General features: G+C 39.8%; 1 protein-coding gene across 3 annotated transcripts; it reads right to left on the bottom strand.

The window, feature by feature from the left end:
• Window positions 1-38,822: 38,822 nt before the first annotated feature.
• Window positions 38,823-104,081, bottom strand: LOC149796330 (uncharacterized). Of its 3 annotated transcripts, XM_089960998.1 has the most exons (11): window positions 103,956-104,081; window positions 101,804-101,903; window positions 101,422-101,496; window positions 97,479-97,638; window positions 96,779-96,940; window positions 93,863-94,164; window positions 91,553-91,814; window positions 89,920-90,018; window positions 72,377-72,400; window positions 61,380-61,466; window positions 38,823-41,926 (listed from the first exon to the last, which is right to left on the bottom strand). In XM_089960998.1, the coding sequence occupies exons 3-11, from the start codon at window positions 101,484-101,486 to the stop codon at window positions 41,630-41,632; spliced, it is 1,458 nt and encodes a 485-aa protein (XP_089817124.1). In that variant the 5' UTR covers window positions 101,487-101,496; window positions 101,804-101,903; window positions 103,956-104,081; the 3' UTR covers window positions 38,823-41,629. The 3 variants fall into 3 exon arrangements, with proteins under 3 accessions (XP_089817124.1, XP_089817125.1, XP_089817126.1); XM_089960999.1 differs by lacking the exons at window positions 101,422-101,496; window positions 101,804-101,903; window positions 103,956-104,081 and adding an exon at window positions 101,532-101,664; XM_089961000.1 differs by lacking the exons at window positions 38,823-41,926; window positions 61,380-61,466; window positions 72,377-72,400 and adding an exon at window positions 74,146-74,886.
• Window positions 104,082-144,179: the final 40,098 nt, after the last annotated feature.

Here is a 144,179-nt window from a genome sequence, read left to right as displayed (position 1 = left end):
ATATATAAGTGTGATGCTGTCTGTTTCCGGTGGCATTCATAGCATTTCAAGAGGGTTATGGTGAAATTATATATAACTAATAATTGTGTGAAGAATTCCTAAAGGGTACCTTTATGCAAGCCACACACTTTGTATTTATATTCAAGATCACCTTCTTTGCTTTAAAATAAATAAATAGTCGTAAGTATATAAGATTGCCGCTAATATGGCCTAATATGAGCAAATAAACGTTTTTTAATTGCAAAAAGCTATAGTTTGAAGAACATTGATAATTATATAATGAGTTTGAATTAATGAACTTCAGCATATAACACTTTATATTTTTCATCCAACTAGGTTTCAGGCTACAGTTAGCATTTTTACAACTATATAGAGAACTGAGAATGGCGCTGAACCCTAAATTATTCCATTAGATGGCACGTTAATTGGACAGTCCTATCATGAGTTTTTATTTGCTCCTGTTATAGAGTAATCAACGTATATTAATCACAGTGATCCTCATTTTGCTACTCATTCTCTCTAATCTAATCCGCATACCAAACGTCAAACGCCGTTATTCGAACTTGAACAAAATCCCGCGATTCCTGTTTGTCTCAGAGGGATACTAGCGTAACGGAAGCCTCAAAGACACTATTTGTTTATTGTAGGTAAATGGTGTCCTTTGAGAAATAGAGACCATATGAGGTACCCACTGTTGATGACTGATCAGTGTATATTATTTTTCTGAAGTGACATCGACATGAAACTCTTAATCTAGTCTATTACATCCCCGTGGATGATCATTTAGAAGTATATTAGATGTAAATAAGACTTATTAAAAATCCGTTAACCATTTTTATTGGCCGAACATCAAACACAGTCCTTCGAAATAATGTAAACTATCTCACGCATCACAAATATTTGGAAATCCGAACCGTAAGATACCCAAGTAATATCAACAATATATTCTTGCATTAGACGAAACGTTTAGCATACTACTGATAGACTGTACAGGTACCTTACTTAACAAAAAGTCCAGCAAATGCATGTTGGCTACAGTCTGGACGTCCACAAAAGTTCAACGTGTATTTCCTTTGAGGAATATTAATACTAAAACCATGGTAAAATCTTCGATAAAGATTTGTATTTATCTTTTGAACTTCCAAAATCTGTCCAGTCTGGTCAAGTGTCAAAAAATATGCAAAACAGTTTTCAGCATACAACCAGAAAGTTAGGGGTCTTTTGAAAGATTGCATCACCTTTTGAAGAATATGGTTGAGTCATATTACTTAAACACCGGGAAATATTGGGAAGAGGGCATTTATTTACTGCTGTTTGTTCTTATGAAATCAATACACAAATCATTTGTGGTTAGTTCTTTTGGAACCAATTTGTTGGCTTACCAGTGAAGCAATTGGGAGAAAAACGTATATCAACCGAAGATTGAGAAATTAATCTTTTTGGCTAAATCTCTGATTTCAAATATAACAGCTCAAAGGCAGCAAGATCTAGTTTTCAATCTATTCAGTTAACAATGAAATTAAGGCATGACTGAACTACAAAAGCAAGGTGTTTTGAACCAAGTAATGGCGGTATGGTTCTCTTGCCGATACGTTAAAATCCTCCTCGATCTATGTATTTTGGTCCTTGTACAATTGAAGAAATTAAATGGCAAAAGTTATATAAATAACAAACCTTGGAGGATGAAACAGAACGTTGTGAAATAAATACTTTAAATGAGTATATTGATAAATCATTCAGTTACTATAACAAAGTAAGGATTTAAAGGATGGCATGCAATCGGACTGTAATGACTTTAATTGAACGAATCATCGGTATTTAGCATTATCATATAACTAAAACTGCTATTACGTGAGTATGAGCTTTTGTTTCCAAAACAAACAAATAAAATATAATAAGAAATTAAAATTATAGATTATACACCCGTGAAACAGCATTTTTTGCAATATGAAACCTCTCAATCAGAAATGTTTGAAACAAAATCAGTATTTGCTCGAGAAGGATTGTATTGACCCAAGTATATGTATTGAACTTAACCTAGTATTTGGTTTACCGAAATCAGATGATACATTTCGTATGTCAACCGAACAGGGGACCCAAAGCAAATTCACGAACAATGACAAAAACCTGATGACTGCATTCACAAATAAATTATGAACTATGTCACCAAATTGGAACTTTTGAAAGAATTATGTCAAAATCCACAGGAAGAAATTGCAAACCTAATTTCGGCATTGCAACGCCAGATGGAATCTATCAGTATAAAGTGATGTTGTTTGATATGAAAACTTATCCTTCAATAGTCTGGTATTTAATGCACATGACAACATCTGGTTTAGATAACTGTTTCGTTTACATGGATAACCTTATCTTCTAGAGCGACACCCAGAACAATCACTTGGAAGACATTCGGAAATTCTTTGATTGACTCAGTGATGCATATTGACAAATAAGTAAGTAAAATTAAAATTGTCCGCAATTGAGTTACCCTTTTAGGACATAGTGTGAGACACGTTTAAGTTCAATCAATAGATGTTAAGGTGATTGTTATGATTGAATTCCTGGTGACTGTAGGTACCAAGTAATTCGATGTTTGGAGAATGGCTCGATATTATGGGATATTTCATCAATAGTTTACTTAATTTCTGAACCCCTGAGTAATTTTCTGAGTATGAAATCCACTTTTCATTGGTCTGACACATGCCAAGACGAATTTGATAAATAAAAGGCCATACTTAAAAGCGTACCAGTTTTTTTCAGTTCCAGATTTCATTCTTTTTTACTTTCAAATGTCTGTTGACGCAAATAATATATTCTTTGGTGGAGTATTCATTTAAGAAAACAAACAACGTTTGTGGTAATCAAGAGAGCTATTTCTCATAGAAAAGTAAACAAATACAAGATCATTTCTTCCACAATGGATGGTAAATAATTGCCTTTAATAATGGCTATGCTACACTTCGAAGTTTATAATAGCTCATATCCTTCTCATATTATTTTATTCGTGACTATTTGCTTTCATTAATACAAATAAAATAGAGATTGTTAAGGTGTAGTTTGATATCGCTGGAATACAATATCTATCATAAATTCATCCAAAACAACGATCACATATTTCCAGATGCACTTATAAATGTCAACAATTATTATGTTGATTTTTTGTATATGTTTTTTATTTCCTATATCATTTAAATAATATGTATATTTGAATGATAATTTATAAAAAGTTGTATTGTATTGCAATTTATTTTTGTTTATCATTTGAGGTCTTATTTATATCCACGTTGTAAATTTTTCTTTTGTAATTGATTGTAAATTATAATTTTAATTTGTAAACAAGAGTTTACTTAACGAACTTCTGTCTAATATTGTGCATGTGAAGTGTTGAAATTTGAAATTTGAATTGCAGGGAACTTTAAAGTTGAATGTATTAAGCATTAAAATTGTATATTATTTAAGCTAAGAATGTCGTTGTGAAGAGTCACTTCGACCTTTTTTCGTGCATCACCCCCATGTCGATGCAAACTTCAATGGGGCAGCATTCCAACAGTGAAACTGACCGGGTCATCTTAACATGGTCCTTAGAAAGTAAACATTTGAGCTACCAACCCCTAACCGCTTGGTAGGAAACTATGTCTACTTATCATTCTTTCAAAATGAAATTGTTACTCACTGTCATTCGCAGATTCCAAGCGCTGTACACCTGATGAAAGGAATTATTTCGTTGGGAAAAAGTAGGGACCTCTGCCTACGATTGGGCAGAATAGATTAGGGCTTACACTTTAGAGCAATCAAACTTTAAAGTGACGACCTTAGTTTGAAAATTTCTTTAAAGGATGAAGTGAAGTCGATTCATGAGAGGCATAAAGAGATTAGTGCTTTTTTCGTTATGTAACAAGATAACCGGGTGGGATATTTCGGATTAACAACAGAACACGTTTTGACGACACATATATATGATTTAATGTGGCGATTTATATGAGTAGTGGATTATGAAGATGTGTGCGTATTTATAATCCAAATATTGGATCTATTTAACATAAAAACGCACAGTTTCAAAGATGGAAAAAATATACAAATAAATTTAGTTCAGTAACCCTAAAACACAGGATAAATGATTTCACAAATGATTCAATAATGGAAAGATGAATATAGTTCACTCAAATAGTAAACAATGTAAGTCTTTACCCATAGTAAAAAATGTTTTCGCTCAGGTAGCGAAATTATGTCACTAAACAATACAGTCTATCCTTCTAGTCCTGAATAATACACTGGGTCTTACTAACCCAAAATTAGCATACAGCTAAAAATACATGTGTGGAGATGCACTCCGTCACCCGTGCACCTTATCCGCTCCACAGCTCCTCTGAATCAATTTCACAACCAATATAGACTCCGGACCCTCGGAATACTATGATCACTTGAAACATTAGACCCTCCGGACACTTGAAATATTAGACCCTCCGGACCCCCTGGTCCTTTGACGGCTCTACAGCTGGGTCACCTTAGTCCCTCTGGACACTCCGGACGCTAGACATTAGACGCTCCGGCACCTTAAACGCTCCGGACACACGGACGTTTCTACACTCTGACAACACCGGACACCCCGGATATTCCTACCATCAAAACACTCACTCACTCAGCTGAAAATATACCCGATACAGTGTACTAAACTTGATACAGACATAACGTAAGGACGTTATACATGGTAAGTTAAAAAGATTATATTATAATGGCAATTACAAAACAGAGGTTCAATAGTAAACCTAACCCTGCTTGATAAGACAATAGTAAACAATTCTTTTAAAAAATGTAGCTTTACATTACCAATATAAGTCCTGCACTACGTCGCAACAAGAATAAAAAATGCGCGAATCCTTTTAGCAGGCCGCTTGCTGACAAAACCATTAGTATTGTAAAGGTCCTTTACATGTAGTAACGTATTTATACCTTTAGAATTTTCGTTATTCTTTATCAAAGGCACCTTGCACGTGTGGCACAGGACGAATCGTACTCACGATTTCGAAATACAATAGATCCTGATATAATCACCCTCGGGCATCGTTGTACAGCGAAAAGAAACGAAACCCGAGTACATGTATTTAATTAACAACCTTTACACCATTCCGTGACACGTTATATAAGAAAGGGGCCATGTGGCCGTCTTGTAAAAAGAAAGACATATTTTAGTGCTAAGACTCACAAGAGAACAGCAATAAGCTTTCTGAGAGAAAGATGGGACAGCCTGAAGAGAGAAGTCCGGGGAAAACAAGGGCGAGGTTAGAATAAAAGGACCGGGCAAAGCATAGAGCTTAGAAATAGGAAACGTTCATATACGGTCCAGACTGGAAGGTGATGCAAATCGGTCGTGGACATTGCGCTTTTTTTCACCTCTCGTTATGATGATGGAATAAATGCAAGTTAGACACACCTGTTAAATTCTAAATTATATTAATTAAATTTGTTATCTTCAAAAATGGCTCTTATTGCTTTATTGCTTCTCAGTTTTCTCGCTGATTTCTCTGTTGAAATTCCATTCTTCTTTCACTCCCGCCGGGCTATAATATCGAGGGAGGTCATCATCTAGATAACGCTAGCCAAATTAATTAACCACCCCTCTTAAAAAGAGTGCGACGTTACAGTGCATTGTACTTTGAGACAATAATAATACATATTCAACATGCATACATGGATATGAGTTCAAGATCTTGATTTACACCATGGAAATTATATGGACTACCTGAATTTTGTCATTTAAGCAAAGATACCTAATTTCTTAACGAATTTGATGACGATTTCCATTGGAAATGACCTCGTTGTTGGGCATTTTTATATATCCTAAGTCAGATGTCAGTCTGTAAAAGAGGGAGAACAAGTAAGCAAGTATTCATTTCAATTTTAATATCAGTCTTAGTAGAATCAAGTTCAGTTGTGTTCAGACATAATTTTTAAAGAATCATTTATTTAAAATTGCTAAGTGCTCATTGACATTTTCGACTAAAATATCACATTAGGATTATTAGGAAATCATTTAAAGCCATTTTTGATTATATCATTGTGATACATCAGGTCTATTGGTATAGCAGTATATTCAAGACTAATGGCGGAATAGCACTTTCAGAATTAGCATTCTTTCTCAACATAACTGGAATTCATTCAGAACACTCAATAAGTGTGAACTTGAGGTCAACTTTAATGATATTTTGGGATTTTTTTCAAATAATATCAGTTACACTTTACCTTGTCATTTTGTATTATAGGTTAATACATAATTTGTTTAATTTAAAAATAACTTGTTGGCTTTGCTTTCTGCATTACTTTATTTTAAAACCATTTAGTCAAAACAGTTATAATGTTGATGAAAAGGCACATCTTGCATGGACACACCTTCGGATACGCAATCAGCAGTGACTTGACAAATAAAGATAGATTTTGATTAAATCAATTGATTAAATTATATATGACTGTGGTTCAGGTTCAAAACAGAAAGATTTAATATTCTGTTTCAACAAGATCATACACTGTTGAACAGGTAAAATAATTATTGCATTTGTAAAAGAATATTATGTTTCAGATTGAAAAATTATGCAAAATATGACCCATGAATAAAGTAACATTGGACTACACCATTGGCAGTTATGAAGTCATTTTGCTGTCTACTGGCACCTTTATCAATATGGTGGAATCTTAGAATTAACCACCAATTTAAGCAGCAAAGACTAAATTAAATTTGAATTAAATGTCAACAATACAATGAAGGTAACTTAATTTTGTCCCAAAAAATGATAATTAATCCATGGAATTTAAGTGGATATCAAATAAGCCATATTATGCAAAATTATATGAAAACGAAACAATGAAAACAGAATATCACCATCAAATCTGCCAAAACGATTTGATCCTTTGACGTTGAAAATGCACACGAAAAAATAGAAACGCGAAAACACAGCACGGGATAATGGAATGTACAAGTATTTGTTGTGATAGTCACAACAATACATTATAATATATCACTCGAGCCTGCACCTCTTTTAAATGCTTTAATTAAAACCAATAAACATTGCAAATAAAAATTATAATATTGATAAAATAATTTGCATGATTTGATCAGTAACAAATAACAACATATACAAAACTTTGAAACAACCAGCAGATCACAGTACCAATAATCCCAGATACTGATGCGGATACCAATGATACATCGCAAACTATAATATACTAAGTTTTCAAGTTTACTTTATTTTGTCAAAGCAACCAAATTCTTCGACATTGCGTTTCAGGATATGCAGAGGGCTGAAGCTGATGTGTAACGCAATTTGCAAAACAATGGATTGTAGGAGTGGTAGGACAAATAACACTTTTCCTTCCTTATACAAAAGAACATTTTATACTGTCAAACCTATGATATTTACTGCAGCGGGTATGGTACAAGCAGTAGTTTTAAGCCAAGGATTAAACGTCGCCCTATGTCACCCTTTGCAGCGTGGACGGTAGGTAGATGAGCATATTGGGCCCCAACACATCAATGTATCCGACTTCACCATGCATCCCATTTTTCCGAGTCACGCAACAGCAACCTTTTATGTAGACCTTAAGTAGAGATTCTGACTTTGGGTTGGTGGTGGTAGACAAGGATGGCAATAGTATCAGTGAAGTCATCCAATGCATATGAGGGACAGTTAAGAGTGGACAATAGCAACATATAGGTTGACACTAGCAACATCTGTTTTGAACGATGAGGTGTGGTTATGCTATATCCACTTTTACAAGACAAGAGAGGGAGATGCATAAAATGACCCAAATTACAACACCGAAGACAGTCGACGAATTACACCGTGTACACGGATGTAATTACTTGTTTAAATGATGTAAGAATGTATGCTCTACCTTGTGGTAATAATCCAGCCCTGTTGGGCATTTTGTTTTTTATCATGCCTGGAGGCATAAAATGACTCAATGGAAACAACAAATGAGGATCTTGAAACAGCACCCATATATCCTATATTCTCTGCGCGGGACACATCCATTGCGAGGTCGATAAACCCGATATTTGCTACCTGGTCAATGAGACGAGCAAGCAGACGGCATAAGAACTTCAACCGGATTTCATTGTTGCCCTAATCGTTCCTATCGCGCTCATCGAGAGTGATTTGAAACTCTATCGAGACAAGCAATTTAGTATCGTGCTGACCTTGGCTCCGAGGGACGTGGATTTCGTCGTGATGTTTGGCCATGTTGATGATATATCATCTGGAGTATTATCCGGCAAGAGATAGATGGCCCCATTCACGAGACAGACCCTCCAGGTCAACAACGATGGGCGCTGTTGAGGTTGTGGTGAAGCGGGTGAATATTGGAAGACCATAAGTTTAAGCCGTGCACAAGTCCTTTCCTTTAGGACGTCACTGAATATAAATCACGTTGTCGTTACTGTGGTAATCGCTGTGTATGCCCCACAACTGGTATTCTCTAACTGTGACATTTCATTAAGTCTCAAACTGTTTGGGGCGTTCAGCTTTGTGGCCAGATCCATAGTTTCGCAATAAATAGGTTAATGATAGACTGTTATTTTTCTCAAGCAACTGCAATAGTTCGGGCGATTTCTCGCAAGCGGATCTCCAGAAGTTCAAGTAAATGTTGATATTTCCCCAGACCTGTATAGCCCCTACAATGACGAGGTCGTTGAAACGATCCCGGAACGTCTCACCAATGGCACGCACAGACAGTCACCGATGCGTTCCCGCTTGCTGCCGAGAAATTACGAGTATCCCCAGTTTTCTTCAGTTAGACTTCAGGTGCTTAAGGTGGCTTCCCTGGACAAGAGCTATCTGCCATGTGGGCTTGACCCACTCATACATGAATCGCAACGGTCTGACTCCGAGCTGGTACTCGTGTATCAGCAATCGGAATTTATTTGTCAAATTCAGACGCTCCTTCGGCAAGCTGACTCCATTTGTCATGATCTGGTCTGCCTGGCCTCTATACCATGGCTTTGTTATACTGACACGGAAAATAGGTCCTGAATTACAAACGGAATACGGTTTCCAATGCTCGAAGCCCTCAATGCTCTTCTACCATCGAGTAAAGCATTTGTATTGGCCTTGTTCAAATATTGATATGAATCAAATAAGAGCTAGTTGTGAGCGCAATTATCTACGGGAATTCTGCAGGGTGACGATAATAAACGGTTCGTTTAATTTGCCCTAGATGAGCACCTCTTTGAACAGCAGTTAAATTGTATGTGATAAATGTTACCCGAGGTTACTGCATCCTCGATAGATATAACTAGGAGTCAGAAATAAAGAAGCATGAATAAATATTGCCGCAACGGTTGCCGCAACGGTAGCATATAATAATAATAATAATAATAATAATAATGAGGACTTTGTATAACGCCTAATCTTTATAAGCTCTAAGCGCTTTACAACATTAGACAACACCTATAAGATAAAAAAAAAATAATGATATGATTACAAACACAAACACCATGAAATTAGAAAACATAAACAAACATGCTGAGAATATTTAAGGTAGGAAACATTGAGTCTTTAAGTTTGTTCTTGCAGTCGAAATAATTGTGTTTTGTAGCCTGTAAATTTTATAATAGTATTTGTTCCTGCCGATAAATTTTAGTAGAACCACAACTCTAGCTTTAATGAATAAGATGGACTGAAATTGTTATATATCATATATAAAATAGCTCAAAGTTGTGCGGGAGATCGGTCGTGTCGACGCGACGCTCGGACGTGTCCAATTAAATTTTGCAGTCACGTGTTCTACCCTCAAAAGCCTCGGCAGATGTACGATCTACGTTGTATGTTATTCTGTCATTAGACTTGTAGGCCTATACAGCGACTTCGGTGTCAAAATCATTTGAGTCGACTTGCCCTGCGCTTCCACATCAGACCAGCTCATTTCCATAGTGTTTGGTTGTCGCATCTTAGGAGCCTACCGGCCCTGCCACGAACACGAGTCACTCTGAGGTCATACCAAAGGCCCAGCTATAGTATAATTAGATACCGTTCCTAAATCTTGGCAATTAAATTTTCTTATAAGGATGCGACCGTGACGTCGAGGTATTATTTCCTAACATCATCGATTACAATGGAGGAACCGGTTTTTTACATAATCTTTTCAAGTTGCTACCGCGGTGTGAGGTATTACGGTATTGTTTTGTCGTTGTCGCCATTTCCGGCAGATGGATTTATGATTTTGTTTGCCGCCTTGGCTATGGTTTAGCCAGCTTTGTCCACCAGGAGGTTGACCTGTTTGTCCACCTAGCTTGTAGCAGCCATTTCGACCAAATGCATGATCTTGATGACAAGACATCGGCATACCCTTGTGATGCATAATGGTCTTGGACGTACTTTTTACGTTTGTGTCTTTTTCGTAGGCATACATAATTCAGTCATTCTATGGGAAATCGACGATTCGCATTGTGTCAGCCATTTACAGATGAAGGAGGTCGCCTGTGATCCAACCTAGGCATATCGAATTGTTTGTCGCCGTCACGCAGTTCTCTGTCCACCTGGAAGTGTTGAGGTTTTCTAGCGCCTCTGGTAACATAGTGAGTTTCACAATAGAGGCCTTTAAGATTCCGACGTTGTCGACGTTGTCGACGAGTACAGTCAGGTAGTTAGTGTTCGGACATATTTCCTGCATTCTGCAAGGCCGGCTTTGGTCGCATACTGGGAAACATGTTCTATACTGACACTACTACTACTACTACTATTACCACTACAACTATTACTACTACTACTACTACTAATAATAATAATAATAATAACGTGAACTTAATATAGCGGCTAATCTTTAGAAATTTAAGAGCTATACAATATTAGATAACACATCAAAAAAATATCCAACAACATTACGAAAGCAAGCGCTATAAACTTATGAAACAAAACTATGCTGACAATAGTTATGGAAGTCAACATTATTAAGTCTTTAAGTCTGTTCTTGTAGTCTTGGTAGGTGAGTTTTAAGAGCACTCTTGAATTGGATCGCAGTGCCCATGTATCTAAGATATATAGGCAATGAATTCCACGTAGCAAGGGAATTGGTGCACAAACGAACGTACTCCGTATGACTTAGTTTTCAAAACATAGGGAACAAAGAGAATGAGAGTATCTGAACAGGAGCGTACGTTTCTAGCTAGCGTGTACACATTGATGAGGTCAGATAGGTATGTTGGACTGGAGTCAGTCAACAAAATGTAGCGTAGTGAACATATCTTATGTTTGATTCTGGATAGAACTGGTAGCTAGTAAAGCGTACAGAGCAGTGAGAGGTGTGTTTAGTTCTCCGTTTTCTGACAATGATCGGAAAAGCCGTGTTTAGAACTGATTGAAGCTTCTGTAATAGATACTGAGACGAATCAGAAGGAACTGATTTGCAATAGTCGAGCCTTGGCGGTACTGATAAAGACACAATTGATTTTGTGGCATTAACCAAAGAAATTGCAAATGGAGAAAGGGAGCTGCTGAGTCTCAGCTCCAGATATACAGCCTTGCATATGTTCATTACATAATGGTGCAATGAGAGAGTACTGAGAAGAATGACACTTAGGTGTCGTACCGACTGGGTAAATTTAATTGTAATACTCATGATACTAAGTGTTTGAGATAAAGGATATGAATGAGAAATTATTTGCGTGCTGATCAGGATGGCATCGGTTTAATGATCATTCATCTGCAGCTTTTAATATGATATCCATGAATGCACAGCGCAAATGCACCTCTCTATGCCTTATATGGTAGCATCAACTTAAGATGGGCAGCTGATTTGTATATTTGAGTGTCATCAGCGTACACTTGGTGAGACACCAGATGCCTATATATGACACTTGAGAGCGGTTGAGTGTATTGAATGAAGAGAACATGCCGAGAACGTATAGGCAGTTGAATCATGGGTTCTTTATGATTGACATACGCCATATGCTAAGTTATGTTGAATTGGCAAGTATATACTTTTTCTTCTCACAGAGTGAATCTGCATCCAATGAACGCAAGGGAGAGTACGTAATAGTTGCATTGTACGCAGGCAACCTTTACCCTGTCAGGACGAGAGAAAGGGTGGTTTCTAAGCACTGCAAAGAATGGTAATGAATTTGATGTTCGACATTAAGGGCATGCAGCACACTTTGAAAGAAATGGTCAAATGAGCCAACTTGCATATTATAAGATAAGAGCCGTGTGTAACCTATATAACCTATATATATATATATATATATATATATATATATATATATATATATATATATATATATGAGTGTTTGGCATTGATTTTGGCTTTTCTTTCGCAATATATATTAAACATGTCCCTTCCCCTATTATTGTATTAATGAGCACAACCCTCTTAATGTCAGCAACAAGACGTCCACACCCAAACATAGAGTCGATAACTCCTACCTTATTCATCGAGGCGAGGAAATAGTCTTGGAATTGTAACAAATCTTAGCGTATTATTACCCGAAACTAACAAAATATACTATTAACTATAACTCTGACACATTTGACTACTACGAATAGGATACATATAAAACAGATGACCATACTTCAAGACTCACCTGTTTCTACTCCAGGAGCAATGAATGAAGACAAAATTTTGCCATTATATGCTGAGGTAAAACAACAATTTGGATCAACGCAAACACAATATCATCTCCAAAGAAAACACCATTAACCCTAATAACCCCCTAAATACAACTCAACCAAAGTTACAGTGCAGCAATGTACACAACACTTGTATATCCAAACCCATCATAATTGGGAGAAAAGAATAAAGCACACAAAAAAACTCAGACAGAGAATCAGAAACACCTACAAAATCGGAACATTACAAGAAATCACCAGGGTACCAAGACTCATAGAAGTCATGCACCATGTCCACCTATAAAATGAGAGGTAACACAGGTCATAACAAACACAGAAAGCGGAAGAACTAGAGAGGAAATCGACAAACCAGTCATGGACAATGGAAAACAATCCGTAAAAGTTCAAGCTAAAAAGAACAAAAAAAAAACAAAACAATAGTTCAGGCAAACGAAAACAACCAAATACAACAGAGCCAAGAACCGCTGATTCACACGAAACTAAGCCATAAGAACAAATCAAATGTTACACAAGGGAGCAACTCAGAGATAAAACATTAGCATCACAACTGGCGCTAATATCCAATCAACCCAAGTTCAAATCACATAACTTAAATATAAATTCCACACAAAAGAACTAAAACTTTTCATAGTTAGTAAAGATACTAACGTTTATAAGATCAGTGAAAGAAACATCACCAACGAAACTTCTATAAAGCAGGGAGAAATCTACAAAATCATACATACCAAGAAAAATTACATCATAGTTATGCGGCTTTTGCTAAATAAGGTGTCAAATATTCCGAAAAAAAAACAAACGAGGCCATACGGAGTGCTTATTTAAAACAAATTACATTCAATTGTAATACCCCAAATACCTAAAATTCCAAGAGAAAAATCAGCCATACTAATTAAAAAGTCATTGAAATAAAACTGAGAACGACACAAAAGAAATAATTAGTGATCTGGAAAATAAGGGGAATGAAACAGAAAAGGCAAACCCATTTCAAAGCAAAATTTATACCCCACCAACAATAGATCAACACTGTAACAAAGGTCGCTACAGACTACCTGAATATAAACTTATGGTTATGTGTTACGTCTATTGGCTTAAACTTAAGTAACAAGACAAAGTAAACTCAAATAACATTTAAGTTTCAAAAAAAAAAGATCGTGAGGCATACACAGTGATTACCACAGTAACGACAACATGATCTATATTCAAATAAAAAATAAAATCAAACAAAGTGAAAGAACTAAAAATATCTCACAGAATATGAATTCCTAGAATTTCCAAAATTGTACTATGAATTGGACTCTAATCCGGAAACTATTAAAAAGTAGGTTCTAATGAATTTATGCGATACCGTTTCGAACACTACACAGTTTTAAATCCAAATGCTTTTACTTCAAGGTAATTCCGTAAAAGTAAAATATCACTCAATTCTTTAAAGTTTCAAATAATCCAATATTATTTTTTAAAAATTCACATTCTTTAAGACATTCACATAATCCAGTAGGTATTTAGTTATATAACGGAGTAATGTAGCATTACTCCAAGCACTGGCCTCTGGAGAATTACTCTTAACACTATATACTTTTATATCTAGGGACATTGATTACAACAAATAGCATTACAACTATTCCCACCCTAGCGCTAAACAAGTAATTTCAATAATTCGCCTGCCTGCACGTTCCAGAGCCCATGCTACCACGGTCACCTACACATCACCAAAAATTATATTTTGGTATCAGTTTATATACGGCACTAGAACGTGCAGACACTTTGGAAACTTAGATATATACATAATTTGTCCCACGATACCTTGGCACTGGCAAGGTTAGGTTTTTATTTATATAAGGGAGTAATGAAGCATTATTCCAAGCACTGGCCTCTGGAGAATTACTCTTAAGAATATATATATATATATATATATATATATATATATATATATATATATATATATATATATATATATATATATATATATATATATTATTATTATTACTACGAGGATGTTTATTAAAATCCCTATGGCTGACTAATCTAGAGACATTGATTACCACAAATAGTACTACAAATTTTCCCACCCTAGCGCTAAACAAGCAATTTCAATAATTCGCTCCATACTGGGTTTCTTCTTGGTATCGAACCTAGGACCTCTGAATTCGAGATAAGATAACTATCGCGTGGCTGCACGTTCCAGTGCCCATTCTACCACGGCCACCTCCACATCACCACACAAAAGGTTTTGCTATCCGTTCATATACGGCACTAGAACGTGCAGACACTCGAGAATTTCCACCCTAATAAATTCAAAGAACACATAGTATAAATAAATCAGTATTTATTTTCAACGATTCCTATAGAACTTAACACCGATTAATAGCATACGTGGTGCATGTAATCCCATTATATAGCCTATGTACACACACCAAAAAAAACATAATTAGTGTCTCTAAAATAGTCTCGTACAATAACAATAAAATCTTATTTTTCGCAAGTAACGCAAACAGTTATGTTATGACCTTCTCAAACCATTGAACCAATCAACAATTGGTGCGTTCGTGATAGACCTAAATGGCAAGTGCGCTGCTGTTTTCTGGTGATGTTTATGTTAACTCAATTCAAATTAATGCTTGACATATTTGATATAAACAGCTGCTTACTTGACCTGAACGATCGTCCTTGATTTATAGAAGAGATTCCTACAACGTAGTGTACATATAGTTTACTATAGTGCTAGTCAGTCACTGAATTTTACAATCAAAACGTATAAATGTCATCGATCCTTTTTACTTGAATAAACTATATTATAAATTAAATAAATGATACAGATGTCCTAACATAGCTTCTGTGAGAAATGCAAAGGATGAGAACATCTCTCGACCAAATGTGGATTCCATCAAGAATGTGATAGATGTGGGAACTCACATGCAGATAAATGCAAATATGAAGGACAAACGTGCGCAAACCACAGAGGCCATCATCACCTCAAAGCACATACATGCCATTTCAAATTCAGGGGAAAATATCATTAAGTACATGAAACTACACAATGTTTCATATATTACAGCTATGGAACACGAAATGATTACGAAACTCATCCAATCTAGGAATTGCCATATATATATATATATATATATATATATATATATATATATATATATATATATATATATATATATATATAGAGAGAGAGAGAGAGAGAGAGAGAGAGAGAGAGAGAGAGAGATGTTCAAGACAGAGAAAGAAATAACAACAACAACAGAAACAAAGTCAAGGATAATACGGAGGAAACAATAAACTACAAAAAACAACAACAACAATACTACTCGCATCCAGAAAAACATAGACATAAAACAAAATGCTAATGAAACAAACAGCTCAACAGCAACAATCAACACAGAGAAAACTAGATGGGCGAAAATTTGTAGACTAAACCCAAGCCGAAGAACATTGTATTATCAACTCAACTCATCCTTAATACGATTAATGGCCAGGGAATCTAATCAGTACAGGCGAGTATTTGCTGAATCAAATGTGAAACTCCAGAAAATGACGTGGAATCAAAACGCATGATTCGCATATTACAATCGAATCATTTGACTGCAGGAGAACGAAAATTAGATTCAGATATCACAAATCCAGAGATATATACTAACCTCTTTAAACCACAGTTGCAATGTTTGTCAGTCTACAGCTGTTAGTGAACAGAACAAAAACATAAAATATTCCAAGATGGCTATTTGAAATGGCAGGCATGGAGAGGTTTCGCTTTCTGTGTGATGGAATGTATACCGACCAGGTGTAAGACGAAATCATTGAAAAATTCAACCAAAACATAGCTCAATCTATCCTTGACAGCGGAGCGGTACATACCCAAAACAAGAGGCACATTAGTAGAATGACTACTGTAAACAAGCAATAAAGGATAACTGAAAGACCTCAAAAATGCTTAAACAAGCTAAGAAACTAAAGAACCAGAAAAATTGACAAAAAGTGTCATTCTCACCGCTAAACAAATATCAGGAAAATGCTTCTGCTAATTATTAAACCACAAAACCAACTTCAAAACCGTGTGGACCCAAATTAAAACAATAAGGGGACAAACGCCTTCACGGGACCCAAAACACACAAGATTGATTCCAAATAAAGAAATCCACATAATGGCATCTTATTGTGTCGGTATGAGCTGAAACGCAAACCATTTCACGGTATTCAGAATACATAGGATGCAGGCAGACCAGAAATGTCCCCATACAGCGGCAACCACTCAAGCCAAATAAACACAGACTTCACGATATTTGAATTTGAAAATGCACCTAGCAAACTAAATCTATATCCCTTTGAGAAAATATATTGGGCTATAATATCTATTAAAACATCCCAGAAAAATGTGAGCAGGCCATTTGGATCTCCTGAATTCGATCTTAAGTTAGGGAGATATTTCACCAAAAAATGTATACATGCAACAGTAATCCCGATTCCGAAATTCGGAAATTATCCGGCAGATGTACATTTGTCGAGACTCACCTCACTTGCGACAAATACATTTAACATAATGGAAACAATGATTAATCAAAGACTGAAACATCATCTAGAACGGAATAATTTTTTTATCCTAAAGTCAACGCGGCTTCGTCAATAAAAGATCAACTACAGACCAACTTATATCCTTGGAGTTAATCATAAGATGGCGTTCAATGCCATATGGAAATATATATATAACATGAATCTTCCTTAATCTAGAAAAAGGCTTTCGACCTTACATGGACAAAAAGGATTATTTGAAAAACGTAACCGCTAAGGGTTAATAGACGGCATATATAAATGGATTGAAAATTTCGTAACCGGTCAGAGTGTACAAGTTAGAGAAGGCCAATAGCATTCCGACATACACGAATTCATAGGGCATACTATTTAATACCATGCTTTTCAATAGCATGGTTAACGATCTGGAACAAACAGATCAATTCCGTCTGGACGTATCAGTTTAATAACGATAATGGACTCCGAAAAGTTGACGGTTACTAGACTTATGGAATGAATTACGTAATAACATGTAATTTCTTTTGTGGAAATTTATATCGGTCAACTATGAGCCAGATCATGCAGCCTTACCTGTACGATAGGCAAGGAATGTGTTACGTAAGGTATTATTTGTATTAAAAGTTTGCTTCGGTCACGGTTTGGTTTTGTCCACTTTGTACGCGAAAAGTAGTTGTGCTCCAAGATTTATCTAAACCATTTAAATGGTTTCAGGAAGAAACAAATGATTCGTCCCATTTCTGCTTCTTAGTTTTCTTCTCGCTGCCCATTTTATATCCACCTTATTTCGTAAAGGATTTTAAATTATTTCACTTGTTATATTTTAACATGTTGTAATCGCTAAATTACGGATTTTACTAATTAATTTACTTATTATTTTTCTTCATAATATAAGAACAGAGGAATTATACATTCTGATTTTATTTATTGTAATTTGTACATTGTAGTTATATTTTGCTTACGTAGCTTGAGTATCGTAAGAGTTTAATATTCCATAGTATCTCTAAACAGATGAATACGTAAGTGTTGAAAATTATTATAAACAATCTTAATAATAAGACTTAAGGGCGCCTATGACTAAATTTCTCGTTGTTTGATGGGGATCGGCGTTTCTAGAAGGATTCAGTAGCTTCCCTAGTTGGGCTATGTTATATGAATAGGCTAGTTCGAAGAAGTATAGATGCAATAAACGGTGTACATAAAGAGAGAACTGAACAATTTGTTTATTTCGATTGTTGGAGTCTTTCTCATTTAAAGTGTTGCTGTTGTAAGTCTGCAGACGTGTTTTATATTGTAATTAGATATTATTAGATAGGAAAAATTTGTTTGGATTGTTCAGTGGATATAGAACGTGAAGTATATTATTATTCTATAACTGTTATAATTTATTTGAAGTACTTCAGGACAACACCATCTTGACAACGTCAAGGTTCCCGGAGGACAAGCACATTTCCGGTTTTGAATTTATAAGGAACCTTTCATTCATTTAGGACTTTAATAAGCCTTTATAATTCTCTCCTCAATATTTTAAGTTCTTCTTACATTTTCATTTATGACTTTCATAATTACATTCGTTATTAAGAGTTATCAACGTGTTGGTTTTGCTTCTTTATGTTCCTTAGTTTTTGACCATAGATTCGTAACAATTATACTGTTAATTTGTATATTTTAAGTTTCCTATGCACACTACTTTCACATTTTATGATGCTTATATTGTAAAATAATGTTTGCATAATTCTTTGCTATCGTAATTAGTAGTTAAGTGGGATACTATACGTACAATGGGAATTAGCATTACGGAGACCCTTGGGACAATATACGTACAATGGAAATTTAACATGGCAAAAAATCGTGGGTCAATATACGTACAAGGGGATTTAACATGGAGAAAAATCGTGGGACAATATACGTACAATGGAAATTTAACATGGAGAAAAACGCTGGGCCACTTTAGGGACAATGGGAATTTAACATAGAGTTTGGGTCTGTCTAGGGACAAGGGAAATTAACATGGGAAATAGAGTTTGGGCTTTTTGGATTTTTTTTTTTTTTTTAAAGTTTTTTTAAATTTAAATTTAAATTTAAATTTAAATTTAAAAAAAGGGGTAGGCAATGGAAAGGCTATCTCTTTTCGAGAAATATGGCTGGCCCTGAAAAGGGCCTTTGGGTTTTCTTCTGCTTCTAGTTTCTTCTTTTTCTCCACCAAGTTCTTATTTTATCTCCAACACTCTTTCTCTTCTTTTCTTTCTTTTTTTTCTCCTGCTCTTCTTTCTTCTTCTCTTCCTCCTCTTCTTTCTTCCTCTTCTCATTTTCTTCTTCTTTTTCAATCTTTTCGTTCCATTTGCTTATTCTTATTCTTTCCTCTTCATCCTCCTTCTCCTCCTTTATCTCTTTCATGACACCACTAATCTTGTCCTTTACCTTTTTTAAGTTATTATTTTCCATCTTTACACGATGGGGACTATAGGAATAATGGTCTTCAACCAGTCTTATCAACATCTGCTCCATCATTCCTAAGTTGTCTAAAACGTCTTGTAATGTTTGTATTTTGTCCATTTGGTTAGAAGCCATCTCCTTTTTTTATTCTTTGCAGAATGGTTTGAACGACGAATACTGTGGGTTCCTATACTTAAAGCGCGTACGTGAAGGAAAACATCCCCCTAAAACGTAAAATTGATCTTACCTAGATCATGACCAAACAACGCGCGGACGTGAAGGAAAACATCCCCTACTTTTTCATTTCATATAATAAAACCCAAACTATACTCTCCACATACGCTAAGAAACAATAAACAAATCCATAATCTACTATCCACACAATCGTACGTGAGCGGGTACAAACACAAACACACAAACACAAACACACAAACACATACGCTAAGAAACAATAAACAAATCCATAATCTACTATCCACACAATCGTACGTGAGCGGGTACAAACACAAACACACAAACACAAACACACAAACACAAAAACACAAACACATACGCTAAGAAACAATAAACAAAATCCATAATCTACTATCCTCACAATCGTACGTGAGCGGTTACAAAACCCAAACTATACTCTCCACATACGCTAAGAAACAGTAAACAAAATCCATAATCTACTATCCACACAATCGTACGTGAGCGGGTACAAACACAAACACACAAACACAAACACACAAACACATACGCTAAGAAACAATAAACAAAATCCATAATCTACTATCCTCACAATCGTACGTGAGCGGTTACAAAACCCAAACTATACTCTCCACATACGCTAAGAAACAATAAACAAAATCCATAATCTACTATCCACACAATCGTACGTGAGCGGTTACAAAACCCAAACTATACTCTCCACATACGCTAAGAAACAATAAAGAAACCCATAATCTACTATTCACACAAACATACCTTAGCTCTTACAAGCACCAACACACAAACACATACCCTCACACTATCTTAGAAAAGAGTTAGTGTTTATATTCACACTACTCTACCTACACATTGGCAAATTGATGGTTATTTCTTTTCTAGAGTATTGGGTAGCCCTGAAAAGGGCTGTTTTTTTGGAACTTCATGGACACCTGGTTAATGGTGGCACCTTCCAGGCCTGGCGCCAGATACACATCTTATCCCCCAGTTACTTTTTACTTTTTTGGGGGAGAGAGCAGAGGCAGGATATGTCGCTTCAGAATCCCAATTTTCGCTCTCTGGGATTCTGAAATTTATTCTTCTTCTCTTCTTTTCCTTCTCCTCCTCCTCTTCTTTGTTTCTTCTCTCCTCCTCTTTGTATCTTCTTTCCTCTTCTTCTTCTTTATATCTTCTCTCCTCCTCTTCTTTTTTTCTTCTTTCCTCCTCCTCTCTTATCCTTCCCTCCTCCACAATGGCTTCCGCGGCCAGTTCATTCAACAGGCGCCTGGCATATTCCAGATGCACATGAAGTTCCAACAGTTTAGACAGTCTCGTGTTCATTTTTGGTGTTGATCAATCAACAAGGGTAGCTAGACTGCCCAGCGGGTTTCAATTTATAGTGAAAGCGCGGACGTGAAGGAAAACATCCCCCTAAAAAACATAAAATTGATGTTACCTACATCATGACCAAAAATAACAACGCGCGGACCTAAAAGAAACACTCACTCACTTTTTTATGCTACCCATCACTATTTTAAAATTTTTTATAAATCACTTCATTAGACTATCCACATACGCAACGCAATCCAATCTAACTCCAAATATACACCTCAAACACCACAAAAAAACATGATTTTAATCTACTATTCATACCAACTTACTTAAGCACTTACTAACACACAAACACATACCCTCACATTTTTTAAAAAAGAGTTAGCGTTTATTTTCACACTACTCTACCTACACACATTGGCAAATCGATCGTTATTTCTTTTCTAGAGTATTGGGGTAGCCCTGAAAAGGGCTGTTTTTTTGTTTGCTATGGCATTCTTTTTTAGTTTCTAAGAATGCGATGTCCTCTGAGGATAGACTTTCTGGCGATAGGTCTGCTTCTTCAGAAAGAAAAGAAGAACTCTTTGGTGTCGATACGGCAATCGACAAAGCCTCTGTCAGGTTCAGGTTGCTGCTGCTGCTGCTCTTGTTGTTGTTGTTGCTGCTGTCTCTGAAGTCTGTACTTTTCTGTCCATTCTTCTTTTTCCCTGTTCATTTCTTCTCTGAAGAGCTCTTCTATCAGGTCTTCAGTGATTTTTAACATTCTCACATTCTCTATTTCTTCTGGCTTCGGTATCAGACTGTGTCTGACCCTATGCAAATTCACGTAGGCTTCGTTGAGTTTAGCTAGTTTGGAGCACATCTTCTTAGGAGGATGAGTCGACAATGGATGGTTAGACTGGAAACAACCCGGTTCTTAAAGTTAAAGCGCGGACGTGAAGGAAAACATCCCCCACACGGTTTTTGAGTCGCAACGTTTAGTGAGTGTCATGAGAGGGATAGTAAGAAATGAAAGAGCATCAATCCAACATTCTTATAGCTAAACAAAAGACAAAGGCATTTTTTTCAAAAACACAACATTTTTTATTCAAAAATCACTTAACACTAAACAACAACTCTAACATTTTTAACAATAATCCAACATCATAACATCAAACAATTTTTTTTCAAAACACAACATTTTTTCCACAGTCTCATCACATTCCATCTTTAAAGTTTCTCCACTAGGTAAAGAGGGATAACAGTCTTCCATGGTTTCTAGTAATCTAGGATGACTTCTCTCAAACTGTTGATTTCTATGGTATTATCGAATTCTGCATACAGGATGACGTTCACCGTTTCATCAGGGTCTCGGTCTTTAAACTGAATTTCCACACGAATCTGGCCGGATTTTATAGGGTGGAAATGTCTCTCGTCGCTGCCTTGCTCTGGAGTGAAATCGAAAGCTCACAAAGCGTAGCCTCCTGCATAATCCTCGTACGTAATACCGTGACTGGTATTGGTTCCTAACTGTCCGGTGGCTTCGTACAGGGACAAGTACGATCTCAAGTAATTCTTCTTGGTAAAGTCAGGTTCGAAAGGTCGGGTACACAAGGTCTTTCCATCGCGACTGACTTCGATTTTGGACACGCCAAAGTGTTGAAAGTAGAAAGGATTTTTTTCGGCAGCTCCGTTGAAGGCTGTATTCTCGACGATACCAACGATCAAACGTTTGGGTAACTGTCCTTGGAACAGATGATCTTCGATCATGGATCGCTGTCCCTTGGGAATGGTGAAGGTTTTCACTTCCACGCGTCGTATGGGATACTTGGCGGTCGTTCTGCTCAACGTCTGACTGATGTCGTTTCCCACTTTAGGTAACAGTTCCACACGGCGTACGTAGAGTCTGGCTTCTAGGATTTTGGTTTTGTAACCGTCACTATCAGCCATCAAATGGAAAGCGGCACTGCTACGATTCAGTCTCAGGCGGACATCCACCCCGTTCAGCAAATACTTTTCTTGCAACCACATGTCCAAATGCAAACGATCCATCAGTTCTAAACTTGTGTCGGCTCCCGTGATTCTCTTTCTTCGTTCTACAAATCCATCATTGTTGTCTTTCTTTTCATCAGTTTCCAATATTTCAAACTTGGTAGGTTCGTCAGCTTCCCATACCACACAGGCATTGAGATGAGTGTTCTTGGCATCTATTCCGTACGTCAAGAGATTTTCCAGGTAGGCACGATAAGGGTAAGTATCCATGCTGCTACTGACTAGTTTGTTATTCAAGTACAAGTCCACTCCACTGAACAAGGAATGCATGAAATTGTTGACGGGAGCTACTGCTTCAGTGTCTATATCACCTCCTGTCTTATCTAGAACTTTGACTTTCAGGTACAAGTAACTGCTATTCAGATCGATGTAATCTTCGGGCTGTCCTTTGATTTCAAACTCGATGGGAGCGGAATCGGTCAGTGAGGAGATGGGGTGAAATTCCACCCACTGGGATTCTTGCATCGTCATCATCGTGGGGGGGCATGGCAAACAGATCCAGTTCCGTCTTGGAACAAGCGCAAGATTCTCGGTGCATCATTTTTTTGTCTCTTTTCTCAATAATCGAAAACGTCTAAGTCTCGAACGGTTCTTCTTTTCTTGGCCTTTCTCGCTTGAAGTCTGGTGAAAGGGTGTTTTCTTCGTCGTTTTTTTTTCTGCCTTGTCCTTGCTGAATGCCTGACTCGGTAGCGTGCAGGGCATTTATAGGTGTTTCTCGTTGGCCTAAAATGTCTTTGCCCGTTTGCAGCAAGACATTTTTGCCTGCCCTCATGAAGGCTTCTTTAGGGTTTTGTTTGTCGATGATGACATTTTGGAGAAATTCTTTGCCTTGCGTCAGTGCCGCATCTTTCAAGGCGTGCAATCCGCGTGTCACAATCGGTTTCAACACCGGGGCCACCGAACGAAAGGCCGATTTTAACATGTCTCCTAAGCCGTGTCCTCGCTGTCAAGCAACCCCTCGGTACACTGGATACATGACTTAAGAGTCGTGAGAGAACCGTTTTCGAAAATGGAGTTTCACCGTGACTTTTCCTATGGTGAATGGAATATTTTGTCCCAGATCTCCTTTTATAGCAATGTTGACCGTGTCCAAATACGACTTGCTGACCGGCAAATAGTGAGGATGGACAAATTCGCGGTGGACGTGGTAAGTGTTTCCACCTTCCTCGTCAGCATCTGTGGCAGAATCCACTTTGAAAGGAATGACACGCAGTAACGGTACGGAGGTGTGTCCCACCACGTTGTACTCCACCACATCGGAATACACAAACATCAAATTCAGTCCTTGGTTCAGTTCTACCGGAGAACGAAATAACTTGCTAAAAGACTCGTTGTCGTAAACGATGGGTAATTCGTTTTTCTTGAGCATGGTCTTTCTCATGTCCATGTCTCCGCCCAACATGTCAAACAATTCAGGACAAAATAAAATGGACATGATTTTACTTCGTTCAAATTTCATCAAGAAGCGACGAGCTGCTTTGTGGTACTCCATGGTGACACTTTTGTTGACATGCTCCAAAGCTTTCAGAAACACGACATTAAACCTGGAGGTTATGGTGCTGACCAAATGTTGACCACTAAAATAATAGCCTGGGGGAATGAACAAGTGATAGGTGGTGTACTTTTGTGTACGGGTTTTCTTGTCATATTTGACATTGCTATCCATCCACTGTTGCATTTGCTCGTCATGAACTTCCACATCAAAAAAATTTGATTGGGAAGGACATTGAGGACTTGGGTCGGGTGAATCATTTCTACTAAAGCCACTTCCAAATGGGCTTCGTGATCTAACTGGATGGCTTGAGGTAATTTGGCCGTGTAACAGCACAACGTGTTCTTGGGAAACACCTCCATGGAACTGTCACTGGGTAAAGTTAAGTAAAACTGGTTTTGGTGACTCATAATTCCAGAGTTCTGTGGCTGTCCGAGGGGTTACTGGACGTCAGAGGCGTGTCTCCGCCCAAAATGGGGTTCTGGTTGTGATTGAAGTGGTGACTGGCACTGGCACTGGACACAAGGTTCCCGGGGTTCCCGTTCGAGGTGAATTTCAGGGAGGGATTAGGAAGCAGGTAACCGATGCAACTGCTCAATAAAATGGTCCACAATTGTTTGTCTCCTTGTTGCAAACTCAAATTGGCGATGGCTGCCCCGATGACACAATACACCACGAAGATTTGGCAGAAAAAGACGATTTGCGTTTTAGGCACACGTTCTCCACACCACACCCACAAGGGTTGTTTTTGTAAATCTTGCACAGAAGAACTAGGTGAAGGAGGAGTGGTCGACGTAGCTGCGTCTGCTGTGTGAAAGGGCTTGATGGTCACTTCTTTTTATAGTCGATGACTTGCGAAGCGTCGATCCAAGAATCGAAACTGGGTGGATATCCTTTCCAACGTACTTTGACTTCTTTGACACGTCGTTTGCCCACTTTACGGGTTCTGCGTTCGAGAATGCTTTCGATGTCGTACACGTCGTCTTCTTTTTTGGTCACACGTTGTAACTCGGGCAAATAAAACGTTCCTTTGAGCACTTCTCCGTTCATGTCTTCCAATTTATAGACGGCAGGATGACGACCATGCACTCGTCCAGTGACGCGAAACAATTCGGTCGTCCAGTTAGGTAAGTAACCTTTGTCGAAAGTGCGTTTGGTTTTGCCAATGCGCACCCAATCTCCTACGGCCAACATTCCACTTTTCTCGGGGACAGCCCTCGTCGGGGACGTACCAAACAGACGCTCAAACACCAACACTTCGTTGTTGGGAGTCACGTCTTGCGGGGTACGTCCGATGCTTCGATGGTAAGATTGGTTGTACGATTCCACCAGGTGCGGTAAGATGTCGATGTACTTCAGAGTGTGGTGATGCGTAAAATATTTCCACATGCGTTCTTTCAAAGTGCGTTGAAAACGTTCCACGATGCTGGCTTTGGTTTCGGGATTCTCGGTGGTAAAAAAATGAATGTCACGTTTCTTTAATTCTTTTTGGAAAGCTTGGTTCAGAAATTCGGTGCCTTTGTCCGTTTGCCATCGAAGAGGGTGACGACCGCTTTGTTTCAACACCCGTTGCAGGGCTCGCACTAACTCGCTGCTCGATTTGGAAGTCAAGGGCACGACCCAGGCAAATTTGGAAAAGACGTCGATGACACAAAACAAATATTTGTAGCCACGATTGTAGCTGGCCAAATGAGAGACATCGGCTAAATCGGCTTGCCATTGATGATCGATGCCTTCCACTCGGGTGCGACTTCTGGCAAACTTGCGTCGAATGGGTTTGTGTAAAGTGTAGGTATCTTGTTCTTGTAACCATCGTTGCACTTGAGGTAAACGGAGACTTTTCAGTTGCGTTTTGGCAGCACGATACAATTTTTGAACTCCTGCGTAACCTGCAGGATGCGAGGGATCGTAGTAAATGCTGGCTAAGACTTTTTCCATTTTTTTTGTGTTGGTTGGTGTGTTAATAAGACACCCACTCTTGGAGGATGCTACTCTTTTTCTCTTGGGGTATTTTCTTGGATTGCAATGCTTTGCGTGTGCGGCCAGCAATAGGTGTCGTAGAGAAGGATGTCTGAGCGGGGGATATCGGTTCTTGTTTCACTTCTGTCTTCACTTCTGTCTTCACTTTCTATTTCTCTTGTGAGGAAGAAGGGGTGGCCATCATCTTTTTAATCCATCCAATTCTGGAGGTAGGTGGTGTTGTTAACTTGCGTACTTTTTCTGGTGGAGTTTGAAACCCTTCCTCTTCTTCTCCTTTTTCTGTCTTGGTCACGGGTACTGGTGGTGCCGGTACTGGTACTGGTACTGGTGATGGTGCTGGACTTTTCATCAAGGTCTTAAAATCTTTCAGAGTGGGTAGAGCTGTTTCGTCTAAAGCTTTCTGGTGAAAGAGTTGCAGTGGTTGCAAGAGTTGACCGTACTTTTGCGATTTTTCTGTTTCGGACAAATCTTGGCGATCCATCAAGGACTGCAATTCGTGTTGTAACTGGGACATCTCGCTCAAATGGGGATTGGGAGGTAAATGCGGGGTGTGTTGTTCTTGCCACCGATGGTATTCCATCCATCGTTTGTAAGGCACTAAAGCTAGTTTTCGTCCTTACATGGGGTTGTCAGGGGTCGATTCTGAGATCTTGGGACTTCCGAAGGCCTTTCTATCTTGCTCCCACCAGTCCTCCCAACATGGTTCCCAAGACTCCTTTCAGTATGGGGCCTAACAAGAGAGGTAAAATACCTCTACGTTGCACTAACATCTTCTTTTTTTGACGAATGGGAATTTTCTTTCGAACCATTTGGCGATGAACGTGACGATGTTTGCTTAAGCATTGTTTCTGGTGTTTGGACAAAGGGATCGTGCCTTTCAAAACGTTCAAACAACATTCGCACACGGTATCGATGACCTCTTTGGAGGCCGTTTGAATGAGTTTTTTTCGTAGGGGTGGAGAAGCTTTGGACAGGACAGATAACATGTCCCCATGTTTGGCTAAACGTGGTGGCAGTCCTTTCCTTTTCTTTCCTTGGGGTTTTCTGGAGGGTGACATCTTTGAGTCTTCAGGAGCACCGAAAAACCACTGATACCCGACTTGGTCACAGGCCTTTTTTATACTGGAACGCGTCGCCACTGATTGTCTTTACGTCGTATCAGTTTGAGGACAGGCATGACACGTCGTGCAGGGGTACGCAACGGACTAAATCGAGCCAGTTCTTGCTTGGACAAATCCAGTAAACTTTGTAACATGCCCGATCTTTCTTGAACTTTGATTTTGGGAGAAGGTACTTTGTGAGCAGCAGCCACTGCCACTAAATTGGAAGCTCCTGCCACTGGGGAAGTTCTTTTGGGGGTCATCAACGGAGAAGTTCTTGGTGTGATCAACGTCTCCAACTACTCTTCAGTTCTGGGTGTCATTAACGGAGAAGTGGACAAACGTGAAGCTGCCGGAGACGCAGTCACCGCTGTGGCAGGTCGTGGTTTGCGAGTGTAAGGTTGCGTCCTGGCCGAAGTGCCTCTCTTGCAACTAGTTTTCTGTGGACTTTTCTTTTTCTGGGGGCTTCTTTTCTTTTTCCGGGGTGGTGTCTGGTCAGAGGAGGGTCCTGCCACTGGAGAAGTTCTCCTTGGGGACCTGGTCTTTTTCTTCTTGGGGCTTCGTTGGACTTTTGTCTTGGGTATAACTTTGGGGGCATTAGGATCCCATCTTAAGAGTGAGCGAATGATGACCCCTCCTAGAGTACCGCTCCCTCCAGGTTTCAAAATGATTTGTTTTTTGGTTTGAGTGTCGATGCGGGGATCGGCCAGTTGGACCAAAGCGACTTTGTTTCGATCGAAAATGCGTTTGGTTTGATGAGGAATCTGAATGATTCCTTGGAGTAATTGACGTGCCGTCACCGTGAACCATCGTAAGACTTCTTTGAGACTAGCTTCTAAGACACGAGCTCGTGTTTGTGGATCTTTTTCTCGACTGATGCCATACAAGGCACGAATCAATTTGACGGGAAGATGCGACTGAAGGGACGTCATGTTCGCACTGAGAGTGAGACAGACGAAAAAGGGTCTGAGGTTTTTATAGATTTTTTATGGGGAGTGAAATGAAGTCGAGGACGGAGACGTGTACAGGACAGGCCCTCCGTCTTGGCACCAGTGGTGAAACAAGTGGGTACGAAATCGCAAATCCTCGGGAGTCGTAGGTTTCAAATCGACGAGTAAATAGGCGTGTGGAGTTTGAGTGGCATCGTCGTACGCCTGAGTCAGCCAAGGCGTTCCTAACTGTTTGGCTAAGACTTGCGCTTGCGATTTATCTCGAGGGCTTTTAAACAAGACCACGTAATGCGCATTGAGACTGATGGTGTGATGGGCTTTACTTTGTTGAAACAAATTTTGGGTGATGTAAACGACACTGGCATTACGGTGATGCCCTTTGCGCGTGAACCACAGTTTAATTTCTTCTTCGTCTTCTCCTAACATGTCGTCGAAAATGACCAAATGGGTTAGACGGGAGTCAGAGACGATGCCGTCGTCTTCTTTAGGAATGCCTTCCACAAACACGATGGAATCGCCTTGACTTTCTCGCAAGAGGCTGTACGCCGATTGCCACTTTTTGTAACACCACACGATTCGTTGAGGGGGTCGATCGATCAAATGATGTTTATGTTCGATCAAACGTTTGACGAATTCGGTTTTGCCTGAACCGCTAGGTCCAGCAATGAGCATGTTAAAGGGATGGCGAAGATACAAAGCCTCCCAACTGGCACGATCTAAGTGTTCGTCGATGACTTTGACAGTAGAGGAAGAGGGAGCAGAGACAGCAGAGGTAGCCATGGTGTGAGAAATGTCACTTGTGACACGAAAAACAAACAAGACAAGAGTTTATATACTTTTTCAGAACACGTTTATTGAATGTTTCAAACATGAATACGAAAGACAAAAATGCATAAAAGCCAAAGGCTTAAGTACAAGAATAAAAGGCACATGATAACCATGAACGTGGAATAAACACAAGTGTCTGTACAACATGTTTTGGGTAAAGTTCTAACCAGTTCTATAGTAGGGGTAAGGTCACACCAGTGTCCTCCCGAAAGGGTCTTTCAGGCCTGTCCACGACAGTCCTGTCCTGGGTGACGGTTTCTTCTGGCACCGTCACTAACACAGGTTGAAAAGTAACTTTTTTCCTTGAATAACTCTCGTGCATACTGGGCCACCTCTTGTGTCCAAGCCTCAAAACCCTGGTCTCGGTGATGTCCAACATTTGACTCCAAACCAATCTGGTTTCTTCTTCGTCAACGACATGGTAAGTAGCTTCAATGAACAATGAACTATCGATCTTGCCTAGGGTTCCTTTTCATATACAGACCAATACCGACGTGACCGTACGGTAAGGTGAAGTGATTGGGAAGTCGCACTCGCTTCTGGTATACAATTTGATAGACTTTTTCCAAGGGTCGACTGACGATGTGGTGAGTGGGTAAACGTACAATCTTGTTCGGTTGATAGGTGGTCACTTTAAAGTTTCCATCCTCTCCCGATTGCAAGGCTCCTTTCAATACCCCAAAGTTGACCACTCGACTGGTACGATGATTCAGAGTCAGTCCTTTCACTTTGCACGTCGTGTGCACTTCTCCTTGTTTGTCCCGGTATTCGTAGCCCTAATTTTTGGGACCACCACTGACGAAACTTAGAATCTTGTCGTCGGGATGCTCGTCTGTCCAGGCTCCTAAACGGTCTCCTTCGATGTCAGAGTGCTGTTGAATCGGGTGATGGATGTAAATGCAACTGTCCGTGTCAAAGTACAGGACGCGTTCTTCTAACAGTTCTAAAGCTTCGTACAATTTTAAGCGAGCATGAGCTGTCACGTAAGCTACAATGATGACATTTCCAAAAGGGTCGTCTTGTACAAAGTCCAGATCTTCTTCGTAATTGACCAAGATCAAATCCTCTCGAACGACGTCCACGTGTTTCATGTATTTGGTTTTGTCGTGAATCATCTGGAAGTAGCGGGAAGGTTCTGTCAAATATTCCGTCTTGGGTAAACACGGTCGTTGTGCCATTTTACCCCACAAGCAATTTAACATCACTTTGGCAAACGATCGCCTGGCTTCGTTTTTTTCGATGTGGTCTAAAGAGATGCCTTCTTGTGCGTAGTATTTCTCTTTGAATTGTATTTGGTCTTCGGGAGTGTGACACCAGGAAGGATAGCCGCTGGCTTCTTGTTTCAGTTTCAAAAAGGCATCCACGTAGTCGGCGAAAATGCCTTTCTGAGTAGGGTCACCCTTGTGGTACTGTTGTGTCTTGGGAAAGTGGCAAATTTCGTACACTTCTAACAGTTGGTATCCCATGTCCAGAGCTTTGAACAATTCCACGCTGACCCAGGTTCCCGTCAAGGCACGTTCTTCCTGGCTGTGATGGCAAGGTTGGTCTTGGTTGCACGTTTCGGCACAAGTACGGCACAATGGAAACATCAGTTTGCCTTGACAATGGTGAGGTAAGACGGGATGGTATAGGTTCGTGGGAGGCAAAACTTTACACTTGATCAAGCCTTCGTATTGTCGAATGTTTTTCAGGTCGATGTGTTCCGTGAACAATTGCGGGTGCCCTACAGGAAAGCGACAATATTTGCACACGTAGGGATACAGCGAACACACGTCCAAGTATTTGATTTCTTCTCCTTTCTCTTCGTCGGCTTGGTACAGCAAACAGGTGGCATTGGTCCTTCCTCCGTACAAACTATCCCTCGGGTTCAGCGGGTCCATGAACTGGTAACTTTCCACGAGGCGTTTAAACTCGGGATCGGTTTTCAAACGGTGATCGTACTCGTGTTCCCACATTTCCACCACTTGGTATCCCTCCTGTTCCAACTTTAGGCGTCGCTGACAAGTGTCCTGGTACAAGTCTTCCATGGTTCGTTGCAAAAACTGATTTTTAGTGTCACGGTCAGGGTAACAGACGGGACATCCGTGAAATAAGCAACCGTTAAACTCCTACACGATCTTGGGGTTTTCTAAGTCCCAGCCATCTACCGAATACGTTCCGATGGTCTTTTCGCCTCCTCCGTTGCGGGCATGCTGAATCCATTTGTCTTCCTTGTCGCACAAGTAATGTAACTAACGTAGGGCTTTGATCGAGTATTGACGCTTGACATAGTGGGTCGTTTGAGGGCTGATGACAGCCACGGTGTTTTCAGGCATGAATCGTTGGCGGTACACTAAGGAACACGCTTTGGCAATGGTGCAAGCTTCTTTCAAAGGATCGACCCCTCCGTGTTCCATGAACAGTTCTCGAAATTTTCCACAGCAACGCCGTAAAATGTCCACGTCGGAACGACAATACTTTAACATTTCTTCCTGAAAGTCGAAAGGGTCCGAGGCGTGAGCTTGGTGCCAAGCGTAGAAAGCTTCTCGTTGTTCGGTACGCATCTTGTCGGGGTCGTAATAGTGAGCCTCAGGCAAATGGGGTAGAACAGCATGTCGATTGGCTTCCGTATTGAAAAAGTGTGGAAAGTACCCTTTAGCCATTTCTGTCATTCCAAACGTTTTAAGCATTCGGCTCAAAGGCATGGCCAAGTAACTCATCGAATCTTTAAACTGCACTTGTCCCACTTGCATGAAAATGATTTTGGCTCCGTTCAAAATCACTTTAGGACGTTCGGTGCCATGTTCCGTATAGTACCTCAAAAGAAACTGTCCATCGTATCCGGAGAAATTGTGAGCCATCACCGTGGCATGACGATGACAATCTCCGTAACGTTCGATGTCCTCTTGGCTCCACGTCTTGTCGATGGGGTCTAAGACCCATTGGGCAAAATCGGCTAACGTGTTTGGTCCCCGAAAGATTTTTTCACGTCCTCCAGGAATCTTGCTGCAGTGAGGGCAATGACTGAAGATAGGTTCTTGAATGCACTTCTCGCACGCTCGATGAGCCACGCAGAAATTAGGAATGTGAATGCCAGTTTCTTGCATGCATTCGAAATCGAAAAAGATGAAATTGCCTTTCTTCTTGTGACCGTCCTCTTTCTCTGGTGGGGGTTGGTATTTTTGCACGTAACATTCGTGTTCCAAGTCCACGATGTGGTGACAAATGTGACATTTTTTTCTTTCCTCGACATACGTGTGCCTTGGCATTGTTGGTAAGTATGCCTTGTCCACACGTAGGGCACAATGTCAGGAGTTGACAAGCACATTTCTTCTGTGAACCTTGTGTTTTCAAATGTTGCTGGTAACAGGCAGGGCTGACAAACGTGCGCAGACAAGTCGAACAAGGCACTGGTTCTTCGCTCAGACAGGGTGGAGAGGCCAAACATCCTGGGCATTTCAATCCACAATGCTTGTGTTGCTCTCGATTGTTATAACCATAATCACATTTCTCACAATAATAACCGTATCCCAGGAATCCGGTGATACTGGTAATGGTATCGAAATGGTTATCGTGATGATAAACATGAATGTATTTTCCGTCCTTAAAATCCTGGCCTCGAAACAACAGAGACCCGCGCATTTCTTGAGGGTGCACTTTCAAGGTGTAGCGTGGAGCTAGGGCATCTTGCAATTTTTGCATATCAGGAATGCCACAGGGTGTGTCTTTGGACAGGCCAGCTTGTTGCAACAGGAGTTCTGCTTCGTTTCGTTGTTTGGCTCGATCGGATCGTTGAATAGTGTTCCAGGTTCTTTTCCATTCTGTCGTGTCGTTCTTGTTGGCATAGGTTCGTCCCACCACGATGGCACGGGCTAAACACATCTGGTCATGAGGATTGTGAATTTGGACAAGACTACGCTTAATGCTGCGAAGCTCGTTCACCAATAACATCTTTTTGCGTCCTGTCCCTTGAGGAAGAGAGACGTGGGCCATTTTCAGTGTGGCTTTACCATCGGTGATGTCAAACTGGTCATTAGATTGTTGTACGTGTTGAATCTTGTCCATGATTTTGGAAGGGGTTAGTTCTGCAGGTCTGCTAAACTCGATCCAAACAGGGGATTTCAAACCGTCGTGATCTATGGATAGTGTCAAGCGATCGTCTTCTTTGGGTTGACATTGTCGCTTGAGTGCGGTGAGCAAAGAATCCCACATCTCGGTGATGAACCCTTCTGCTTTCTCCAAGGGTACGTCGGCCTTGAAATCTTTAAACTTCACCGTGTAGGTGTAAGCCGTGGTTCTAAATTTTCTAGAGGAGCGCTTTTCCGTCTCTCGAATGGAATAGTATTTTTCAGGGTTGACTAAGGGTGACGAACTTGGTTTAGTGGTTTCAAATTCTGGTTCACTCATGTCCTCTTCAAAATCACTGGCATGAATCTGTGCCAAGATTTCAGCCCTGGTACGAGGCGATAGATCACGTTTCTGCCTCTTACTTTCTTCTTCTTCTTTCTTCTCGAATGAATGGGATCATTTCATCTTGAGTGCAAAACGTCAAATGACTCAAGTTTAAACACCATAGACTAATTTATAGTCTTGGCAAACCAGCGTATATAAAAAGGGTGTATGTCTTGTCCTTTCACTATTCATTTCACTCTCAAGCTGAGCACAACGATGGAAGAAACTACCCAGATGGAACGTTTCGTCAGAGCTTTGCGAGGGGTCATTAGAAAATTCTCTTCAGACCAGCCGACAGACTACTCTCCTTCCTTTCGAGATAAAAGTCAAGATACTTGCTATATCTGTCAGAAGAAAGGGCATTGGTCTTCAGAGTGTCCAGACCGTCAAAAAAGAACAAAAACAGGGGCTAAAAAAGACAAAAGTCAAGATACCTGTTATTATTGTAAAGAAAAAGGACATTGGTCTCCAGATTGCCCAAAAAAGAAACAAGAGGAGTCAGAAGAAAAGAAGGATTCTTCAAAAGAAGAGAGGGATTCTTCGGAAGAAGAGAGGGATTCTTCAGAGGAAGAAGAGGAAGAAAGAAGACAATTCTATTTAAAAGAGGCAAAGAAACAGGAGAAGAAAAGAAGAAGGGAAGAAAATGAGGAAAAAAAAACGGTGAAGAAATTCAAAAAACAGAGAGACTAAATAATGAAAAAGAAGAAGTGTACGAACTTTTTAAAGTGTTCTGTGGTGAATTGTGAATTGGATTGTAAAAAAATGGATAAAAGAATACATGAATGATATAAGGTAAGTGTCTTTGAGTTTTGATTTTAAAATAAGAAGCTACACTCACGCACTCATACACAGACACGTACTATAAGGGTAAAATGGGTGGGTTTATTTTTGAGTTATTGGCAAATTGAAATTGTATTTCTTTTCGAGAAATGTGGGTGGCCCTGAAAAGGGCCTTTTTTCTTTATGGTGTAGGAGTGAGTTTAACCAATCAACTTTAACTGCCTTAAGCCTTTGCCACGGCCAAGGCCTACTTCTGATGATTGGGTTGAAATCACTAAGGGTGGTACGACAGGCTTAGTCACAGGGTTGGCGTGTTTAGCTCGGGAAGGTCGTATTCTCTTCGGTCGTGATAAAGAAGTCTGATACATTTGTTTCAGACTTCTTAACTCCGCTAAAATGTCCAACAGTACCGTAGCCGTTTGATTTTCACCCTCTTGTTTCTTTGCTGCTACTTCTTCTTGCTGTTGTTGCTGTTGTTTTTTTCTTACCTCTTCTTGTTGCTGTTGCTGTTGCTGTAGGAGAAAAGCTTGTTCCGCTTCCTTTTGTCGTTGCATAAATTTCTCCAATTCTTCTTTCTGTCTCTGTCTAAAATTCTCCACTTGCGGTAATGTAGAAGGTAACGAAGGTTCCGGAACAAATTCTTGCGAGGTAAGAAAATCCACAAAATCCCAATGTACCTCTTCTGAAAGTAAGTCCGGGTTCCCTTGGGCAGTCTCCCCTGCTGGTGCACCCCAATGGATCGTTTTCTGAGTTTCCGTCATGTTGAATCACTGTCGCATAGATTGACTGCACACAAGCGCTAGCGAATCTATATAGACCAACTGACGTCACAGACTACTCTCTTCGGATTGGATGCGGGCTGACTGAATTTTGTAACGCGTGTTTGGATTGGTGAATGAACTCAATCCGTTTCAATCCTGCCTCTCCCTATAAATAAGCGCAGTTCAGTGCATTGATTCACCTGTTCTCGTCGCTTCAAGATGTGGACCGATGTGCAATCTTCTACGCTTGTGTCTTCCATGATGTTCCGGACGGACATACCCATGCTGAAAGACAAGGATGCCTGAAAAGAGTGCTGATTTACGGACCAACAGTGAGACGTAGCCTAAGGACAAGAAGAAGACCAATGCGGTACCATTTATGTTAATGAATACATTAACATAAACCCAAAGGCCCTTTTCAGGGCCAGCCATATTTCTCGAAAAGAGATAGCCTTTCCATTGCCTACCCCTTTTTTTAAATTTAAATTTAAATTTAAATTTAAATTTAAAAAAACTTTAAAAAAAAAAAAAATCCCAAAAGCCCAAACTCTATTCCCCATGTTAATTTCCCTTGTCCCTAGACAGACCCAAACTCTATGTTAAATTCCCATTGTCCCTAAAGTGGCCCAGCGTTTTTCTCCATGTTAAATTTTCATTGTACGTATATTGTCCCACGATTTTTCTCCATGTTAAATCCCCTTGTACGTATATTGACCCACGATTTTTTGCCATGTTAAATTTCCATTGTACGTATATTGTCCCAAGGGTCTCCGTAATGCTAATTCCCATTGTACGTATAGTATCCCACTTAACTACTGTAATTACCTCTAGTACCTCACGACTTGTGATGATTTATATTTCTTTGCAGCGATACCTTCCAAGATCTGTATGACAGAAACTATGTTTAGTTGTTCTTTCTGACGTCAATCTTCAGCAGTGGAACCTTTACTTCCACAGAATAATAAATAAATAGACATATGGTTTATTTTCTCCATTTGCTTATCCTTAATATATTCAGGCCGATTTGAATAAACGAAATCATCTTACTGCGCAACATCAACAATATAAGTATCTAGGTTGAAACAATTCCCCAAATAAACATAGATGAAAATGTTATAGTGCTCATTAACAGACAATGTTGTTAATATATGCTTGATACGCAATGTGTTTCAAAATAGAGGCGCCTATTACCCTCGGACTATAATATATCTTATGTGTGTAGTAGTACAATCCTTGCGTTTAATTACTTACTTGAGGTGGAGAGTTTAATTTAAAGAAGCAATGCGTTTGCCTTAGTGTCTTTTAGTAGACATATCACCACTGCAATGTCTTGACAATGTAAAGTCAGAGGAATTATATTTATAACTTTGTTGCATCTAATCCCAACCAAGCTAAAGGAAGATCTGAACAACAATAAAAGGAAAGGGAGAGTTCTGACCATAGAGCCAAAATATACCCTTGAACACTAGCGAATAGCAGTGTTAGCCGTTTTGACAAAAAATGCAATGTAGATATCGGACAATTATTATTTTTATTTTTATAGCCAGAGAACCAGCCTACTGTTTCGAACAATAGAATACTGAATATTTTGAGACGAACCCATTGGCTAGTAACTCAGTATTTATTTTTATTGATTGCCTGTATTAGTTCATCCTTCCAAAATAGTAAATGGACTAGTATTGCGAGGCTGGGTCGTTAGTTACATACCAGGAAGTCTGGCTAGTGAGGACCATGGATCTCGAAACAATGATGCGAAATAACTGTATTTCAGTGCTCAAAACAATTTTTCGAAACTGTAACGAATGAACGCTTGTGTGGTTTGTACGCCAACCAATCGAAGAAAGTATAATTATTTGTGCATTATATTAAAATTGTGTTCAATGGAAAATTATTTAGTGCGTATTTTATCTCTTGCTGCCAAAATTGGAGACAGACTAGGTCTTAATAAAGTGTCTTGCCGTCTACCTTTTAGTTTATTATTAGTTAAATGGCAGTGTAGACAGCAAAACATCTGACCTGCACTAGTAATTCATCTATATTTACACACGGGAAAGGATGTTAAGAAGCACCGAAAAATGTAGGACACCTAACATCACTGCAAGTTTCTCTGATTCCTCAATATGAATTACACCAATAATGGCAAGGTGAGATAAATGTAAGAGAAAATTTTAATTTACTTCGATATGTAGCCGTGATGTACGATTGGTAAAATATTCTTCCGAAGAACATTAAACAATGAGCAGAAAGTCATTCGCAGTCTATAATGTAAACTATATATATTTGATTCACTTATGGTAATGTTAACCATGCTTTCGTAGCCACTGTGCCTTATTATTCTCACCAAACAATTACCACCAGCATACATTTCGTCTTGATTGATAGATCCTGCGCTCCAATACCCCTTCGAATGTCAAACGTTAGTGCAGACACAGCTTGAAAAATTACAAGGACTATGATCTGTCCTTTAATCGTCGTTGCTACCGACTCAGATTTCGACAGAATGTTTTTCCACAAGAAGAAGAAGGACTGTAACGGTTAGGAGTTTAAATTGTACTTGGGAACACATGCGTATTTTAATTTATCACAATTTTCTGTTTTGAGAAATCATTTGAAATATTGATCGTTTAACTTAATGTAATGCACACACTGATTGATTATTGCCACTTTCCAGGTAGCAATCGTTGGTTTGTGGTTTGTGACCCACTATATTCATATCTTTTCTTAATAGAAATGTTATATATAGTATTAACAATAATAAGATTATGAAAGGTATTGCATAGGATACTACCTTCTTTCAAACCGCTTATTTTTTCCATAGATGCATTGAATTTATTTGCAATGATCTCAGGTCTGAAACTCAATATTACCATAACAAAAGCAGCATGGATAGAAAGTAAAAACGAGTGCAGAAATCATAGTTAACTTTGAAACTCCTACGGGTTACTGAATAAACTCAGTTGGGTGTACTATTTTCTGTCGACGTAAATAAAATGATACAGATACATTTTGAAAATTAAACAAACATGCTAAATTTTGGTGGAATCTAGTAAAACTATCCCTACTACCAACTGGCAAAATTAAAACCAGTTTTGACAGCCTTAGTGATTCCACAATTAAATCATTTGTTCATCTCCTAAGCAAACCTTTGTTTTAACGAACGGAAAGAAAATTCGTCACATTTATATGGAAGTCAAATGTATATAAAATCAAAAGGGATATTATGTTTCAAGGCATCTTCAAACAAGTATTAGCAATGACTGATAATATGAAATGTGGGTTCACTTGTTTGAATATTAAATATGCGCATTCTAAAGCATTGTTTTAATAGGAGATGAAGATACAGATAAATTATCAATGGAGACGAAATGTATATTTTGGCGTGATTATTTATTGGCTTGAAATATTTTAATACAACGAAATGTACAGCAAACAGAAGAACATCGTATGATAATGAACTTGTGGATGAACACATTAATACGAATGAACAAGGTACACATCATGTACAAAAAAACAACGGATTGAACAAACTATCTTTTATATTAGCAATGTGCTTACTTACCAGGAAGTTATTTAAATTTGATCGACTTAAATAAACAACATCAAGGAAGATGCTCTTGTCTTCGAAAGTGTCATTCAGGCTATAACATTATTATGTAGAAAATTAAAGATACAACTGAATACAGGCAAGAAACTGCCAGTTATTTTATCCCTAACCAGTAATACAAATTGTAAAGATTTGTACAAATTATTTTTGAACTATTCCACCATCTTTTGAAATAAGATAAAAACATACTTTCTAATTCGATAATGATTATTGGTCAACTATATTTACCAATATTCAAAAAAAAAAAAAATTACAAGTGTTTTAACATCACGTTTAACACAGAATTATACTGATGGAGATAAATTTTTATATAAAATATGTGCTAATTATAAGGATAAATATACGTTTTGTTGTTGTAGGATTTAACACCATTTGTCAGAAAAAGATAAGCTATACATGTCGCAAAGCTATACATGCCAGGCATTTTATCCCTAACCAGTTAAAAATTATTCATCACAGTAATACAGGTTATACAATATACTTTCTAATTCGATAATGATTATTGGCCAACTATATATTTTCCACTATTCAAAGCAACAAAAATCTAAAAATTACAAGGGTTTTAATATCGCGTTTAACATAGATCGCGATACATTTTATTTAAAACATGTGCTAATGATACTGATAAATGTACGTTTTGTTGTTGTAGGGTTTAACGCCATTTTTCAGAACAGGAAAGGTTATACATGGCGGCCAGTATAATTGGCGGAGGAGGAACCCTGGAAAATCCTGGTAAGAACCACCGACCCACGAGAAGCTACTGGCAAGCTTTCTCACGTACCCACGTTAGCCGAGCCTGGGACTCTAACCGACGCAGACAGAGGTGAGATTGCAGTGATCATTAAAGGTGAGCGCTTTATACCACTCAGCCACTCAGGGCACTGTATGTTTTGTAACGGTTCACCAGAAACAATTGTGCATCTATTTTGGGAATGCAGTGTCATTAATAGATCCTGGAGTAGTTGTATCTCACTGGATTTTATATGTACATAACATACTCCGAACGCCTATTGGTTTTATTCGGATAAATATTTCTAGAGCAATTCAAGGAAAACGTTTCTAATTTCTTCTTCTTACTAAGTACTACAAATGTATATACAAGATGAAAAGAGACATAACTACGTTAAATGACCTTAAAAGCTTATTTAAAGAATAGTAGGCCTATATATTAGAAAAATATTGCAGTCAAAGCGGAGAGAAAAGAAAGCTTTAGGAAATTTTTGGAACAGTGCCAACCGATACTTCTATCCAAAAAAAGTTATTTTTTTAATTATAATATGTATACACAACCTTGTATATGTGTATAGTCTGGAACCAATATCATTGATTCAATATTCAGATGATCGCTCTCGCTCTCTCTCTCTCTCTTTCTGGCCCATCTTCATTTCTTTATAATATATATATATATATATATATATATATATATATATATATATATATATATATATATATATATGTATAACATTGGATCTCGTGTTATTTGGGCCACAAATACATATTGTATCAAGAAAGAACGATCATACTTTAATTACGAAAAGTGACATTCATAAATTGTAAAAAGAATACCATGTTTGGACTTAAAATACATATGAAAATGTAATTTTTAAATGTCAACATGAAGATCCACTCCATGACCTTCTAGAACCTCTAACAGAGAAAATCCTATTTACTAATTATCTTCTAAAAATCATACAAATAAATACATTATTTAGAATATGGAAATGTATATCTTAACAAAAATTCTGCATTTTAATCCAAGTTTCTACTTTTGCATGAAGTTGTCCCACAATTACAAAATCGTCTGCTACCCGAAGCGTCAACTCGCCGCAAGAACGGGATTCTCAAGAAATTCCCCTGTGTGTAGTCTTTTCTAAATTCTTGAGTAATTTTCCCCATAAACAAGACGTTTTAAACACAACAGATCCTATTAATTGTTGTTTCTCTTTAACATATTAGCTTTTTTTTAAATGTTGAAATTTACTAACTTTTCTACAAAATCGATTAAATCTGCTTAATATCTATTGCCATTTATTGGCACTGTTACGTTGAATTTTGTAAAACCAGCTATAAATCTGACCTAATTACCCGACTAAACTGCTGCCAGAAACAGTCCAACCTAATGTATTTCATTTATATAACAGGATGGATAAACATCACATCTTTTCAAAGATGTGCGCAGAATAGGCCGACATATCCAGTATGTCCAAAATTAATATTATTTTGAACATCATACTCTTGTGACAATTGTCTCTTTTCAAATTGTAAGCATTGCCGTGCTTTATGTTCGTCAATCGGTCGAATTCTGTATGCGTTTTCCTTCAATATTGGAGACGGAAACCTTAGGTGCGCAGAAATGCCTGATATCGTTGCATATAAAACCAACAAAATGTTCATTCTTTCTGTCAAATGCATGGCAGTCGATTAAACACTAAATTTGCTAGCGAAGCATATTGTAGAATCACGTATTATCGTGTATTACATGTTGGTGTATTGAAATTCGTTTTTGCAATGGACGTCACAGAGACAGCCATTTCCTTCATTCTGTCACAAAATGAAAGTTTTCATACGCGCTTACATCTTCCTCGTACACTCCACAACACCCTTACGCATTAAGGCCCCATTTTCCTCGTGCAAAAACATAGCTGGCCAGACTGGAAATAACACCTTCTCCCCCGAGGTAAGGTACGGTGTACATAATTTACCATCAAACTCTCCGTGGATGTCAAATTTAAGATGAATTGGTGGGAACTGGATCCTCATTAACCAACACAACTGGGCGCACTTCTCCACATATATACGCAGCTTGTCATCAGGACTATAATCTGTGTGGCCTTGACATATTTTACTGAGGGCTTTTTGTGAGATAATCTGATAATGATAATAATAATAATAATAATACAATTAATAAAAATAATAATAGTTTTTATTTGTAATGTAGGCCACTGGCGAATGATACATTTCCATACATCATGAGGTACAAAAAGATGTTATAGTGCGTAACAAAAGAACATCGTATTTATAAGACGCAATATACATGAAAGTAATAATTATTGCTTTTTTCGGATATAGGTGAGATACAAGTATATACTGCACAGTAATCAAACAAACGGATTTACGGGTAACCCTACAACTTGTGTTGAGCAAGATTTGAGATGTTAGTAGTATATGGGGCCACCCTAGCGACAATGGGAATTAGCATTACAAAACCCCTTGGGCCACCCTAGCGACAAGGGAAATTTAACATGGAGAAAAACCCTGGGTCACTCTAGTGACAAGGGGAATTGAACATGGAAATTGAACATGGGAATGTCACCTGGGGATCAGTGGGAATTAAACATTGGTAACGTCATAGGTTTATAGGGTCAAAACCTTTTATAGGGTGAAATGTATTTGTAGGGACAAAGGGTTGATAGGGACAAACATAGACATACAGAAACAAACAAATACACATTGAAACACACAGAAAAGAGGACAGAAATATTCTAAAGAAAGACTCACAGATAGAATAGAGACTCGATAAAGAAAAGTCTGTTGTATGGGTTCAAAACATTTATTCAAGTACATATATACATGGGCTCTCTGGCCTGTGCTTTGGTCTAAGCACTATCCATTAAATACATAAACATTTGAACATAAAAGAAACATATTTACGAGTTGTTTAGTTATTGACTCTAGTAAACTAATGTTTAAAATTAACGTTCACTCCTTTCTAAAATCACTTCATATGCAACGAATTTACATTAAATGTTCGTTTATAAGAAAAAGTCAAAACAAAACAAATAACAAACAATCAAATAAGAGAAAGTTCGTGTTTGTCTCTCTATCCGTTACACACGTTGTTTAATATCTGGTCAGCTACCACTTGTGTCCCAGCATAGATGTTTCCGATCTCGTATTCCCTGTCAGTCGTAAATCTGCTGTTACGTCCATCGTGCTAGGTACACTTATCGGTAAGCAGATCAAGAGCAGTGATCGTCTTCTTCCCATGGAGGTGCAACATATGCCATATGAATAGTCACTTTTCCATCGGTGATGTCAAATTTTTCTCTCACCGACCGCACGTCTTCAACAGCCCTCAAAAGTTTGGAAGAAGTTATTTCTGCAAGTGTGCTAAATCCGAGACATACAGGCGAGTTCAAACTGTCGTGATACATAGATAGGCTCAAACGACCTTCATCTTTGACTTGGCAATGACATTTGAATTCCTCTAACAGTGAGTCAAGTAGATCCGTAATGAAACCTGATACTTCCTCGGCTGGAACGTCAGACGCGAAGTCTTTAAATTTCATCGTGCAGGTGTAAGTTGTCGTTCTAAATTTTCTCGAGGTCGCTGTCTGGGTCATTTGGATGCTAAAATACTCCTTTAGGTCTATTGAATCCTTTCCCTTCTTGAACGCACTTTGCTGTGACGGTATGGTGGTGAAAGAGGTCAATGATGTTTGTTCCTTCTCTTTTTTCTTCTGCGTAGAGTTATTCATCTTTCTCGTCGCTTGTCCTCGCAATGAAGTGTCGTTCTTGGAAGTCGTCCCTTTTTATACTGGGTGATATCAGCATGTCCATAAGGTAAAGTTTTGTGGTCTGGAAGTTTCACTGGTTGCACGTAGTTTGTCATGGCATTAGTACATAACAACTAAGATGTGGTATTGCATTGGTGATGTGATCGTGAGGCATAGAATCACACCCGAGTTTCTCGTTGGACTTGAGTCTTACGCTCTATACTTGCTGTTTGAAAGGATTCATTTTTGTCGATTGGTCTTGGTAGTGACAATGAACTATTGGTCTTGGACGTTGTCCCTTTTTATATGCTGACCAATATCGATGTGACCGTACGGCAACGTAAAGTGATTGGGAAGTCTCACTCGCTTCTGGTACACGATTTGATAGATTTTTTCCAGGGGTCGACTGACGATGTGGTGAGTGGGTAAACGTACAATCTTGTTCGGTTGGTGAGTGGTCACTTTAAAGTTTCCATCCTCTCCCGATTGCAAGGCTTCTTTCAATACCCCAAAGTTGACCACTCGACTGGTACGATAATTCAGAGTCAGTCCTTTCACTTTGCACTCCGTGTGCACTTCTCCTTGTTTGTCCCGGTATTGGTGGCCGTAATTTTTAGGACCTCCACTCGCGAAACTTAGAATCTTGTCGTCGGGATGTTCGTCTGTCCAGGCTCCTAAACGGTTTTCTTCGATGTTAGGGTCTTGCTCACCCGGTCGATCGATGTAGATGCAACTGTCCGTGTCAAAGTACAGGACGCGTTCCCCTAACAGTTCTAAAGCTTCGTACAATTTTAAGCGAGCATGAGCTGTCACGTAAGCCGCAATGATGACATTTCCAAAAGGGTCGTCTTGTACAAAGTCCAGATCTTCTTCGTAATTGACCAAGATCAAATCCTCTCGAACGACGTCCACGTGTTTCATGTATTTGGTTTTGTCGTGAATCATCTGGAAGTAGCGGGAAGGTTCTGTCAAATATTCCGTCTTGGGTAAACACGGTCGTTGTGCCATTTTACCCCACAAGCAATTTAACATCACTTTGGCAAACGATCGCCTGCCTTCGTTTTTCTCGATGTGGTCTAAAGAGATGCCTTCTTGTTCATAGTATTTCTCTTTGAATTGTATTTGGTCTTCGGGAGTGTGACACCAGGAAGGATAGCCGCTGGCTTCTTGTTTCAGTTTCAAAAAGGCATCCACGTAGTCAGCGAAAATGCCTTTCTGACTGGGATCACCCTTGTGGTATTGTTGTGTCTTGGGAAAGTGACAAATTTCGTACACTTCTAACAGTTGGTATCCCATGTCCAGAGCTTTGAACAATTCTACGCTGACCCAGGTTCCCGTCAAGGCCCGTTCTTCCTGGGTGTGCTGACAAGGTTGGTCTTGGTTGCACGTTTCGGCACAAGTACGGCACAATGGAAACATCAGTTTGCCTTGACAATGGTGAGGTAAGACGGGATGGTATAGGTTCGTGGGAGGCAAAACTTTACACTTGATCAGACCTTCGTATTGTCGAATGTTTTTCAGGTCGATGTGTTCCGTCAACAATTGTGGGTGCCCTACAGGAAAGCGACAATATTTGCACACGTAGGGATACAGCGAACACACGTCCAAGTATTTGATTTCTTCTCCTTTCTCTTCGTCGGCTTGGTATAGGAAACAGGTGGCATTGGTCCTTCCTCCGTACAAACTATCCCTCGGGTTCAGCGGGTCCATGAACTGGTAACTTTCCACGAGGCGTTTAAACTCGGGATCGGTTTTCAAGCGGTGATCGTATTCGTGTTCCCACATTTCCACCACTTGGCATCCTTCCTGTTCCAACTTTAGGCGTCGCTGACAAGTGTCCTGGTACAAGTCTTCCATGGTTCGTTGTAAAAACTGATTTTTAGTGCTAAGATCAGGGTAACAGACGGGACATCCGTGAAATAAGCAACCGTTAAACTCGTACACGATCTTGGGGTTTTCTAAGTCCCAGCCATCTATTGAATATGTTCCGATGGTCTTTTCACCCCCTCCGTTGCGGGCATGCTGAATCCATTTGTTTTCCTTGTCGCACAAGTAATGTAACCAACGTAGGGCTTTGGCCGAGTATTGACGTTTGACAAAGTTGGTCGTTTGAGGGCTGATGACAGCCACGGTGTTTTCAGGCATGAATCGTTGTCGATACACTAAGGAACACGCTTTGGCAATGGTGCAAGCTTCTTTCAAAGGATCGACCCCTCCGTGTTCCATGAACAGTTCTCGAAATTTTCCACAGCAACGCCGTAAAATGTCCACGTCGGAACGACAATACTTTAGCATTTCTTCCTGAAAGTCGAAAGGGTCCGAGGCGTGAGCCTGGTACCAAGCGTAGAAAGCTTCTCGTTGTTCGGTACGCATGTTGTCGGGGTCGTAATAGTGAGCCTCAGGTAAATGGGGTAGAACGGCGTGTTGATTGGCTTCCGTATTGAAAAAGTGTGGAAAGTACCCTTTAGCCATTTCTGTCATTCCAAACGTTTTAGGCATTCGACTCAAAGGCATGGCCAAATAGCTCATCGAATCTTTAAACTGTACTTGTCCCACTTGCATGAAAATGATTTTGGCTCCGTTCAAAGTCACTTTAGGACGTTCGGTGCCATGTTCCGTATAGTATCTGAGAAGAAACTGTCCATCGTATCCGGAGAAATTGTGAGCCATCACCGTGGCATGACGATGACAGTCTCCGTAACGTTCGATGTCCTCTTGGCTCCACGTCTTGTCGATGGGGTCTAAGACCCATCGAGCGAAATCGGCTAGCGTGTTCGGTCCCCGAAAGATTTTTTCACGTCCTCCAGGAATCTTGCTGCAGTGAGGGCAATGACTGAAGATAGGTTCTTGAATGCACTTCTCGCACGCTCGATGAGCCACGCAGAAATTAGGAATGTGAATGCCAGTCTCTTGCATACATTCGAAATCGAAAAAGATGAAATTGCTTTTCTTCTTGTGACCATCCTCTTTCTCTGGTTGGGGTTGGTATTTTTGCACGTAGCATTGGTGTTTCAAGTTCACGATGTGATGACAAATGTGACATTTTTTTTTCCTGAACATACGTGTGCCTTGGTACTATTGGTACGTATGCCTTGTCCACACGTAGGGCACAATCTCAGGAGTTGACAAGCACATTTCTGCTGTGAACCTTGCGTCTTCAGATGTTGTTGGTAACAGGCAGGGCTGAAAAACGTGCGCAGAGAAGCAGGACAATGCAATGGTTTTTGCCCTTCGCTCAGACAGGGTGGAGAGGCCAAACATCCTCGGCATTTCGATCCACAATGTTTGTGTTGCTCTCGATTATTATAACCACGGTCACATTTCTCACAGTAATATCTGTATCCCAGGAATCCGGGCATGGCGGTAATGGTATCGAAATGTTCATCGTGATAATAGACATGAATGTATTTTCCGTCCTTAAAGTCTTGGCCTCGAAACAACAGAGGTCCGCGCACTTCTTGAGGGTGCACTTTCAAGGTGTATCGTGGAGCTAGGGCATCTTGCAATTTTTGCATCTCAGGAATGCCACAGGGTGTGTCTTTGGACAGTCCGGCTTGTTGTAACAGGAGTTCTGCTTCATTTCGTTGTTTGGCTCGATCGGATCGTTGAATAGTTTTCCAGGTTCTTTTCCATTCTACCGTGACGTTCTTGTTGGCATAGGTTCGTCCCACCACGATGGCACGGGCTAAACACATCTGGTCTTGAGGGTTGTTAATTCGGACGAGACTTGTTTTGATGTTGCGAAGGTCGTCCACCAATAAGACCTTTTTGCGTCCAGTCCCTTGAGGAGGAGAGACGTGGGCCATTTTCAGTGTGGCTTTACCATCGGTGATGTCAAACTGATCATTAGATTGTTGTACGTGTTGAATCTTGTCCATGACTTTGGAAGGGGTTAGTTCTGCGGGTCTGCTAAACTCGATCCAAACAGGGGATTTCAAGCTGTCGTGATCTATGGATAGTGTCAAGAAATCGTCTTCTTTGGGTTGACATTGTTGCTTTAGTGTGGTGAGCAAAGAATCCCACATCTCGGTGATAAACCCTTCTGCTTTGTCCAATGGTACGTCGGACTTGAAATCTTTAAACTTCACCGTGTAGGTGTAAGTCGTGGTTCTAAATTTTCTAGAGGGTCGCTTTTCCGTCTCTCGAATGTGATAGTACTTTTCAGGGTTAACTGGTTGACTTTGGTTTGGAGTGGGCTCTCTATGTCTGGTCGCAGACGTGGAAGGTGTTGGTTCAGGTTTGCTCATGTCTTCGTTTTGAGCGAACACTTCTTTTCGTGTGTGAGGCGATACGTCACTTCGCTGCCTCTTACGTTCTTCTTCTCTCTCACTGAAATCGTGCGATCGTTTCATCTCGATTGCTGATTCAGAAATGATTTAACCAAGTTCATTCTCTCCATATATACCCTCTATTCCTCTTGTTGTCACAATGACTTGGTATATTTCACAAGGGCAAGTGAAAGCCAAGCATATAGGAGCCCAACGACAGCGGTGCGTCTTAAACACCTCATGCATCTTGATGACCCTTCGATTCAAACCCTACCACGAAAGAAAAAAGTTGCAAGAAAAAAACTCAGACAGTTGGTGTCTTCAAGAGAGCTAGAGACGCCGGCACTGTGTCGCTGGGACACGTACGTACTCCAGAAAACTACGCCACTCGACAACGTTGTCTCCTTCTCTCAGTCACTTCTACTTTGTCGCTGAATACATTCTACCAACCCTGTTTTAACACACGTTTCTTCATCTGATATTTTTAGAAAATATACTAAACACATTTTTAAAAGAACTACCCTTTTTCGACAGCAGTGACGGCGTCTCCTGCTGCTGTTGCCACTGTTGCTGCACAAAGATGATCTTTCCTTAAGATCAAAATATGAGACAGAGCAAGTAAGTTGTGAAGTTGAGCGGAGGTGTCTAAACAACAACTGCCAAGCCCCTATGTTCCATTTCTGTTTGTGATAATAACTTGTGATACTTCACATTTTCTAAAGTGGAAATCTTTACAAACCGTACAAAAGTTATATGACTTTGGCTTCTGACAGTTGTACAGACTCTTCACTTTATAAGTGTCACGAGAAAATAGTGTATCCAAGTTTTACCATTTTCCAAAACACCCACACACTTGCAACGTGACCAGAATCTGTACTTCTTTATTTGTGGATATCCAACAGACCCGTCCCAGCATATATAGCTGGTTAAGAACTGTAGGAATATCACCTCATTTTTTTTCAGAAATATCAAAGCTTTTATGTGTATCTTCCCTGTTCCACCCTTTATTAGTGCTTAGGTATATTCCCTAAACAACACAAACAATTTGGAACAAAATTAAATTTTGAATTAAGGTTTCTCTCTGTTTATACATTTTTTTTTCAAGTTGTTGGTACATGGCATATGACATCCAAATACTTTCTCAAACTGAGAGGCATTTCTACACATGTCATTGCCTTTGTTAAATTCGGTTTTGTTGGTTAGTCATCGTTAATCTTTAATTCTATTTTTATGATGTATTTCTTTTTTGCTAGAAGATTTAATTTATTTATGTTGTTTAGTCTGCTGCCGCAAAAAAGAAAATGCATGTATCTATAGCAAAGTGTTTCGGTTTGTTCAGTTTTTTATTTCAAGCTCTACAAAAGGTACCAAGTTTGTCTTGCAAGGGGATTGAAACTTGAAGTTACGCGGACGTGAAGGAAAACATACCTTTGTTACTACAATTTGCTGTCTTTGTGTTCGTTCTAATCATGCTTGCCTTATATCGTTTTGTTTTAGGATCATATTTCTTCTGATGTAAATACATACATCAATGGATAGACAGCTTGGGTTATCATCCTTGAGGTTCACTGTACTTTTAGTTTCTTTACTTCATACAAACCCCAAAATCACTAGCTTGAAGGGAAAAAAATAACAAAAAACTGACACCTGGTACTGTAACACATCTGCCTCTGTTGATGTGAGTGTGCTTGACAAAATGTTTGAGTAAGATTAAAAATGTTTGTCAGTTTCAAAACTCGAACCAGTACTGTGGCCGTTTAATATTTTCATGTGGCAAGAAGAAATGGTACAATACGCAACAAAGGGATTGTACATTTACACTCCAATCTGTCTGCACTGCTATGGTAACAACGCTCTTGCGTTGACATTATTTTGCCACACTACCTAAGAAAAAACAATTCATCACTCATCATAAACGATTTCATTGGCTATACATATTTTCTTACCGCTTTCGCTTCGAATTGACTTCAGTACCTTTTCGCACAGTGACAAGATTGGACGTGTTTTTTGCTTTTTTTTTATCCTGCGGCTGGTCGCTACACTACTTGCTCTGAATTTACAACCAAACATTGTGTTACGCATTGTAAGTGACTTCATTGGGCCAACCGATATTTTACACTTCTGTCTCTATTCATATGAGTGTGCTTGTCAAAATGTTTGAGTAAGATTAAAAATGTTTGTCAGTTTCAAAACGCGAACCAGTACTGTGGCCGTTTAGTATTTGATCTGGCAAGAAGAAATGGTACAATACGCAAGAAAGGGTTTGTACGTTTACACTCTCCAATCTGTCTGCACTGCAATGGTAACAACGCTCTTGCGTTGGCATTATTTTGCCACACTACCTAAGAAAAAAAAACAATGCATCACTCATCATAAACGATTTCATTGGCTATACTTATTTTCTTACCGCTTTCGCTTCGAATTGACTTCAGTACCGTTTCGCACAGTGACAAGATCGGACGTGTTTTTTTTTTTTTTATTCTGCGGCTGGTCGCTACTCTACTTGCCCTGAATTTACAACCAAACAATGTGTTGCACATTGTAAGTGACTTCATTGGTCAGTCGATATTTTCCACCGCCTTAGCTTCAAATTGGTTTCACTTGTTATTCGCACCGCGAGATAATCAGACGCGTTTTTCTCTACCTGACCATTAGTCACTTCACAAACAATAAAACTAACACACAAATGATCACGCCATGGGCGACTCATGGAAATTATGTTAGTCATGTTACGAAATATATCACGACTTGTTTGGATGTACTTTTCTGTGGTCACTCTTTAAACACATGCGTCTTCAGTTCACTCTTGTCATGTTTTTTAAAGGGTGTATTTTTTCTATGGATGTGATTGTTATGTTCTATATGTTCTTTTATGTTTTCAGTGATTTTACTTTATATCTGTATTTTAATTTAGATGTATATACTATGTAGTCTGAAATAAAGAATTCTTATCTTGTCTTATGTAAGTGGAATGAGTGTTTCTTTGAAACTTTCATAAGGAATATATACCGTAAAAAAACAAACGTACGTGTCGTGATATTTTTAAAGTAGGAATACATGCTTTCTCTCTCTCTCTCTCTCTCTCTCTCTCTCTCTGTGGTTTTGATTTATACCCTAATGAAATATGTTCCCGTTTGAAGATACCTCTCCAAAATTGTGATCAGTGGTCACCATAATTACGCGAACTGTTCCGTTTGTCATCTTATTTTTTTCAAAAGTTTACACTCTAAAAAATTGTAGAACGATTTTTTTTCTTCCATCAGTAAATCTTTGGATAAAATAAAAGCTTGAGTTTGCACAATTCTGGTATCTTAACTTTATCCTATTTTGGAATTGAAACATGTCACAGAATTTTTTTTCTTCTAACATTAGATTTACAGTTTTTCAGAAAAAAAGACAATCACACGGCTTTTTCAAGAATGAAGCAAGCGACATTGCACTGTATAACCCTGCCTATGGTTAACTCTGAATTCTAAAGTCAAAACATGGGTTCAGGAAAAAATGTAACAATGTTCGTCCTATCCTCCTAAGACGAACATTGTTACATTTTTTCCTGAACCCATGTTTGGCTTTAGAATTCAGAGTTAACCATAGGCAGGGTTATACAGTGCAATGTCGCTTGCTTCATTCTTGAAAAAGCCGTGTGATTGTCTTTTTTTCTGAAAAACTGTAAATCTAATGTTAGAAGAAAAAAAATTCCGTGACATGTTTCAATTCCAAAATAGGATAAAGTTAAGATACCAGAATTGTGCAAACTCAAGCTTTTATTTTATCCAAAGATTTACTGATGGAAGAAAAAAAATCGTTCTACAATTTTTTAGAGTGTAAACTTTTGAAAAAAATAAGATGACAAACGGAACAGTTCGCGTAATTATGGTGACCACTGATCACAATTTTGGAGAGGTATCTTCAAACGGGAACATATTTCATTAGGGTATAAATCAAAACCACAGAGAGAGAGAGAGAGAGAGAAAGCATGTATTCCTACTTTAAAAATATCACGACACGTACGTTTGTTTTTTTACGGTATATTTTCCTTATGAAAGTTTCAAAGAAACACTCATTCCACTTACATAAGACAAGATAAGAATTCTTTATTTCAGACTACATAGTCTATACATCTAAATTAAAATACAGATATAAAGTAAAATCACTGAAAACATAAAAGAACATATAGAACATAACAATCACATCCATAGAAAAAATACACCCTTTAAAAAACATGACAAGAGTGAACTGAAGACGCATGTGTTTAAAGAGTGACCACAGAAAAGTACATCCAAACAAGTCGTGATATATTTCGTAACATGACTAACATAATTTCCATGAGTCGCCCATGGCGTCATCATTTGTGTGTTAGTTTTATTGTTTGTGAAATGACTAATGGTCAGGTAGAGAAAAACGCGTCTGATTATCTCGCGGTGCGAATAACAAGTGAAACCAATTTGAAGCTAAGGCGGTGGAAAATATCGACTGACCAATGAAGTCACTTACAATGTGCAACACATTGTTTGGTTGTAAATTCAGGGCAAGTAGAGTAGCGACCAGCCGCAGAATAAAAAAAAAAAAAACACGTCCGATCTTGTCACTGTGCGAAACGGTACTGAAGTCAATTCGAAGCGAAAGCGGTAAGAAAATAAATATAGCCAATGAAATCGTTTATGATGAGTGATGCATTGTTTTTTTTCTTAGGTAGTGTGGCAAAATAATGCCAACGCAAGAGCGTTGTTACCATTTGCAGTGCAGACAGATTGGAGAGTGTAAACGTACAAACCCTTTCTTGCGTATTGTACCATTTCTTCTTGCCAGATCAAATACTAAACGGCCACAGTACTGGTTCGCGTTTTGAAACTGACAAACATTTTTAATCTTACTCAAACATTTTGACAAGCACACTCATATGAATAGAGACAGAAGTGTAAAATATCGGTTGGCCCAATGAAGTCACTTACAATGCGTAACACAATGTTTGGTTGTAAATTCAGAGCAAGTAGTGTAGCGACCAGCCGCAGGATAAAAAAAAAGCAAAAAACACGTCCAATCTTGTCACTGTGCGAAAAGGTACTGAAGTCAATTCGAAGCGAAAGCGGTAAGAAAATATGTATAGCCAATGAAATCGTTTATGATGAGTGATGAATTGTTTTTTCTTAGGTAGTGTGGCAAAATAATGTCAACGCAAGAGCGTTGTTACCATAGCAGTGCAGACAGATTGGAGTGTAAATGTACAATCCCTTTGTTGCGTATTGTACCATTTCTTCTTGCCACATGAAAATATTAAACGGCCACAGTACTGGTTCGAGTTTTGAAACTGACAAACATTTTTAATCTTACTCAAACATTTTGTCAAGCACACTCACATCAACAGAGGCAGATGTGTTACAGTACCAGGTGTCAGTTTTTTGTTATTTTTTTCCCTTCAAGCTAGTGATTTTGGGGTTTGTATGAAGTAAAGAAACTAAAAGTACAGTGAACCTCAAGGATGATAACCCAAGCTGTCTATCCATTGATGTATGTATTTACATCAGAAGAAATATGATCCTAAAACAAAACGATATAAGGCAAGCATGATTAGAACGAACACAAAGACAGCAAATTGTAGTAACAAAGGTATGTTTTCCTTCACGTCCGCGTAACTTCAAGTTTCAATCCCCTTGCAAGACAAACTTGGTACCTTTTGTAGAGCTTGAAATAAAAAACTGAACAAACTGAAACACTTTGCTATAGATACATGCATTTTCTTTTTTGCAGCAGCAGACTAAACAACATAAATAAATTAAATCTTCTAGCAAAAAAGAAATACATCATAAAAATAGAATTAAAGATTAACGATGACTAACCAACAAAACCGAATTTAACAAAGGCAATGACATGTGTAGAAATGCCTCTCAGTTTAAGAAAGTATTTGGATGTCATATGCCATGTACCAACAACTTGAAAAAAAATGTATAAACAGAGAGAAACCTTAATTCAAAATTTAATTTTGTTCCAAATTGTTTGTGTTGTTTAGGGAATATACCTAAGCACTAATAAAGGGTGGAACAGGGAAGATACACATAAAAGCTTTGATATTTCTGAAAAAAATGAGGTGATATTCCTACAGTTCTTAACCAGCTATATATGCTGGGACGGGTCTGTTGGATATCCACAAATAAAGAAGTACAGATTCTGGTCACGTTGCAAGTGTGTGGGTGTTTTGGAAAATGATAAAACTTGGATACACTATTTTCTCGTGACACTTATAAAGTGAAGAGTCTGTACAACTGTCAGAAGCCAAAGTCATATAACTTTTGTACGGTTCGTAAAGATTTCCACTTTAGAAAATGTGAAGTATCACAAGTTATTACCACAAACAGAAATGGAACATAGGGGCTTGGCAGTTGTTGTTTAGACACCTCCGCTCAACTTCACAACTTACTTGCTCTGTCTCATATTTTGATCTTAAGGAAAGATCATCTTTGTGCAGCAACAGTGGCAACAGCAGCAGGAGACGCCGTCACTGCTGTCGAAAAAGGGTAGTTCTTTTAAAAATGTGTTTAGTATATTTTCTAAAAATATCAGATGAAGAAACGTGTGTTAAAACAGGGTTGGTAGAATGTATTCAGCGACAAAGTAGAAGTGACTGAGAGAAGGAGACAACGTTGTCGAGTGGCGTAGTTTTCTGGAGTACGTACGTGTCCCAGCGACACTGTGCCGGCGTCTCTAGCTCTCTTGAAGACACCAACTGTCTGGGTTTTTTTCTTGCAACTTTTTTCTTTCGTGGTAGGGTTTGAATCGAAGGGTCATCAAGATGCATGAGGTGTTTAAGACGCACCGCTGTCGTTGGGCTCCTATATGCTTGGCTTTCACTTGCCCTTGTGAAATATACCAAGTCATTGTGACAACAAGAGGAATAGAGGGTATATATGGAGAGAATGAACTTGGTTAAATCATTTCTGAATCAGCAATCGAGATGAAACGATCGCACGATTTCAGTGAGAGAGAAGAAGAACGTAAGAGGCAGCGAAGTGACGTATCGCCTCACACACGAAAAGAAGTGTTCGCTCAAAACGAAGACATGAGCAAACCTGAACCAACACCTTCCACGTCTGCGACCAGACATAGAAAGCCCACTCCAAACCAAAGTCAACCAGTTAACCCTGAAAGTACTATCACATTCGAGAGACGGAAAAGCGACCCTCTAGAAAATTTAGAACCACGACTTACACCTACACGGTGAAGTTTAAAGATTTCAAGTCCGACGTACCATTGGACAAAGCAGAAGGGTTTATCACCGAGATGTGGGATTCTTTGCTCACCACACTAAAGCAACAATGTCAACCCAAAGAAGACGATTTCTTGACACTATCCATAGATCACGACAGCTTGAAATCCCCTGTTTGGATCGAGTTTAGCAGACCCGCAGAACTAACCCCTTCCAAAGTCATGGACAAGATTCAACACGTACAACAATCTAATGATCAGTTTGACATCACCGATGGTAAAGCCACACTGAAAATGGCCCACGTCTCTCCTCCTCAAGGGACTGGACGCAAAAAGGTCTTATTGGTGGACGACCTTCGCAACATCAAAACAAGTCTCGTCCGAATTAACAACCCTCAAGACCAGATGTGTTTAGCCCGTGCCATCGTGGTGGGACGAACCTATGCCAACAAGAACGACACGGTAGAATGGAAAAGAACCTGGAAAACTATTCAACGATCCGATCGAGCCAAACAACGAAATGAAGCAGAACTCCTGTTACAACAAGCCGGACTGTCCAAAGACACACCCTGTGGCATTCCTGAGATGCAAAAATTGCAAGATGCCCTAGCTCCACGATACACCTTGAAAGTGCACCCTCAAGAAGTGCGCGGACCTCTGTTGTTTCGAGGCCAAGACTTTAAGGATGGAAAATACATTCATGTCTATTATCACGATGAACATTTCGATACCATTACCGCCATCCCCGGATTCCTGGGATACAGATATTACTGTGAGAAATGTGACCGTGGTTATAATAATCGAGAGCAACACAAACATTGTGGATCGAAATGCCGAGGATGTTTGGCCTCTCCACCTTGTCTGAGCGAAGGGCAAAAACCATTGCATTGTCCTGCTTGTCTGCGCACGTTTTTCAGCCCTGCCTGTTACCAACAACATCTGAAGACGCAAGGTTCACAGCAGAAATGTGCTTGTCAACTCCTGAGATTGTGCCCTACGTGTGGACAAGGCATACGTACCAATAGTACCAAGGCACACGTATGTTCAGGAAAAAAGAAATGTCAAATTTGTCATCACATCGTGGACTTGAAACACCAATGCTACGTGCAAAAATACCAACCCCAACCAGAGAAAGAGGATGGTCACAAGAAGAAAAGCAATTTCATCTTTTTCGATTTCGAATGTATGCAAGAGACTGGCATTCACATTCCTAATTTCTGCGTGGCTCATCGAGCGTGCGAGAAGTGCATTCAAGAACCTATCTTCAGTCATTGCCCTCACTGCAGCAAGATTCCTGGAGGACGTGAAAAAATCTTTCGGGGACCGAACACGCTAGCCGATTTCGCTCGATGGGTCTTAGACCCCATCGACAAGACGTGGAGCCAAGAGGACATCGAACGTTACGGAGACTGTCATCGTCATGCCACGGTGATGGCTCACAATTTCTCCGGATACGATGGACAGTTTCTTCTCAGATACTATACGGAACATGGCACCGAACGTCCTAAAGTGACTTTGAACGGAGCCAAAATCATTTTCATGCAAGTGGGACAAGTACAGTTTAAAGATTCGATGAGCTATTTGGCCATGCCTTTGAGTCGAATGCCTAAAACGTTTGGAATGACAGAAATGGCTAAAGGGTACTTTCCACACTTTTTCAATACGGAAGCCAATCAACACGCCGTTCTACCCCATTTACCTGAGGCTCACTATTACGACCCCGACAACATGCGTACCGAACAACGAGAAGCTTTCTACGCTTGGTACCAGGCTCACGCCTCGGACCCTTTCGACTTTCAGGAAGAAATGCTAAAGTATTGTCGTTCCGACGTGGACATTTTACGGCGTTGCTGTGGAAAATTTCGAGAACTGTTCATGGAACACGGAGGGGTCGATCCTTTGAAAGAAGCTTGCACCATTGCCAAAGCGTGTTCCTTAGTGTATCGACAACGATTCATGCCTGAAAACACCGTGGCTGTCATCAGCCCTCAAACGACCAACTTTGTCAAACGTCAATACTCGGTCAAAGCCCTACGTTGGTTACATTACTTGTGCGACAAGGAAAACAAATGGATTCAGCACGCCCGCAACGGAGGGGGTGAAAAGACCATCGGAACATATTCAGTAGATGGCTGGGACTTAGAAAACCCCAAGATCGTGTACGAGTTTAACGGTTGCTTATTTCACGGATGTCCCGTCTGTTACCCTGATCGTAGCACTAAAAATCAGTTTTTACAACGAACCATGGAAGACTTGTACCAGGACACTTGTCAGCGACGCCTAAAGTTGGAACAGGAAGGATACCAAGTGGTGGAAATGTGGGAACACGAATACGATCACCGCTTGAAAACCGATCCCGAGTTTAAACGCCTCGTGGAAAGTTACCAGTTCATGGACCCGTTGAACCCGAGGGATAGTTTGTACGGAGGAAGGACCAATGCCACCTGTTTCCTGTACCAAGCCGACGAAGAGAAAGGAGAAGAAATCAAATACTTGGACGTGTGTTCGCTGTATCCCTACGTGTGCAAATATTGTCGCTTTCCTGTAGGGCACCCACAATTGTTCACGGAACACATCGACCTGAAAAACATTCGACAATACGAAGGTCTGATCAAGTGTAAAGTTTTGCCTCCCACGAACCTATACCATCCCGTCTTACCTCACCATTGTCAAGGCAAACTGATGTTTCCATTGTGCCGTACTTGTGCCGAAACGTGCAACCAAGACCAACCTTGTCAGCACACCCAGGAAGAACGGGCCTTGGCGGGAACCTGGGTCAGCGTAGAATTGTTCAAAGCTCTGGACATGGGATACCAACTGTTAGAAGTGTACGAAATTTGCCACTTTCCCAAGACACAACAATACCACAAGGGTGATCCCAGTCAGAAAGGCATTTTCGCTGACTACGTGGATGCCTTTTTGAAACTGAAACAAGAAGCCAGCGGCTATCCTTCCTGGTGTCACACTCCCGAAGACCAAATACAATTCAAAGAGAAATACTATGAACAAGAAGGCATCTCTTTAGACCACATCGAGAAAAACGAAGGCAGGCGATCGTTTGCCAAAGTGATGTTAAATTGCTTGTGGGGTAAAATGGCACAACGACCGTGTTTACCCAAGACGGAATATTTGACAGAACCTTCCCGCTACTTCCAGATGATTCACGACAAAACCAAATACATGAAACACGTGGACGTCGTTCGAGAGGATTTGATCTTGGTCAATTACGAAGAAGATCTGGACTTTGTACAAGACGACCCTTTTGGAAATGTCATCATTGCGGCTTACGTGACAGCTCATGCTCGCTTAAAATTGTACGAAGCTTTAGAACTGTTAGGGGAACGCGTCCTGTACTTTGACACGGACAGTTGCATCTACATCGATCGACCGGGTGAGCAAGACCCTAACATCGAAGAAAACCGTTTAGGAGCCTGGACAGACGAACATCCCGACGACAAGATTCTAAGTTTCGCGAGTGGAGGTCCTAAAAATTACGGCCACCAATACCGGGACAAACAAGGAGAAGTGCACACGGAGTGCAAAGTGAAAGGACTGACTCTGAATTATCGTACCAGTCGAGTGGTCAACTTTGGGGTATTGAAAGAAGCCTTGCAATCGGGAGAGGATGGAAACCTCAAAGTGACCACTCACCAACCGAACAAGATTGTACGTTTACCCACTCACCACATCGTCAGTCGACCCCTGGAAAAAATCTATCAAATCGTGTACCAGAAGCGAGTGAGACTTCCCAATCACTTTACGTTGCCGTACGGTCACATCGATATTGGTCAGCATATAAAAAGGGACAACGTCCAAGACCAATAGTTCATTGTCACTACCAAGACCAATCGACAAAAATGAATCCTTTCAAACAGCAAGTATAGAGCGTAAGACTCAAGTCCAACGAGAAACTCGGGTGTGATTCTATGCCTCACGATCACATCACCAATGCAATACCACATCTTAGTTGTTATGTACTAATTCCATGACAAACCAGTGAAACTTCCAGACCACAAAACTTTACCTTATGGACATGCTGATATCACCCAGTATAAAAAGGGACGACTTCCAAGAACGACACTTCATTGCGAGGACAAGCGACGAGAAAGATGAATAACTCTACGCAGAAGAAAAAAGAGAAGGAACAAACATCATTGACCTCTTTCACCACCATACCGTCACAGCAAAGTGCGTTCAAGAAGGGAAAGGATTCAATAGACCTAAAGGAGTATTTTAGCATCCAAATGACCCAGACAGCGACCTCGAGAAAATTTAGAACGACAACTTACACCTGCACGATGAAATTTAAAGACTTCGCGTCTGACGTTCCAGCCGAGGAAGTATCAGGTTTCATTACGGATCTACTTGACTCACTGTTAGAGGAATTCAAATTTCATTGCCAAGTCAAAGATGAAGGTCGTTTGAGCCTATCTATGTATCACGACAGTTTGAACTCGCCTGTATGTCGGATTTAGCACACTTGCAGAAATAACTTCTTCCAAACTTTTGAGGGCTGTTGAAGACGTGCGGTCGGTGAGAGAAAAATTTGACATCACCGATGGAATAGTGACTATTCATATGGCATATGTTGCACCTCCATGGGAAGAAGACGATCACTGCTCTTGATCTGCTTACCGATAAGTGTACCTAGCACGATGGACGTAACAGCAGATTTACGACTGACAGGGAATACGAGATCGGAAACATCTATGCTGGGACACAAGTGGTAGCTGACCAGATATTAAACAACGCGTGTAGCGGATAGAGAGACAAACACGAACTTTCTCTTATTTGAAAGGTTTTGACCCTATAAACCTATGACGTTACCAATGTTTAATTCCCACTGATCCCCAGGTGACATTCCCATGTTCAATTTCCATGTTCAATTCCCCTTGTCACTAGAGTGACCCAGGGTTTTTCTCCATGTTAAATTTCCCTTGTCGCTAGAGTGGCCCAAGGGGTTTTGTAATGCTAATTCCCATTGTCGCTAGGGTGGCCCCATATACTACTGATGTTGATCTAAAGTCTTATGTAGCAGGATTCGTTGATAATCTTTAAGGCTTTTATAGTAAACAATGCTAAATTAGCCGTCAGAATTTTACTAGTATCGTTGTGTATAATGGACCTAAATATTTTCTAAAGTTGGATTATTATATACAAAGGTGGGTACGTATTTTTTTCGTATTTCTCCATATAGCGGACACATAGTAATACAATGGAATTTATTTTCGATGTTAACGTTACAAATCTGACAGTCTTTCCTCATATCAGATACTTTCATATCTCCCGTTATTACATCTGATTGACAGGTTCCCCACGCTAAGCATAGTGATTATATAATAAAGATCGTTATCTCCCAACAATTCTAGATATTGTTGGCATGTAAATTCTACTCCCAAATGACCTATAGAAACGCAGTATTTCCATCGACTTAATCTCATCCTGCAGTTTTTTGCCTAAAAATTTCTTCACATATCTGGCTAAACAACCTAAGAAATATATTTTCATCATTTACGCCCTGATTACACCATAGATATCCAAATCAAAATGTAAATAGAAGCTTTTTAACATAGTTAGCCCAGCAATCATAATTTCCCCCGTCCCCATCTTAACTGTAAATTGTAGCATTGTTTTGGATATCTGTCTTCTGGCATTTTTTTGAATTCTTAGACAACTTTTAAAATACGTTTATATCTTATTACACTGCACAATAATTCTTCCTATTTCGTTATATAAGGATGCATTTGGAGTAGACTTAGATGTACCAAGGATATATTTTAAAAAAATTATAAAATAGGCTTTTTCATTATCATCAGCATCATAAAACCTCCAAACCTCAACTCTATAAATTAGTTTGGGAGATATCTTTGTGTCAAACTGACTAAGCCATCCATTTACGGGTAATCTGCCAAACTCTGAAAGATTTTGTTTCAATATATGCACAGCCCTCAGCGTCTACTAGGATATGTTTTTTCTGACACATATACTAAGAGTTGTTTTTAATAATAATAATAATAAGAAGGAGAAGAAGACTGTTGTTGTTATTATTATTATTATTATTATTAGTAGTAGTAGTAGTAGTAATAAGAAGAAGAAGTAGAAAAAGAAGAAGAAACATATTAATGATAATAATAATAATAATAATAATAAAATCAGCTAGCTAATAGTAATAATGTTATACACGTCTTTGTCTGTCCTTCTTTATGATTCAGCAATCATGCTTGTACCAGTGAATAAAAGGTACGATATAGATTCAAATGACAAGGATTCAGAATAATTTTAAAATTTACCATATGCGGTCTTATAGTCAGCATATTGATTCTACAGTCAAGCAAAGACATTTTGGTAAGAGCTTACCTTGGGAATGAACTTGACTGTTTGTGTTCCCAGATTTCTCAGAAATTCCCTGATTGCATTATGCAGCTTGTTTTCAGCATCGTCAGTCTAAAATTTATTAAATTGCTCTTCATTTCATCTTGCTTAATCATACAACGAGGACGTAAATATAGGAAAAATAACACTATTAAGTGTTTGCTTACAAGCTTTCAGTATAGTTATTAATTATATCAGAATAAAATAAATTGCATTGTGGTCAGGTCTTTTTTAAAAATAAATTTTACTTATTTCTTGTGTTCATTTTAAACATCGGTCAATACTTATTTGTTATGTGTGGGGTGGGTATAGAACGAGTGGATGACTGCATATTAGTGCAAAGGAACATTTAAGACAAATCGTTACAAACAGGGGCAGATTAAGGCTCACTGGTGCCCTAAGCACTGACAAATCTTGGTGGCCCCCTCCTTTCCACGCTGACCCAGTCCATTTTAGTTGTTAACCCTAGGGTACACCATGATCAAGAAACAGAACATTATGATCAATTTGCACTAGTTTTATCAATTGTTTTACAAATCTTCGTTCGTTTTTTTTTCTTTTCAACCTTTTCTCAACTTTGTGGTACCCCCTTTGGCCCTGGTGCCCTAAGCACGTGCTTAGTTTGCTTAATGGTTAATACGCCCCTGGTTACAAACGATAACTGTACGATCACAAAAGGAAATCTGTATCTAATAGGCTGCTAGAAAACTAGACCGGAAACGTCAAAGATCACTAGCCTGTCGGATAACTGGTATGTCAGAGATCTCGGTGTTAATTAAAATGAGTCTATATAAACAGTAGCAATAATTAAGCTCGCACGTTAGAGTCTAACTAATTGGCAACATTTAAGTATTATAGCTCAATATCAATGACATATTGGGACATAATGCTTCGTTGTAAACTCGTTTGGACTTCTTTCTTAAGTGTTTTGATTTACAATCTTCCACGTGAGTAGCCATTTGTAACACTTGAGGGACAATGGATCTTATTACCATTGAACATAGCGGACAAAATGTATAGAGACAATGGGAAACTTAATATGGTAAAGTCATGGGGTTTATAGGGAGAAAGGTCTTTATAGTGACAAAAGGATTGAAAGGGTCAAACTGGATCATAGGCACAATAGAAACATGTACAAAGAAGCAAATACTTATACCACACAAGAACACAACAATTTTGGTAACAGAAGAAGAGCATATCTTTTTGAGGCATGGGAGTGGCCCTGAAAAGGTAATTGGGGTTTGTCAACTCAATCGATTTAACATACGCAGCATCGCACTGGTCTTTTTATCTTCCTCAAACTTTGTCTGACAGCGGGACCTTACATCAAGACTCCCTTCGAAAAGCCTTGCCTCTCCACATAAATCCTTCTCTTCCAAATACCGTATATGTTATCTTTGTGATAAATAAAGATGATTTGACATGTCTGTGCTAGTCTGGGCTGAAAAGCGTACCCAACAATAGGATTGTCTACATCTTGTGACGAGAACGGGTTACGTTATGAGGCAAACCATTTTTATTAATACTCTAGGGGCGGATCGAAATCGATTGACATCTTTCACCAATTCAAACGCTCGTTACAAAATTCAGTCTGAATACGGAGAATCTCTGCATGTGACATCATTTGTAGTCTGTAAGTGTGCTAGCGTCTTTGCGTGGCAAAATCGATGAGACTTGGATTGAACATGAATGAAACTAAGAAGACCATACATTGGGGTACACCCGTGGTGGAAACGAGGAGTGATGGATTGGCAGCTACCAAACAACCACGGTTGTACTTCCAGAAGATAATGATTGCAATTTGGATTTGGCATCAGCTTTTTCGCCGCCTTCTCCTTCCTTACCTTAGGTATAGGATTTTAGACAAAGACAGAAGGAAGAATTACAGAAATATTTACAACAGCAGAAAGAAGCGAACAAGCCATTCTCGTTCAGCAGCAACAGCAAGAAGAGGAAGGAAGAAAACGATAGGAAGAGGAGGAGAGAAAGTGCCAAAGAGAGAAGAAGGACGTTGAGAGTCGAACAGTGACGGTACAAATATATATTTTGGCCAAGTTAAGGTATCTGAGACAAATTTATCAGGCTTCTGTAACTCAACCTAAGAGAAAAAGACCTTCCCTAGCTAACATTCTAACCCAGTCATTACTACTTCTACGCTGACCATCTTGCAGCTGCTATCAGGTGCAGCAATCACTACCAAGTCATCCACAGTAGTCAAGAAGTAGGGCATGGCCGTGGCAAGAATATAAAGCAGATAAAGCTCATTGCATCCAGTCCATGAGTTAGTTGAAAAGACAAACACACAACTTTCCTTTTCAGACCCACCCACCTCTCTTTAAAACAGTGATAACTAAAAGATTTCCAAATCATATAAAACTTTAATCCCTTCTTTCCTTCATGCTGGAAGGTGTACTCGTGTGTGTATTTACTGTTTACATACGCGTAGGTCCTTATTATAAAAATCATAACCAAAAGACACGATTTTGTTTTGGTATATTCTATTTTTTGAAAATCACAATGCGATTGCACAGTACCTCATCAAAGATCCATTTTCTCCTCCTTTCACTTTCTTTGTCTACTTGAATGTTTTCACTGTCACAGGTTCTTCCTCTTCACTTTCTTTGTGTCTTCTTTGCTAGTCTTTCTAGATGGGCATGGGTTCATCATCTTCGGAAGCCCTCTCCGCTTCCACCTCCTCCTCTGGCTTCTTTGGTTGGTTCTCCTTTTTGGTGGCAATCTAATGACCAATGTCCTTTCTCCTGACAATGATATCAGAGGCATCTTGACCTTTGTCTCTCTTTACTCCTGTCTAACTGTGACGTTGTGGACGTCATGTAGCCCAATGTCATTTCTTTTGACAGATATAGCAATATCGTGACATTTATCTCAAAAGGAGAAGGATTAGTGTGTCGTCATTTCTGAAATAAACTTTTGTATGATTCCAATCACCGCAATGTCCAGATGCTCGATCTCTCTTGGCTCTATCATCCAGACGACTTGAGAGGACGATGAATACTTTTAGGCAAGGCGCTAGTACTATATATATATATATATATATATATATATATATATATATATATATATATATATATATATATATATCCTATTACCACATTCGAAGGAGGGAAAAACACTCGTCCTGAGGATTTAGAGCTAAGGCTTACACTTACACGGTGAAGTTTACAGATTTTTAATCCAAAGTACCACTTGATAAATTAAATGGTTTCATCGCCGATTTGTGGAATTCCTTGTTAACCACACTAAAACGACAATGATGAGTACAGACAACGATTGTTTGAGTATTGTCACCTACCAAAGTTATCGATAATATTCAGCAATCCAATGACCAATTTCACATCACCGATGGCAAAGCTGCACCTTATATGATCCACGACCCTTTCCGAAAGGGAGCAAACTCAGACAAGTATTATTGGCCGACGAACTTCGCAGTACCAAACACATCATCGTCCAAATTAACAACGACCTTTACAACAAACGTTTATAAGAACTAATGTTGCTTCGGGAAGAAACTTAAGTGCGAAGTGTTAATTAGTTACTACAACATTTCGGTTTTATACTAGCGTAAAAGAGTTCCTGTGCAGAAAGTACATATATTACCTCCAAATACATGACATTGTTATGAACTACTAGTGTGGAAGGGAACATTCAGAATCTACCTCTGAAGTTGAAAGAACGGATTTACAAAGAGTTTGTCAAAATAAAAGTGAAACGCGAAGGCAAAGTCGTTCATCACTGTATTTTTAAAACTCTTTTCCGAACTATCCGACGACTGATTCTTGGAGGATGCTAAATTATTCGCAAATATAAACGAGGTTATTGGCCACTAACCCTGCGACGACGATTAGAATGCGAATGATTCATGAAGGATATTATTTATATCAACCAAACAAAAGAAGGTATAAAATCTTGTCGTCTTGTCACGATCTTTATTAGCAGCGTTACAACGAATTCCGTGGGAAGAAGTGATTGACATTATTCAGTCCTATGAGGATAACAAAACCTTTTGCAGGAACTTTTTCCTTTGATTTTAACGCTATGTGGTGTACATGTTAGTGTCTACAGTTTTTGCATTTAGCTTAGCAGCAGATTCCTTGTCGACTGTTTACGAACATTTCCTGCAAAGACATACCTTGATTACCTTTTATATATGAACGATACCTACAAATACATCGTGGCTGTTTCTTGCTCCTTTAAGTGTGCACGAGGCACTCATTCTGTTAAAAGCGTTGCTCTTTCATATCGACACTTGCCAACCTCTGCGTTAGAAAAGATTGGTGACGCTTTATCGATTTTGAATGTTTACGAAGATGTGTGTGTAGCTTGCGACCTACACACAAACTGGAAAGGTCCACATGACTTGAAAAGTTTTGGTTTCATTGCTTGGAGGAAGGAAGTGGTGTACCATGCCAAAGGCATTTGTAATTGATCCCAGGAAAAAGGTGGACTTGAAATGTCAAGTGACAAATGTGACAATTAAACCCGTGTTAGCCACAGTGGTAGAAAAACCCGACATTGAGGAAAGCCAAATTCAGGACAGCAGTACCGTCGTCGCCGACATCAACACGAATGAAAAGCCATCCTGGGACGAAACGTTAAGTAGTGTAGAAATTCAAAGAACATTACAGCTTACATTTTAGAGTACACTTCAGTTGATAATGTTGTACAGACACTTGCTAGTATTGCACTTTCATCCTTTTGCTTTGCATTTTAGCAATGTACTTGACAATTTGGTTTGTATGTATTTTTGTCTTTCATGGCAAGTGGTGATTATGAACAATGAATAAAACGTGTTCTGAAAAAAATATAAAATCTCGTATCATGTCTAGGCCATTCTCAAAATTATGTACACCTTTGCTATGGCTACATCTTCCTCCTCTACTTCTTTCCCTGTTCACAAAGTCATTCACAAAAGGTGAGATCTTTTGAGCTAGGAGACACTGTATCTTATCTTTGCCATCCATTTTACGTGCTGATGACTGGACCGAGTGGTTCAAGCAAAACCGAATTCTTCCAACTTTCGATTGAGCACAAATCCCATTTGATCGATCGTCTACCTTAACGCATCGTTGGTGTTACAAAGAGTGGAAATCGCCTTGTGGCCTCGTTTAAACAAGTCAAGGAGAATCCATCGTCTTTGTGGACGGCATCGTTAGCGAAGACGAAAGGATCGTGTCGGACACGAGTCAAACACATCTCATCTTCGACGACATGTTAGGAGAAAATGAAGAAGAAAAAATGTTTGGTTTGCACGCAAATGGCAACATCGCAATGCCAATGAGATTGTCATAACCAAAATTTTTATCGGCTAAGTAATTACCATTGTAACGTCAGTCTCAGTACTTATTACGTGGTTTTGTTTAAATGTTCCAGAGATAAATCTTAAGTGAAAGTGTCAACAAAACAGGAAGGAACTCCTTGGCTGACTTGTGCGTACGACGATGGCACTCAAACACCTCACTTCTAATTACTCGTTGATTTAAAACCCACCACATACGATTATTTGCGATTCAGCATCCATAATGCCCATCAGTTTCACGACTGGTACCAACGCAGAGAACCAGTCGTTTACAAGTCCCCGTCGGCTTTAACAATTATAAAAACATCCTACACGTCTTGTCTGTCTCACTAATCTTCAACTCCGAGTTGTATTCTTAGATCAAGGCTTCGATAGTCATCGACTATAAAAACGTGACCATTATGCCCTCCAGCAAAACAGCAGTGACCGTTCCTTCTCAGTGTTCTTATCTTCAAGATCTACAAAATCATCCCCTGTTTGTTGGTGCAGAGAACGTGTGCCTAAATCAAATCGTCGTTTACTGCCGAATCTTTGTTGTGAATTTCGTCTTCGGAACAGCCATCGTCAATAAAAGCTTTTGACAAGGAGACAAAACATTTTACTCACAAGTTACATCGGTTACCGTCAGCCCAATTCTTCCCTGACTTATTCCAGTAACAATTGGAGCTATGCAGCCATGGCCAGTCACCCCCGAGTCAGCAGCAACATCATCACTCTCTTGGAAGCTCCTTTGACCTCGAGTGACTCCTCGAAAAGGAGAACCCTCGAATTATGAATGAAAATTTTACTTAACTTTACCCAGTGACAGTTCCATGGAAGTGTTTTCCAAAAATACTGTGGGTTCTTTTACGGCCATTAACTCATGCCATCCAAATGGATCATGAAGCGGATTGGGAAGTCGCATTGGTGGAACTCATGGATATGGGGTTAGGACGGGCGGTCGATAATATTAAAAAGCAAACCATTTCATCAGCGGTAAAATATTTATCATAGTGATAGTGTCATAATCCTCCGCCAATGCTACCAAGAAACATTCGAACACCATTCTCTATCCAGTCATGTCGAGACAGCAGAACAACTGAATGTTCGCTTTAGAGGCATTCCAGTTAGCAGTATAAAGAAATACAAAGTGCGGCGAAATGGAAAGAAGATGAGGACCGCAATAATACACTCAATCTGCCGGCATTAAACAACCCTTTTCAGTGCTCTAATATAATGTCTCTTTTATAGGGATTCCATTTTGACTTGGAAACCCGTTTTGATTAAATCCAATCACTTTATTTGATCCTTTGGTCACAGTTCAAAAATAGAACTTAAATTACTACTATGGATAACCAATTGTATGACTCACTTTGATCCACATATTTCGCAATCATATTTAGGACAAGGACGTACACTTTGAAAACAAAATTCCAAATTAAAGTTATAGAAAAATTCCATCCAATTGTATAGCGTGACTTTAAATACGAATATGGATTGCACAAGATTGGCAATAGGATTGAGATCGATTTCATAACTGCCCATGATTAGACCGTGTACACCTGGCGTTTCCGTTTGTTTTGTTTTTTCAGCATTCTACTTGACACTTAGAGTTTCCTTCCGAGCCCCTTCTCTCCCGTCACTAGTTAGGACTACCTAAGACGAATATGTGGGCCGTTTCCCACTCGTCTGGTAATCAGGTGCCCGGAGGAACGCGTTAGCACCGAACCGGGGTCACGTCAAAAGGGCTATGTCCAATCACGCTAGACTTCTGATAATGCAAGAGGATACAGCACTATAACGAATGTGTGTTGGTACGGTTAACACTCGTTTAAATCCCACAGTCACCGGGGGCTTGTTTGCTCCGAAAATAAGACTGAATTAAAGAACATACCTTGTGTGAATTAAATTGTACGGGAGTGCGACTCAAATTTCTTCCCCTACGACTAATTAAATATCCTACCTTGTGGGAATTAACTCGCTGCACATGTAAGTGGTGCGAAAGAGGCCTTAAACAAAGGATGGTTGGTTGGTAGTCGTACCATTGACAGACTATGAGAAAAGAATGGCGACAGGTGACCTTAACACGACAGAAAAGTAACACATAGAGAGAACATAGAGCAACTGCTGAATCAAGTGGATGCTCGATTGTAAAGCTTTAGACGAGTCAGAATGGAAGTGACTGTCCCACTGAGAGCAAAGAACGTGATCTCTGCGATGCCCTAAACGAGTAAACTGAAAATACCGAGACTCAATTGGACAAGGATAGAAAGGAAAAGGATAATAAGAACATGGAAATGGAATATCAACACTGGATCCCCGAGGAAATAAAGAAAATAGATTTAGTGCAACAACTGAGGAAATCTTGGAAGACTGGGAGGGCCGAGAAACAGTTTAAAGGAAACCCAACAGCCGGTCTAAAAGCCATTCCCATGTCTCGCAAAGATATACTGTTGCGAATTGTTTTGTGGTTTTTGCTTTGTATAAGTACGTGTTTCTTTATATATGTTTTGTTGGTGCCTATAATCCATTTTGTACCTATAACTCATTTGGTCCTAAAGGCTTCTGTTTCTGTTCCAATATAAAATTTCCCATTGTCCCTATAAATTCTTTTCGCCATTTTCGATGGTAGGGTTCCTTTGTAACTCACACAGCACATTTAACCGTGTCACATGATGAAGCCGGGTTGGGACTAGATTAGGGAAGACACCAAAAGTAACTGCGTTTATAAGATGTTTATTAATAAACGCAAATTAAATATTAACAAATCTGACTCCATTATAAACAAAAAGATATGGAAAATGATAAAGTTCCCAACATGGAACTATCAACAACAATTAACTCAACAACAAAAAACTTAAACATGAATTTAACAAATGGAATTTCAAACAAACGTGAATTAAGTTCTATCACCGATCAACAAAATAAAAGTATATGATCTACACCCTAATATAAACAAAGTCTTGAATGTATTTTTCATACAACGATATTGAAATGCATGTGAATTTGAATGTATCGTTCATATAACGACATTGAATTGCATGTAAATTTGAATGTATCGTTCATATAACGACATTGAAAAGCATGTAAATCTGAATGTATCGTTCATATAACATTGAAATGCAGGTAAATTTGAATGTATCGTTCATATAACGATTTTGAAAAGCAGGTAAATCTGATGCATCGTTCATATAACGATATTGAAATGCGTGTAATTATGAATGTATCGTTCATAAAACGATATTGAAAAAGGAATGAATGAAATCATGAACCTATCGATCGTTCACATAACGATATTGAAATAGGAATGAATGAAATTATGAACCTATCGATCGTTCACATAACGATATTGAAATAGGAATGAATGAAATTATGAACCAATCGATAGTTCATATAACGATATTGCAATAGGAATGAATGAAAATTTGCTCAAATAGCAATAGTGAAAATAACAACATGGAACACAATATATATATATATATATATATATATATATATATATATATATATATATATATATATATATATATATATATATATGTATAACTATCGTGGCGCCCATTTGACGTCCAAGATGTAACTCCGGTTCCACTCGCTCTAGTCAATGGTCAGAGAAGCGCCCACGCATGGTCCGCCCCTCTCAGTCAGTTGAAGGATCTCTCAAGAGCCCTCACATTTAACACAAACACGATGGTCGCGAAGCCCTGGTCCCTCGCATCAAGAAAACCAGTACACTTTTCCGATCAAACGTTACCATAACACAGCGTATACGTCACACGAAACCACACAGAGTTCTGTGACTCCACATCAAACCGTTATACAGCATGGCAGCATGTATAAGGCAGCTCTACAGCTGGAGATTTGCTCCCGTAAAGGGGTAAGCTTTCTGACAAGACTCATCGTAATGTAATTTGGTTATAGAGAATTTGCTGTATATGTACACTAGCTGTGACAGATATGCGCAGCTAGGTACTTAGGTTATCTGCTGCAGGCAATTCGCACGTGCAGCATGGTCTGAGTTTCGCTCAGTATTTCGAAATAACTAGAGCCGAAAAAAATATACCACCCTCGGGTGACGCTGTACACGGCAACGAATCCCGAGTACATTTTTGACAACATGTACATATTGATATAACTCATACATAATTCCGTGACAAACCGCTATTGTGTGCTTTTCAAGCCAGTTTTATTCATTGAGCACTGGGTCATTCAATCCTGACAAGGGTTGGTCTAATTTGTTTTGTTTTGATTCTATTCAAGTTATTAAAAATACGAAGAATGTTCTCAGTTTAATGAGGAAGACAGAAAGCAAATTTTGGTACTCTTTTCCATTAATGTCACAAACTGAAGCATGTCGTACGGTCATGGTAAAAATGTGACCGTTTTGATAATTCAGTTGTGTAGATCAAGTAACGCATATCATGATATCGAACCAATGCATACATTATTGTCGTGTTTGATTCATTAATTATTTTCTTCATTCCTCTCACTTTCTGTTCTCACTGAAATTTTTCGCCTGTTAGAAAATGTTAGAATGCTCTATATTAATGTAAATATGGATTTTAAGCCGTTGGATCAAACATTCCATTCGCAATTAACATCACTTTTGGAACAATTTGTTATAAAACGTTACTGGGTAGGAGAATGTATGAACTATACAATTATCATTTTAATGCTGATGAGGTAAAACAATATTGTACAATGTGTAATGTTAATATTACTTGAACAGTATAAAAAGGATGAACTCTTGTGTTGAAAGAGATGTAATGCCAACATTTACAGAATTACTGAGATTATCACAAACGACTAACTATGCGACATCTTTTGCTTGAAAATATCGACTTGTGTGAAAAATGTGACCGTGTTGCTACATAAGCGCCTGTTTCATTCGAAACACCAACAACTTGACAGTGAATGGGAACACATCCCTCACCCTGTCAGTCAGGTTAGATGTTATAAACTGATGAATGAAACCGATGAATGAAATGACTAAATTATGTTTATTTTTTATCCTTGCTCACTTTCGTTTCTAAAACTGGTCGGGGACTACAAACAAACGCGAGGGTGTGCGAATACTACAGACTAAAAGTTATTAGCCAGTCAGACTTGAATATCTCACAAATTCAATAGAAAGGATAATAATAATAATAATAATAATAATAATAATAATAATAATAATTAATGATAATAATAATAATAATAATAATAATGCCTTTCTGTCCTTATAATTTCGATCTCCAACAATAAATGTTACAGATTTGACAGAAACTGTGCATTATGTGCAAAGCATATGAAAACAAATTATATTATCCCTATATTTTATCAATATGTGTGAAAGGATGTATGAATATACATTCACACAACTAACGATAATCAAAGCACTCGGGTTGTGTGGAGGCCCCTCATCACCATGCCTCATATCAATTATATACCACCATATGGTGATGGCTCACAGGATAATGTTATGTAAATCACTCCTGCTACTGAAACAGTCTAACTACAAAAGGAATATTTCCGACTTCATTTTAATACGTACGTATATCTGCCAAACATGTTGTAGCATAATTTCCAACCTCAAATACTAAATATAGTAATCGGGTATTGAAATAGAAGTTTCTAAACGCATTAGTCAATCACTAGTGTGAAAATATAGAGCACAAATATGTCTTATTCAACGTTTACCTACCCTTGAACCAACTCTCTTTGTCGGCTGAAATAATATAAACAAATATTTCAATATTAATATATCTAAGCATGCCTTTTCCTATTGAGCGCAAATGTATTGACATACGTTTAACGAGTGAATTATATTTGAGAAAGAATAAACTTCAAAACGTCCGTTCAATGTTATATTTTTGTTTAATTTACGCGCACGGTCTTTAAACATTATGCTTGTAAATAACGCATGTACATTTTGTTTATCAAAATGACACTATTGTGAATTTAAGCACGTATACCATAATGGTATTTAGTTTGCAGCGGTGTCTATTTACTGAGAGCTACTATCAAAGAAAGAAGGTCCCGATGCTATACGAACAACCCCATTAACTTGTAAACTCGAAACTCTAACACCCATCGCAAGTTCCGAAACATATTTCGTGATTTTAGCTTTGAAGCCCCATGCACGAAAAATTATTGTAGAAACCTTCTGTAAGAAACAATCAATACTTGATACATATTTTTCCAAGATTATATTTGAGAAAGGCGAAGAACATTATTATTTTTTTAAAAGTTCATTTGATTTTTCTACTCATTAGCCTACACACAATAATGAAAACAAATATCCACTTATAAGCTGTAATTAAAGCTCTATCACAGCTAAATGTTCTGTCAAAACTTAAAATAAAGAATATCGATTATGAAATAAATAATCAATCATTCATTTTCAAGTTAACTGTTGCATAAGAAAACTTAGAATTTTCTTAATTTTCAAACTATTTTGTTTACATTTTGTATGCTAATGGCTTAACAAATGCAAATAACATGCTTACCATATAGCATAATCAGGACGGAACGAATGAATGTGGACAACACTCCTAAGCAAGCAACTTCGCGCATTCTGAGCCTACGACGGTGGTTTCTATGAGTTGATACCATTTATTAGCTCTCAGCTCAAAGCTCGATTTCATGACGGCTAATACATTCTTCCAAGTTTTGTTTTAATGTTTGTTTCATTGTGATTACACATATTAAGGGAGTCTAATTAGCAAACCATGACGTTTTTATGTACTCTTACTATTTAAGCAAGCGGGTATCTGACCACAAAAGGTGATCTCCCCTCCCCCGTCATTGGTCGGGTTTTGTACTTAAGGACAATAATGCCATCGCAGATGGTAATGCTAAATTAAATACAACCTTATATGGTAAATAGGGAAATCACAAAATTGGCGCCATTCCTCATTTCTCCTATACTACTGGAGCACTATATGGTAAATAGGGAAATCACACAATTGGCGCCATTCCTTGTTTCTCCTATACTACTGGAGCACTACAAACTCCAGGGGAAATATATGTTCTTACCATACAATAGTAACCTATTTGTATTGAAATATACAAAGATTAATGTAATCTTATTTTTGTATTATCACGTTAAAAGGTAAATAATGCTGTCGAAGTACGGGTTTTGCACAGTTGCAATACTGAAAGCTGTTTCTTTCTTCTCACCATTGTCTTAGATAGCGAGAGAGTTTCTTCTGCAATAAAACATACGTTAGCATACCCATAAATAGATAGGCAGTTCAAACGACACTTTCCAAATGAAACTAGCGGGTGGCGGGTAAGTTCAGCTAATTTATAAACTTTACCAATAAAACAGCGCTAGGCAGGGCGGGACATAGAATTTCTTTATAGACAGAGACATAGACATAGGACAAAGACATAGATTGATGAAAATCAATCTATCACACAAACAACTATACAACCGACTAAGAAAATGTTTACACAAGAAAGCAAATCTTTTCGAGGCATATGAGTGGCCATGAACAGGGCCTTTGGTTTTTTATTGTTAACATCATTCCGTTAACATAAAGGGCATTGCATAGGTTTTATTCTCTTCCTCAAACTTCTTCTAACGTCTGGAACATAGATGAGGACTTTCTTCAGACAGCCTTGTCTCTCCCCATAGATTCTTCTTTTCCAAACGCTCATATCGGTGATCCGGATAATTGTCCATGATGATTTGATATACATGGGTAAGTCTAAACGGAACATCACTGATAATACGAGAGTAATTGAAACAAAGTGAGTCCACATCCTGTGACGAGAATAGGTGAAGGAAATGAAATCAACTGCGGTTATTTATAGTGGAAGAGCGGCTCGAAACGGATTTAGTTTTTTTTCACCAATCCAAGCAGGCGTTACAAAATTCAGTCACAGAATGGAGTCTGTCTTCCAATTCGAAAAGAGCTGTCCGTGACGTCACATTCCCTCTATAGATGCGCTAGCGTCTGTGCGCAGTGAATCAATGCCACAGAGTTTTCAAACATGACGGAAACTAACAAGATGATGAATTGGGGTGCACCGGCCGTGGAGATGAGAAGCGATGGTATATGAGCGGCTACCAAAGTCAACATGGTAGTACTTCCAGACGAGACTAATTTTAATTGGGAATTGATGATTTTCTTTCTTCTTCGCAAGAATTTGTTCCTGTACCAGCACGTTCGTCGCCTTCTCCACCTTTACCACACGTTGAGTATTCTAAACAGAGACAGAAAGAAGAATCGGATAAATTTTCACATCAGCAGAAAAAAGCAGAACATGCTTTTCTATTTCAACAGCAACTATGAGAAGAATAGGCAAGAAGGAACCGACTGGAAGAAGAAGCAGCAGCAGAGAAGAATAAAGGTATAAGATAGAACGATGACAGTGAAAGTCAAACGGTGACGGTACTCGTATATATTTTAGCAGATTTAAGGAATCTGAAACAAATGTATCATACTTCTTTATTGCGACCCAAGAGAAAAAGACTTTCCCGGGCCTAACAGCCCAATCCTGTTGCTACACCTGAGATACCACCCTTAGTGATTTATTTCAAATTATTGAGAGGTGCGAGCCCAGAAGAAGGCAGTGGCCGTGACAAAGACATAAGGAAGTTAAGGCTAATTACGTCCCGTTCCTGAATTTCTTTTTATAGAAAGAAGCACCCAACAGTCCTTTTCAGGCCCACTCACCTCTCTCAAAAAGAGATAGCATTCATTTTGCCAAAAATCAATTAAAACTCAAAAGCCCATTTTTGTCCATGATCTACGTGTGTGAATGCGTAAGTGTAGGTCCTTATTCTAAAATATCAAAAATAAAGAGACACCTACGTTTTCTGTCTGGTCTATTTTGGTACAAATTTTACAATCAAATTCACAACACAAAACGTTAAAATGTTAATAGACTTCCATTGTCTCTTTTTGCACACTCTGTTTTGTAAATGTCTTCACTTTCACGTGTTTTGCTCCTCTTCTTCCTCATTTTCTTCTCCTCTTCTTTTTTTTATTCTTTTCTCTTTCTGGTCCTGTCTGGCTTCTTCCTTTGTGGAGGGTACCTCTTCTTTCTGTTTAAACCCCTCTTTTTATCTTGCTCTTGTTGTTTTTTAGAGTACTCTGAAAACCAATTTCCTTTCTCTTGACAATGATAACAGGTATCTTGACTTTTGTCTCTTCTGACACCTGTCCTGCTTTTTTTGACGGTCTGGACATTCTGCAGCGCAATGCCGTTTCATTTTACAGATATAGCAAGTATCTTGACTTTTATCTCGAAAGGAGCGGGAGTAGTCCGTCGGCTTGTCTGAAGAAAACTTTTGTATGACACATCGCAAAGCTCTGATCAGAAGTCGATCTGTGTGGGCTCTTCCAACGTTCTGGTCGGTTTGAGACTGAACTGATTCTTGGGAGGGAATACACTGAACCATTATATAGGGAAGACTCTGGTTTGACATGGATATAAGGACCATGGCGTTTAAAATGTAGTCATTTGACATTGTGCAGTCAAGATGAAACGATCGCATCATTTCGTGGAGAAACGAGAACGTAAGATACAGAAATGTGATTTTGTGCCTCGCGAAGTAGCTGAAGCCTTGGCTCAAATTCATGCCAGCGAGTTTGAAGATGACATGAGTGAGTCGGAATCTAGACCCAGAGAGTCTACATCCAACCCAAGTCCACCATTAACTCCTCAAAAGTATTACCACATCTGAGAGACAAAAAAGCTCCTCTAGAAACTTTTGGATTACGGCTTAAAAGTATACCGTGAAGATTAGAGATTTCAAGTCCGAAGTACCGTTGGTAAACGTGATCATCATCGATGTGTGTGATTCTTTGATAACCACACAGAAACGGCGATATGAAGATGAGAAGACGATTGCTTAGACTTTCCATTCATCACGACAGTTTGAAGTCCATCATTTAGATCGCGTTTAGCTGCCTAGCAGAACCGACACCTTACAAAATCATCGACAAGATTCAACACGTGCAACAACCCAACGACAATTTTCACATCATCGAAGGAAAAGCGTCACTGTTCATGACCCACGTTTCTCTTCTCTAAGGGACAGGACGCAAACAGGTGTTATTGGTGGACGAACTTAGCAGCAACAGAAAGACTCACGTCCGAATTAACCACCGTCAAGACAAGATATATTTAGCCAGGGCATGCGTCGTTGGACGAACGTATGCCGACAAGATCGACATGGTAGAATGGAAAAGAGACTGGAAAGTTATTCAACAATCGGACCGAGCCAAACAATAAAGAGAACCAGAACTCCTGTTATAGCAAGCGCGACTATCCAAAGACACACCCTGTCGCATTCCTGAAATGCAAACATTGCAAGACGTGCTGGCTCCACGCCACACCTTGAATGTACACCCTCAAGAAGTGCGCGGACCCTGTTATTTCGAGGCAAAGATTTCAAAGGCGGAAAATATATTTATGTATATTATCCCGATGAACATTTCGATGCCATTACCAGAAACCCCGCATTCCTGGGATACAGTTTGTACTGTGAGGAACGTGACTAAAGCTATAACAATCGGGAGCAACACAATCATTGTGGATGAAATATGAGGGATGTCTTGCCTCTCAACCCTGTCTCGACGAAGGACAAGAAAGAATACATTGTCCTGCTTGTCAGCGCACTTGTGTCAGTACAACATGTTACCAACAGCATCTGAAGACGCAAGGTTCACAGAAAAAGGTGCTTCTCAACTCCTGAGATTGTGCCCTACTTGTAGTCAAGTCATACGTAGCAATAATGCCAAGGTGCACATATGTTCAAGAAAGAAGCCACATTCAAAAATATCATTCCAAACAAGAGGAGGAAGATGACCAGAAGAATGGGAATTTCATCTCTTTCCATTTCGAATGCATGCAAGAGACTGACATTCATATTCCTAATTCTGCATGGCTCACCGAGCGTGCCATGAGTGCATCCAAGGGCCTATCTTTACTCATTTCCCTCATTGCAGTAAGATTCCTGGACGACGTGAAAAAATATTTCGAGGACCGATTTTCCCCAATATATCTGAGACCCCATCGACAAGACGTGGAGCCAAGAGGATACCGAACGTTACGGAGATTGTCATCGCCATGCCACACTGATGGCTGGCAATTTCTCGGGATACGATGGACAGTTTCTTTTGAGATAATATACGGAACCAGGTACCGAACGTCCTCAAGTGACTTTGAACGGGGCCAAAATCATTTCCATGCGAGTGAGATGAGTGCAGATTAAAGATTCGATTAGTTACATGGCCATGTCTTTGGGCCGAATGCTAAAATGTTTGGAATGAAACAAATAAACAATTTTTTTTGCCGCACTTTTTCAATACCGAAGACAATCAACACGCCGTTCCACCCCATTTGGTTGAGGCTTACAACTACGAGCAATAACAACGTACGTACCGAACAACGAGAAGCTTTCTAAGCTAGGTACCAGACTTGCGCTTCGGACCCCATCGACTTTCTGGAAGAAATGTTGAAGTATTTTCGTTCCGACGTAGACATTTTACGGCATTGCTGTGGATAATTTCGAGAATCATTCATGGAAGACGGAGGGATCGATCCTTTGAAAGAAGACTCCACTATCGGCAAAACCTGTTCCTTAGTGTACCGCCAACGATTCATGCTCTGACATCGGCCCTCGAAGGACCAATTTTAACAAACGTCAGTACTCGGTCAAAGACCTACGCTGGCTACATTACTTGTGCGAAAAGGAAGACAAATTGATTCAGCACGCCCGTAATGGAGAAGGTAAAAAGACCATCAGAACGAATTCGGTGCATAGCTGGGACTTAGGAAACCCCAAGTCGTGTACGAGTTTAACGGTTGCTTATTACATGGATATCCTCTCCGCTACCTTCAACTTTACACTACAAAATACGTTTTAGGAAAGTACCATTGAAGAATTATACGAGGCGACTTGTCAACGGCGCTTGAAGCTAGAACAGCAAGGATACCAAGTGGTGGAAATGTGGGAACACAAGTACGATCACCGTTTGAAAACCGACGTCGAGTTTAAATGTATCGTGTTAAGTTACAAGCTGGTGGACCCTCTGAACCTGCGGGACAGTATGTACAGAGGACTACGAATGCCACCTATTGCTGTACCAAGCCAACGAAGAGAAAGGAGAAGAAATCAAATACGTAGACGTGTGTTCGCTGTCTACTTACGTGTTCAAATATTGTCGTTGTTCTGCAGGGCACCCGCAATTGTTGACCAAACACATCGACCTGGACAACATTCGACAATACGAAAGATTGATCAGGTACAAATTCTTGCCTCCAACGGACTTGCACCATCCCGTTTTACTTCACCATTGCCAAGGAAAACTGATGTTTCCCTTGTGCCGTACTCAGCACACACTGGAATAACATGCCTTGACGAGAACGTGGTTCAGCGTGGAATTGTTTAAAGCTCTGGAACTCCGATACCAACTGTTAGAAGTTTACAAAATTTACCACCTTCCCAACCAAGACAGAACCGTATCACAAGGGCGACGAGATTCAGAAAGACATTTTCGCAGACTACGTGGATGCCTAATTCAAGTAAAACAAAAAGCCAGCGGCTACCTTTCCTAGTGCCACACTCCCGAAGACCAAAATAAATTCAAAGAGAAATACTGAGAGCAGGAAGGCATCACTTGAGACCACTTTGAGTACAGTGAAGGAAGGCGATCGTTTGCCAAAATGATGTTAAATTGCTCGTTGGGTAAAATTACTCAACGACCGTGTTTACCCAAGATGGAGTATTTGACAGAACCTTCCCGTTACTTTCAGATTTTTCACGACAAAACCAAATGCATGAACCACGTGGACGTCCTTCGTTAGGATTTGATCTTGGTCAATTGCGAAGAAGACCTCGACTTTGTACAAGCCTCCGATTTCGGAAATGTCATCATTGCGGCCTATGTGACAGCCCATGCTCGCTTAAAATTGTATGAAGTTTTAGAACTGCTAGGAGATCGCGTCCTGTACTTTGAAACTACATCGAACGCCTGGGTCACTGTTACCCTAAAATCGATGGAGTCCATTTAGGAGCCTGGACGGACGAGCACCTCAACGACAAAATTCTAAGTTTTGCTAGTCGCGGTCCTAAACATTACGGCAACGAATACCGGGACAAACAAGGAAAAGTGCACACGCAATTTAAAATGAAAGGATTCACTCTCAATTATCCCAGCAGTCGAGTGGTGAACTTTGGCGTACTGAAAGATGCCTTGCAGTCTGGAAAGGATTGAAACTTTAATTTGATCAGCTACGAGCCGCACAAGATTGTACGTTTACCCACACACCAAATTGTCAGTCAGTCTTCGAAAAAAGTGCATCAAATCGTGTACCAGAAGAGAGTACGGATTCCCAACCACTTCACTTTGCCGTACGGACACGTGGATATTGGTCAACATATAAAAACGGACAACGCCTAGGCCGATAGTTCATTGTAACTGCCAAGACCAAGCGAGAGATATGAATAATTTTAAACAGACATAATTCAAGTTCGGTGATTCTAAATTGGAGTTCGATGTCGTGCTTTACGATCAGAGCGATGCCGAACGCTGTAACCTCAGCGATTCAGTACCACACCATGGGAACTTTGATATGTCTACTACTACTACTACTTGTACCATACCTACCATGAAAAGGAATACTGTGCGTGTCAAACCTGACGGATGCTAAACCGATGCCATCGTTACAGAACACTTTAACACTTTACTGTTTTTCGTGTCATCCTCCACGTGAAACCATGCAGCTACCACCCTACGGATGTCATCGGATAATAAGCAAACTCCTGCGAATATCATCATACCCTCATTGAAATGAGTCCTTGAAAGACGAAACTTCGTTAATTGTTCGTGTGCCTGAATACTGCGCATTGAAAGTCGATTCCAAACGTTCCAAGGAAAATGGCCTAAATATCTAGGATGACCTACCCCCGAAGAATTGGACAGAGCCGGATTTTTCTACTTGGGAGAAAGGGATAAATTCAAGTGCTTCGGTTGCGGTGTGTCACTTCACCGGTGGGAGCAGAAAGAATCGGTTTATCTAGAACATGCTCGATTGTCTCGGATTGTCACTACCTACGTTTAGTGGGACCTAGTCAATGAAGTGGCATATCATGTCGTTTAAGAAACCAGCTTGGTTATGTGTCAAACTTTGGACAACACCTAGACAAGTATTAAACCCCATTTGAAAAATAATCATCAAGGATTACCAAACAATTTGCAACAGAATATCTACAAGGAAGTTGGGCAGGGACTTGCCACATCAAAATCTCAATTAGTGCCTGTAGAAATTTTGTGTCGAGAAATTCATGAAAGGAAAGTGAAAAAAGTCAACAAACTCGTCAGGTTTTTATGGATCAAGTCTGAGTTCTTCAGTGTATTCCGCTTTAGACCATTTACATTAGAAGATCTTACTGACATTCTCGACCGTTACCCTGAATGGCAGTGGTCAGAAACTACTCACTATGTCCATTACTTTTGCTCTAGGAGCAGATTTTAAATAAAATACGACCAATTTGAAGTGACTCCCTAATGTGAGTATAAATACTGACTAACATGATCATGAATACTTTACAAGAGAACATTCGTGGTTTGCCTTTGGAGTAGAGAGAACGCATTTACCGAGAGCTGGTCAAAATACAAGTTCAACGCATAGAACAATTGCATCTACCTCGTCTCCCATGTTTAAACCGCTGGTACCTGGATGATATAAGAGGACTGATTCAGATGAAAGTATTCAAATTGGTCAGACTTTGTTAAACTGTACTCGTTCCTTTTACTACAAAGTAGACATACTGCAACGGTGTGGTATCATGAGAAAATTAGAGACTAAGCCATTTATTTGCCACTGTAGTACGATCATCTCTGTGCAGAAAGTACACTTATTGTCTCCTACAAAAAGAAGTATAAAAACGGGCTACTATGCCACGACCTGTATCAGTGGTGATACAACAGATTCCTTGAAAGTATATCAGTGATAGTATTCAAACAGTGGAGGATAACCAACACTTATTACATGATATGTGTCCATTGAATTGGGGTCGTCGTGTGGTGTGTGTCTTAATTGCTTTCTGGGATTTCGATTACCAGCAGATTCCTTGTGGACTCCCTACGAACAGTACTTACTACCAAATAAAGCATGAAAGTGGTCCTTTTAAATGTCTACGAGAGGTTCATTCTGTTAAACGATTTCCGTTTTCATCTGGATACATCTCAACCTCTACGGGAAGAAAAGAAAAGTCAACTTTTAGGTACTGAAAATGTGTACGACGATATGTGTGCAGCTTGTGACTTACACCTTCATTGGACAGATGCTCGTGCCTGGAAAAGTTGGGGTTTCGAGGCTTGGACCAAAGAAGTGGTCAATTATGCCCAAGAGCATAAATCTTAAATTAAAACTTCCAGTGAAAAAGTAACTTTAAACCTGTCTAAGTGACGATTTGTCCGAAACAAAACAATCGCAAAAGTACGGTCAACTATTGCAACGACTGCAGCTCTTTGACAGGAAAGCTTTAGAGGATACAGCTCTGCCAGCTCTGAAAGATTTTAAGACCCTGATGAAAAATCCATCACCACCACCAACGCCGACGCCACCACAAACAGCGGTCAAGAAAGACGCAGTGCCACGACTGCCTGAGGACGAATAGGTACGAGAACTCTTTCAAACACAGTTAGCAGCTCCCATTCCAAGTAAGACTGCAGCGTCCTTGTAGACCCATATCCACTCCCCAACGAGAAGAACTTAAAGCATGGGTTATAAAGATGATGTCCATTTCTCCTTCGACAGAATTAAAAAAGAAAGAAGGGAAACCAGAAGAGAAAAAGGTAAAAAAGACCAAATCAATCCATTACCACCCCCACTACCACCACTGCCCTCGACTTCTACTCCAGTGGCACATCAGACACATAAGGCCGTTTCCAAAGCACCATTTCGCCACATAAAAATTAGCATCAGCGAAGAGTAGGTAACTTATTAAAAAATTGAGAACGTGTTACTACGATCCAGCCCAACCTGCAAATTACGGAGGAGTTCAGAAACTGTATCATGCTGTAAAAAACCCATCTGAAATGTCTCCGTTTACCTCATTTGCAACCATGGTTACAAGAACAAGCCAAGCACATTTTACACAAACCCATTCGACGAAACGTTTCCAGAAAGCCCACCCGACTGGAGGGCATAGATCATCAATGGCAAGCCGATTTATCCGATGTCTTTCATTCGGATAACTACAATATTTTGCTTATTTTTTTTGCCAACGACGTTTCCAAATTAGCCTGTGTCCTGCCATTGACTTCCAAATCGAGTTAGTGCGAGTCCTGAACTTGGTGTTTAAACAAAGTGGTTGTCACCTGCTTCGACGGCAAACTGACAACGGAACCGAATTTCTGAACCAAGCTTTCCAAAAAGAACGAATAAACGTGTCACTCATTTTTTTCACCGCCGAGAATCGTGAAACCAAAGCCAGCATCGTGGAACGGTTTCAGCGCACTTTGAATGAACGCATGTGGAAATATTTTACCTGTCAATATGCTCTCAAGTACATCGACGTTATACCGCACTTTGTTCAAGCGTACAACCAATCTCACCATCGAAGCATCGTATGTGCCCCCAAAGAAGTGAATACAGACAACGAAGTGACCGTTTTTGAGCGTCTGTTGAGTACGTCAACGACAGTGGCTGTCCCTAAGAAAGGTAAAGTGTTGGCAGCAGGAGATTGTGTGCGCATTGGAAAAACCAAACGCACATTCGATTGGACCACTGAATTGCCTCGTGTCACTGGACGAATTCGTGGCCGTCTTCCTGCCTTCTAAAAATTGGAAGACATGAACGAGGAAGTGTTAAAAGGAATGTTTTATTTGCCCGAATTAAAACGCGTGACCAAAAACGAAGACGAAGTGTACGAAAACGAAAACATTCTCGTACGAAGAAGTGGGAAAAATACGTGTCAAAGAAGTAAAAATACGTTGGAAAGATTGTCCTTCTAGTTTTGATTCTTGGATCGACGCTTCGCAAGTCATCAACTATAACAAGAGGTGACCAAAATGCCCTTTAACACAATCTCAACTGCTACCACCGCAGAGACCTCTTCTTCACCGAGATCTTTTGTACAAGATCTACAATAACAACCCTTATGGGTGTGGTGTGGAGAACGTGTGCCTAAAACGCAAATCGTCTTTTCTGCCAAATCTTTGTAGTGTATTGTGTCATTGATGCGGCTATTGCCAATCTGAGTTTGCAACAAGGAAACAAACAATTGTGGACTATTTTACTAAGCAGATGCATCGGTTACCTTCTTCCCAATCCTTCCCTGAAATACTCTTCAAATGGTAACAAGTGGAGCCTTGTTTCCATCGTCATTCACCACCGCAACAGCAAACACCATAATAATCCTCTTTTAGACACTAATCTGACTTTGATTGACCCCTCGGACAGCAGCAGAATTATGGAATTATGAACTTATCGTTACCCAGTGACAGTTCCATGGAGGTGTTTCCCAACAACATTTCATGCTGTTTCACGGCCAAAATACCTCAGGCCTTGCAATTGGATCATGAAGCCCATTGGGAAGTCGCTCTGGTGGAAATCATTCTCCCTACATAAAATCAAAAGCATCACCGAAAAGCAAAACACTTTCCACGTTGAAATCCAGAACGTACAATTGCAAGAATATATGAATGGAATCGGTTTTCAGGTGGCACAAAGCCAACAATCAATCCATAAATAACCATCTACATTTTGAAAATTAAGTCAGGCTATTACTTTAGCGATGAGCAATAGCTGACAGGTTTGGCAAAGCCCTGAAAAGATTAAAACAAAATGTTAAGATTGAGTACCATAAAGTGGCTCGTCCCCTACTGGTGACATTTCAGGATGCGGACACGTTATCCATCAAGTACAATGGTAGTTTGTTTGAAATTTTGGGTGGACATCGAGATATGCTAACAGAATTTGAGCCCAACAATCAACAGTAATATGGATTTTTACACGGCGTTTTGATTTCCGGTAGAACTTAACCAAGGACTCAATTTGATCTTTGTGTATTCCGATGTGGTGGAGTACAACGTGGTGGGACACACCTCCGTACCGTTACTGCATGTCATTCCTTTCAAGGTGAATTCTGGCACGACTACTCTAGAGGAAGGTGGAAACACCTATAGCGTTCACAGCAAATTTGACATCCTCATTATTTTCCTTGTCAGTAAGTCGTATTTCGACACTATCAACACTGCTATAAAAGGAGATCGCGGCATAATATTCCATTCTCCAAAGGAAAAGTCACAGTGAAACTCCATTTTTGAAAACGATTGTCTAACGAACCCTGAGTAATGTATCCAGTGTACCGAGGCGTCGCTCGACAGCGAGGACATGGTCTGGGAAGATATGTTGAAATATGTTGAAATCGGCCTTTCGTTCAGTGGCTCCGGTTTTCAAACCGTTGCTGACACGAGGATTGCACGCTTTGAAAGATGTCGCATTGAAGCACGACAAAGAATTTCTCCAAAATGTTATCATCAACAAACGAAACCGAAAAGAATATTTTTTGAGAGCAGGTAAATATATCTTCCTTCAAACGGGCAAAGACATTTTGGTTCAACAAGAAACTCCTATAAATGCCCCGGAAGCTACCGTGTCAGGCTTTCCTGCTTCCCTGACACCACAGCAAGGACAAGGCAGAACGAGACGACGAAAACACCCCTTCAGAAGCATTTACACTCATAAAGCTAGTAAGACTAAGAAAGAAGAACCGTTCGAGACTTATACGTTTTTGATAATTAAAAGCACACAGACAGAAACAAAGAAAGAAAGAATATGATGCACAGAGAGTCTTGCTTCTGGTCCAAGTCGGATCTGGATATATTTGCCATGCCACCCACTATATTGACGATGCAAGAATCCCAATGGATCAAATTTCACCCCGTCTCCTATTTGATGGTTTCAAGTACACTAAAGTTTGAAATAAAAGGACAGCCCGAAGATTACATCGATCTGAACAGTAGTTACTTTTATTTGAAAGTCAGAGTAAATGATACGGATGGTACCGAACTAAATGATGATGAGGCAGTAGCTACCATCAACAATTTCATGCATTCCTTATTCAGCGAAGTGGATTTGTATTTGAATAACAAACTGGTCAGCAGTAGCATGGATACTTACTATTAATGAGCGTACATGGAAAATCTCGACGTAAGGAAAGGAAGCCACGAATACCCATCTGGATGCTTGCGTTGTATGGAAACCTATCACTGTGGGCGAGTTAAATACAGATTTCCCCAATAAGGGATTAGACTCACGTCAAAATTGAAATTGCTGGAAGCCGAAATTTAGAACTAATGGACCGCTTCCACTTGGACATGTTGTTGGAAGACAAGTATTTGTTGAACGGTGTGGATGTCCGCCTCAGACTGAATCATAGCTTTACCTCTTTCCATTTGATGGCTGCATCTGATGCTGATTACAAAACCAATATCAAGGAAGCCAGACTTTACGTGCGACGTGTGAACGTGTTACCTAAAGTGGGAAACGACATCAGTCACACTTTCAGCAGAACGACCGACAAGTATCCGATACGATGCGTGGAAGTTTAAACTTTTACCATTCCCACTGGACAGCGATCTATGATCGAAGATCATCTGTTCAAATGACAGTTACTCAAGTGTTTAATCCTTGATTTCGTCAAGAATTCGGTCTTCATTGGAATCCGCAATGAATATCCTTTCAACTTTCTTCACCACGACATGTCCAACGTCAAAGTCAGTCACGATGGCAAGACCTTGTGTACCAGACCTTTCGAACCTAAAACCTACCTTTGAGCAGAAACATTACTTGAGGTCGTACTTGTCACTATACGAAGCCACCGGACCGATAGACACTAACACCAATCATGGCATTACGTACGATGATTATGAAGGGTGGTACGCTTTGTGGGCCTTTGATTTCACACCTGACAAAGGCAGCGACGAGGGACAAATCCACCCTATAAAATCCGGCCAGATTCCTGGGAACTTTATTACCTTTTGAACCATAGTTCGTACACTGCTTCTTGGAATCGTGTCGTGTGTGTTAAAGATGAACTGCCTCATCGCATACCTCAAGATGACCAAGCTTAGGTCATCAACACGGACGACAGTCATCTCCCAGGAACCCACTGGGTAGCCGTCTACCTTTTTCGTGATGGATGTGTGGAAAAATTTGATTCGTGTGGATTGCTGCCTTTGCATGATGACATCATCGACTTTATGAGAAGAAATACCTAGACGACACGATTGACAAATGTGAAATTATAAGGCACAGATTCCATGGTGCGTGTACAATATTGTGTGTATTTTCTTCATCAATGCAGGCATGAAAATTCTTTAGAACATTTAGTGACTTATTTTGATCGGCACTCTTCTACAAACGATGACAAATTCGATAGATGGTTTTGTGATCATAATGGTTATCTTTTGTCTATTGCTAGGAAACGTAGTGTACATCAATGTCCTAACGACTTCCATCAGTGGAAGTCTGGCTTAACTCCACAACGTTGTCAGCTTTGTCAAAAATAGTTCGTTATTTGAAAAATGTTTGTTTGTTTGGAAAAAATGTTTATGGTTAATTGATGGTTTTTAGTTATTTGAATTAAAATGTGTTTTAAAAAAAAAATGTCTGTCATTTGTTTTCAATTTTTATCATGATACATGCTCTTTGAATTCTCTATATTCCACACCCTAAAATAAAACTATGATAGCGTTTCGACTCTAAACATTGCTGGGATGTTTTCTATCGCGTCCGCGCTTGAACCATATAAAGTGAGACAGTCTCCCATCTGACCAATTCACGTTGAGCCCGAGCCAGAAGCGATAGTGATGGAAATCAATACTGCAACACAAAGCATGCAATGCGTGGCTCCGAGATGGCTACAGGCAAACGCAGTAATACCCGTTCCATCACTAAGGGCCATTAAGGCTATTGGTTTATGTCTAGCTTCAAATTAGAGTTTGAGAGCCGAAGCAAGAAGAACAACACTCTTATTAGTCAGGGACTCTAACACTGAGGGTGCAGACCTTAATATCGGAGAGGGAGACTATAGTATTACTAAAAGGACGAAACGCAATTAGAAAAGTAATCAGAGAAGGAAACCTGCCCACAACGAGGCGGCTAGCCACTCCGTTTCTCCTGCTTCTAACTTAGGCGGTGTACAAGGCCACCAACAACCGGTAAAGACGCCCCCAAATGCTAAGAACAACATCTACTTCTGCCAAGACTAAAGTTCAGCAGCCAAAAAAAAAGAAGGACGCTGTAACAAAGATTGGCATGTCCACAAAGGAAGCTGACTGAGAAACCGCTACAAACAAGAGAAGAAAAGCACTCAGCTAAACATACGGTAGGAGCGAAAGGAGGGAAGAATAAGTACAGAGTAGAAGATACGGTCGAGCAATGCGCCACAAGGTTGGGTTGTTAAGAGATTCTAAATGACACCAAAAAGGCCAAAACTCTCATTAGTTCAGTCAAGTACATGGCCTGGAGATCTCTGCAACCAATGAAGAGGCCCAACACACAGCAATGGCTGCTTGCTCAGCGTACGCTAAAGAACTATCCGAAAGCCTATGAGAATTGCCTGCTTACCACCCTTGTGAAACTCGCCACTCGGTTATCAATTATCTGTGGGACTGAGTCATTTCCCACAAAAGAATGAGGACAAACACACTCGGGCTGTCCCCTGGGAGTACGAGAACCGCAGGGACACCTTCCGACTGCGAACATAACAACAAAAGCCCTTTCAGGGCTACATATAGCCTCTTATCCTTGGGGAACCTTTTTGGCTTGGTATCCCTCTTTGATAAAACTATATTCTAAACAAACTTGATCCATTGGATTTCCACATCCAAACTTAAAACCTTAATGACCAAACAGTGACCAAACTTTTATATGTCGCTTAGAAATATTAATTAAATAGGACAATTAGGACATTTTATTTACGTACTCTGTGTACTAGAATTGGATAGATTTATTAAGAAGTAGGAAATTTTTTAGACTTGCTGGATGTGATCTAATTGTACAGGTGGCTAACACATTATTGGTATTCTTTTACTGTCCATTAGAAAAACTGGACTAGATTTGAAATACGTACGGGCTGTCGTTTCAGGGAGTACACAACATCCATGGCTGGCTTTACGAATCCCTTCTTCCTGACCTCACTCGGACATCGTACCTTGACGGAATGTGGGACCATTTCCACCCGTCAATAAACTAGGTGTCCTAATGTGACGTCATCGCTGCCGACCAATCGTAACGAACGTTACATACTGCTTGGGTTGTCACCGGGTGCGTTCAATAGCAACTGAATTCCAACTTTTCAATCATGAGTGCGTGTTGGGTTAATTCCCACTCATGACAGCCCTACATTCAGGTCGTTAGGGACTAATTAGTCCCACAATCTGATAGCCAAATTAATAAGTGTTCTTTGAACACATAAATGCCTGGGGGATGTGTTCTATGTCTATGTCTCTGTCTATAAAGACGTTCGATGTCCCGCACCGCCAAGCGCTGTTTTATTGGTGTATTTTATGAACTAGCTGAATTTTTCCCGCTACCCGCTGGTCTTGGTCAACTTACACGCTACCCTATACAACAACCCTACTTTCCCTTGACGCTATACGGTCCCATTATTTCCAATGTTCAATTCCCTTTGACGCTAAACGTTCTCGAGGGGGGGGGGGTCTGTAAATTCTTGACGATAATCGTTCCGTCGAACCTTTTGACTGGGATTTCCATTGACGCTAAGGTATCCCACTATACTACTCACGCTTACACGCAATTAAAGGCCGAAAAAAAAGAGTGCAAGAATTTTTAGAAATTACACTTATATCTCATATATATGTACGCAGATAGAGAAAGAGATGATATAATCATTCAAATGTAACTTAATACGGTAATTTGTGATGTCTCTTTTAAACGAAGTCATTCGCCAAACTGTTGTGTAAGATATTAATGTAGTGGTTTTTTTCAGATTTTATGTGAAATTGGGTAAGGCTAGAACTAGGCGAATTATTTACTTTTTCTTTTTTCTATTTGGATAGAACGAATAAGCATCCAGCGTACGTTTTAAATAGCATCCAGCGTATGTTTTAAATAGCATCCATGTGTAATATGATACATTTCATTTTAACAAAACTGATGATTCTGTTTTTCCTGCCTTTGTAAATGTGTCATCTTTACATCATTGTTTGAGAAAACAATATGATAGATGTGTAAAAGTACTCTAACCTTAGTATCCAATTCTGCGTTAATAGAATTACCAGTCACGGCGTTAAATATTGCAATTCGCTGATAATCAGCATCTTCCTTGCTGATAACATAGCACTTCTGAAAATAGGAAATCATTGCTCTAAACTTTTATGTAGGTATGTATAAGTATGCGTGCATCTACATGCATGCAATAGTCTCTGTAGAAATTTGTAATTTACGCCTCAAAAAAATGTGTGCAAATAGTTGCAGTAATCTAGTATTTAAACTATAAAACAATAGATGGAATCAATTAGTAGTAGTAGAAGTAGTAGTTGTAGTAAGTTCTAATATATGAATATATTATTTCTTCGCATCTTTTCTTATAATATAATTCTGACATATATTTATTCCGATTTCTAATCCTTCGATATATTTCCCGCACTAAGTTGTGGGGAAAAGATATGTTAGCAGCAAGAACAACAAATAAAAAATAAAATTGTTTACAAGAAATGCAAACGTTTATAAATGAATATTAAAAGGACAGCCTTGTATTGCGTGGTGCAAGATATCTTTTTCATACTCAGGCTAGTTTCAATAAAATGTGTTCATGAAACATGCTTAAATGGACTTTAATATTATTCCAACAATAAACTATGATGTAAGACTACAAATATACTGATATATATATATATATATATATATATATATATATATATATATATATATATATGCGCTTGATATTTTGTGTGATTTAAATAAAGGACTGTGTATTAGTCTCTATGCTAAAACGTTCCTACACTAACCCTTATCAAGTTGGTACCAACATCCACCCAACAGTTACATTTGTGAAACTGTCGGTTGTTTTATTTGTTTCGGTGGATTATGAGCTAAATGCTGCACATTGTTACAAGCCAGGGTTCATTACTTGACCGAACGGTTGTCAAACCCTGGCGCGATTCCCGCTAGAAGTCACAAGTTTACGTCAAATTTCCACAGACTTCCATACAACTTCAGTTGTACATTAGAAAGCCCGACGTGTCGTTCTATACATGAATTTTACTATAATCAATGCAAGACCACAGATCTCACAACCTGCCAAATATATATCAACCGTACATCTGCATGGTTCCTCTTCGTTAGGTTATAACACCGCCATCAGTTCACGCCGTAGAAACTGTACAAATATCTCTTAACACAGGGAACTATTTTAACTACGCCACCATAGGATAGTAAAACCACGGTTTCCAGGCACATTTTCCCAGAACAACTGCATTACATTTGCCACCATGGCGACATAAATGGTATCTGCCGAGTCCCTTTTTATTGATTCCATTGTGTAACTGGCCGGTTTCTTACCGTACATAATGCCATTGTAGTCACACCACCAATGTACACTATTATTAGGGACTTTGTTATTCCAGGGACACTCATTCGGTTTTGACCTGAATTCACTAATAGTGAACCACTATATCATTGAAACTCACTAACACTTCAGTCCGTGACGTTTGCTCCTAGTAACTGGCTGATTATTTCGGGCTAAGGAATATTTCCATTGCACCGAATTCCAATAATCAGACAAGTAATAACAGCAATCGAAGAATTCCTTAAAACGGGATGCTATAATCAAATTCGCATGCTCCAAATTTATTACAATATTATATGGTTTTCTCACCTTTAATGCTTCGAATAGTAGATCTATTGAACCTTTTTCCTGTACTTCTAGTTGTCTACCTTGGACATGAATCGTATGATATCCTGAAAATGCGGATTTTCCCTTTGTCGCCTTCTTTTGTAGATACTCAAGCGCATCTGTCCATTCGTTGCAGTACAGTTCTCCAAATTCATCAGACAGCTTGAGAGGTCTGATAGGGTCACTTAGGTCTGCTATATTAGGATTCCCAACTTTCATTTTGTTTCCTGCAAGTTTGCTCAGTCTATAGTAGATAATAGAGACGGATTAATGTTTTAAAGTTAAATCGATCATTTATTTATTATGTAATGGCAGATAATACATACTGGTTGAGATTCTCGTTTTCAATTGGAATCAATTCCTCATCTTCATTCATCTTAAGTAGTTGCAACTTTTTATGTTTCTCTGTGACAAGTTAAACATTATTAAAGGCAGACTTATTGGTAACAAATTATAGAATTGGGACTTCTATTTAATCTTTTGCATATTTTAATATCGATACATGTTCCAAACACAATGAATTAATATACACTTCTTTTATCACCTGGCACATAATTGACATTTTAACATGCCTGGCGATTCAAGAACTTTGTGTCATTCCTGGATTAGACAGGGGTTTTACTCAACGTTCGTTTTTAACAAACACGCTTGTGTAAGAACTACTGTGAGCTTTTATTTTCAGAATACTTCTTGGTCGGATGTAATCAGTTTCCTCACGCGTACATCCTTAGCTAAATAAAAAAACGTATGATACATTTATTTTGATTTTCTCAAGCACTGAGATAAATGTCTTCACTTTTCTTCTTGGACTATAAAAGACTTTTGAAGTTTATAAACGATTCAGTGCCATTTTGAAGAACACATACTTAGACAATATACATTTATATGTACAAAAGATGTCAAACTAACGACAATATCATTCCTTAAATTTTATTTAGTTTTGAATATGATAATGTCCTAGTTTTAACCTGATATTTCAGATCCTCTTTTTACGAAAATACAACTACCCATTACTTGAAATAGATACCAAATTATATAAACCTTTACGCAAATAACACATGCAATTTAAGCGTGTGTCGTGCATTGAAACGCATTAAAACTTTGTATATACATCTCTCGGGATCTTTGTTTGAAAATGTATGGAGTTCCGTAATTGATCAAATGTCTTGTTTGACTGTTTTGATGAAAATCTTCGTATCTTATCAGCATCGTTGGTTAAAACCTCTTAACCTCATTGCACAGCAATAATGCACTCATGGATAATATATTATACTATCCCCTGTAATAAATCTTAGTGTTACAATAAAACAAAAACATTTGAAATTAATTTGGTCCAATTAGGAGACATTTTTTGTTTCCTAAGTGAATTGTAAATATTACATCCGTTTTATAAGTATAGCTTTCATTTTGATGACCAGAATAGAGCTTCATTTTGTAAAATACTCCGGTTACATGAAGTGTATTCACATAAAAAACAATTCCCAAGTTACCCAGGTTACGAAGTCTGTTAAATTCTAACATTACCGAGGGCGACGAAAGAATCACACGCACACACACACACACACACACATGAGATGGCAGTGATCCGTAACGAATGCGCTTTAGACCACTCGGCCACTCGATATATCACCTTAATTAATTTGAACGTACTTTGCCTATTTTAATGCAACTGAAAGGTATCCAGATTATTACATAGAATGGAGAACAAACTATAAAGGCACCATGACTTATCCTCTGTAAATTTCGGTACTTTGTGGTCTCCGTTAATTTTCGACCGGAATAAATCTTTATACGTAGTCTAAAAGGTGACTCAAATGACCTTAAAATTTCTAACACTTCAATAATCTATGGCAACATAAATTTATGTTAACATGCAAATTTATTAAATATATTTGTAGCCAAATAGATGAATCCGTATGTTGGACGTTCTGATTGGCATCGTTTTCTTACATAAATTACGGAAATCAAGATTTTCATAAAATAAAAAAAAAATACATTGTTAAGAAAAAGTTATATTCGACACTTTGCATTATCTCTCAGTAATGTTGTTAAAATGTAATTTAGTTTGGTGCCTTTTGAAAGTTCAGGTTGATGCGCACATTAATTTGTTTTGCAAAAAGTATACTTCAACATGTATTCGCTCCACATTTTTGAGTATTTTGAACATAAACGATTAATTTCTTTAGGTAATAGCAACCAGCGTTTGTCTCAAAGATAGAAATAAGCACATTTTGAAGACATTTGCATACTTATAAATTCTTCTTCGTGATTTATGCTAATTCAGAGTGTTACCTGTTTAATGCATCGTCCTTGTCATCTGATTCCTGTTGCAACTTTTTCTTTAATTCTGTATTATTATTTTCTAAATCTGCAATTTTCTCTCTCAGTTTCCTTTGATCGTCCTTCTCTCTCTGCCTGCAGGTCAACAATTCTACATTCTCCTTTTGTAATTGTTCAATTCGCTGTTGCAGTTTTGTTGTGTCAGTGGACCGACTATTTTTCTCCGCTTTTCCTATCTCTTGACCATGCACAGAGATTTCCTTTCCTGATTCCCAAGAAGCAGAACTGAACCCACTTTGTGTCTCCTCCGTTGCCTAAAGACAGTAAATGTCATACAAACTATTACTTAGTTCTCATATTATCGCCTTCAACCCCAACCCCACCCACAAAGCATAAAGTGCTCATAGAGTAGAAGTCTTAAATTACATACACTATACATTAGGACAGTTTCTAGAAGATACTGGTTAAAGTCGCACTTCGATGCTTCAAGGTTTGTTTTGTGGGTTTTAAAGGCCCTTAATAGCAATCTGTGCAATTAGAAATAGATTTTATAGTTTTGGCAAACACATGTTTAACAATTTTGTGCCATGTAGAGGTAATATATTATTGATATGTATGGTGTTTTCACCGTATGCGTAAAACAATTGCAGTCAATCAAACAAAGAACGAAAACAAATATGTGATACGTGTACAATTAACTACAATCGAGTATGCCTAATCGCAAATAATTTTGCATAATAGTAGGCATTTATGTTCACTTGTATATAATGATGACATAATTGATATATAGGAGAGATTAAACGTTACTGCAATATAAAAAAAAACATTATTTTCCAATGCGCACTTATTTACTGGCCCTACCCTCTTCTCAATGTTGTGCAAATGTATATCGTCAGGTATTTAACTTTGCATTATTTATTGCTTTCAGCTATACTTCTGAGTCCACCATTTGCTAATGTGACTTTAACAGTGTTTAGAAAATTAAGGGCATAAGTAATTTAACACTCTTGGCTTCAATCCTAAGCCCTGTCTAAATATGTATTTTGCATGTGTTCTTTGGCGCCACCTGCTTTAAAAGGATATTCACGTCAAAGTTCACTTGCCATTCAATAATATTTTTGTAGTATTTTATCATGTAGACACACAGAATGTATCACCTGAAAATGTATCCAAATCAACTAAAAATAATACTTACGGGATTCTTTGTTCGGTAATATATTTTTCATGTCTCGCAATACACATATGTGTATGCATTTTAGTGGTCGAGTCTTTGAATATTAAACAGCATTGTGCACAGCTTTAAATATCATTCTGCATTATACATTGTAGGTCCGCATATAGGTAAGTTCCACGCTATGTAGTATTCGTCTGCTATTACATAATTATATTGTTACGATATGTACACTACAAACCCATTCGTCGACCTTTACGAGTGCCATTCTATCTTGTCTTTGATGGCTAACAGCGTGGATGGATTACTTTCCACCGTAATCCGCGATGCGTGTATCGTTTACGCAATATAACCGGTGCTCGGGGAAAAGCGTGGAACAAACATTAAGTAAAGAAGAAAGGGGCATATAAATAATTATATAAAGATAAGCTCTGTCAAATATTTAAAGCATATTAAACATACAAATGCAAATCCACATGTGCAAAATTATACAAGTTAAATGATCCACTCTTAGAAGCACACCATAAAGCGTTTTAAATGAAATATGTGCATAATTTTGACCTTACGTAAAATTTTCCTACAGACAAATGATAAAAATATGTCCTTAGTTATGATACCCGTATCAAGGTAAACGTAGTTTTACTGCACCGTTACTATTCCAAATGGTGGCCAGCTACAAGGAAAAGAAGAGTAAATATTGATATTCAAACAGATGATGTATCAGAATTGAAATTAAACCGCAGTCATACTGGAATCTGCAAAGGGTTCTCTTTACCGAGCAAATCCAACACTCGCTGGACGTCACTTGTTTTTGTTTTTTACTTACTTCCATGGATATCCCGAGAAAATCCGTTGCCTACTGAAAGCTATAATAACACGCCAAGGCTATAACTAATTACCCTCTAATCAATGAATGGCCACCAAAATATCCTAACTTCACATTTCCATCACAACTTCATAACTTGCGAGTTACAATTGCATGTTCGCACCTTCTTAGATTTCCGTAAGCTAGCACCTATACTTAAATACTATAGAATACAAATCACCACTCAATCACCAAATATAGGGAACTATTTTCCTACTCTATCCTTGAGCCAGTCGAATCACAATTACAAACCTGATTTCGTCTGCATCACTCCATCATATTTACTATCATAGCAACAATAAAAGCTTCTCTGTACAATGGAATAATCCCTTCTACATTATACCATTGTACAAAATATCAGTCCCTATCACATATACTTCACATGGGGATACATAATCAATCAACACCTTTAGATTTACATAGGAACTACTTGGCATCTCCACTTACCCTCCTCTGACCTGAACTCATTAAGAAACTAAACGATAGCTTTATGAAATCTCATCAACAATGTATCTGTGACGTTTGCGCCTACATATTGGCTAATTGCTCGGGCTGAGGAATATTTCCCCAACACACCGACTCCCCATAAACAAATCACTAAAATCTAATAAATCTATAAAATAGAGACGTAAAGACAATTGGCGCATAACCTAGAATTATTATAATAATATCATGCTAAAATTCACGTATTATGGTTTGTCAGCTTTTGTTGACATTATTGCCGCCATTAGTATGAATATGACTATTAGTTTCCAAAACAATGTAGAATAATGAAATCGCCTATCTATATTTACGTTTTATATCTTATATTTATTACACTACTACTGCTATTACTATTAGTATTACTATCAATGGGTGTTAACTAACGACATTATAAAACAAACAAGTATACCTCTTTTGCCGTGAAGACTCGTGCCACACCATCAAGGTTCAAAATCACCGCTACTAGGTTATCAGACATGTCTTTCTGATTCTTTTCCGCTGCTTCCAGCTGGTGGAAAACAAACTCTAGGCACTTTGTGAGGTGCTTTGCCTGCTTAACCGAATCCATTTCCTGAAAGATTCGACAATCATATTTTAACTGCTAGAAACACTAACAGTCGGTCAACAGATTAGAAAGACCAAGTTCTCTATAATTTACAAGACAGAGGAAACAAATATAATTTCTTATTATCTATATTGCATGTAAACCATCCAGCGAATTACATTTGTCAAAAGGTTTGTATTATGAACTAAGAAAATGTACATGTCTTAGAAAATTACTTATTGTCTCTGTATACTAAACGATTTTCCCTGTATAATCCACAATTACACAAACTAGCAAAACGTTTTTCGTATAAACGTTATTTTATGTCAAAACTATGTATAATCGTGGTAACGTAATCACATATTTGTTTCACAAACACTTCTCTCCCTCCCTCTCTGTCTCTCAATAGATAGATAGATATATAGATAGATAGATAGATAGATCAAATGCGAATTTAAAACTTGATTGTCAGGTTCGAATACAGAATCAATAACGTCTCTAGGCTCTTACAGTCCTACATCGAAACACTGAAGAAACAAATATGATAAATAATTCATTGACATACATTTAACTCAATCTTTGCATAATTTTCCATGAAATCTGTAATGCCTTTCACTGTCCGTGTAACTTTCCCTTCAGCCTCATCAGGATTTTTCAAGTCATGCAGATTGTGCTTCATTTTATGTATCGCTTCTTTCAGAGTATTAATCTGTTCTCTAATTATGCTGGAAACAAAAGCATTCACATTTCCATCCATTAGTCTATAGATCCACAACTACATATACATGTATACATAATGACATTTGTATGCACAACCTTGCAGACATAGCACATAAAGCTTTTTGTAGCTATTATTATCATAGTATTTTTCTCAGACGATGTTTATATCATCAACATATATGATGCATACATGCATAAAATTATGTCCTTTCATTTCTTAAGTCTTCGCCATAATGTAAGAAATTGCATAGTTGCCATCAGAACATAGCAATATATTTTAGATATAGACAGTTATTGAACACAAGAACCATGTTCAACCAAAAGGAATTCAAACGGAAGAAAATATATTTCAAGCTGAAATTAGAATCCGTATTTTAATAATTGAAAGTAAAGATGCCAATCTTTTTGATCTACTACCGTAGCAAACTTTGTGTTGCATTTCTGACCTGTTCTAAAAGTTTCAATTTCTCATAGAACCTTTATATATATATATATATATATATATATATATATATATATATATATATATATATATATATATATATATATATCTGTTGTTACTGTCTGAAGTTATGTATATATTAATTGTAATGTTCCATAAAGATCTTGAACCCTGGACATTAAAATTCAATAATAATAATAATAATAATACTAGTTAGAGTTCAAATCTTCAACGTTTTACGTGGCAGGGAAAGAGCAAACAACTATTTTGGAAGACAAAAAGCTCACAAAGAGGAAAATAAACATTATCCAACACACTTCGTTTCTAGCTGGTTTCAAAACTCGTATCGGATCATTCACTAATGTAGCCTCATTTCATTTTACCTTATAATTGGCACGGGGTTTATGACGAGCGAACCCCAAGAATGAAACATATATAATTTACAGACCTGAAATAATTATGCATTTCAAACAGGAAGAAAGTACTGCGTTTACTAAAGATAATTAACCAGCTTTGTTATAATCTACTTTTATCTCTCTCTCTCTCTCTCTCTCTCTCTCTCCACTGAAAATATTGATGTATGAGCATAATTAAAGAATATGACCTACTTTAATAGAGAATAATACTAACCTGGCAACTCACGTGATCCATGCAATGATAACGCCAACCCCTTTCTGAGATGCAAGCGACTTTTAAACAAAACTTAACCACCAAGACTTCAACACTGACTACACCATTGGTACTGTTCCGTTGCATGCAAACTATATAAATTTAGCAACATGTTTTGCCACAGTATTAAAAAGATAATTGTACATATCTGGCACTAATACGAATGGTAAGTATATTGGAATCCTAGCTCCTTATGTCCCTCAAGCCACTTATAAAATTGTCTATCGACAGAAGATTGTCTTATTAGGGTACATTCTGCATTTACACTAAGTAACGAGAAGTACCTACTCGGGTAGACAGTGTCTACATTTCTTGCCATGTCTATTGACTATCCCTGTTTTACTAAGTGGAAAATGAGGATCATGAAGGCCAGTACAAATCAGTTCAAATGATCTATAACTGACCTTTAAACTTTGGCAAGCTTATTCAATTCAGACCACGTGTTTCCACAAATCGTCACTTTCTCTAATTCTGTATTGTCAACAATCAATGAATTTTTGCAAAATCAAGTTACAGTCAAATAACCACGATTTTAAGGTACAATCTAATTTCTTTACTTTGCCAAGAAAGACTGTGGTTTGCTTTGTCATATCTTTATGACTATCAGTGATCCCGTCAACGTTTTCCTTTTCCTCACAACATCAAGCTTCTTCTTCCTTAAATGAATTTATATCTCATAAGTCCATTGGCATTATTAATAAATCTTCGAAGTTGATAGGCTATGTTCACATAATTGTCTCTCATGGCCATCCCAAGTTTACTATTCAGTAGAAAGACTGTGGTTTGCTTTGTCATATCTTTATGACTATCAGTGATCCCGTCAACGTTTTCCTTTTCCTCACAACATCAAGCTTCTTCTTCCTTAAATGAATTTATATCTCATAAGTCCATTGGCATTATTAATAAATCTTCGAAGTTGATAGGCTATGTTCACATAATTGTCTCTCATGGCCATCCCAAGTTTACTATTCAGTAGATTTTCCACTCTTTGGATAAGCTGTTCTGTGCTTTCGTTTCGTTTCGTCATGTTTAATATGTTGATAGAATCCTTTCGAATATATATTTGTAACATATAGTCGACTTTCAGCTTCTTGTTAGCAGTCGGAGTTCCAGTACTGTTGGCGGTTTGTGACTCTTTCTGATTCTCCATAACTTCAATTCAACTACTTAATTTCTTATTCTGAATTTGGGAGTTCGTCTCTCAAGCTAATTATTTCTTCTTCCATTATTGATATAATTTGGTAGCATTGTTTGTTCACACACCTTGCTGGACGGGGTTAGTAGATTTTCAAACGATGAACCGGTTAGAAAAGAAACTCTAAGCTCATTAAATTCCTACCAATTAAATTCGCGAGCGGTCGTTAAGAATTATATCAAAGTAGTTCGGTGAAACCTGGCCACCTCGTTACAAATAATAATAAGGATCATTCAAAGCTGTAAAAGATATATTCGACCTAAAATCAAGCACGACTAAGTGATTTACATTATGCACATATGGCACGATTAAGCCTCTCATTTTCTGTGCCTGGACTTCACGCTGCAATTTACACTTCTTTTTCTGATACATATATAACACTTAATCTAGGTACTAGTACATGGTGACATTTGGCTGCGTAATGTATAATACTACCTTAAGTGACCAACAATTCGTCGAAATGTATACCAAACGCTGACATAATTTTACAGGTAGCTGACTGAACATTTTGAATGAAAGAGCAGGAAAACGGTCTTTTCCAGTAATAACTTCCACTTTTCAGCAAATGCTGATTGCAGTCGTTATGCTTATAATCACAGCTTGTAAAGACGAAGCGTGTCTGCAGGAAAAAATATTGTCTTAGAATCCGTCAATGTCTGCAAGACGAAATTAGGTAGTATCAAAGCACTACTTCATTCTTTGAATTATTTGTCAAGAGCTTTACAGGGGTCAAAAACATGACTACTTGAATAAATAATAATATTAAGGCTTGAATATCTTATCTTATTATATGATCTAGTGTGGCAGTCCAGCCACAAAACAAAATCATTAATAAAGAACACTAGTGCCAAATATAACGCGCTTGAACTATTAACTATTCTTTGCTTGCAAGGAGTGACAGAAATAAGGCGGATTATAATAATGGGTTTAAACGGCCTTTAAAAAGATTCATCTGGGCCAAAATCTGTAGGTAAATCATTAAAGTATGTCTGTTTTTCAGATAAACCAAAAGCTTCAAAAATTACAATTAGTTTTACAATTATCATGTGATGAAGCATCTCAACCTTATATATCATATGTCTTCGTACATAAGACATACACCACACATTATGTATTCGTGGTTTAGATATACACAACATCGTATGTCTTCATAGATTAGATATACACCGCATCATGTGTCTTCGTACATTATAAACAAGCTGCATCATGTGCCGAGGCAGATTAGATATAAACTGTTCAATGCCTTCTACGCACAGAAACCCAATTTCTTATAACGAATACTGGACTTGTAATTTCTACTATGTGAGTAGAAGGCAAGCGCTGTAATATAATGATGGGGTGCGTAATGGTGACTGCGATATGCTTATATAAGTCAACTCTTCGGGATTTGCTAAGAGAGAAATACGAAATTACATGAAAATAGTGGTGTCACCTACCTCTTTTAAACTACTGGACCAATGTCTTCTAACAATGTCCACTTACCTTTCATTCTGACTGTTTATCTTTCTAAAGGTTTGTTTCAGGTGATCCGTATAAATCGCATCCATCTTTCAGACTCTACAAAGAAGAATGTGAATGTATAATTACTATACCTAAAGCCCGTAACGCTGTATTATCGCAGTACTTAATGGTGTTATCGGTACATATTAAAACCGTTCTGTTATTGCTGCATTGTTACGAATTGTGAAGTTTCTCTGACACAAAATCTCTATCGATTCAATCGCGTAAATGTAATAACACCACTTATGAAAGGCTGACCAAGATTATCGTACCAGTGGGGGAATAAACTCTGTATTATCGCGGTATTGGCCCAACTTAAGTATGGTAGCACGCACGTATTATACTAAACAAATTTGGAACTTACCGATAAAATGGAATGTCCACGCTTGCACTGGCTGAATATTTCCACATAAATAACGATCCAATGATTAAACTGGATACACCAACGTCACATTAGTTGAAATCTACGGTAAAAGGGTAGAAATTAAAATAAAAGAAATATTTAACTTTATCAGAATTTGTCTGAATTTTAAGTGCAGTGTGGTCAAATAAATCTATAAATATAAATGCTTCTAATAATAATAATAATAATAATAATAATAATTACTGTATTATTAGTGATTTATAAAGGTTTAACTATAACTGGTTTCCTATTTATGTTGGGTAAGTAGGATCATAAGTAACGTTTTGTAAATGTTAGTCCATATTGGCTACTCTAGTATGAAATTTCAAGCGTAACATTGCAAATACATGTACGTCATCTCCTGAATATGATCTATAATCATCATACTGCAGACAATGCAATGCATGTATTTGGTAATCAAGACGTTTTTACTAGAGTTCTGTATACCATGATCAATGGAATCACAAGGTAATCGTGCTCTGACAGATTTGCGTACATTGTGACTGCACTTTTACATCTGGAAACAATCTATAGACGGCACTTGCTCGAAATTATTCGGGAAATCCAGTATGCGCGATATTAAAGCGTTGTGGTTTAATAAACAGGGAATAGTATAGTTTCTTACATTAAAACTGGATGTATTTCATCATAACAAAAGATATTAATCTAGTTTGAGAAGTGGTAAAGTTATAGTTAGTTCCTTACCCTATCTGATCAAAAAGCAAGTCATATTATGCAATACATTAAAAAGGTTTGATCATTGTTGTCAGCTAGTTAGGTTAAATAACTCCACGATACGCTAACGGTGACGAGTTAAATTTCTTTGGTAATAAAAGTATCCATTGCCTTAAATGTACTGTTCGGAGTGTGTTAATTTTCTTGTTGCAGAAATATTTTTTATAGGTACACACTATCAAGTGTCGCCTGTATTACTGGGAAGGTTATATGTTTCACATGTGAAAGTATATAAATGAAAAGAAACACAAGCCATTTCAGTTATGTCTACAATAATTTATTGTTTCACACTTAATTATATGGTAGGAAAATATATTTTATGTTTATAAATACCTGGATGCAAAGATTTTGTAGCGCAAAAAGTAATGCATCCATCTATTATCTATCAGTCACAATACCAACGGAACCAGAAGTATGTTTTTGTTTAATAAATATCCCCACCTTCAACTATGTTGACTCCCCACCTACCATAAGCATGAAACCTTTTGTTATGTGGCTAATATAAGATGCACACGTGCGTCATTTTCATGTCTACCAATTAAACATGAGAAGGGAACTTCGTGCTGTATAGGTACAGCAATAGGACAGATTCAAAAAAATGGAAAGTGTGTGTGTGTGTGTGTGTGGTCTACAGATGTAAGGACTAAGAATAGAACCACAGGATAATAACAATTGCTTATCAAATTTCGTCTTTTCATGTCATGTTCTGTAACTTTATTAAAGGTAATACTCAGGGTGAACAATCTGAGGAGCACATCTACTTTTCATGATCAGTTTGTGTAAATTTGACTATAGCCTTTGGATTTCAGTGGTTTGTAAGTTATGTCCCAGAGGGTATATCCCTGTAAGTTATGATTCTCCAAGGGTTCAATTTTAATTTCTTGGACTCGTCTTTTCATGTACATTAAGTCAGAATATTGGCAGGTATCAAAATCATGTCCCAGGGGCTAAATCACCAGAGGTAACGTCAAAATCAGTTGCTGATATGAATTTATCATTTCATTCTTAGTTCGTTCACACATGGTCATAGTGTGCAGAGCTCCATAGTTTCTAAGTTAGGGTCTAAGTCCCTGGTTGTAGGAATAAATGGGGTATGTCAGCTGCATATCTTAATTTTCTGGAATTTCGTTCAAATACACTATACCATTGATTTCGTCGTTTGACAGGTCTGGTGGGTTGGGGTTTGAGCTATACGTGTAGCGCTACTTTCGTTTTGATTAAAAAACGCGCTCTTCCCACCCCTAAAACCTTGCCATTTCGGTATATGCATGTTTGAAACATCGTACGGTATGGTAAACATGGTAAATTATTGGAGGCAGTTATACTGTCTTCTATTCAGACTAACTGAAACAATGTAAAAGTCTTAATTTTAACCTACCTTCCACTCGACAAAAGCTCAATTTTCCTTCCTGGTCATCGACCTTGACCTCAACTTCCGTAAATTTTATTTCAGCAAATATTTATATCATACAAGCTTATGTGATATATGCCACTTTACACTTTTATTTGGTGTATATGTGATGATGAATAATTTAGTCTCATTTGTGCGACGGATTTGAAAGATCATCGGATCTACGACAAGAAGAAATGAACTAGCTGTAATCATTCGTAATTTTTAATCAGGTAATGACGTAGTTTTCCGCCAACAAACCACGACAAACATGTTGAAAAGAAAACAAAGGGAAAATAGATTGCATAATGTAAACAGCCGGTCTGATATAATGTTGAATTACACCTCTTCCTTCGCCCCCGGCCACCCGGGGAAAAAATAAAACAAAACAAAAGAATCACCATAACTAACACAAAACAAAACAAACAGCAAAGGCAACAATAAAACAAAGAAGTAAACAAAATACAACCGGATATGCATCAAAAGCATTTGATTGTCACGTAAGTAGTTATGTGGGACGGTCTAGGGACAAGGGGAATTAGCATTACAAGACCCCCATATCCACTCTGGGGACTAGGTAAATTTAACATGGGAAGCACAGGATATCCATTCTAGGGACAAGGGGAATTTAACATGGGAGAAAAAACTGTCCACTCTAGGGACAAGGGAAATTTAACCTGGGAGAAAAAACTATCCACTCTAGGGACAAGGGGAATTTAACATGAGAAAAGAACATTAGTTTTTCCCACATTGTCCCTATAACTGGACAAACAGGACAAACATCATAGACATTATAGGGACAAGGGGAAATGGAACAGGGTCGGGACCCTATTTTAATAAGGTCCCGTCCTGATAGGCCTATGAAAATGGAACAGGGGAAAATTGAAACAGGGAAGGTCTCTATTTTAAAAAAAAATAAAATAAAATGGGGTAAGCAATGAAAGTCAAGGTCTTTTCGAGATATAGGTGTGGCCCTGAAAAGGGCCATTGGGTTTATGTTGATATTAAGGGTATATAATGTCCAGTTGGATCCGACATACATCGGTATGTCTGTCCGGAACATCATAGAAGACACAAGTGTTGAAGATTGTTGGGGTGCCGAGAACAGGTGAAGGAATGCAGTGAACTGCACGTATTTATAGGGAGAGGAAGGATTGAAACGGATTGAGTTCATTGACTAATCCAAACACGCGTTACAAAATTCAGTCAGCCCACGTCCAATCCGAAGAGAGCAGCCTGTGACGTCACATGTCCTATATAGATTCGCTAGCGCCTGTGCGCAGTCAATCAATGCATTAGTTTTTTCAACCTGACGGAAACTCAGAAAACGATACATTGGGGTGCACCAGCCGTGGAGACTACCCAAGAAGAGGTGAATTGGGATTTTGTGGATTTTCTTACCTCGCAAGAATTTGTTCCGGAACCTTCGCCACCTTCTCCTTCATTACCGCACGTGGAGAATTTTAGACAGAGACAGAAAGAAGAATTGGAGAATTTTATACAACAGCAAAGGAAACGGAACAAGCTTTTCTCCTACAGCAACAGCAGCAAGAAGAAGAGGTAAGAAAAAAACAACAACAAGAAGAAGCAGCAAAGAAACAAGGGTGTCAAAATCAAACGGTCACGGTACTGTTAGACATTTTAGAAGAGTTAAGAAGTCTAAAACAAATGCATCAGACTTCTTTATTACGACCGAAGAGAATACGACCTTCCCAAGCTAAACACTCCAACTCTGTGACTAAGCCTACCGTACCACCCTTAGTGATTTCAACCAAATCATCATCATCAACAGTACGCAGTCCAGAAGTAGGCCTTGGCCGTGGCAAAGGCTTAAGACAGTTAAAGTTGATTGCTTAAACTCACCCCCTCCCCCCAAAGACCCATTTCAGGGCCACCCATGTCTCTCGAAAAGAGATAGACTTTCAATTGCCAATAGCTCAAGAAAAAACATTTTACCCTTATAGTACGTGTCTGTATGAGTGCGTGATTTTAGCTTCTTATTTTAAAATCAAAACCCAAAGACACTTACCTTTATATCTAATTTATTCTTTTATACATATTTACAATCCAATTCACAATTCACAACAGAGAACTTTAAAAAGTTCATCGACTTCTTCTGTCTCATTGTTCACTCTCTCTGTTTTTTGAATTTCTTCACCTTCACAGTCTTTTCCTCCTCTTCCTCCTAACTTTCTTCCCTTCTTCTTTTCTTCTCCTGTTTCTTTTTCTTCGCCTGTCTGCTTTCTTCCTCTTCTTCTTCCTCTTCTTCTTCCTCTTCAGAATCCCTCTCTTCTTCTGACTCCTCTTGTTTCTTAGGCAATCTGGAGACCAATGTCCTTTTTCTTCACAATAATAACTGGTATCTTGACTTTTGTCTCTTCTATCCCCTTTTTATTCCTTTTTTACGGTCTGGACACTCTGAAGACCAATGCCCTTTCTTTTGACAGATATAGCAAGTATCTTGACTTTTATCTCAAAAGGAAGGAGAGTAGTCCCTCGGTTGGTATGAAGAGAATTTTCGGATGACACCTCGCAATGCTCTGAAACGTTCGATCTGTGTAGTCTCTTCCATCGTTGTGCTCGCTTTGAGAGTGCAATGAATAGTGAAAATACAAGACACATACCCTTTATATACGCTGGTTTGCCATGACTATAAAGTAACCCATGGTGTTTAAGCTTTAGTCATTTGACGTTTTGCTATCAAGATGAAACGATCCAATTCATTCAAGAAAAAAGTAAGAGGCAGAAAAGTGATCTATCGCCTCGTACCAGGGATGAAGTCTTGGCACAAATTCATGCCAGTGATTTTGAAGAGGACATGAGTGAACCAGAATCCAAACCCTCTAAAGAAAGTTCACTACCCTTAGTCAACCCTGAAAAGTACTATTCCATTCAAGAGACCGAAAAGCGTCCCTCTAGAAAATTTCGAACTACGGCTTACAAATACACGGTGAAGTTTAATGATTTCAAGTCCGAAGTACCGTTAGAGAAAGAGAAGGGTTCATCACCGACATGTGGGATTCTTTGCTCACCACACTCAAGCGACAATGTCAACCCAAAGAAGACGATCGCTTGAGACTTTCCATACAACACGAGGCTTGAAATCCCCTGTTTTGATCGAGTTTAGCACCCCTGCAGAATTGACCGCTTCCAAAGTCATGGACAAGATTCAATACGTGCAACAATCTAATGATAAGTTTGACATCACCGATGGAAAAGCCACACTGGACATGACCCACGTATCTCCTCCTCAAGGAACCGGACAACGCAGAAAGACCTTATTGTTCAACAACCTTCGCATTACCAAAACAAGTCTCGTCCAAATTAACAATTTTAAAGACCACATGTGTTTAGCCCGAGCCATCATGGTGGGACGAACCTATGCCGACAAGAACGACACTGTAGAATGGAAAAGAGCCTGGGAGAACATTCGAAAATCGAACCGAGCCAAACAACGAAATGAAGCAGAACTTCTGTCACAACAAGCAGGCCTGTCCAAAGACACACCCTGTGGCATTCCGGAAATGCAAAAATTGCAAGATATCCTAGCTCCACGCTACACCTTGAAAGTGCACCCTCAAGAAGTGCGCGGACCTCTGTTGTTTCGAGGGAAAGACTTTAAGGATGGAAAATACATTCACCTCTATCATCACGATGACCATTTCGATACCATTACCACTATCACTGGATTCCTGGGATACAAATATTACTGTGAGAAATATGACTATGGTTATAATAATCGAGAGAAACACAAACATTGTGGATCGAATTGCTCAGGATGTTTGGCCTCTCAACCCTGTCTGAGCGAAGGACAAGAACGAGTGCATTGTCCTGCTTGTCTGCGCACGTTCGTCAGCCCTGCCTGTTACCAACAACATTTGAAGACACAAGGTTCACAGCAGAAATCTGCTTGTCAACTCCTGAGATTGTGCCCTACGCGTGGACAAGGTGTATGTACCAATAATGCCAAGGCACACGTATGTCGAGGAAAGAAAAAATGTCACATTTGCCACCACATCGTGGACTTGGAACACCCATGCTACGTACAAAAATACCAACCCCCACCAGAGAAAGAGGACGGTCACAAGAAGAAAGACAATTTCATCTTTTTCGATTTCGAATGCATGCAAGAGACCGGTATTCACATTCCTAATTTCTGCGTGGCATATCGAGCGTGCGACAAGTGCATTCAAGAACCTATTTTCAGTCATTCCCCTCACTGCAGCAAGATTCCTGGAGGACGTGAAAACATCTTTCGGGGACCGAACACGCTAGCCGATTTCGCTCGATGGGTCTTAGACCCCATCGACAAGACATTGAGCCAAGAGTACATCGAACGTTACCGAGATTGTCATCGTCATGCCACGGTAATGGCTCACAATTTCTCCGGATACGATGGACAGTTTCTTCTCAGATGATATACAGAACATGGCACCGAACGTCCTAAAGTGACTTTGAACGGAGCCAAAATCATTTGCATGCAGGTGGGACAAGTACAGTTTAAAGATTCGATGAGCTATTTGGCCATGCCTTTGAGTCGAATGCCTAAAACGTATGGAATGACAGAAACTTCCACACTTTTTCAATACGGAAGCCAATCAACACGCTGTTCTACCCCATTTGCCTGAGGCTCACTATTACGACCCTGACAACATGCGTACCGAACAACGAGAAGCTTTCTACTTTTGGTACCAGGCTCACGCCTCAGACCCTTTTGACTTTCAGGAAGAAATGCTAAAGTATTGTCGTTCCGACGTGGACATTTTACGGAGTTGCTGTGGAAAATTTCGAGAACTGTTCATGGAACACGGAGGGGTCGATCCTTTGAAAAAAGCTTGCACCATTGCCAAAGCGTGTTCCTTAGTGTATCGACAACGATTCATGCCTGAAAACACCGTGGCTGTCATTAGTCCTCAAACGACCAACTATGTCAAACGTCAATACTCGGTCAAAGCCCTACGCTGGTTACATTACTTGTGCGACAAGGAAGACAAATGGATTCAGCATGCCCGCAACGGAGGAGGCGAAAAGACCATCGGAACGCATTCGGTCGATGGCTGGGACTTAGAAAACCCCAAGATCGTGTACGAGATTAACGGTTGCTTATTTCACGGATGCCCCGTCTGTTACCCTGACCGTAGCACTAAAAATCAGCTTTTACAACGAATCATTGAAGACTTGTACCAGACTGCTTGTCAGCAACGGCTAAAGTTAGAACAGGAAGGATACCAAGTGGTGGAAATGTGGGAATACGAGTACGATCACCGTTTGAAAACCGATCCCGAGTTTAAACGCCTCGTGGAAAGTTACCAGTTCATGGACCCCCTGAACCCGAGGGATAGTTTGTACGGAGGAAGGACCAATGCCACCTGTTTGCTGTACCAAGCCGACGAAGAGAAAGGAGAAGAAATCAAATACTTGGACGTGTGTTCGCTGTATCCCTACGTGTGCAAATATTGTCACTTTCCTGTAGGGCACCCGCAATTGTTGACGGAACACATCGACCTGGCTAACATTCGACAATACGAAAGCTTGATCAAGTGCAAAGTCTTGCCTCCCACCGACTTGTGCCATTACGTCTTACCTCACCATTGTCAAGGCAAACTGATGTTTCCTTTGTGCCGTACTTGTGCCGAAACGTGCAACCAAGATCAACCTTGCCAGCACACCCAGGAAGAACGTGCCTTGACGGGAACGTGGGTCAGCGTGGAATTGTTCAAAGCTCTGGACATTTGATACCAACTGTTAGAAGTGTACGAAATTTGCCACTTTCCCAAGACACAACAATACCACAAGGGAGACCCCACTCAGAAAGTCATTTTCGCCGACTACGTGAATGCCTTTTTGAAACTGAAGCAATAAGCCAGCGGATATCCTTCCTGGTGTCACACTCCCGAAGAACAAAAGACATTCAAAGAGAAATACTGGGCACAAGAAGGCATCACATTAGATCATATCGAGAAAAACGAAGGCAGGCGATCGTTTGCCAAAATGATGTTAAAGTGTTTGTGGGGTAAAATGGCACAACGACCGTGTTTACCCAAGACGGAATATTTGACCGAACCTTCCCGCTATTTCCAGATGATTCACGACAAAACCAAATTCATGAAACACGTGGACGTCGTTCGCGAGGATTTGATCTTATTGAATTACGAAGAAGATCTGGACTTTGTACAAGACGACCCCTTTGGAAATGTCATCATTGCGGCTTACGTGACAGCACATGCTCGCTTAAAACTGTACGAAGCTTTACAACTGTTAGGGGAATGTGTCCTGTACTTTGACACGGACAGTTGCATTTACATCGATCACTCGAGTCAACATCACCCTGACATCGAAGGAGACCGTTTAGGAGCCTGGACAGACGAGCACCCCGACGACAAGATTCTAAGTTTCATCAGTGGCGGTCCTAAAAATTACGGCTACGAATACCGGGACAAACAAGTGCACACGAAGTGTAAAGTGAAAGGATTGACTCTGAATTATCGTACCAATCGAGTCTTGAACTTTGGCGTATTGAAAGAAGCCTTACACTCTGGAAAAGATGACCCCTTTAAAGTGACCACCTATCAACCGAACAAGATTGTACGTTTACCCACTCACCACTTCGTCAGTCGATCCTTGGAAAAAGTCTATGAAATCGTGTACCAGAAGCGAGTGCGACTTCCCAATCACTTCACTTTACCGTATGGGCATGTCGGTATAAAACATTGGTTGTAAGAGGATAGCCACCCACCAGAAGTATGACTTCCCCACAGCAAGAATCGAGTGAGAAATCCAGTGAGAACTCCAAGTTCAAACCCTACCATTTTCTGGTCTTCTTACCTGACTATTGTGATTGTGCCCGTAGATTTGAAACGATTCAAGCATGGCCTACGGATAGGGAAGGGTTACCTTCTTCGAATGTTTTAGCTAGAACCGGATTTGTCTATCTTCGACGTGAGTCAGGATTGGGATACGAAGTACAGTGTTTCGCTTGCGGACTGAAGTTACGAATGGATCTATGTATCTATAAAGATTCAGCTATTCTGGAACATACTCGATGGTCTCCGCACTGCCCTTACCTTTCTATGGCCTTTCCACCCATTACACTACGGTACAATTATGACGGTACCTTTGAGACGGTACCTGCCAAAACTAAACATAAAAACGGAACGATGTACGAGACTGAGACTGCATTGCGACTAGTATAAAAAGGGGCTATGGTCAAGATCGATAGTTCTTTGTGACTACCAAGACCAAGCGAACAAGATGAATACTTTCAGAGAAACACAAAACAAGTTCAGACAGGCACAATTCAAGTTTGGGACCTCTGAAGTGGAATGCGATTGTGAGCCTTGCGATGGGAACGATGCTGTACGTTGTGACCTTAGCGATGCCGTAAAGCATCATGGGAACTTTAGTGTCACTACCCCTATCATGGAAAGTGATGCTGTGCGTATCAAACCTGAGGGATGCTAAAGCGATGACGCTCGTCCTCTTGGACACTTTACTGGGTTTCGTTTTAAATGTGGATATCAACCTTCACGTCTACCCGCCTACGGATGTCATCCAGCCCTGAGCAAACTCCTGTCCATGTCACCCAACCCTCATCGAAACGAACCTGTGAAAGACTAATATTCGTTTCCTGTGCGTTTGTCGGAATACTGCGACTTTGAAAATCGTCTTCAATCGTTCAAAGGAAAATGGCCTAAGTATCTGGGAGGACCGACCCCCGAAGAATTAGCCAGAGCCGGATTGTTCTACTTGGGCGAAGGAGAAAAAGTCAAGTGCTTCAGTTGCGGTGTGTCACTTCACCACTGGGAACCACAAGATTCAGCCTACCTAGAACATGCTCGTTGGTCACCGAATTGCCATTACTTACCCTTAGTGGGACCGAGACATTGAAATAACGTACCATGTCGTTGAAGAAGAAGAAACCAGATTGGCTTGGAGTCAAATGTTGGACACCACCGAGACTAGTATTTAAACTCCATTTCAAAAACGATATGGAATCATTACCTAAAGAACTACAAGAGAAGATTTACAAGGAAGTTTGGCAGGGACTTGACAGAGTGAAATCTCAATGGGTAACTGTAGAACTTTTGTGCCGAGAAATTCACAAGGGGAAAGTGAAAAAAGTCAACCAGTGTGTTAGATTTCTCTGGGTCAAGGGTGCATTCATCCTATTATATTACTATAGACCGTTTACATCAAAAGAGTTCAGTGAGATTCTTGGACGTTACCCTGAATGGCAGTGGTCAGAAATTACTCACTATGTGGATTACTTTTGCTCTAGGAGAAGATTGTGAATTGTACGGACTGACCTATTCATGGATACTTTACAAGAGAACATTCGTGGTTTGCCTGTGGAGTTGAGAGAACGCATTTACCGAGAACTGGTCAAAATACAAGTGAAACGTCAGGAACAATTACATCCGTTACATCACCGGTGTTTGAAACACTGGTACCTGAATGCTATACAAGAACTGATTCAGTTGAAAGTGTTCCATTGGACAGACATTGATCAACGACCCCTGGTTTTAAAAAGGATTGGTTTGCTATTGATGATTCTATCTACTACATTGCAAACTTACTACATCGAATTCCAGAGGAAGAGTTACCGAATTACCAACATCTTTTACACAATGTCAACTTAGTGAAAGAGGAAACTTCTGAACGAATTGTAATGTGTAAATTAGTGATTAAACGATTTAGATTTGACACTGAAGTAAAACCATGTCTGTGCAAACGGTACATTTCTTGTGTCAGAAAGAGGATTTAATATGAATTATTCATGGATACGTTACAAGAGAACATTCGTGCTTTGCCTGTGGAGTTGAGAGAACGCATTTTCCGAGAGCTGGTCAAAATACAAGTCAAACGTAAAGAACAATTGCATCCGTTACGTCACCAGATGTTTAACCACTGGCACCTGAATGGTATAAGAGGACTGATTCGTCAGAAATTGTTCCTGTGGTCAAACCTTGTTCAACACTTTGAGTTAGTGAATGAACGAAATGTTCATAATGTTGGCTACTTCGAGATTCACCTAGAGCAACGCATTGAGGAAGACGAGTTAAAGGATTACCAACATATTTTACGTGGAATCTGCTTAGCGGAAGAGGAAACTTCTAAACGAACTCTGAAGTGTAGGTTACAGTATGCAAGATTTAGATTCCCACCTGGAGAACGAAGATCTCTAGTTAGAAAGTACCTTTATTGCTTCCGAAATAAAGAGACTATGAAAAAAGGAATCCATGCCACGGCTTATGTCACAAGTGATTGAACAGATTCCGTGGAAGGAACTCAATGACCATATTCAGACCGTGGATCATTACCATCAATTATTACAAGAACTGTATCCATTCAATTTGGGACGACGTATAGTGTGTGTCTTAGTGACTTGTTTTCTGGGATTTCGTTTTTATTCCACGTTGATGGTTTTCATGTGCCTTTTATCGTTGTACTTAAGCCTTTGGCTTTTATGTATTTTTGTATTTCGTGTTCATGTTTTAAACATTCAATAAACGTGTTCTGTAAAAAAGTATATAAACTCTTGTCTTGTTTGTTTTCGTGTCGCAAGTGACATTCCTAACACTATGGTTACCTCTGCTGTCTCTGCTCCCTCTTCCTCCACTTTCAAAGTCATCGACGAACACCTAAATCGTGCCAGTTGAGAGGCTTTGTATCTTCGCCATCCCTTTAACATGCTCATTGCTGGACCTAGCGGTTCAGGCAAAACCGAATTCGTCAAACGTTTGATCGAACATAAACATCATTTGATCGATCGTCCACCTCAACGCATCGTGTGGTGTTACAAAGAGTGGCAATCGGCGTACAGCCTCTTGCGAGAAAGTCAAGGCGATTCCATCGTGTTTGTGGAAGGCATTCCTAAAGAAGACGACGGAATCGTCTCTGACTCCCGTCAAACCCATTTGGTCATTTTCGACGACATGTTAGGAGAAGACGAAGAAGAAATTAAACTTTGGTTTACGCGCAAAGGTAATCATCGTAATGCCAGTGTCGTTTACATCACCCAAAATTTGTTTCAACAAAGTAAAGCCCATCGCATCATCAGTCTCAATGCGCATTACGTGGTCTTGTTTAAAAGCCCTCGAGATAAATCGCAAGTGCAAGTCTTAGCCAAACAGTTAGGAACGCCCTGGCTGACTCAGGCGTACGACGATGCCACTCAAACTCCACACGTCTATTTACTCGTCGATTTGAAACCTACGACCCCCGATGATTTGCGATTTCGTACCCACTTGTTTCGCCACTGGTGCCAAGACGGAGGGCCTGTCCTGTACACGTTTCCGTCCTCGACTTAATTTCACTCCAAAAAAATCTATAAAAACCTCAGACACTTATCGTCTGTCTCACACAGTTTGAACATGACGTCCCTTCAGTCGCATCTTCCCGTCAAATTGATTCGTGTTTTAGAAGCTAGTCTCAAAGAAGTCTTACGATGGTTCACGGTGACAGCAAGTCAATTACTACAAGGGATCATTCAGATTCCTCATCAAACCAAACGCTTTTCTGATCGAAACAAAGTCGCTTTGACCCAACTGGCCGATCCCCCCATCGACACTCAAACAAAAAAACAAATCATTTTGAAACCTGGAGGGAGCGGTACTCTAGGAGGGGTCATCATTCTCTCTCTCTTAAGATGGGATCCTAATGCTCCCAAACTTCTCCCCAACAAAAAAGCCAAACGAAGCTCCAAGAAGAAGAAAAAGAGCCACGGTGTCAAGACGAAGTCCCCAAGGAGACCCGTGTCTCCAAGATCTTCTCCAGTGGCGGGACCCTCCTCTTATCAGTCACCACCCCGGAAAAAGAAAAGCCCCCAGAAAAAGAAACAGAGAAAAAGTTCCCAGAAAAAGAAAAGCCCACAAAAAACTAGTCACAAGAGAGGCACTTCGGCCAGGACGCACCCTCACACTGGCAAACCACGACCTGCAACGGCGGTGACCGCGTCTCGGTAGCCTCAGGTTCATTCACTTCTCCGTTGATGACACTAAGAACTGAGAAGTATTTGGAGACGTTGATCACAACAACAACTTCTCCGTTAATGAACCCAAGAACTTCCCCAGTGGCAGGACCCTCCAATTTAGTGGCAGTGGCCGCTGCTGACAAAGTACCTTCTCCCAAAATCAAAGTCCAAGAGAGATCGGGCATGTTACAAAGTTTACTGGATTTGTCCAGCGAAGAACTGGCTCGATTTAGTCCGGAGCGTACCCCTGCACGACGTGTCATGCCTGTCCTCAAGTTGATACGCCGTAAAGACAATCAGTGGCGACGCGTTCCAGTATAAAAAAGACATGCGACAAAGTAGGGTATCAGTTAACTTCCAAAAGATGTCACCTCAAAGAAGTCAAAAAAGAAAGAGACAAAGGCAAACTCGTCATCCGACAAAGCGCTTAGCCAAGTATCGACGTTACCCTAAGAAAAGATACAGTCGTTCCAAGAAAAAGAGGCATCAACAAAGGGGAGGATTCCTTGGCGATTTTGGAAAAAACATTGTCACGTTTATGACAAAGCGACAGTCCCAGAAAAAAAGATAAAAGGGCGTGTGTTAAGTCATCGACGTTAGTGTATGTTTGGTGAATTTCCCCGAACCCACAAGCAAAGATGTCACCGTCCAGAAAACATTCCTCTTCTAAACCCCAGGGAAAGAAAAGGAAAGGACTGCCTCCACGTTTAGTCAAACATGGGGACATGTTATCTGTCCTGTCCAAAGCTTCTCCACCCCTGCTAAAAAAAACTTATTCAATCAGCCTCCAAAGAGGTCATAGATACCGTGTGCGAATGTTGTTTGAACGTCTTGAAAGGCACAATCCCTTTGTCTAAACACCAGAAACAATGCTTAGGCAAACATCGTCACGTTCTTCGCCAAATGGTTCAAAAAAAAATTCCCATTCGTCAAAAGAAGATGTTGGTCCAACGTGGAGGAATTTTACCCCTCTTGTTAGGCCCATTACTGAAAAGAGTCTTGCGAACCGTGTTGGGAGGACTTGTGGGAGCAAGATAAAAAGTCCCTCTGGAGTCGAAAGATGTCAGAATCGACCCCTGACATCCCATAGAAGGACGAAAACTAGCTTTAGTGCCTTAAAAACGATGGATGGAATACCATCGTTGGCAAAAACAACGCAGCCCGCATTTGCCTCCCAATCTAATTTGACCGAGATGTCCCAGTTACAACACGAACTGCAGTCCTTGATGGATCGCCAAGATTTGTCCGAAACAGAAAAATCGCAAAAGTACGGTCAACTCTTGCAACGACTGCAACTCTTTCACCAGAAAGCCTCAGACGAAACAGCTCTTCCCACTCTGAAAGATTTTAAGACCTTGATGAAACGTCCAGCACCATCATCACTACCACCACCACCACTACCAGTGGCCAAGACAGAAAAGGGAGAAGAAGACGAAGGGTTTCAAACTCCGCCAGAAGAAGTACGCAAGTTAACAACACCACCTACCTCCAGAATTGGATGGATTAAAAAGATGATGTCCACCCCTTCTTCATCAGAAGAGAAAAAGAAGGTAAAGACAGAGGTGAAACAAGAACCGATATCCCCCGCTCAGACATCCTCCTCTTCGACACCTATCGCCGGTCGCACACGCAAAGTGTTGCAATCCAAGAAAATACCCCATGAGAAAAAGAGTAGCATCCTCCAAGAGTGGGTGTCTTATTAACAAACAAACAAAAAATGGAAAAAGTGTTAGCCAACATTTACTACGATCCCTCCCATCCTGCAGGTTATGCAGGAGTTCAAAAATTGTATCGTGCTGCCAAAACTCGACTGAAAAGTCTCCGTTTACCTCAAGTGCAACGATGGTTACAACAACAAGCTACCTACACTTTACACAAACCCATTCGACGCAAGTTTGCCAGAAGTCGCATCGATCATCAATGGCAAGCCGATTTAGCCGATGTCTCTCATTTGGCCAGCTACAATTGTGGCTACAAATATTTGTTTTGTGTCATCGACGTCTTTTCCAAATTTGCCTAGGTCGTACCCTTGACTTCCAAATCGAGCAGTGAGTTAGTGCGAGCCCTGCAACGAGTGTTGAAACAAAGCGGTCGTCACCCTCTTCAATGGCAAACGGACAAAGGCACCGAATTTCTGAACCAAGCTTTCCAAAAGGAATTAAAGAAACGTGACATTCATTTTTTTACCACCGAGAATCCTGAAACCAAAGCCAGTATCGTGGAACGTTTTCAAGGCACTTTGAAAGAACGCATGTGGAAATATTTTACGCATCATCACACTCTGAAGTACATCGACATCTTACCAAACCTGGTGCAAGCGTACAACCAATCTTACCATCGAAGCATTGGGCGTGCCCCGCAAGAAGTGACTCCCGAGAACGAAGTGCTCGTGTCTGATCGCCTGTTTGGTACGTCCCCGACGAGGGCTGTCCCCAAGAAAAGCGGAGTGTTGGGCGTAGGAGATTGGGTACGCATTGGCAAAACCAAACGCACTTTCGACAAAGGTTACTTACCTAACTGGACTACTGAATTGTTTCGTGTCACTGGACGAGTGCATGGCCGTCGTCCTACCGTCTATAAATTGGAAGACATGAACGGAGAAGTGCTCAAAGGAACGTTTTATTTGCCCGAGTTACAACGTGTCACCAAAAAAGAAGACGACGTGTACGACATCGAAAGCATTCTCGAACGCAGAACCCGTAAAGTAGGCAAACGACGTGTCAAAGAAGTGAAAGTACGTTGGAAAGGATATCCACCCAGTTTTGATTCTTAGATTGACGCTTCCCAAGTCATCGACTATAAAAAGAAGTGACCATCATACCTTTCACACAGACGCAGCTACTACTGCTACCACTCCTTCACGCAGTTCTTCTCTGCAAGATTTACAAAAACAACCTTTGTGGGTGTGGTGTGGAGAACGTGTGCATCAAACGCAAATCGTCTTTTTCTGCCAAATCTTCCTGGTGTATAGTGTCATCGGGGCAGCCATTGCCAATTTGAGTTTGCAACAAGGAGACAAACAATTGTGGACCATTTTATTGAGCAGTTGCATCAGCAGCAGAGGGGGCGAATCCGACATTTTGTCCAATCGTTATTTTGCTTAATTATTACTTTCTGCACTCAACGATCTAGTGTCGTCAGCGCCTGGTAAAAAAAAAACGACGACGTCGTTGGGGGATCGTCGCGTCGTCATTTGGTTTAATTAACACCTTCTGCGCGCCGATCCCCAGCGTCGTCAGCGTCCGGTAAGCACATCGACGACCGCGTCGATGTCATCGCCCCCTCTGCTGCTAAGTGGTTATTTACAATGAAAATTATTTACAACTAACCGAATATTTGGTCAAGTCCGATACGATATCGTGTCCGAGGATCATGTAAATTTATCGTTATGAATCCATGTGGGGTCGACTGAGCATGACTAAAAAAGTTTCGAAAAACATTAAAGTCCATGTCACCGCCGCACCATGTCTGCCAAATATTTCGTAGCGTGTGTGTATCAACGCCGTTGAATACAGCAAGAATATTGCAGTTATCTCTGATTACTTTTGGAATCTGAGTGTATCGTTGAGTGACATATATCACGTCAGTGTTTTTATGCCTGCCTCTGGAAAATATCCTAGCTGGGTTCTTTTGATTGTCTAACATAACATCATCGTACACGACTAGATTGTTAACGTCGCCATCAATATCATCAATACCCGGTGCATCATTGATATCCGTAATAAACTCAATAACATTCTTTTTAGCGATCGCTGATGCATTCTCGTTGAAATCTTTCAACACCTCGTAGCATCGTTGATCATCTACGCTAGGAGCAACCAAATACAACTTATCCCACTTCATCCATCTCATTATTAAATTGAGCAACAATTGCGTCTTGCCGGATCCAGATGGTCCGATGATAATCATCCGGATCGAGTTTGGTAACGCTGCAACATGCTTAACTGGTTCTCTTGTTTTAGTCGCCGAAAAATCAATTATATTCATATCTCTATACATAAATTATGGATCTATATTGTGTGAAGTGTAGAGTGCGTACTGGCACAAATGATATGACAACCGTTACGACAAGAAATAACAGATCGGCGCTTACTGGTAAGTGTGTACAATGCGGTACAAAGAAATTTAGATTTATTTCTATTAGACCCGGAGATGTTTTAAAAAAAAGCGAGGAGGTGACATCGCAGCCAAATTGGCAAAACTCCCCGGAACACCGTGGGCAAAGTATCCAGGAGAAAAACACCTCCCAGGATATAACTACTGTGGCCCCGGAACACGATTAGATATTAGACTCGATGATCAAAATCAGCCCAAACCCGGTGAGTATCCAATAAACGCTATCGATAAGGCGTGTCATGCTCATGATGTTGCTTACAAAAGTAGCGATCTGCAACAGCGTCATATCGCGGATGTAAAATTAATTCACGCGCTAAATGCTATTCCTGATAAATCCGTCAAAGAAAAATTGGCCTCATGGTTGGTAAAATCGGCTATGAAAGGTAAATTAATGATTGGCGCTGGAAATTAATAACAATCATCCAAGAAAAACGATGGATTCCATCTATTATTCTCCGAGAGGATACTGGAAGGGGGAGGCCGCAATTGGTAAGCTTGCAAGCGCTGCAAAGGTAACAAAGACCACTGCGGCTAATTGGTTATCCAAACAGGCTATATGGCAAATCTATCTACCACCGCCTAAACAAATCAACTTCTCGCGCTTTGATGTCAGCGTACCTAATGAAGTTCATCAGGCTGATATACTATTTCTGCCGCATGACAACGGTTACAAATACGCGCTAACCGTAGTTGATGTTGCGAGTCGATACAAACAAGCGGAACCGTTGAAAACAAAGTCAGCAACTGAAGTAGCCGATGCGTTTGAGCGGATTTATCGAAGAGGTCCTCTGCGCTGGCCAAATCTATTACAAGTTGATCCTGGTAGTGAATTTCGCGGCGCTGTTTTATCAACGCTGAAACATCATAGCGTCGCGATACGACGAGGTCATACTGCGCTACATCGTGATCAGGCAATTGTTGAACGATTCAATCGGACTCTCGCTGAACGGTTTTTTGGATATCAATACGCGAAGGAATTCATCCAAGAAAAACGATCTCGTGAATGGGTTAAAAGGTTGCCAGGTGTAATTGCAGCGTTAAATAACGAGATTACCCGAGTAATCAACATGAAGCCCAGCGACGCGATTAAATACGAGTATATACCCGGAAAATTAAAAATAAATAGCGTTTCTAAGCCGATTCTTGGCGATGTCACTGTTAGATATCTATATGAACCAGGAGAGCTTGAAGGCGGTAAAAAAAGGGCTACCGATCCTATTTGGAGTGTTACCACACATAACATATCAACGATAACACGATCAACTGGTAGACCACCGATCTATAGACTGGATTCAACTGCTCCTCAGCGCGGATTTACACGCGAGCAACTACAAGTGATACCTAACGATACTCAATTACCCCCGCGTGGTCTTAACTAGCGCCGTTGCGTCTATTACACTCAAGACAGGTCAACCTCACATTGTTTTTGACATGACCGAGACTGTTATCGATCCTATCCACGGTAAATTGGCGAGTGTCTTTATCCGAATAACGCCAACTCATTATACAATTGCAACTCGCGCAGTGATTATTCTGTTGTTGTCGTAGCGAGATTATTAATTCGGCATCAATATCAAAACGCCGCTGTTTTTTTTTATCCTGTTGGCGGTAACCCGAGAGTTTTCTATCAATGACGCTTGCATCGATGGTGACTTTGTCGCCGGCTTCGTCGGTGGCTTCGTCAATAACAATTCTTCGAAGCTGATTTATCCTTCGTACTCTGGACACTGCAAGATAGACTAGATTCGACCATTCGATGCGATTATCAACTATCCAAACAATTGTGTCCGTGATGGTTAGTCCCTGCGAGGAATGTATTGTTGTTGCGTATCCTAGCGTCCACGGGGATTTATCAGCACGTAGCGCGTCCTCGACGACGCTGATGTCAACGAGCACGATATCATTCAGCACGAGAATTTGTTTTTCTGTCCGGCCTGGAATTTCAACTTCAATGTTCTGCCGCCGTGTGTCCGCGGGTCTATAACATAACGGCACTGGACGCGTTGGAAACTTTTCCTTATGCAACGTAAACAACTTCCGCTGAAGTGTGTCTCTGACTATCTTTCTACTCGCTACAATCAAATCGTTTGGTCTCCATGTTTCCCAGAATTCATTTAACGGCGTTTCCGGAATCACCTCGCGAATTATTTCACATTGAATTCTATCCGGCTGTAATCTGATTAATCTCTTAACCTCGCGCAGTTGTTCATCAAGTGCTCGGTAATCAGTATCGGTTTCTTCATAATAGTCCACAAAACCCCTTAACCAATCATGTGGACCCTCGCCGACAAATGGTGGTGGTTGGCCATGGTCCCCACACATGATTACCGCTGTATTCGCGAGCAGCAACCACTCAAGAAACATTTGTAAAGTATCTAACGAAACAGTACATATCTCATCCCAGATGATAATGTCGGGAATAAATTTTTCACCCATTCGATCAGGAGTCCACTCACCGCCGCTGTATCGAAAGAAGCTGTGATAAGTAACGGCGTCAACATTTCGTTGTTTTATCTCTCGCGCTAGTCTATGAGTCGGTGTAAGCACGATTATACTTGCCCGCGTTCGAAATAATTCAATTGCCCGAGTCGTCTTTCCTGACCCGCCACAGCCGCTTAAATAAACCGTCTTGTGTCTACAAATTGGATCAGAACACGATGGTGCATTAGACCATTCTGACAATTTATCACCGCGTAAGTAGTTGTTCTCAACGGTGACATCTGCTGACGGGGAATAATCGCGTCGTATTTCATTTTTAATTCTCCATGTACCCCAACTCTCGTCCGGACTAGTAAACTCGGCTACGTTTCCCTTATACGCTACGTCAACATAAAACGAATCAACGGCTACTCTAACCGCGGTATCGGGGAATCTATTTATCATCGAGAATAAATTGATAGCGGCATATCCCAGCATAGACGCCCTCAAATGTGGATACGCCGGGCTGTCTCCATCGCTGTAGGTAACAACTGTACCCAACCTCGTTCCATTGGACAAGAAAGCTGTTTTGCAGTTCACGTATCTATTTTTTGCCACTGTGTCCTTGATTACGAAATCATATTCTGCGTCATCTATAATCAGCCGTGAGCAATATCGTTTGTAGTCGTGGTTTTTTCCACCTTGTGTGAACTTACCAATTATTCTTCTACCGAGATCTTTTGCCTCGCGGTTTCGTTGGTTGAATATCCTCCTGGACCATTCGATGATATATTCCTCGTCGGCATCAATGTTTTTTCTGGACTCGTCAATTATGCTATCTAGACGCTCCGGTTCTGGTAACCAGACTTCAGTCTGTGCCCGGTATGATATAATCGCGTCACTGACAATCAACGAAACTAGCATGCTACAATCAATCATATACCGTAGCAGCGCTATTGGCAGCCATCTCTTTTCAGCCATGTGTCTACCGATCCAAATATAGCAACAGCGATGGAGTCCTGCCGCGAATTCAAATGATACTATGCGAGCGAATCCGGTTAAATCAAAATCAGGCAGTGCTCCATTAATAGCAACACGAGTCATTTCATGACTGGGGTGTCCAAATCGTCTAAAGTACTCAGCGGCGGATCCATACCCGAGAAAACTCGCTGGATAACAGGCAACCATATCAACCGAGATCATAGCGTCGCGGTTGTATTCAGTGTTCCATAGTCCACCGTGATAGTATTCCAAACAACTGGATTGTACATCCGGTAGAAATTCCCTGCGCGTTGGTCTCCACGCATTTTTCCTTGCTGCAACATGAGCTACAACCGATGGAATCGTAAAACAATTTGTTAGCAGTTGTTCATCATGCTCCTCAAATTCTATGGCGGTTTTTTTCATCCTGTTGTGAAATGCTTCAGTGCGATATAATTCGCCGTTTGGTCTTACAAACTGATCAAAGGTATCCATGTCGTTTTCAGCGCTGCGAAGTAACCACACTGATACAGGGTCATTTTTACACAAGCAAGCAATAGCATCAAATAGTTTCCTCTCCGCGAGAAAACCGTCCTCTCCTAAAAATTCCCCCGGGATATACTTTACTGTTCTATCCCGTGGAAATATTGTGATCGCGGGCGTCCATGCGTGTTCGTTATGATCAATAATTTTGATTGGGGCCCCATTTGATTTGTACTTTGATTCGTATAATACTTCACCGGTTATCGTTGTAACGGTTATTGGAAATCTCAACGACGTTTCTAATCTCGCTATGTCGCTGATGGTCGCTCCACGCTCTTTTACGGTTAGTTCCCACTGGTTGATTTTGCTACGTCGTAAATCAGTCAATTTGTTTCCTCGACATGCATTTGTAAAATGTTCTATTATTCGTTCTGCTACACAATTTATCCCCGTTGACTGTTTCATCGGTTTCAGTTTTCCGATATCAGGTTTCTTATTTAACGGGTATATTCCATAAACAACTGCTGTTTCAGGATACGCTCGTTCATAGTATGGTTTGTCAATTCCGGTTAACAACCCCGGCTTGGAGTCGCGGCTGACAGTGACTGTTTTCTTGTCGCTGAGAACTGGTTCAAATTTATCACGCATGATCCAATCGCCTGATTCCACCCGGACAATGAATTTTACTCTGAAGAAATACCTTTTACCGTCAAGTTGTGATATTATCATTGCTGCGCGGTTGTCGTTCATGGTAGCATCAACAATGCCATCAATTCGAAATGTTGACCAACTGTGAGATGCGCCATCACGCTTGAATTCATTGATACAATCGCGTATTTTACTCAACAGGGTTTTATCGTTTATTAACGCTTTTGGTGTGTCCTTGAGGACTCTATCGAGATTAAACCTAATATTTTTCCGGGGCTTAATTGCTGCCAATCTCTCGAACTCATCCATATAATTAAAACAAGTATTTAAATGAAAGAATATAGTATAATGAATCACTGCAAATGGTTGATGATTGGGTCGACAACCCCGTGCAATAAATCATGTAGAGGTGAATTCTGCGGGTATCATTTACAAAGCGTTCGTAATGGTTCTCTTGGCCCCCTCCCGTGCTTGGTTTGCCACGTCGGTGTAAGAGGAAAATCACAGTTGTGTATCAATTGTGGCGGAAAGCGATACAGGGAACTAAAACGCTATTATGACAAGCGAATTAAAAACGCCGTCATCAACCCCACCGCCGACTTCGTCATCAAAACCCCCCAAGACTACGTTGAAAGATTCATAATTAAACCAAATAATAAATTAGACAAGTAGTATTATTATACAAATGGACCAAGAATTTCAGCCGCATCCCCTGCTCGTCAATTACGAGGCATCTCGCGACGGTATTGTTAGAAATCGTAGACTGAAGAAGCCGGTTGGATGGAAAAACAATCACGGGTATTTAATGTTTACTGCTGGAGGGAAAAAATATCTCTGTCACAGAATCATCTATGAATGTTTCCACGGATTGATCAAAGATAGTCTCGTTATTGATCACATTGATTCTAATTATCAAAATAATAGACTGTGTAATCTGCAAGCCATCTCTCAGAGTGAAAATAGTAAAAAAGGCCAAACTGGTAAATACTCAAAGAAAGCAAAACCCGTAAAGTCATTTGATACAACAACTCACGAGGAAAAAATATTTCAGTCGATGAATGAGGCAGGAAAATATTTTGACATTTGTATCGCCTCAATACAATTTGTTGCAGAACGAATATATCAAACAGCGATCTCAAAAAGGACGGGTCATAGAATTCGATTTTCATATATAACATCAAAGGGAGATAACTCGTTTTGTGATAGCGTCGCATGACAAGAGTTATGTCCCTTGAAGTCCAATTAATGTTGCGATTAATTAATCATTTTACGATGAAAACTAATGAAATACACGCTATTATCTAACAGCTGTATTCTTTTTTTTAATGTTTTGTTCAAATATTTGGTTTCATTTAAATGCCGTGAAACACCATTAATAAGTATTTAAGGGTTTAACGATTCAAGGGAATTCAAATTAACACACACCTTGTGACTGACGCCGCTGTATTAGTCACTTTATATATAAGATGACTCGTTATAAGCCTGGGGCTTTCGAAAGCCAATTCAACTAATCAAAACTAACCCACGCTCTTGACCCGGGCGTGTGGTTGTCTTTTGTTCACAATCATGCAACCGGGTTAATTTAATTGGGTTGCTTTTGATTGGTTGAATTGGCCGTAGAGTTCCGCCCCGCCGTTTTATGTTTGTGCTGTCTTGTGCCGTCCCATCATCCATCAATCATTTCATTGTAAATATATTCATCCTTAATTAAGTACATGTAGTGATGTCCCCCAAGCATATCTTCTGGGCGGTCTACGATGACGTTTGTCACCCTAGGCCTCCCTCCCGGAGATGTATGCTTTGGGGTTCCAAGATGTGAATGTCCTTAATTAAGTATATGTATATGCCTGTAATCTGCCACAACACTCGAGTGGAGATCTACGGCATTGTACTGTCCATGTATGCCTGCAATCTGCCACAACACTCGAGTGGAGATCTACGGCATTGTACTGTCCATACAAAAAACGGGGTCAAAAATGGCCCCAATAATTTTATTAAAATTTTTGATATTAGAAATAAGATGTTTTATAAGAATAATGAATATCGAAGACATCAATAATATATTAACTGAGATTTCAAAATTAAAAAATCAAGGAATTGAATTATCTGATGGTCTCGACAGTGAAAAAATATTATCCGATTATGAGATTATTAACGAACAGTCGAAACGGGGGCGTTTTACCCTGGCCCGCGAGTATTTTTTTATAAAACGATTACAACATACGATTAATGAGAACCTGTACCACAATGACGCAAATGCATTCATTGGACTATTTACTGCCGTTGAAATAATACGAAAAAAACTCGGACGTGTTTATGAACGACACCGGGAGATTTCTAGTAAGATCAAAAACATTAGAAGGATTATAGACGAAAACTCCGTGGAGCTCCCGATGGTACACTCGGCGGAAAATTAGAAAATTGCGGATCAATTTACAATAATGGTAGGTGAATCACTTACTACTCGGCTAGCCAGAGAGCGGCTAGCAGCGCTTAAAAAGTTTATACCGTTACGAGACAGAGTGAGAGAGAAACTTCAAACGCGACAACAAATGCAAACCGATTTTACTGTTGGAAGCGAACAGTTATTTGCCCCGGTAACTAAAGCGACTAAGGATGTTACAGCTGCAACAGAACGAGCAATATACGGGGATATTCCTAAGGAGGGCGAACGGAAAGAGGCGCCTCTTCTTCCTGTACTTGAAAAGATAGCAGCAGAGACAGAACAAACACAGCAACGGATAAAACAACTTTCCAGTGATATAAAAACCCAACGAGAGTATGAACGATTAGCTGATATTGATGATTCTGAACAGGGTGATGTTGGTGAACTTCAAAAAATTTCCACTCAAAAAGGAGTCCCCTTTATAGATAAACTCACTGAAGGGGCTATAGCACAAATAAAACGACCTCAATTACTGAAATCCGACGAGTATAGGGTTTTTGGTAATTTTGCCGCTCAAAGCTATTATTCAAGAAAAAACTTTTTAAAAGACGAGTATAAAAACAGTAATATAAAACGAGATGACTGGGTTAATTGGTTGTATAAAACGAATAAAGAGATTGATCGCTTGGATACAAAAGAATTGGGATATAAAGAATTTAAAAAAGGAATTGATGATTATGATATACGACAACAACAAGAAATACTACAACAGCAAAAAGAAGAAGTCCGAGAAAAACGTCAAAAAAAAGCTGGTTCTAAAAAAACAAGCGGAGAGGGGTATCCAAGTGGTAGTGGTCTAGTTGAAAACGCTAGTGTTACCTGCCCTAATAGTGTTCTCAGTGATATATCACGGCTAGAGGTATTAATTGGAGGAAAACGAGCCGGAAATATCTCTACGGAAATAATCAATGAGGCTGCTGATATTTGCAAGCGGTTATTTGCAGGCGGTATCATAGACATTAATACATATCGAACGCTCATAGACGAACTCGTGGATGATTAATTGGAAAACTGGTGTTTTTAATAAGGATGATCATACACTACAATCACGATAAACCAGTACTCGTCTACGTGGTAAACTCGCGATTGCCTGTTTACCGTGCGTACTATGGAGATGGTCTCGGTAGCACCATTGCGGGGTTATTTACAAGAATGGCTCCAAAAGTAGCGCCGTTAGCCAAACAATTAGGAATGAAGGCTATTGATGTTATTCGTGATAAGGGTATTAGTGCCATTGGAGATGTTGCCGGAAGGGCGTTTTCAGCCGCGCGGGACAAACTAATGTCATTGGTGAAATTCAGGAGAAAAAAACAGAAACCACCGGTAATGCCATCAACGACAGTGATGCCTGCAAATGTCAGTAAAGTAATAAATAACGCCGTGGAAGAAAAATTAGAGTCGTTGGCGACGACTTCGCCATCCGCCGATGCGGCAACCAACGCGCTCATGAACGCGATAGCGGGGAGTGGTTTAAATTCAAAGAATTTACGACGAAAAAATCGCAATTGAAAACATCAACATGATAAATAATAGAATGTTTGCGCGTACCGCTGACCCCGCGTTTGATATGGACGCCCCAGTGCGCAGGGATGATTCTGTCCGTGATTATCAATATTATTCTTATTATGCAGCGCAACCTGACCTACGATCGCGAATTGAACTTCAGGTCCAAGATACCAGTAAATACTTTCTGCCGTGTGAAGCGTTTATCGAAATTGAGGGAGAACTCGTGACAAATGCCGCCGATAATGCACCATACGCAGATGACCATCGTGTTCGAGTTGGCTTCGTCAACAACGGTATCATGGCGTTATTTGAGAGCGCCAGATATCTTATTGACGGGCGAGAAATTGAATCAATAGAACGCGAGGTTGATGTTGCAACGACGATAATTGGGTTAGCGAGATACTCGGATGATTATACAAGATCGGCGGGTCCATCTATAATGTTCGCAAAGGACTCCACCGATAACGCTGATCATATTCAGTACATCAACGTGCTGGTGGAAAAAGATACTTCAGTTCCTAATCAAGCTGAAGCAGCCAACCCAGACCGCAGAACAAGACCGGGTGCTGAGTTCAATATCATAAAAAGTACTAACGATAATTTTAATCTAGGGTTTGCAACACGAATAGGAATGTTGCAAGGACCACGCCGAAAGTTTTCATGCGCGATTCCACTCCATCACATATTTGGATTCTGCAGAAATGTTAGAAAAGTTGTCTATGGGGCTAAGCATACAATCGCGCTGACGCGAAGGGGCGATGATAACAATGCAATATGGCATGCTGCTGGCGTCGCTGCCGGTAAAGTCATTTTAACTAAAATGGCATTGTGGATGCCGGTGCTGACTCCGTCAGTTACCACGGAAGCACGATTGTTAGCATTTATGGAACAGGGAGGGAAATCGTTGTTGAGTTGGCTAGCGGTAACAACTGATGCTAAAGAGGATAACGTCGCCGATACGTTTACATGGCACCTAGCATCAAAACAGGGTGTTTCAGCCCCGCGTCATATATTCATAGCGCTACAGAATAGGGAACGATTGGGTAATCAAGAACGCAGCCATATGATATTTGATCGATTAGGAGTCATGGAGGTTTCGCTGAGAATAAACGGACAACAGGAACCATCCGAGGATATACAGCTTAATTACGGTGACAACCATGTCGCACGTGTGTATCATCGATTGCTGTCATATATGGGTCGTGATCAAAACGTCGACACTGGTTTGCAAATATCACAACTTGATTTTAAAAACCTGTATCCGATTTATTACTTTTCGTTGGAACATCTTGATTTAACGAGACAATCCGTCGTTGATATACACTTCCGAGCTCGTATAGCCCCAGCTGGTGTTAATTACAGAGCGGTCGCTGTCATTCTCAGCGATAAATCAATGCTGCTAGAAGGTGTTGGTGGACGAATGAGAATCGTTGATGCGCCAGTGGAAAACATGTAATTGAAAGCACAAAACGCGTTTACAATAAAATGTCGTATAGTGTCGTCAATGTAGAGTTGACTGATGGTCAAGTCAAGAAATTACGATCAAAGTCGGCTAAACAATGCGGGATCACAATAACGCTGAAGCCGTCACAGATGGCGGGTGGTAATCATAAGATATCGTTGACGGCGCGTCAAATAAAACATTTCAATGATGCGATGAAGAATAAAAAGGGTGTTCAAATAGATTTTTCAGCCGCAGCAATTAAAAACATGGAAAAGACCGGTGGAATATTTCCGCTGTTAGCTGCGATTCCGGCATTGATTGCCGCGGCCGCACCAGCAGTGGCTAAGGCGGCGGCGTTAGGAGCCGTTGGTACCGCGGCGGGGATGGCATTGAAGAAGGCAACCGGGAAAGGCTACAAAAAAAAACGACCCGTGGCCGGAAAGGGTCTAAGACTACCGGGAACCCCGTATTCATGGTACTCGGGAAAGGGTCTAAGACTACCGGGAACCCCGTATTCATGGTACTCGGGAAAGGGTCTAAGACTACCGGGAACCGTTTAATGACTCCCATGTCTAATTTTGATTTAATAGACGCCGCAAACGCGCTAGCGATAAAAAACTTCAGAGGTGTTTTTATGAGGGATCAATTACCGGCGGCACCAAGGAATATTGAAACCGGCATAATTAACCTCGATGGGTCCTCCGGAGCGGGAACTCATTGGGTTGCATACGCGATTGATCCGCGTGCGATCGTCTATTTTGATTCATACGGGTTAGCTCCGCCGAAAGAGTTTATGCGGTATATCCGGGCGTGTTCAGCCCGGGCGTGTTCAGCCCGGGTTTTTTATTCCACGCTGCCAACACAGCAATTAAGTGACCCACCGATATGTGGCCGCGAGGTATTAAACGTACTTGCGGCGATTTCATCATCGCGGAAACCACCTCATGTGGTTGTAAACGAATACACTAGTGGGGTCGTAGAAGCTCAACGGATTTTAGAGAATAACATTTACAATAATAATGATTGATATTTGGGGACGACCGGTTTCGGCGCTGAAAAAGCCCACGGAAACGCCCCCCACCGATGACATAAAAAAACTAATTGAGGATGAAATCGCTGATACGTTGAATTTAACCAGTGTTGACCCAGATGAAATAGTTGTATTTCAAGACCGCCAGGGTAAATTGAAATCCAGTAATGTGTCACTGGATGATGTTTTAATACGACAGCGCGATGCCGCCGAGGACACTATCGCGCTGTATACCAGCGACGGACGAATCAAACCGGGTGAATCCATCTTGACGATAAATGGAAAAATAAGTACACTTGGCGACAATTATATAACCATGTCAAATTCGTTAAAAGGTTTACGTAGTGAAATTAAATCGTATGAAGAACGGATCGTGTTGACGCTAACGCATTTCGACGATGTGCGACACATTGTCGATAGTTTTTTTCGGGGGCCCCCGACGGCAACCGAACCGAATTTTATAATAATAACAAATGCTATTTCGGATCTTATGACGCTGCCGGGCCAATTTACCTCGTTACGAAAAAATGTTAACAGGATCGATGACAACTTTGATAAATTCTTTGGTAAAAAAAATACCAAGCCGGATGAGATCACAATAACTATAAATGATATCACTGCGTATAGACAGGAAATAGAAACAATCAAAACTAATGTTGCAACGAACAAAAAGAGTGTAGACTCGCATGAACGGGAAATAGAAACAATCGGCGCTAATGTTGCAACGATCATAAATAATGTAGACTCGCATGGACGGAAAATAGAAACAATCAAAACTGATGTTACAACGATCATAAATAATATGGACGCACATACACAGGAAATAGGAACAATCAAAACTGATATTGAAGCGAACAAAAACAGTGTGGACGCGCATACACAGGAAATAGGAACAATCAAAACTGATGTTGAAGCGAACAAAAAAAATGTAGACGCGTATTGGCGGGGAATAGGAATAATCAAAACTGATGTTGCAGCGAACAAAAAAAGCATAGACGTGCATACATATGAAATAGGAACAATCAAACTTGATGTTGCAGCGAACAAAAAAAGTATGACCGAGAATACACGGGAAATAGAAACAATCAAAACTAATGTTGTAACGATCATAAATAATGTAGACGCGCATGGACAGAGAATAGAAACAATTAACACTAATGCTATAGCGAGCAAAAAAAGTATAGACGTGCATGAAGGGGAAATAGAAGTACTCAAAATTAATGTTATAGCGAACAAAAAAAGTATAGACACGCATATACAGGAAATAAATACACTCATTACTAGGGTTGCAGCGAACAAAAAAGATGTGGACACGCATATACAGGAAATAGGAACGATTAAAACTGATGTTGAAGCGATTAAAGACGGACTACCGAGAGTAGCAGAGCAATTCGAAAAAATAAAAATCCCTCATGAGAACATCATCAACACAGTATACACAATTCGGCATGGATCATTCGATTGGACTCCTACACAGAATACAGTAAATATTACCGCAACTGTTAAGGGTATTTATCGATTGACACTGGTTTCAATGATGCAGTTTAATATATTATCGTCGAGTTCATCCGGGTTTAACAATACAATATCAACAATTATAGACAGGAACGCAACTGAACAGTTTACAATTTATGCCGTTGATAGAAATCTAGCCCGGGCAAACATTACATGGTATGTGGAATTTGCAGCGAATCTAAGTAATTAAAAACACTAGCTCTTTTAAAATAAAAATGACCACCAAGGAAATTGAATCAGAGGTATCACCGACGTCACATCAATATCGATTCGATACCGCAAAAGAATTCTCCGCGAACTTGAAAACGCTTTCCGAACAATACCGTGCAAAAATAAAAAAATACCGCAGAAAAATAACCGCCATCGACGCGGTCGTGTACTCGGTATCGGGTATAGTAGCTGGCGCCGGTGTTATTTTATCCACGGTGACCACGATAGCCCCGATCGCTGTTCCAATCGCTGTCTCCGCAATGACAACAGTTGCTGGAGTTGCCAACGCAATCACTAGGAAGATATCATCGTGTTTTCAGAAAAAACTCAACGAGTATACAGTAAAACATCAAATAGTATCCGACGCATACTCGAAATTATCCGGGTTGATCTCGTTATCGATTGATAATTTGTTCGTATCCGATGTTGAATTCTCCACGATGGTCCAGTTATATAGCTCCGCGATGTCAAAAATCGAGGATTTTCAACTGGAAGCCGAAACCACCTGGTTGTTAAAATTAGACACTAAAAACAACGAATAATAATAATGTCGCTGAACCCCGAAGGGTCTCAATTACTTCAGCGGATCGCGGAGAATACCACTCCGGTACAAACAAATATGATATCGATAACATCAACGAAACCCGAATTCAGTGTAAACTTTCCATCACCGGTTCCAGTAAAGGAAATAGCGCTGGCAAAATTGCGAGTATATCACAGTTGGCCTAATATCCGAGCGGACGCATTTAACGGACAACAACCTAATAACTCGCTGGTTTTTGCACGGAAAAATAAACCCGATGGGACCCCAGACTGGGAGGAGGTTACAATACCAACTGGGTCATACCAAATAGAGCAAATCAATAAAGAATTTCAACGCAGAATAAAATCGATCACAGGAAAGGAATCAAAAATCGCTATTACGGTTCATGAACCGACGTTATCGTCGACGATTGAAATAAGCACACCGGGGTATATGGTTGATATTTATAACAGTTCAATAAGAACCATACTAGGATGGCCTAAGAATCCACCCGCGGATGCCCCCCCCCCCCCCCCATCAACTTATATCCTCAGACACGATAACGGAGATGATGGTAGGCATATTGCCCCGTACAACGTAAATATCGCATCGGTGATAGCGATTAATCTAGTGTGTGATGCTATCGAAGGAAGTTACCAGGTGGATACCAAGCAATCAAATCAGGCTCAACAGGGATATATCCTTTATTCATTTTCACCAACAGCCCCTCCGGGATTTTTAATCGTTGAGAGTCCGATTAATCCGGTCTATATGCGATGCCATGATCGGTTTTTAACGAGAATTAATTTTAGAATTACCGATCAGTCAAATAACCTAATTGATCTGCAAGAGGAGGAGTTAGTGATCACTCTGTTTGTAAGATCATTGTAAATAACCACTTAGCAGCAGAGGGGGCGATGACATCGACGCGGTCGTCGATGTGCTTACCGGACGCTGACGACGCTGGGGATCGGCGCGCAGAAGGTGTTAATTAAACCAAATGACGACGCGACGATCCCCCAACGACGTCGTCGTTTTTTTTTTACCAGGCGCTGACGACACTAGATCGTTGAGTGCAGAAAGTAATAATTAAGCAAAATAACGATTGGACAAAATGTCGGATTCGCCCCCTCTGCTGCTGCATCGGTTACCTGCTTCCCAATCCTTCACTGAAATTCTCTTCCAACGGGAACAAAGGGAACCTTGTGTCCAGTGCCAGTGTCAGCCACCACTCCAACAACAACAACACCATTTGGGGCGGAGACACTCCTCTGACTTCCAGTAACCCCTCGGACAGTCACAGAACTCTGGAATTATGAGTCACCAAAACCAATTTTACTTAACCTTACCCAGTGACATTTCCATGGAGGTGTTTCCCAATAACACGTTGTGCTGTTACACGGCCAAATTACCTCAGGCCATCCAATTAGATCACGAAGCCCATTGGGAAGTGGCTTTAGTGAAAATGATTCAACCGACCCAAGTCTTCAATGTCCTTCCCAGTCAAATTTTTTTTGATGTGGAAGTTCATGACGAACAATTTCAACAGTACTTGGATGCCCATGTCAAATATGACAAGAAAACTCCTGGCACAAAAAATCAAAAGTGGACCACTTATCACTTGTTCATTCCCCCAGGCTATTATTTTAGTGGACAACATTTGGTGAGCATCATTGCCTCCAGGTTGAATGTCGTGTTTTTAAAGCTTTGGAGAGTGTCAAAAAAAGTGTCACCGTGGAGTACCATAAAGTAGCTCGTCGTTTCCTAATGAAATTTCCTGAGGGGGGTAAAATCATGTCTATTTTATTTTGTCCTGAATTGTTTGACATGTTGGGTGGGGACATGGACATGAGAATGACCATGCTCAAGAACAACGAATTACCAGTCATTTCCGACAATGATTCTTTCGCCAAGATTTTTCGTTCCCGGTAGAACTGAACCAAGGACTGAATTTAATCTTTGTGTACTCCGATGTGGTGGAGCATAACGTGATGGAACACACCTCTGTGTCATTCCTTTCAAAGTGGATTCTGCCACGAACGCTGACGAGGAAGGTGGAAACACTTATCACGTTGACCGCGAATTTGTACATCCTCATTATTTGCCTGTCAGCAAGTCTTGTTTGGACACGGTCAACATTGCTATAAAAGGAGATCTGGGACAAAATATTCCATTCACCAAAGGGAAAGTCACTGTGAAACTCCATTCTCGAAAACGGTTCTCTCACGACTTGTAAGTAATGTATCCAGTGTACCGAGGGGTTGCTCGACAGCGAGGACACGGTTTAGGAGATATGTTGAAATCGGCCTTTCGTTCGGTGGCCCCGGTGTTGAAACCGATGGTGACACGAGGATTGCACGCCTTGAAAGATGCGGCACTGACGCACGGCAAAGAATTTCTCCAAAATGTCATCATCGACAAACAAAACCCCAAAGAAGCCTTCTTGAGGGCAGGCAAAAATGTCTTGCTGCAAACGGGCCGACGAGAAACACCTATAAATGCCCTGCACGCTACTGAGTCAGGCATTCCTACTTCCTTGAAACCATAGCAAGGACAAGGCAGAAAAAGATGACAAAGAAAACATCCTTTCACCAGACTTGACACTTCTAAAGCTAGAAAGGCAAACAAAAGAAGAACCGTTCGAGACTTAGACGTTTTGGATTATTCAAGTATTGAGAAACAGAAAAAATGATGGACCGAGAATCTTGCGCCTGTTCCAAGTCGCTGTTCCAAGTCGGAACTGGATTTGTTTGCCATGCCACCCACCATGATGACGATGCAAGAATCCCAATGGGTGGAATTTCACCCCGTCTCCTCTTTGACGGATTCCGCTCCCATCGAGTTTGAAATCAAAGTTCAGCCCGAAGATTACATCGATCTGAATAGCAGTTACTTGTACCTGAAAGTGAAAGTAATCGAACCACCCAACACTGACCTAGACAATGATGATGTAGTAGCTCCCGTCAATAATTTCATGCATTCCTTGTTCAGTGAAGTGGATTTGTACTTGAATAACGAACTGGTCAGCAGCGGCATGGATACTTACCCCTATCGAGCGTACCTGGAAAATCTCATGACGTACGGAAAAGAAGCCAAGAACACTCATCTGGATGCTTGCGTGGTATGGAAACCTGACAAAGCGACTAAGTTCAACAGCATTACAGTTGCAGGGGATGATCAAAATACAACGGGATTTGTAGAACGAGGAACGACAATTGCTAGAAGTCGCACTTTAGAACTGATGGATCGCTTGCATCTAGACATGTGGTTACAAGAGAAGTATTTGCTCAACGGTGTGGATATCCGTCTAAGACTGAATCGTAGCAATGCCGCTTTCCATTTGATGGCTTCTGCTGATGCCACTTACAAAACCAAAATCGAAGAAGCCAGACTCTACGTGCGACGTGTGGAAGTGTTGCCTAAAGTGGGAAACGACGTCAGTCACACGTAGAGCAGAACGACCGCAAAGTCCGACACGCCGTGTGGAAGTGAAAACGTTCACCATTCCTGCTGGACAGCGATCCATGATCGAAGATCATCTGTTCTGGACAGCTACCCAAACGTTCGATTATTGGCATCGTCAAGAATTCAGCCTTCAACGGAACCTACAATGAAAATCCTTTGTAGCTTCAACATTACAATGTGTCCAAGATTGAAGTCAGTCGCGATGGCAAGGCCTTGCGTACCAGGCCTTTCAAACCTAAGTTTGGTGACAGGAATTACTTGAGGTCGTACTTGTCCCTGTACGAAGCTACCGGACAGTTAGGGACCAACACCAGTCACGGTATTTCGTACGAGGAATATGCAGGAGGCTATGCTTTGTGGGCTTTTGATTTCACTCCTGACCAAGGCAGCGACGAGGGACATTTTCACCCTATACAATCCGGCCAGATTCGTGTGGAACTTCAATTTGGAGAACCTTTACCCGTAAATAACATGGTGAACGTCATCCTGTATGCCGAATTCGATAATACCATAGAAATCAACAGTTTAAGAGAAGTCATTCTAGATTATTAGAAGCCATGGAAGACTGTTATCCCTCTTTACAAAGTGGAGAAACTTTGGAGATGAAATGTGAGGAGACCGTGGAAGAAGAAGAATCCCAAGACGAAGAAGCCATCATGATGAAGTCCCGATGGCCAGAACAAGAAGCCCATTTAATCTCCTGTTTTGCTACAGTCCTGGCAGATAAAATGAAGGAACTGATCAAGGAAGAGTGCTATGGATGTCACAACGATCATCCCAGTCAAATTCAACACGACAAATGTCTGATGTTGAGTCAAGAAGAAAAATTGGACGAATATCTGGACAAAGCTTGGGGTCTCATCGAGATAGAATTCGTGTTGAATGAGTGGTATAAAGGCTTGGATAAACATTCTTCTCCTCCATTAACGTCTCTGGAGTGCCGTCGCATCGAATCTCTCTTTGACCAGAGTAAGAAGTCGGAGCTAAACGCCTTTTACTTGTCAGACATTTTCAAGCAAAAAGTCAGGATCGAATTGATCACTTATCATTACCTGTGAAGAAGAAGAAAAAAACCACACAAATAAATGGATACCTGGGAACTTTATTATCTTTTGAACCACAGCTCGTACACTGCTTCTTGGAATCCTGTCGTCTGTGCTAAAGATGAACTCCCTCATCGCAAACCTCAAGACCATCAAGCTTATGTGATCAACACGGACGACAGTCATCTCCCAGGAACCCACTGGGTAGCCGTCTACTTTCCTCAAGAAGGATCAGTGGAATATTTCGATGCGCATGGATTACCCCCTTTGGAAGACGATATCATTGACTTTATGAGAAGAAATGCCCAGACCACACGATTCAATAATGTGAAATTACAAGGCACAGATTCCTTGGTGCGTGGACAATATTGTGTGTATTTTCTGCATCATGGCAGCCTGGGTTATTCCTTAGAACATTTAGTGACTCATTTTGATCCTCGTTCTTCTTCTAGAAACGATGTGAAAGTAGATCGATGGTTCTGTGACCATTATACTGGTCTTTTGTCTCAAGCTAGGAAACGTAGTGTCCATCAATGGCCTAACGACTTCCAACAGTGGAAATCACAATTTCATTCACAACGTTGTCAGCCCTGTCCAAAATAATGTGCTAGTTGAAAAAAATATTTGTAATTTGAAAAAAATATTTCATGTTATATTGTTTGATTATTGTCAAAAATGTTATAGTTGTTTGTTAGTGTTAGGTGATTTTGAATAAAAAAATGTTGTTTTGAAGAAAAAATGCCTTTGTGGTTTGTTTTGCTATAGGAATCTTGATTTATGCTCTTTGACTTCTTATTATCCCTCTCATGGCACTCATTGAACGTTCCGACTCGAAAACCGTGTAGGGATGTTTTCCTTCACGTCCGCGCTTTGACTTTAAAACCGGGGGTAGCCTCCAGTCTAACCATCCACTGTCGACTCATCCTCCTACGAAGATGTGCTCCAGACTAGTTAAGCTAAACGAAGCCTACGTGAATTTGCATAGGGTCAGACACAGTCTGATACCGAAGCCAGAAGAGATAGAGAATGTGAGAATGTGAAAAGTCACTGAAGACCTGATAGAAGAGCTCTTCAGAGAAGAAATTAACAGGGAGAAAGAAGAATGGACAGAGAAGTACAGACTTCAGAAACAACAGAGAGATCAGCAATACCAGCAACAGCAGTAACAGCAGCAGCAACCTGAACCTAACAGAAGCTTTGTCGACTGTCGTATCGATACCAAAGAGTTCTTCTTCTCTTTCCGAAGAAGCAGACCTCATCCAGGGAGAAAGCCTATCGTCAAAGGAGGCCGCAATCTTAGAACCTAAAAAAGATTGCCATAGCAAACAAAAAAACAGCCCTTTTCAGGGCTACCCCAACCTCTAGAAAAGAAATAACAATCGATTGCCTATAATAAGTTAAAACATAGAAGTGCGTGTATAAGCACATGAATTATTTATCTTGCTTAGAAAGTGTGTGTGTGATTGTAAGCGCTCACGTACGTTTGTGTGGATAGTAGATTATAATAATGTTTTTTGTTGTTTGAAGTGTGGGAATAGTAGATTTGGGTTTGATTTGACTGCTTTACGTATGTGGATAGTATATTATTTGTTTAATGAAAATTTTTTAGAATAGTGATGGGTAGTATAAAAAAGTCAGTGAGTGTTTCTTTTAGGTCCGTGCGTTGTTTGGTCATGATCTTGGTAATATACGTTTTGTCTTAGGGGATGTTTTTCTTCACGTCCGCGCTTTTCGTATAATTGAAAACCGCTAGGCAGTCTAGCTACCCTTGTTGATTGATCAACACTAGAGAATGAACACCAGACTAGCTACACTGTTAGAACTTCATGTGCACCTGGAATATGCCAGGCGTTTACTTAATGAACTGGCCGCGGAGGCCATCGTCGAAGAGGCAACGATGAAAGAGGAGGAAAAGAAGAAAAAAAGAAGAGGAGGAAAAGGAGAGAGGATATTTCAGAATCCCAGAGACAGAAGATTGGGATTCTGAAGCCACTCATCCCGCCTCTGCACTACCAGCAAAAAGAGTGAAAGGAGACTGGAGTAGAAGATGCGTTTGCGGTGCCAGGCCGGGGAGGTGCAACCACTAACAGGCGTCTGTGGAGTTGAAAAAAACAGCCCTTTTCAGGGCTACCCCAACCTCTAGAAAAGAAATAGTAATAGATTTGCCAATGTGTGTATGTAGTGTAGTGTGAATATAAACACTGACTATTTTTACTAGTGTGATTGTATGTGTTTGTGTTTGTAAGCGCTCACGTACGTTTGTGTGGATAGTAGATTATTGGGTTTTGTAAATGCTTAAGTCGGTTTGTGTGGATGGTATATTTTGGGTTTGCTTGTTGCTGCTTCGCGTATGTGGATAGTAGATAATATGAGAAGAAAAAAGTAGGGGGATGTTTTCCTTCACGTCCGCGCGTTTTAAGTGAAGATCTAGATAATATAAGTTTTGGGTCTTAGGGGATGTTTTCCTTCACGTCCGCGCTTTTTATATACGAACCCACAGTATTCGTCGTTCAGACCATTCCACGGAATAAACAAAGAAGATGGAGGTGACAAAATTATTCAGTCTATTAAGAGATATCTATTTCTGGATAATGGATGTCGAATATGTTGTAGGAAGAATAGAAAAGGAATGGAGTAATGGAGATAGGCAAGACTTGTTAACTATTCAAGTCAAAGGACTAAAGGTAGCCAGAGATCTCATTGCAGGGATGATAGAAGAAGAAGTCAACAAGTCAAGAGGATTTACTGACCCACCTTATGTCAGAGTGGGAAGTTTGAAGGAAGCACTGGACCATGTCATCCAAGTCAGGTGCTTCCTAGAAAAAGTATTGTATTGGATGGAGTGGCGATACGTAAAATGGGGGTTCGACCAGTTGACAAAAACGGAAGAAGTAATGAGGAAAGTGCTGACGGAAGAGGTAAAGAACATCAAAGAAAAGTGGTCTAAGGAAAGAAAAGAAGAAGAAAATAGAAAGAGAAAAGAAAGCTTTGAGAAACTCAACAATAACTGGATAAGAATACAGGAGAAATTCCGAGCGATAGGCCATCCTGACTGGACGCCTGAGTCAGAAATAAAGAAGAAGACAGGAATAGTGGCAAAGGTTAGAAGATGGTTGAAGAAGTGGAAGAGTTAGAAGACGAATAAACCCAAAGGCCCTTTTCAGGGCCACTCATATATCTCTAAAAGACCTTGACTTTCATTGCCTACCCACTCCCATTTTTTTTTTTTAAAAAAAAAGTAGAGACCCCTCCCTGTTTCAATTTTCCCCTGTTCCATTTCCATAGGCCCATCAAGTCGGGACCGTATTGAAATAGGGTCCCGACCCTGTTCCATTTCCCCGTGACGCTCAAAAGACCCACTATTTATTCCCCATGTTAAATTCCCCTTGTCCCTAGAGTGGATAGTTTTTTCTCCCATGTTAAATTTCCCTTGTCCCTAGAGTGGATATTTTTTTCTCCCATGTTAAATTCCCCTTGTCCCTAGAGTGGATATCCTGTGCTTCCCATGTTAAACTTACCTAGTCCCCAGAGTGGATATGGGGGTCTTGTAATGCTAATTCCCCTTGTCCCTAGACCGTCCCACATAACTACTCACGTATTATTCAAAATTATTTAATTTGTAAAAAGAGAGAGAGAGAGAGAGAGAGAGAGAGAGAGAGATTTTATACTGAGTTTGCTTTGTTTTACAGGAGACTGTGGAATTGGTTGATAAGCGACACGTGCACAATATATTTTAAGTAATACATGTACTCTCACGATACTCAGGATCTGTTAGAAATGAAATACAATGACGAGGTTCACTTATTCTAAAATAGAACTTACGGAAGACTTTAATGTGTATTTTTCTGAATATATCCTACTGTATGAATACTAGAACAGTTTTGTTTTTAATATGACTGTTATTCTTTTCTAAGTTTTAATTCAAAATGATGTGCCATATACAGCGGAAAACACCTAATGGCGTATATCAACTATCCATATATACTAGAGACATCTTTGCTTGCTACTCTTTATAAACAAACTGCGCAGAAGATTTCTTTTCCCTTGATACTTATCAAAACTAAAGCGTTCTTTATAGATATATAGTAATAGTATATGAAAATGGGGGTTCTGGGTCACCTTTATCACTAAGTGAAAACGTCACCCATGGATATATGCTCCTGTGTGATTGGGGTTGTGACCCACTAGGTTTCCCCTGGCTCTTTCGATTTTGTCCCTTGGAGGTCGTTGTGTTAGAGATATGCTTTTGTAATAGAATGTCTGTTCGGTGTTATCCTTATAGTGTAAACAAGTTGGGGCTGAGTGAGGAGAGCAATGATACAGTGTTTGAATTAAGTGAGAAAAAGTCTCAGGAATGGTTGAAGCGTGCGAAAGAGTTGATAGCGTATGCGAATAAGGATCTGAGTTATGTGCCTGGGATGGCATATTATAAGGAAAATGAAGAAGAAGATAACGATTAATGGGTGAAACTAAGTCATATTCATCAGCTTCCGGTGCAGTGGTACATTCAGTAATACTACATCAAGAATAAGCTGAAGCTTTTTCATCTGTCAGAGTCTCAGCGAAATGAGTTTTATTATAGGCTGAATAATGTGACTCTAGTTCAGATGGTAGGTCATGCGACATTCAAAAAATATGAATATATGCTTAAGCGCATCTTTGATAGCATGGGTCTTCACGAGCATGCAGCGAAATATAAGTCTGTTGTTTGAAAGAACCTAGGTGAGTCGTATGATAAGGTTATTTCACAGGCGTTGTCTGATACACACTAGTCAAAGTGGTTGTTGGAATCCACGAGTCTAATTGTTCAGGACAGCCAAACCACTTGACGAGCAAATTTTTTTTCCTTTAGTAGAGATGACTTTTTCGACCCTGAAAATGTCCTGGTTTGTTGTTTGTAATTCCTACTATTAAAAAGAACCTTCACTGGGTTCTCCTCCGAAGTCTTTGAGCGTGTAGGTGACTGGAATGTTTCTATTTTCGAATGGTATCGACGACCAAAACTTCTTCAGTCCAGTTTGGAAGTATCCTATTTGGAAGAAATTTATTTCGAACGTGGTTTCTGTCTGCTGATTCTGACGGAATCACCTGTTTTGAATTTCGATATAAACAATACGACAGCTGTGACTTTTCTTTTGCCAGCTGAAGAGGCTTCTGTGGTTGTCATTTTAATGCTTCTGTGCCAGGTATAATTTTGCTGGTAAACAATTTCTTGCGAAAAATCTACGCATCGGTTGATGTTATCGCTGGTTAATCTCGTTCACGTGCGATTTTTGAGAGTTCTGTTAAACTGCTCTAAGACGGTCGCTTTGATTTAATTGCGTGTTTTGTACAATATATTATTTTTTTGAAGCCAATCTGAGACGGTTTTGTAATAAAATTAATTTCTATGATCTGCCCATAATTTATTGGTCTCTCGTGCACCTACCATGCTATGAAACGCTTTATCGATAGAAATTCCTCTTTGTTTTGCTTTTCAGAGGAACTACCTATGTGTATTTGCTTAACACATCGATGACCATCATGCGATATTTGAAATGATCGTTGTACGCTCTGTAATCTCTCATGATGGCATGATCTGCCGACCATATAACGTCTGAAGCGAACGCGATGACTCTGCGTCATGGTAAATGCTTGCGTGCTGGTTTATGCAGTTCTTCTGAGAGAACTTTCCGTTCTGGAAAATCTTCTGCTGACATTTTCATTTTAAATTTTTCCCCGCACGCCTATGCCCAACTTATGTTTAGTGCCAATGATGCCCAGCACAATAGCTCGGTCTAAACGTTCTCTGAAATGTATTGGCTTGAGTGTTTTTAAGTTCGTCAGCATGACTCGATCGTATCTCGCTTTGTCGTCGGCATGATCTCGGTAACATATATCGTGTTGCACCGTGATGGCATAAACGCCTTTGTAAGGCTCCTGACCTAGCAGTGGCTAATCGGGTTCATCTAGTCTTTGTTGTAAGGGATTCCACGGTTCGGTGTACTTATGTCCTGTCAACGTCCGATCAGTGCATGAACATTAACGGCTTCCTGAAGAATTTTTCGTTGTACGCAGCCTTTACATTCACCCACGAACATGTCTTCCTGTGCGAAGGTCTTCACATCTCGTGTCTCTCTCGAAGTGTCTGCAATGATATATGTTTTATACAGAGTCACGCTACATTTCCAACTCATGTTGTTTGATAAACTGTGATTTTTTGAAACCACACACGCACACCTCGATTTGATTGTGAGGCAACGATTTTTGGCGACCACCTGGATGGGGTCTGCACTCTGTTTTGGCTTTATACTTGATGCACCACGAGATCATGATGATTATATGAGAAATAGTTATTATTTTGAAAGTCGAAAAACAACTTCGACGGGAGATTGTCCTTCTGTTTTTTGTTGTAGATAACACAGTATCATCCACAATTTTTTCTCAACCTTTTGAAATTGTAACGAGTTATACATCGCTCCTTTACACGCTGTTTTGAGATATCGCACGACTTCATCGGGAGAGGTAAACCAAACGAATCGAAATACGCCACATCATCACAATGAGGATCGTTGACGATAGCGACCCAGTGAGTGCAATGTCCATCGTAATAATATTTTAGGTTAATAACACAACTCTCGTCGGAGGTGATATGTTCAGGAAGTTGATCTTAAGATAATCCCTGAAATGTGGTACGCTGGATCGTAAGAGGTTCTCCAGGTCAAAGGTGTTTAATACCTTTTTTTCTCATGCTTTTCCCACGCGTGGTTCTTGGCAGCTGCAGTCCTTTTCTGAGTCCGAATAATCCTTTCAGTAACGTTCCAACAATTCCTGCTAACAGAGGTCCAATAAATCATCCTGAGATGCGGATAGGTTCAGCAGAACGAGACCTTTTCGCTCAGCCTTATGTTTAGCGATAGTAGGGGCTTGAGGACGCGTCAGCATGAATCCATCGGGTCCCATGAATGCTGAGGTCTCCAACCTGATGGAGATACTTCTTATATACATAGCTGCCACAGTGATCCATTTCTTCTGCTGTGGTGACAGCGAGCGTAACATCGAGAGGAACGTATGACATGATGCTATACGAAGTAGTATTAGTCTTTTGGTTTTCTTTTATTTTTGTAACCCGTTGATGAGGTGACAATGGCTCATTTTTGTTGACAAGCTCCTCTACCCACGACCGCTTTTTGAGTAGCTCCAGTGATACCCCCTGTGGCTGCAGCCAGTCCTAAGGGGTGCAAGGACGGAAGCAAATAACTTGGGAGCCATGATCTTGCCAAATGGAAAGATGGAGGTGGCACTGATGCCCTTGTCACTTTGTCGCTTAGATGACTGTTTTCTGGGAATAGTTGTCTATACAAGAATATTCATTTTTCCATTGAGCACATGCAGCGTCATGAATCATGAATCGGTCTGAAGTCACCAGTGCG

This window comes from Sinohyriopsis cumingii, chromosome 6, assembly GCF_028554795.1.
Source record: "Sinohyriopsis cumingii isolate HCF-2022 chromosome 6, ASM2855479v2, whole genome shotgun sequence".
Taxonomy (NCBI): domain Eukaryota; kingdom Metazoa; phylum Mollusca; class Bivalvia; order Unionida; family Unionidae; genus Sinohyriopsis; species Sinohyriopsis cumingii.
This window is presented reverse-complemented; position numbering and strand designations above follow the sequence as displayed.

What these genes read in the sequence shown, in the direction of transcription:
- LOC149796330 (XM_089960998.1), bottom strand. Translation starts at nt 101,486, where the DNA reads ATGGATGCGATTTATACGGATCACCTGAAACAAACCTTTAGAAAGATA. An exon ending in GAGTCTTCACGGCAAAAGAG is followed by an intron (nt 94,165 to 96,778) that starts GTATACTTGTTT and finishes TACTGTCTTTAG; the next exon opens with GCAACGGAGGAGACACAAAG. An exon ending in ACGCAGAATTGGATACTAAG is followed by an intron (nt 72,401 to 89,919) that starts GTTAGAGTACTT and finishes ATATTATTTCAG; the next exon opens with CCGACAAAGAGAGTTGGTTC.